This window comes from Lissotriton vulgaris, chromosome 9 (genome assembly GCF_964263255.1).
Source record: "Lissotriton vulgaris chromosome 9, aLisVul1.2, whole genome shotgun sequence".
NCBI lineage: Eukaryota > Metazoa > Chordata > Amphibia > Caudata > Salamandridae > Lissotriton > Lissotriton vulgaris.
The window spans coordinates 417,740,868-417,885,046 of record NC_141697.1 but is presented as its reverse complement, the minus strand read 5'-3'; positions in this window follow the sequence as shown (position 1 = coordinate 417,885,046).

Here is a 144,179-nt window from a genome sequence, read left to right as displayed (position 1 = left end):
AAAACCTGGAACAAGCTCCCAGTCAAAATCAGATGCTCCCCCACTCTGCACACCTTCAGGAAGAGCCTCAAGACCTGGCTCTTCGGTTAATCAGGAGCTGCACCCTTCTCCCCCCAGCACCTTGAGACCCTCAAGCGTAAGTAGCACACTTTATAAACCCCTGATTAATTGATCCTTCAAAGACTTCTCCATTGATGCTTGAACTCCTCTCTCACCCTATCAACACCATTTCCGAACCCAACACCCTTCTAAACAGCTTCAACACTTTTTTGGTACACTATATGGACATCCATCTCCAGTTAAAACGTGCAAGTGCAAGCCGAAGCCTTCAGCACCCTGGTACTCTAAAGATCTTTCTGTCAATAAATGATCCATATGCAGACAGGATAGAAAATGGAAAAAGCAGAACTCCCATGACTTCATAATACTGAAGCCCTTCCAGAAATCACCCAGATAGCACATCACATCATCCAAAGCAAAGTACTATACCACCTCTATTAATGAAGCCACCAACTGAAGCAGAACACTTTTCAAGACAATCAAGCACTGCACCAACCACCTACCAGACCCACCTTTTCATCACACCACAGACGAGTGCAATGCCGTCAACCTCTTCTTCAGTGAAAAAATACAGAACATCAGACAGTTCATTGACAACACTGACCCAGTTTCATGGTCAGCCTTTAAAGTCTATCTTTTATAGATCTCACCAACATACTCAACTCGCTCAAATCTACTTCTTGTGAAGGTGATGTTCACCTTCACCCTTCCAAAAGGTCTCTCTTAGTATGCTTTTCCACCCCTACTCAATGTTTTCAATGCATCTCTCACTCAAATCATCTTACCTGAAGGTCTCAAGAAAGGCCAGATTCACTTACACTGGATCCCAACAAGCGTGCCTACTCCTATCCTTCTGAGCAGTAGGGGAGCATTGGCTTTGCAGAAGTCCAATATGACCAGAGTGTTCCGATTATCCAACTCAGTGATACACAAAGTAACTGGCACTTAACATAGACCCCTGCTCCTCAGAGGTCCCATGGTCATATATATCTCTAAGGGACTGAGCTTTAGCAAAATTTTAGGGTCCTCACCAAATTTAAAAAGGCAAACTCATCATTTTGCAACACAACATAGATGTCATAACTGCTCCATCCCTGATGCAGTCAGCAGCAGGGGCGGAGCTCTGCTCCAATAAAATCCTTATCCGATCTAGCTCTTGCAAGCGTGTCCTTCCTGTCCGGGTTCACACCTGCACTTTCCGGTCACAGCTGCAGCACATGCATCTCCGAAGAACAGCTCTTCACGTTGGGCACTCCTTATCGTCGCTCTCCACTGCTTCGATTCCCTCGGTGGGCCCTCTCCTGCAAAACAAACACAAGAACACAAAGAATCCTTACTAAGGCGGTAACTAACGCGCTTGCACTTATGTGCGTGACAGATGTCTGTGAATAATTAGCAAAGCATATACTTATCTGAAGGAATCTTGTGGCAAACATGGGCATCTACATTTCTTTGATGACATATTTCTTGATTGTATAAAATAATTGAAGTCAGTATTACGAACTCCTAAAATTAGGAGACACACTATACTTAGTCCTTCCTGGTTGTGAGAAATCAGTGGAGTCAGCAGTACGAACTACTGAAGTAAGGAGGCACATCATGCTCAGTCCTTCCTGGCTGCATACTCCCATATCAGCCAGCATCATGAACTCCTGAATATTAAGGAGAGGAGTTTGGTTTATCCTACACCTTTTTGCATATGTTGTTACCTTACCTTTGACTGATTCATTTGAGTCAGCCTTAATTATTTTTAGGGCTAAGAGCTATTTTTCTAGGTTACCTATACTGGTAAGCGCTAATTATATTACATCATTACACACAGTATCAATGTACCCTCACTGATTGCCTCTCTCTGTTCTTTTTATGCAGATTTGTTTGTTGATTACTGAATACACTTTTATTGGACACTAGTGGAATAGGGGAACACACCAGGTAGACATCCTTGATATATGCTTACTGGTTATCTATGGTTATGTTTGTGTTTCATTATACCTTGGAGTAAGTTATTGATGATTCTTTGTTTACAGTATCACCAAAGTCTCCAGTGATGTATCCTTGCTGCCCGGGTCGTGCGGAGGGACCCTCTTCAGCTTTCTCCTCCCCTTGCCTCCCCTCTACCTGCTTTGACTCTGTTGGGTGGATTAGTGGTAGTGGAAAGTTGGGACCTATTCTTCAGTCTCCTGTCTCTCGTTCCTGTGGAAACATCAGGTGAGCCATGATAATAGATCCTTGATCAGCAGTTAAAAACTGCTCCTTTCAAAAGCATCAGTTTAAAACAATTATGCCCCTTCTTACTGTAGTAATACATGGTGTCAAATGAAGGTAAAATTGCACTGATACCTTTACAAGGGTCTTCTATTCAGTGTTTTGCCTACGATATATGACCACTTGACAACTTAGAAAACACCTTCCCCATCATGACTACTGAGAAGTTTGTGGTGTATTATATGGTATGGTTGTTGAACCTTACCATGTAATACATTCACTGAACTGTCTTGGGTCCATTCATTCTTGCTTGTAAAACCTCGAGCTCAACCCTGGGTAACTGTGGCTTCGAGCAATAAGGCTTAAACAAAGGAACTAGTGTAAAGCATTTAGAAGCACCAAACAACGAAATAAGGAAATCACACAACACAAAAGAAATCCAACACCAATTTATAAAAATAGATTATATATTCATGAATGTTTAGACACACAGATGAGCAAAATCCTTCAGAGGGTTCCAGAGATATAGTTTTTTTTTTTCACAACCAATTTTATTGAGCAAGTGAGCAATAAAATTGTGGCACCCCACAGGCCGGAGATCACCACAACAATACAGGTACAGGAAATCGAATGAGTAGCAAATGTTCAAGCAGGCATCAAGAATAGGCTCAATATGAATAAAGCCCCAACCCACCCTACCCCCCGACCCCCGTCCCCCCAACTCCCAGAAACTCCCCCCCACCCTCCCCCCCCCCCGCACGTGTACAAATAGCAACAGTTAAAAGGGTGTAGGTGTAGTGCGACAGGAGTGTCGCAGATTCGGGCCAACCATGTCCGTACAATCAAATGTCCTCTTCTCGCTCCGCTGGGGGATCAAGTGACAGACTCCGGTAGTCGGCCCACCGCTTCCAAATTTTGTAGTGTTTGCGTGGGCAGCCCCTCGCCTCAAAGATCGGCCTTTCAAGGCCCATGAAGTAGTCCAGCCCAGCTTTCCACGCAGACAGGGGAGGGGCCCTCACAGCCTTCCACGCCCGGGCTAGGTCCCGTTTGGCAACAACAAGCCCCAAAAGCAGCAAATGACGCTTATAGATGTTTCCACCAAAGCCCTCCATAACGTGCAACAACCCTAGCCGATGGGTGCGGGGAAGGTCCCAGCCCAGGACCTCAGATAGACAATTCCATACACCTCTCCAAAAACCAGACAGCCGACCACACGACCACACAGTGTGTATCAGGGATCCAGGCACCGTCCCACAGCGCAGACATTCCGGGGATGCAATCAACCCAGCTCTCCACAATCGTTCACGGGTGTAGTAGGCCCGGTGCAGGTATTTAAATTGGATGAGTAGGAGCCGTACAGCAATGGCGGTTCCAAGAGATATAGTTTTTTAACCCCTTAAGTGCTGCTGACGGCCAATGGTCGTCAGCAGCGCTACCTCCCCAGTGCTGCGCACGACCATTGAACGTCCATTCAGCACTAGTTCTAATGGACAGCGCAGCACTGGGGAGGAATGTGTAATAGCAGCTAAGGTGTTAAAGAAAATATTATTCTCAGCTTTTTAGTCCAAAGCAAAAACAATGATTGATAATCGTAAAGTTTGCAAACTTTTGAAAAGTTTGAAAGAGTTGTGCTCAGCTACTTCTGTCTGGCCTGGGTAACCAATTCAAACAGGGAGACGGTTGAGGGGCCAATAATGAGTATTTGGACAGTTTCCTGGTCACCAAAGCAGTCTCAACCCCAGTTCCTCAGTTTACACAAAGACCTCCACAGGCTTCAATTTAGTGGTCCCGATGCTGGCTTTGCAGGATGCTGAGGATGCTATAAGATGCTCTGGGGGCTGTGTGGAAGATGGGGGCCTTCCTTTGGTTATTCCTTGGTCCACGTATAAGGTGGGGCAACTTTGGCCACAGGGTTTGGATTCCTTTGATGTTCTCTTTGAGCCAGTAGAAGTCCAGCTGCGGCTAGACTACTGATCTACAGACACAAAGTTTCCAGCTATATCCTTTGATGAAAGCTAGTGTCTATCTCTGATGACTCTCCTGAGTCCAGCAAACATGGGTGGAACTTTTGAGTCCGGGATGGAGGTCTTCTTGGCGGCACGTCGGCAGTCACTGGCAATTGCTTGTGAGTGGCTATTGACTGGCCAAGACAGGCAACATCAGCTTTTATGGTCCAGGTGCTGGAACAAGTTGTCAGTTGACTGACCCTTGGAGTCATGACTTCGATCTGGGGCTCAGGAGCAACTTTTCATTGAGCAAGATACCACAGGCACAGTCCTGACTTTGCTAGCCCAAGGATCAGCAGGCGCAGTCCAGCGGTTGGTGCAGCCTCTTCTGTCAGGTCCAGGGGTCAGCAGGGCAGTCTTTCTTTGTTCTTCTCTCCAGTCCAGATGTTTTTGGTGGTTTAGGTGTCACAGGGGTGCCATATTTATGCCCCGAAAGTGCCCTGGGTGAATAATGTGGTCACTAGCCAATAAGTTACCAGGATCCCTCCCACCCTACGACAACGCCTGGCTATGTGTGGCATCTAGCAATCCCAGAGTGTACTACTCTGCCCACTCTCAAGATGTCAGAACCCTTCCGTGGATGTTAGGAGCTTGGTATCCCACCTTAGAGGGGTGACTATCTGTGGACTTCACCCCCACATAAAAACAGTTTAGCAACTGGTTCTCCGCTCTGTTCCCACCACCAGCCCGTCTACCGAAACAAATGGCCAGCCCAACATGAATGTAATTGCCATTTGCCCACAAAAGGTGGTTTCCCCTTTGAAACTTGCCTTTTGGGACAACATCCTGTTTGGCTTCCTCCAGCAGGGAGGTAACACATCTCTCTGTGGCAGGCCTCTATTATTCCTGACCCTGGGAATCGTTCACAGTACTCTCCTGGAGGGCAAAAGTCTGTCTGGTGGCCAGCAACTGCGAAAGACCACCAGATAAACTGTGCAACAGAGAAGAAACTTCCTAAAAGTTGCCTTTTGTGAAGGGTGGGACTCGTGTCCGACAATACTGGAAAATGCAGTCCAGATGATTTTAAAGACTGGTGGTCAGCTGTTTCCCTTTCAGTTTCCGACAAGCAGCCGGACTCAGCCTGGTTGGACGAATGGACTCGCGCAGGCTCAGAAGCAACCTGGGGACACGAAGCTGGAAACGAATACGGCTCCTTTAACTCTGCCAACGAGGGAGACGAGGCTCCACCCACAGGCAACATCACACGCTCAAAAGAAGGCGGAATCGGGAAAGCGGCTGACAGCATTTCCCAAGGAGAAGACGGACGAGGCTGGAGATGAAGTACGGAACCGGAGCCCTGCGAAGAAGAAGCCCTGACGAGCCCAGCAGTGGACAACAAGCCAGGAGGCCAACGGTCATGCGAATCGCCCCGCCACACTCCCGCTGGAGGAGTGTGGCTTGCTAAGGTACGGGGCAAAGTGGCGGGCTGGGTGAATCGTAATAGTACAGTAAATGAGTGAAACTGCCAAAAGCATAGCCTCACTGTCCCTTTTCCTTCACGAGCACTAATAGGCACTAGAGCTTACGTTTCATTGCACTCCTCACTCGGTGTCCCTCACCCCCTGGTCCCCTATCAGCCTGCGAGGTCGTCAGCCTGACTCCTTGTTGTTTCTTTTTCTTCCCACGCACGATTGGAGTTAAGGACCTTGGCCCCCGACGACCACTGTTCACTTCCGGTCTGGAGAACTATCGGCACCTGCGTGGAAGAAACGTCCTGGAACTCTCATCGTTTCCCAAAGGAGTCAGGACGGAACCCGACGAGTTTGCTCGCATTAGACAAACTAGTAGACGGAGAAAAGCATACTTAAAAATAAAACCCTCTTTGAAAACTTTATTCAACGTGTCAGAGTCGCTCCCTCCCACCTCTCCTGGTCCTGATCCCGTACACCTTTCCTTAACAGAAACATTAAATTTGATTTGAACATCAAGTCGGATTTAATGCCATGATTAATTTGAGACCTTGAATTACCCATTACAGTAGTCCCATTCAGAAGTTAGCAGGAGAGAGATGTCAGCTTGTATCTCTGTATTAGCCAATGGGGCTACTAACATTTCCACAGCAAAAACGACAATTTGGAAGTTTTGCTGTTAGGACATATTTATGATATGCCTTCCTTATGGAATAAGTGCATATACTCAAAGGGAAGTGGGGGCTTTGCCATTAGTTTACATGGTAAAGTTGAACTAGCAGTTTTGAAACTGTCCTTCCAGCTGCAGTGAAGCCATTTGTACAATCAGTGCTGCAGCCATGGGTGGATACTCTAACTCACATGCCCTGGTACCCTTTGTACCTTATACTAGGGACTTATAATTAAGTCAGCATTTGCACATTGGCGGTAGTCAATTCAACATACATTTTGTGAGGGGCTAGAACACTGCCACTTAGGTCTTGTTGGGAGCCCTCAGTGCACTCTCAGAGTCGAAAAACCAGCTGCATCGGGCAAAAACGTTTGCGGTGATCATGCAAAAAGAGGCATTTTTTCACAACCACTATAGCCTCCCTCCTGCTACTTTGTGATGATAATGAATCATACTCTTGGGTGCTGACCGCTGCTCCCTGTTAGGTACCCACTATGTACATACCCACATTCCTACATGCATACATAAGCTAGTCTGTAGTCTAAACAAGAGGCTATGCTCCTGAACTAGGAGGTTCATCCACTGTCTGGCATTTATTACCAGCATAATGAGTCCCGAGATAGCTGTGTTCTATAAATATTGCCTTATGCACCTCAATATATACCATGTAGCTGTGATGTACGACTTTTCATTATTTCCAGCTCCGTTTCTAATTGAAGCGAGGACTATGTTTTTAGATCTAATCAGCTAAAACCTGATACTCTTCATAAACATCTGTACCACCTCAACAATTAGACATCAACTGGAAATAATAGAATTTGAAGTTAAGCACCGGGAAAATAATAGCACGGAAAGACCAGTCACAAGCTGTAATGACTTCTACCAGTGTCGTCAGTAACATGTTCATGAGGTGTGCACTGGGACTTACACGGTGCGACCCTAGCTAAAAACCAACAGAGCTGTGTAGCTAAAAGAGGGGCAGGAGTGATGCAGGATAGAGGTGGTTCCCGCCTAACTAGATTGTATAAAAACATTGGTTTTAATATATTCCATCTCTATGAGTCATCTATGCATTGTAGTTTTGATCTGTGATTTTAAAATAATTAAATCTATGTTTTTGACAATAATAAAAAGTAATGATAACGATTTCATATTTCGCTTGGCTCTATGTATACTATGTTAGGCTGCCTAAGGTCTTTTTGTACAATATAAATTATGGAGCAAGCCTGTTATGTGGTGAAATGTTGCATCATAGTACAGGTGAGTAATCTGAGATGATGGCACGTTTCATAGTTTTTTCTGTGTAGCATTTCTATTTTTCAGGTCTGTCAATGTTGTGGTTCTCTGTGTTGCAATTGAACCCTGAGATGTTGAACATGTTTGCCAGGTAAGGAAAGTGTTAGTTGTTACTGCTGTCTAGGTAATGGAACAGATTTTGAAATGATGCAGGCTTGAAATGGTAGACAGTAATTTTGGAGTCAAGATGATGTGCGTGATTTTATTTAGGTCTTTGAGGACTTTTGATGGCATGCAAGGCATTCTTCTTGGGCTCAAGTAGGTGTTGTGGACGCCAGCCAGTAGAGTGGCGCTGCTGTACATTTGTGACAGGACCTAGTCATGTGCTGTGGCTCTGAGCTTGATTTCGAGGTGATATGACTTGATTTCTTTGCAGGAGTGATACCAGATTTTTTGCATTGTCTTGGAGATATAGGTCTTAATGAAGAAGTAATTTTCCATGAACAAGCACAGGGATTTAGCATTAGAGCTGATGAGTTAATTCCTTTCTCTTCATCACAGGGAGCAGTTGTGGATCATGGTCTGCATTATTCTGATGCAGATTTTGTGAATTTGGTGTACGTGGGGTTTAATTTAAAGTAGACACTTGGGCCCAAGTTTACTAAGGATTTACATTGTCCTTGCTTCACGCAAGTCAACGAAAGGCAACGCAAGACCTTAAGTGTGACTTTGTAAAAAAATGCAACGTAACAGCTTCTGATGCGTTGCGTTACATTTCGTAGTCATTCCATGGGTTGAGCATAGGTGTTCCCATGCATCCACTTATGGAATTTGACGTATGCCTCCCAAAGATGGTGTAGCAAGGAAAAATATTTATATTTCTTATTGTTACTTCCTCTTTCTATGTGTGATGCATTCCACCCACCAGAAAGAGGTAATTGCCTCTTAGGTTTGCTTTTGTGCAGGAAGGTGTGACTAATATATATGACCACACCAAGGCACAAGTGTGTCTGCATTGGTGTTAGGCAGCATGTATTGCACCAGTGCAAGGAGGGAGCAGAAGTGCGCCATATCTTAGTATAAATTGTGCTTTTCGGCTCTATGCATCTCACACAATACAGCACAGTAAGTTCCCTTGTTGGACTACATTGGGGAAACTTGAGTAAATCTGCCCTGCAATGTTCAAGAATGTACAAGAATTAAGAAAGTTGTGAGTTGTGCATAAGAGAAGATTTTTAGGTAGAGTTGGCAGTCATTGATGTACTGATGGATTTTGACTCCAAAGGGTTCCATCTATTTCAGGTGTCTCTATCGGTCGATCCCGAGCTACCGGAAGGTCGTCAATAACATGTCAGTAGCTTGGGGCCTGATGCCAATTTTTGTCCCCTGTCAGTGTCATTATGTCTATTATTAGGCCTATGTGGCCTCTTATCCATTCTTATACACTCCATTCTTGCTTGCTGTCACATGAACCAACTGCACCCACCTGCTAGTAATCTCAGCTGAGATGGGGCAGGGCGAAGTGGGTTACGTCGACCCGGCATAAGCAGTGTAGACTGACCAAGGGGAACCGTGACATCTGCCTTCTGCTGCCTGGCACCATGTTTTAATCATGTGTGACTTCTGCGGCTAGCGTGGCAGCCGTGGAGGCCTGTTTCCTCTGCAAACTGCAGCACAGGAGGTGAAAAGCTAGGCACATAAGGCACAACCGGCCTGGCGGCATACGTTTGGTGGCAGAAACAAGTTAAAAAATGATGCCTGTGAAATGCTTTATTAGAGGCAACAAAAATGCGAGAGATGCCTTATTTATATTTTTTACACACATTAGAGGCATCAAAATGAGAGAGATGCCTTATTTATATTTTTACATACATTTGATGTGCTGTTTTAATTTAATTATTAAATTAAAGCAGTGTTTCACTAGGATTTTTTTTGTTTTGAGTAAATGAAGTAGTATACACTGCAAGTTGTCCCTGGTCACAAACTGGAGCCAGGAACATCATTTTAGATTTCATTTCTTTAAATATTTAGTACTCTGAACAAGTTATTTCACCCTCAAATGTCTGTTAAAAGAGTTGTCTGCTTTCCACACTTAGTGGAAGACACTGCGCTCTGCAATAAAATGGTTTACAAGAATGAAAATGTTTCAATTCAAGGGACCTATATCCACTTTTGTCCCAATAAACAGATAACAGTCCAACCAGATTATATCCTGGAGTTATCCAATGTACCAAGAAATTGCACTTCTTGAGCACCAGTCACTAAAATATTTCATAATAGTCTAACCCTTTGGGGGTCATCACTAACTAGGGGCAGATTTATCATTATTGCATGCAGCGCAGCATAGCACAACAGAGCACATCAAGCCACCTTGCTGTGCTGTGTGAAAGGGAAAGGGCAGGAATGCACAGTATTTAACACCATACGGCGCATTCCTGTCCACAGTGTGCTGCCAGGCGCCAATGCAGGCACCCTTGCACCATGGTGCAAGGGCACCTGCATTATAAAAGGATTGTTTTTGTGCAATAAGGGACACCTTCCTGCACAAAACCAATCATCTTGAGTAATTTTCCTCTTTCTAGTGTGCTTCAGAATGCAGCACACATAAAAAGAGGATGTAACAAAGTCTCCTCATTATGCCTGGGGTGGTGTGGTGAGCAGAAAAACAATGGATTTAGGCCCAGATCTCTGTACTGGGGTGAATGTATGACATTGTTCTGAATTCTGACCGCCAACTGTTGTTTTTGCATTTGTCACGCCGAGTGGGAAGGGTATGCTCAACCGTGAGTCCCATGCTCTCCACACCACTGGAGTCAAGCTATCCAGGCTGAAGACGGCTGGTAGCCAGACACCGGTCCTAGGATGCTTGATTCCGGTCCAGGGAAGACATGGCTTGGCAGTTCGGCTGGACTGTTCCCATGAGGCACAGGGTCAAGGCTGATTTGCATATGGTCATGTCTGAACTGGGGTGGTGTGGTGAGCAAAAAAACGATGGATTTAGGCCCAGATCTCTGTACTGGGGTGAATGTATGACATTGTTCTGCATTCTGACCGTCAACTGTTGTTTTTGCATTTTTCACTCCGAGTGGGACAGGTATGCTCAGACAGGAGTCCCGTGCTCTCCAACACCACAGGAGTCAAGCTATCCAGGCTGAAGACGGCTGATAGCCAGAAACCGGTCCTAGGATGCTTGATTCCGGTCCAGGGAAGACATGGCTTGGCAGTTCGGGCTGGACTGTTCCCATGAGGCACAGGGTCAAGGCTGATTTGCATATGGCCATGTCTGAACTGGGGTGGTGTGGTGAGCCAAAAAAACGATGGATTTAGGCCCAGATCTCTGTACTGGAGTGAATGTATGACATTGTTCTGCATTCTGTCCATCAACTGTTGTTTTTGCATTTGCCACCCCGGGTGAGAAGGGTATGCTCAGACGTGAGTCCCATGCTCTCCACGCCACTGGAGTCAAGCTATCCTGGCTGAAGACGGCTGATAGCCAGAAACCAGTCCTAGGATTCCTTATTCCGGTCCAGGGAAGACATGGCTTGGCAGTTCGGGCTGGACTGTTCCCATGAGGCACAGGGTCAAGGCTGATTTGCATATGGCCATGTCTGAACTGGGGTGGTGTGGAGTGCAAAAAAAGATGGATTTAGGCCCAGATCTCTACTTGGGTGAATGTATGACATTGTTCTGCATTCTGTCCATCAACTGTTGTTTTCACCTGGGGAGGTGCACCATTTGGAGGATGCCCCAAAATCCATGGGTGGATGAGAGGAAACATCCACGCTCCACCCATGGAACACCTCCCTGGGGCAGAGTAACGCAAAACAGTGATGTGCGATGCGCTGCGTAAATCTAGATTCATCAAGCCAAGCAAGGCAGCCTTGCATGGCTTACTAAATCTAAATTAGTACTTGTGTCACCCTTGCGCCCCCTGGTGTGGCACAAGGGAAACGCAACTTAATGTTAAAATACTTCTTAGATCGTTTGGCATTCTAAGTCAATGGCAGACTTCTGTGGTTGGCAGCCACATAGCATACATGATTCTAGAGGACTGATTTTAGCCAATGTACTCATTTATATATTACTTATTTCCAGGTTATAATCCCCAGGCTAGAACTGCAGATCAGGACAAATGTTCAGACCTGGTAGAGATGAACTATATCTGGCCAGGTCAGCATTAGTTCTTGACCCTCTAAGAGCTAGCGGTGAATCAACAGTATTCTGTCCATGTTATCATCTGGACTTGGAAGTCACCACTTCACATGTTAGGTCAGCTTCCCGGTTGCTTTTGGAGAATCCTGCGCATTGACAAGTCTTTCAAAGAGAATTGTATCTCCTTATTAAAAGCTGTTGGTGCCCAAGTACTTGGACAACTAGAAATTGACTTGGACAATGAAAAAAGAAAAAACAGATGGACCTGTTTTTGCAACCATTTTGTTTTAGCATTGTTTTTGGCATGGCCACACTTAGTCCTGTCAAATAAGTTGTTATTTGCTAAATTGGATATACTGTTTTTTTAAAATTCCTATAGCACTGTTTCAATGTTCATTCAGTAATATTTTTTAACATCAGGAAGTTCTTCTTGCTAATTAAAGGGAGAATGTAATCACTTGTACCTCTTTGTTTTTAGCAAGGATTTAGTTATTTCTACTAACTAATTCACTAAACTTAGCCGTGCCTACATTGTTATCCTTTTCTTTGTCTCAGTAGGTTAAATGTATACGTGATTTTTGTGTTAGACACTATTTTGGGCAATCCTGTTGGAGTTGCCATGGTTTCTAAGACGTTTGAGGATGGAAGCAGGGTGCATGATATTGTTTGCTGTTTAGTCTAAACAGTTTGTGTTTAAGATGTTTTATTACAGGTTGCTTAATATTCTGCTTCAGGCACCAAAAGTGCATGGTCTCACTTGCAAGCCTAAGTTCCTTGTTATGGGATATGAATCTTTCTAACTAATTTGTAGAAAAGGCTTACTTTTTATAACAGTTGCAAAAGCTATCAACACCATACTCTTCATGCTTCACTAATCTCAAGTTGTGTATTTTAGCTTTGAAACCTACCGCAGCTGTCTATACTGGACATCAAATGCAGATTAGAGCTTTCGACCATTTGAGGACAGAATGTTCTAATAAAAACATCCCTTCCCAGGAGCCTTATGGGCAGCCTCCAACCTTCCTGCAGCCAGTGTTTGTAACAGATACAGCAGGATTCACACAGGCTGGTGTGCAAGGCTTCGACCATACTGTGACTGTCACTCAGTTGCCTCAGTGTGGCAGGAAAGGCACTGCGTGACCCCCCCCAGTATGTGCAGCAGAGAAATATGGCCAAACGGGTGGGTAAACGACCCAAGCTCTTTTTAACTCCTGCGTGGCCCGAGAGAGATTATTTTCTGCAATTCCCTCTGGCTCATCACACATGCTTTCTGTCCACGTTGTGTGGTATTTTATATAGGTTTCCGTGTGGTTATTACAACCAGGCTTTTCTATACTTTTCCATACTTTAACTGAGAAAATATTTGTTGTTATCTCATGTAAATTGAGTTATATATTTCCTTAGAAAATACTAAAGCAGAAAAGGAGAAAAGGTTCTCATTGAGAGGAAGAAATGCATAGCAGGCCTTAATACCCAACAGCATGTAAGCAGTATATTTATCCTCATCCACTCCAAACTCCCCTTTCCATGCAGACACACAGGAAGCTGTTCCCCTCTTCTTTATGGTCCTCTTCCACTTACATACTCCACACAGAAAGACCTTGAATGAAGGCAAACCACAGTAGTCAGTGCCTGGTGTCTAAGCCTGATTGGCTGAGTCAAAATCACCATTCTGCAGAGGATGTTAATATCCATTAACGTGGAGGCTATACGCCTTGCATATTCTAATATGGACAGCTATACCATGGAGATAAGGCCCTATTCCAGGGCCTGTTTCTGAGAATGGGATGTGACTAGAATGCAAGTGAGTTGCTAAACGTTTCCTAGAAACACAACAGAAATACTGGAATGTGTGTTACTTAGAAGTAATTACTTCCTTTTAGTCTGCCGTATGCACCAAGTGGAGATTCTAAGAGAAGGGTTTCCATGGAAACTATTTTGCTGCATGTCTTGATTTAGTATGGTTTTAACGTAGTTCAGAGTTTCCCTGGGTTGTTCCTTGCTGTACGTAAAGTAAGATACAAGAGGACTTCAAGACCATGGAAAAGGTCTCTTGCCTGCTGCTTGCACTGACAACCCCCATGTTTCTATTTTTACTTGGTCTACTGCACTCTGATTACTCTGCTGGTCCTGTCTCTCATATTGCCACTGCATGGTGCCTTCTTTGCTATGGGGCAAGCAAAGCTCCTCATTCTGAGGTGCATTCGCCAAACCAGCTGGAGGGCAAACTGTTACCACATGTTTCAATTTAGCTAGCAGTTCCAAGTGCCACATGTCAGAATGGGGAATAACATGTAGCTTTGGACTTACCGACCAATAAAAATACATCTACTGCTCAGGGGCGTAGCTTGGCCAAAAAGACTAGGGGGGTGCGAGCTTCAGATTTTCCGACAATCAAGCTGGCATATCACGTGAAACAATATATGTGAAGCAGCGCATGAGGGGGGGATAAGGCCCAGTGGAAAGGGAAAGGAGTTTGGATTGTGAAGGGGTACTTAAAACACAGTATTTTGTAACCTTCAATACAGGGACGAGAGAGTGTGTGTGTGTGTTTGTGTGTGTTTTTGTCTTAGTGAGTATTTAAAAATTCTAGGTTAAATCTGACAGACAACTTACCATACCAAACTGAAATCTCCTGTATGTTATGTAATGTTGTAGAGTTTTGTTTAAAGCGTGTGCACTCGAAGATATCTTGGCACTGTGTTGAGTAAGGAAGATCAGAGAGGGGGATAGGTACAAAATAGCCTCCTTAAATTAGAAGAGCCACATTTTCAATGCTTTCCTGAAATTTGAAAGGTTCTGGGAATTTTTCAACTAAAAGGGAAGGGAATTCCACAGTTTAATGGTGCAGGTCACAAACATTTACCGCCAAACATGAAAAGTCTGAAATTGGGCACCTCGATATTTCTCATGCTCGAGGAGCTTAGGGGTCTAGGAAGTGTGCACCAGCGCAAGCGCCGACTACGGGCCAGCTGTCCGATATTATGAAGTGCCTTGAAGGCAGTGCACAAAGCCTTGAATTTTTTTCATAGGCACCTATGCCATGGATGCTGAGTGATATTTCAGGAGGCTGAAAATAAGACGAGCTGCAGCATTTTGTAAGGTTTGAAGTTTGGAAAGTATTTATTTTTTTGTAATCCGATATATAATCCATTGTAATTGTCTAGTTTGGACAAAATTAGTGCCAACATAATCTATTTTTGAAGATATGGGGAGATATAAGGTAGCATTTTTCTCAGGATCTTCAAGAGCAAGAAAACCGAGGAAGCTATTTGGTCATTCTGGCTCTCAAAGGAGAGTTTTTTGTCAAAAATGGCCCCCAGATATCTAAGCTTTTCCACAGGGGACAGCACCGGGCCCATATGGGGTGGTCACCAGTTTGGGGACCAAATGTTGGATTTGTTTCCGAAGAGTACGATTTTGGTCTTACCTTATTTTAATCTCAGGCAGTTTTTCACCATCCAGGTTCCAATATTTTCTATACAGAGGCGGAATTGGGAGGCTCTATGGATTGGGTTTCCTGTGACAGACATCACAATTTGTATAAGAGACAACTGAAAAGTCAAAGGTTCTCACAAGTTTAACCAAATGGCTGTTGTGTAAATTGAATAGGGTGGGGCTTAGTGAAGCCCCTTAAGGAACACCACAAGGAAGGTTCCACGTGACGGAACCAAATTCTTCTAAAGTGATGTATTGTTCTTTACCTGCCAGAAAGGACGTTAGTAAGGAAATGGCTTTGTATCTGATACCTAGCTTGTACAAGCGGTTAGTCAGAATGCAGTGACTGAGAGTATCGAATGTCCCTAAGAGATCTAAAAATATCAGGGTGGCGTTGACTCCTGTGTCAGAGCTCTAATGCTCTCTGCAGCTACAATGAGAGCCGATCTGTGCTGGCGCAGAAACCCAAGCTGTGAATCATTTAACATGCGTTTTTCTTTTATGAAAGGAGATAGTTGATATTGAGAGCTTGAGAGCTTTACCTAATATTTTGGCTGGCAGGTGAAGGTGTGATATAGGTCGATAGATCGCGGGATCAGATGCTAGGAGAGTATCCTTTTTTACAAGGGGGAGGATCGAAGCTTTCTTCCATGATTTAGTAAAAATGTATTTGTGAATAATTTCGTTAAAAACATGTGTAGGATGTGCAAAAATATTCTCAGTCGCAAGATGTAACACTTTGGGGGGGGGTTTGGATTAATTAGGGAGCCTGATTTAGTGCTAGATAGTAATCTCCTGACTTGCTCTTGGGATAAGGGGGTAGAGTTATCAAAGTAACATGGTTGTTAGACGGCCAACTATTTATGAAATTTTACATTTTTCAAGGAGGGGTGTAGCACTCCAAACACCCGCCTGCTCCCCTTTCCAGCTTAAATTCCTCTGGAGGATAACCAGAGAAAACAGAGCTGAAAAACTCATTCATGCTCAATGCGCGCTCAAGTAGAAACTGGAAAACACCTCTGTTGAATTTACCATAGCGCTCAAAATGAGGTTAAAAGTTCCTCTTTCCACTGCGCCAATGTGATATGATTCTATCTCTCTGCCTCTGGGAGTTGCTGGGCTGAGCCCAGCAGCAGTCTCAAAACCATCACTAGAACTCATCCGAAACACTTGATTGACTTCACCTCCTATGCCCTTTCTATCTTGGACATTTAACCTTCAGTTGTCTCTTTGTTCTATAGATACCAAAATCACTGGCACATATTCAAACAGCAGGCACTTTGCAACGTCTTCAGTAGTGATAGCTCTGATATTCCTCAGCACTGTATTCTCTCTTCCAAAACTAATGATAGAATAGAACTACAGACTCTCGTGACTAGCCTTGTGCAGCCTAGTAAATTGAGTATGTTTTGGGATTACTGCTATCAGGAAGTGCTTATAAAATGCTAGCCCATGAAGCTCTTCTTTCATGAATTGCTCAATTAACTTGTCTGTAGCTTACAAGTTCCTGCTTTGCTATTGCCTAAGACTGTATCCTGTTCTGCTGCAGCTTGCTGCAGATTTCTACCAGCACTAAATTACTTTTTTTCTTCTATTTTCTGTCTCTAATCTGGTAGCAAGTGCAGCTCTTGTGCTCCTTTCTCTATAATGTGTTCCTTCTGTTACTGCTACCATTTCCCCTTGCTTTCTGTCTTGTTTTCCTGTTTTTGATTCAACTACCCCTTAGCTTATTCATTGTTTTTCTGTCTTGTGTCCTGATTCCCAGTCTACTTGTTGTTTCTAGTTTTTTACGCCTATTACTCGTGTTTCTCTTGCATTCTCCAGTTTTCTCTCCAGTCTCTGAATCTTGCTTGTTACAATTTCTAGTCTCCTTGGGACCGATTCACAGAACTTATCTGAGATAAAATCCTAAACTTACTACTTTTGGTATTCACAGAAGGTATTTAGTAGTAGTAAAGTTAGGATTCCTAACTGTACTACTACTAAATGCCTTTTGTGAATACCGAAAGTAATAAAGTTAGAATTTTGTCTCAGTTTGTAGTAAAGTTAGGAGTCCTAACTTGACTACTACTAAATGTCTTCTGTGAATACCAAAAGTAGCAAGTTTAGGATTTTATCTCAGATTAGTTCTGTGAATCGGCCCCCTTGAGTTTTTCTTTACATGTTTAATCTCCAGCTTTGTTCTGTGTAGCGTGTTACAGTTTCTAGTATGCTTGTGCTTGCCGTGCCTTGACCGTTCTCCAGTTATACCTCAATTCGTTCCTCTTGCATGTCTGCTACAGTTCTTTGGTTCCATTAGCTTTTTCTATTCCACTCGGTCTCTTGTTATGCCTCTTTGCCTTACTTGTCTCATAATTGCCTCATAATTGCATTGCAGTTCTTGTTCCTGAAGTGCAGTTGTTTACTTAGAGCAGTTTTATGCGTGCTGCTGGGCTTTGTGCTCCCACCCTCTTGGTGTTTGATTAGTGTGATCATTAATCCTCAACTTTGTTTACGTGATTGACATTTTCATAGGGGTTGGCTCCTGGATTATGCAAAGCAACCCCTGCCCCATCCTTTACCTTGTGTTTTTCTTGCTTTACATGCAATAATACGTTCCTCAATAGACAGTGCAGTGTGCCGTTGCTTTTTTAAATTTTTTTTATCTTCACTGAATCTCCAGATTGTGGTACTGAAAATTCTGGACCCTGCTATTGTGTGGTACCGAAGCTCTACACTCGTGTCAAAAATACCATCGTATCATGACGATTTTGGTGTCGGCAGACCGGTAATAATTGGGATACTATACCTATGCATTTGCGTCATGATCGAGTGACGCAATCACCCTGAAATCATAGTTTCTGTCTCGAACCCTCGGGTTCCATTTTGTGAGCGGCATCCATCTTGTGATTGCCCTTACATAGTCAATTGACCAAGACCGAATTCAATCTGAAAGGACACGTACACCTTTGCTGACTCCTCTGTGACCTGGGCGAGCTGACTCCACTGCCTCAAGCCAAACCTGTTTGGGCAGTCCTCATCCCAATGGCCGAGCGAGATTAGCATCAAAGCACAACATGTCATAAACCGTTCATCGCATACAAGCTACGCTTAATCACACACACACCTGTCCCTGTTTCTTCGTTATGACTAGTTTTACAAGGAGGAGGTGCCCGATTTTATTGGGGGTTCATCGATATCTGATGAAAGTTCTGGGCCTTGCTGGGTAATCTATCACGAACTGGACAAACTAAAATATGGGCTTGCCATCATGACTATGCTTTTTCTTTGTAGTAGAAATATTTATATGACCAACTGTAAACCGAGGAATTTTTGCCCGAAGTGTATTATTTTGTATAAAAGGAAGAGGCTGGTTCTGTAAAAACGAGCAGTCTCCTGAGAAAATGCATGCGCTATATGCTGTTGTACTTCTAGGATACCTGTTACTGGTTGCAGCCAATAAACTCGATCCTTGACATCACCTAGAAGACTCTGTGTTTCTGTGGTCCGAAATAGGAAGGACTCAAAGAGGTCTCTGGGTGTTCCCCTGGCACCGCCGGGTTCATAAAAACCCGGTACCTCAGTTGGCACCCAACTCGGGGCGGTATCAAGCGGTATCGGTCCAAGCCAGATGTTCGTGAGGAGCTTTGTGTGAAAATTCCAGAGGACGGCCAGCCACTTCAGAGACCCCTGTATGTCGACCTGGTTCCGAAGGTCTTTGCTGCGAGGTTCCCCGCATCCCGACGGCTACGAAGGACTGCTGCCCTGACTATCGCCCTGTTTTGGACCCATTGATGCTTGGTAGAGCGAAACGATAGACGAGTCTTCTGGTGATGTCATCGATCATCGATACTTCAGTTAAGTATAAGTGGAGCGTCTCCCAGTCCTTAGTTTGGTTCTTAGTTTGGTATCCTTGGGATACGCTTTGATTTGGAACTTGCAAGCGCCAAAGCCGAGGGACTCGTGTATTCACGAGACTATCGTATTCGATAATCCTTTGAAGTTTGAAGCTAGACTAGAGAGCGAAGATGCCTGGTCTTAGCAGACTTGGAAATTTGTTTTGTCTTGGTTGTAATAGGGATTCCCGGTTGGAGGACTCGTGTCTGGTTCCTCCGATTTGAACTCCAACGTATGAGCTCTATGTGAAGCATGGCGTAGGCCCTATCACATATAATGAAGTGTGGATCCGATACACCAGAAACGATGGTGTTTTAAAATGGCCTCAATATTGTAGCTTTGACACAGAGATTTTAGATAATCTAGAGGTGAAACTTTTCAAGAAGAAAGCCCGGCCGACGATGTTTGACTCCTTTCGCCTATGGCGCAAAGAAGCCAAGCAGAAAGAAATGAAATTAGCAAAGAAAAATAAACGAGGTATGTCAATGGTACAAGCTGCCATTGCGTTCAGAGATAATGAGGAAGAGCAAGAGAATGAACAAACACTTAGAAGTAGGAAGCTAGCAGTAGAAAAATGCTACCCAGTTTTGCCAAGTAAAGGACGAGGATCAAAAGACGAACTTGATAAGCATCCTTTAATGTCTCATCTACTGAGCTCACCACCTCCATATGCGCAAAGTGCTACAGCACCACAACAACCTTTGGTTGTACAACCCCCTATTGTTGGACAACAAGTTCTAATACAATCACCAGCTCCTCTTCAGTTGGTTTCTACTCCTTCGGCGCAGCCCTCTCAAGGGCCGCCGCCTTTGCTACATACTTCATCTGCCTTTCCTACAACTTCCCCTACTGCTCCAACCGCTTATCCTAATACTACTTCTGCTACTGCCTCCATATCTGCTTTACATCAGCCTGTCTTTTCTGGCGCATCTGCCTTTCCGTCAGCTTCTCCCTCTGTTCGAGAGAGAGTGGCAAACACTGTCACTGGTCTTTTCTCACCTTTCTTTGGGTCGCCTAATACGACCCCTAACACAGAACGAAGACAGTTGCGGAGTCGACTGCCTGACTACCAAGAGAGAGAAGTACTGAATGAGTTAGCACATAAATCGGTTACCGATACTGTAAGATATGACGCTCAGTCCGTCATGGAAGTCTTCCGTCAGTGGGAAGCATCTACGCAGAGATATGTTTTTGAACAAATGTGTGTATATCTCCGTGAAGATTTGAGGGGAAAGGATCCAGAGCACGACATGCCTGAATTATTCCGTGTGCGGTTCAAGTTCGCAGAAGGCATGATTGTGGGTGCCGATGTTGAACAAGCGATTGAGACGTTGTTGTCTTACAGGAGTAAGGGAAGCAATTCTAGATCACTATCTGAGCATGACATGCCAGGTAGGAAAAAGGCGCGACAGTATCCCATGAGAGAGGTTCCCCCAGTTTGGAGGGAAGGTGATGCAAATGCTAATCCAGCCATTCCCCCACATTTTCAGCACGTGTGGGTACATGTCCCTTGGAAGAGATCTGAGGTTTTGGCTCTAAAACAGAAATTGCCTGATCCCCGTAAAAATCCTGCAGGGTATTATAAGGAGTTATCACAAACTGCCAGCTCTTGTATCATGAATCTAGCCGATATAGACATGTTATTTGGAAATGTTGTTCCACAGCCCTTATGGGGAAAGATTCGGCAAACAGATCATGACCAAGAGTTAGGCGATACATGGGTTAATATTGCTACTGCTGATGCTAGACAAGTTGGTGGCTCTAAGCCCGAGCCTTTAGTGGTAGGATCATTACGTATATAAAGACTTTAATGCCTGAATTGCGTGTGAATTGGGACAAGTTGTCTGCGTGCAAACAAAAGAAAGATGAGAATGTGTGACTTTTTCACGCGGTTTGAAGAGACTTTCGTCGATCATAGTGGTCAGGATATGGCTACTGAGGGTGGCCAAAGATTGTTTGTTGACAAATTTGTACATAATGTGCTTCCTGAACTGTGTAATAAGTTGAAGGATTCAGAGAGTGCATGGGCTGTTTCCACGTCAGCGCAGATTTTAGCTACGGCCCAGTACTACGAGAATAGACGCAAAGACGAGTTAGAGAAGGCTGACAAAAAGACTAAAGAATTGAAAACTAAAGTCCTTCTGCAGCAAGCTTATCCACCCCGTAATAATAGTCAGCGCGACTATGAGCAACCCCAGCAGTAATCGAGAAACTCACAAAGAAACGAGCATTCTCAACAGCGTTTACCATATGGTCCGAATCAGTGTGCGTATTGCAAGGAAGAGGGTCATTTCAAGAGTAGTTGTCCGGCTTTGTTACGGCGTATGAATGGTGTTCCTGGTGCAAGAGGGCGAGGTGTTCAACACGCCCCTAGAGGTAGGGGCCGTGGAAATTTCCCCCAGAATGCTCCTTCTTTTCCGCCTCAGAATTCTATGAATAGTTTTGACCAACAGAATAATGCGTTGTCCAGGACAGCTCAGTACTATGCTGATGACTGCTATGCAGAAAACGAGAATGAGGGTAATGATTGCTAGGACAGCCATGGACAAAGAGAGGGAGTTGTTCCAGTTCCAGTAGATCAGAATGGACCTTATGTCGAGGTAATTACATCAGGTGTGTCAGAGCCTTTTCTGTTGGATACTGGTGCTACAAAGAGTTCTATTATGCACTCAAAACTTCCTGGCGCACCTTTGTCTGGCGAAATGAATGTTTCAGTAGGTTTTTCTGGCGCCCCGGTTAGGAACCCGATCTCTAGTTCTATGTCCCTTTCTGTTGGGCCATGTGAATTAGAAGCACCCCTCATTCTTACAACAAGTTGTGGTGAAAACCTGTTGGGACTGGATCTGTTAAAGAGACTGTTGGACTTGGCCCTTAAGGCAGGTTCACCCCTAATCTTTTTGCTTTTAATCTGTGATATGCGTGGATGATTTTCTGGTCTGTGCGCACTTTTTCTCTGTGTCCCAGAGTAAAGTGCGTGCATGTAGTTAGGCTGGCCTGCTCTCCCATAGGGATGCATGGGGAATGTCTGTGTCCCTAGTAGTTCCTGATGCGTGGGGAGTGCATGCTCGAATTTGGTATGTGCGAGTTCGTGGGAATGAATGCTTCGTAATGGTGTATGTGGTATGTGTGTGTCATGAGTAGAAATGCCATTTCTAGGACTTGGCATATTACTGTAAAATATGCCTGCAGTGTGATTGGCTGGAGCTGGCTGGTGAGCCTGGCTCCAGGAAGGCTGGATGGGTCTGCCCGGTGGTGAGTGTGAGATTAGCATGTTGATGGCTTGGGAGGAGTGCACCTGGTCCCTGATGGGCCTGGACTTTCCCCACACAATGCTGGCTCCACCCCCTGTAGTGCGACTGATGGCCCTAGCCCTGCCAGTGAATAGAGAGGGTGGTTGAGGTAAACAGAGTACTTCAAAACCAGCTGCGACTGGTTTTCCCCCACCCTGCACCCTTGAGACAAAGGGTTTTTCTGTATAAGAAGGGGCTGTGTCCCCATACAATTTGTCCTGTCTTTGGTTTTCTTCCAGGATCTTGCCAGAGGGGGCTGCTGCTGCTGCCGGGGCCAAGAGGACCGCCACTTGGCTGTCTCCCTGCCTGGAGACCCAGTGTGCTGGTTATGGCCCTGCCTTGCCCCTCTGCCTGCCTCCAGACCCTGCTGGAGCTTTCCTGTGCCTGGAGGCGCCCTGACCTTGATTTATAGCGCTAGGCGCGCTTTCCTTGTGCCCCAGCGCTCAATAGCGCTTTGCTTATCTTTCTAGCGCTGGGAGCGCTTTCTTCAGCCCCTAAGCGCTTGGGAGCGCTTTATTTGCATTTCCGGTGCCCACCCGGCATTGGAGCTGAATTTCCGATTTTCGAAGTAGCGAGTGCCACCTCGCTTTATCTTTTTAATTGAAGGCCGGTGCCACCCGGCGTTGCCCCGTGGTATTTTATTCATTTTCGAGCCGGTGCCCACCCGGCATTGCCAAGAAATCACCGCCGCAGCCGAGGGGGAGTGAAAGCTGTTGCCGGGCCGCTGCCTAGAGCGACCCGGAAGTCCCGCCTCCTGACCCCCAGGGCCGCGCTGCCATTGGCGGCCCCGGCGGAAGTCAGGCGGAGGGGAGAGCGAGACAAGGCCAGGCGGGAGGCGAGAGGAGCAGCCGGCTCCGTCCTCGAGGCTCCCCGAGTGAAGGAGAGCCCCGCGCCGGCCGCCGAGGAGACGCCTCCAGCCAGCGAGAGAGCCGGTGAGTGTACCAGAGAGGAGGGGAGGGGCGCGGGACACATTGTCGGTGTCCGCCCCCCCTCCAGAAGCGCGATCTTGAGCGCGGTGCGAGTGTGAAGCCCGAGGGCTTCAGGGGGCATTATCTATCTTCGAGTCCCCCGTGAGGGACTCCAACGAGGCCTACAGTTTATCTTGAGAGCCACGAGGCTCTGAGGGGCCATTCTGTTCTTTGAGCCTGAGAGAGGCTCCACCTGCCCGCATTGGTCCTTTTCGAGCCCCGAGAGGCTCCAGAGGCCACAGTTGTTGCCGAGCCCAGCGAGGCTCATTGCCCACATCATTTAGAGCCCTGAGAGAGGCTCTGGGGGCATATTATCCTGAGAGCGCTGAAGCTCTATTTGCGCATTTGTTCAACGAGCCCTGAGAGGCTCTAGGGGGACACAGGCAGCTAGTTGGTTGTAGCCCCGAGGCTCCCACGCTGTGCGCACTTTTTCTCTGTGTCCCAGAGTAAAGTGCGTGCATGTAGTTAGGCTGTCCTGCTCTCCCATAGGGATGCATGGGGAATGTCTGTGTCCCTAGTAGTTCCTGATGCGTGGGGAGTGCATGCTCGAATTTGGTATGTGCGAGTTCGTGGGAATGAATGCTTCGTAATGGTGTATGTGGTATGTGTGTGTCATGAGTAGAAATGCCATTTCTAGGACTTGGCATATTACTGTAAAATATGCCTGCAGTGTGATTGGCTGGAGCTGGCTGGTGAGCCTGGCTCCAGGAAGGCTGGATGGGTCTGCCCGATGGTGAGTGTGAGATTAGCATGTTGATGGCTTGGGAGGAGTGCACCTGGTCCCTGATGGGCCTGGACTTTCCCCACACAATGCTGGCTCCACCCCCTGTAGTGCGACTGATGGCCCTAGCCCTGCCAGTGAATAGAGAGGGTGGTTGAGGTAAACAGAGTACTTCAAAACCAGCTGCGACTGGTTTTCCCCCACCCTGCACCCTTGAGACAAAGGGTTTTTCTGTATAAGAAGAGGCTGTGTCCCCATACAATTTGTCCTGTCTTTGGTTTTCTTCCAGGATCTTGCCAGAGGGGGCTGCTGCTGCTGCCGGGGCCAAGAGGACCGCCACTTGGCTGTCTCCCTGCCTGGAGACCCAGTGTGCTGGCTCTGGCCCTGCCTTGCCCCTCTGCCTGCCTCCAGACCCTGCTGGAGCTTTCCTGTGCCTGGAGTCGCCCTGACCTTGATTTATAGCGCTAGGCGCGCTTTCCTTGTGCCCCAGCGCTCAATAGCGCTTTGCTTATCTTTCTAGTGCTGGGAGCGCTTTCTTCAGCTCCTAAGCGCTTGGGAGCGCTTTATTTGCATTGCCGGTGCCCACCCGGCATTGGAGCTGAATTGCCGATTTTCGAAGTAGCGAGTGCCACCTCGCTTTATCTTTTAAATTGAAGGCCGGTGCCACCCGGCGTTGCCCCGTGGTATTTTATTCATTTTCGAGCCGGTGCCCACCCGGCATTGCCAAGAAATCACCGCCGCAGTCGAGGGGGAGTGAAAGCTGTTGCCGGGCCGCTGCCTAGAGCGACCCGGAAGTCCCGCCTCCTGCCATTGGCGGCCCCGGCGGAAGTCAGGCGGAGGGGAGAGCGAGACAAGGCCAGGCGGGAGGCGAGAGGAGCAGCCGGCTCCGTCCTCGAGGCTCCCCGAGTGAAGGAGAGCCCCGCGCCGGCCGCCGAGGAGACGCCTCCAGCCAGCGAGAGAGCCGGTGAGTGTACCAGAGAGGAGGGGAGGGGCGCGGGACACATTGTCGGTGTCCGCCCCCGCTCCAGAAGCGCGATCTTGAGCGTGGTGCGAGTGTGAAGCCCGAGGGCTTCAGGGGGCATTATCTATCTTCGAGTCCCCCGTGAGGGACTCCAACGAGGCCTACAGTTTATCTTGAGAGCCACGAGGCTCTGAGGGGCCATTCTGTTCTTTAAGCCTGAGAGAGGCTCCACCTGCCCGCATTGGTCCTTTTCGAGCCCCGAGAGGCTCCAGAGGCCACCGTTGTTGTCGAGCCCAGCGAGGCTCATTGCCCACATCATTTAGAGCCCTGAGAGAGGCTCTGGGGGCATATTATCCTGAGAGCGCTGAAGCTCTATTTGCGCATTTGTTCAACGAGCCCTGAGAGGCTCTAGGGGGACACAGGCAGCTAGTTGGTTGTAGCCCCGAGGCTCCCACGCTGTTTCTCCCCACCTTGTTCTTGAGCCCCCATGGCACCAACGTTGCCCAGTCCTGTTTAACAACTGTCCAGCACTTAGTGGACAGTTGCCACGTTTAGGCTTTGTGTTCTGTGCTGCCTGCGCAGACCTCCCTGACACTGAGACTCAGGGCATTCCGCCCCTTTCGAGGCCAGTTGGCCTGAGGGACATTGTGAGTGTTGTGCTATGTGCACCCCGCGCATTGTAATTTCTTGCTATGTAATTCTTGCGCATGTGTTCTAATCTGCACCTCTGTGTTTAATACCTCATGTGCAATTGTTGACATCCCACTTTAGGTTTATCCACTCTGCTAAATGTGACCTGCATAGAGGATTGGTGATGTCCCATGTTTGGGTTATCCACTTTGCTAAATGTGACCTGCATAGGGGATTGTTGATGTTTATCCACTTTGCTAAATGTGACCTGCATAGTAGATTGTTGATGTCCCATTTTATGTTTAGGTTTCCTTCCCTTTGCTAAGAGTGAATTGCTTAGGTGTTGGTATTCCTTCCTTAGGTCCTGCTGATAAGGTCCTAGTTACCTGCGTGATTACCTACAGTGTATTTGGGTTGCGTAGGAGGTCTTGACTCTGTTCCAGTGATTACTGGATGTGTGTTGCATTTATAATTTTGGTGCTACTCATTCTATGTTTACGACATGTGTATACCTACCAGTATTATTTTCTAACAAGTGCCTACCCCTGACAGTGGTCCATGTGGCCCTGTCCTGTACATAATTCCCCTTGTAAATTCTGCCCGTGCCCCTGGCACATTGTACAGTTTGTGTGTTATCTAATGTGTTTTGTTTATTATAATACAAAGGCTATTTTTTATATATCCTTGTGTGGAGTCTTTCTTTGTGGTGGGCCTTGGGTGTTGTTGCTGGGGTGCGTGCGCAAATACTTAACTCATACCGCCTCCAAGTTTAGCCTAGACTGCTCGCGCCACGTTACCTAGAGGGTGAGCGGGGGTTACCTTGGTGTGTGACTCCCTTGCCCTGACTTTAGAAATGGCGATCCCTGACTGACCTCGACGCGAGTCTTGGCCAGCCAGGGTCCCGTTTCTAACAGAGACTATATGCGACTTTGTACTGTTCTCCTTCGGGAGTACAACTTACACTGGGTAAGAAAGTAGTTTCTCAAATGTATTTGTCAAGGGAAAAACTTCCAACAGAATTGTCTTCTCTTCCAGGTATGCTTTGGGCTACTGGCTCTAATGATGTGGGTCTTTTGGAAATAGCGTCATATGTTATAACATTGAAAGCCAATGTTAGAATGCCACGTATTCTCCAATACAAGATCTCAAGCGAAGGTGAAAAGGCGTTGTTAGCAATCATTTACGATCTGATTGAGAAAGATGTCATTGAAGAGACAACAGGCAACATTTGTAACAGTCCTGTTCTGCCGGTTTTAAAGCGTACTGATCCTTCAGCCACCTGTCTATAGGTTTGTGATTGATCTTAGAGAGGTGAATAAAATTGTTGTGCCACAGTTTCCAGTTGTTCCCGATATCACTGCCTTATTGACTATGATTCCAGCTTCAGCGACTTGGTTCTCGGTGATTGACTTGAAGAATGCTTTCTTCAGCATCCCGATTGCCGAGCAGAGCAGGGATATTTTTGGCTTCAATTTAGGAGGCCGAAGTTTCCGCTTCAAACGCGCTCCTCAGGGCTACTGTGAAAGTCCATCAATATTCAGTCAGGCTCTGAAATCACAGCTTGACACGATTGTCCTACATGACGGCGCGACCCTTATTCAGTACGTAGATGACTTGCTGGTCGCTGCAGATACTGAGGAGATTTGCAAACAAGGCACTTTGTCATTGTTGCGTCATTTATGTGATCTGCGCCACAAAGTCTCTCTTTCAAAGTTGCAATATTGTCCACAAGAAGTAACCTACTTAGGTCACATCTTATCAAAGGAGGGAAGGAAACTGACCCCAGAAAGAATTCAGGCAATTGCAAAATTGAGTGTCCCAAGGACACAGAAAGAAGTGTGTGCTTTCTTGGGCATTACATCATATTGCAGACAATGGATACCGAATTTCTCCTTGTTGGCCAAACCTTTGGTGGCATTAACTCGTAAGGATACACCGAAATCCATTCTGTGGTCTGAAGAGTGTCAGAAAAGCTTTCACGAATTACGTGATGCATTGTGTTCGGCTCCTGTGTTGGGTACCCCCGACTACAGTAAACCTTTTACACTGTATGTCCATGAGAAAGAAGGTTGTGCATTATCAGTCCTGACACAATCTTTTGGGGGCAAACAGCGTCCATGCGCGTACTTTTCAGCGACTCTAGATCCGGTAGCTAAGGCATTGCCAAGTTGCTTGAGAGCCACTGCGGCAGCAGCTGTCTGTATTCGACAGTCTGCTGGGATAGTAATGAATAATATGCTGATTGTCATGGTCCCACATGCAGTAGACATTTTGCTAAACAGAACAAGGACACAGCACTTAACTAGTGCTCGATTGTCAAGTTATGAGCTGACTCTGTTAGCGAGTCATGTACACATAAAGAGGTGTGATACACTAAACCCAGCCACGTTATTGCCCACTCCAGTAGGGACAGATGAGGTCGAACAACACGACTGCTGTTTTAGGACAGAAGAAGAGGCAAAAGGGAGAGTAGATTTACAGGACACTCCTCTTCCTGAATGTGATGATGCTTTATGGGTTGATGGTTCATGTTTCAAGTTGCCGAATGGTGACACAACTGCAGCATATGCTGTGACAACGTTACATACGATTGTTGAAGCTGCACGTATCCCACACATTTCTGCGCAAGCAGCAGAGTTGATTGCACTTACAAGAGCATGTGTGTTGGCAAAAGGAAAGCGAGTGAATGTGTACACGGACAGCCAATACGCCTTTGGCGTGGCTCACAGATTTGGACGATTGTGGAGTGAACGTGGGTTCCTGACATCGCATGGTACCAAGATCCAACATGGTCAGTTGGTAAATGAGCTTCTCGAGTCACTGACCTTGCCACTACAAGTCGCGATTGTGAAATGCAGTGCACACAAAAAGGTGACGGATGATGTTGGTCGTGGGAATGCGTTTGCGGATGAAGTCGCAAAAGAAACTGCAAGGAATGTAATGAGTTGAATGTATGTTGCAGGCCCTGCGAGATGGATTGGTGATGTTGGTATGTGTGAAGACACGATCGAGAGTGTGAAGTCCATCCAAGCTGAAGCCACAGAGAAAGAGGTGAATGAATGGAGAGAAAGTAAGGGTAGATTGGATGCGAATGGTTGTTGGGTCGAATTGTCAGAGCATCAGAGATGGTTGTTACCCGATGCGTATGTGCTTGCAGTGGTGACAATGCCTCATGGGATGGCTCACATCAGTGTGAAAGGGATCTGTAAGTTGTTGGCTCCAGTATGGCAGAATAGTGGGATCCCTAAGTGTGCAGAGAATGTGGTCAAGAACTGTATGGTGTGTCTGAAGTACAATCCTGGTAGGGGAACCCCAACTCCAGCTGGTCATTTTGCGCCTCCAACGTATCCGTTCGAGGTTTTGCAGCTAGATTTCATCCACATGGAAAGGTGCAACAATCTGAAATACGTACTCGTTGTTGTTTGTGCCTTTTCCAGGTGGGTGGAGGCGTATCCCCTTAAGGATAATACTGCCTTATCCACAGCCAAAGCCCTTGTCAAAGAGTTCTTCCCTAGGTTTGGAATGCCTAGAATGGTCTGGAGTGATAATGGGAGTGAATTCGTGGGACGAGTTATGAAGAGAGTGTGTGAGGGGCTAGGCATACAACAGAAGTTCCACCCTGCAAATCACCCCCAATCAGCTGGAGTAGTAGAGTGATATAATGGCACGCTAAAATTGAAGCTAGCCAAGATACAAGCAAGCACAGGTCTTAAATGGCCTGACGCCCTGCCTTTGGCACTCCTATCAACAAGAATGACTGTTCACTCTAGAATGGGACTTAGTCCACATGAAATTGTGTTCGGCTGCCCAGCCAACATATGGGGAGTGCCAAGGCCCACTAGGGTAAGTGAAATAGAGCATCCTGTACTGCTTGACTATCTGTATGAATTGACGGCTAAATTGCGTGTTTTACACCAACAGGTCCACGACAGTCTACCTCAGGCCTCTGAAGCTCCAGGACACCCTATCGATCCTGGAACCTATGTCCTCGTGAAAAACTTCCAGCGGACAAAGAATGATGAGCCCCGCTGGACCGGTCCTCACCTAGTTCTCCTATCCACGAGATCGTCAGTTCGAGTGGAAGGAAAGAAAAACTGGATCCACGGGACCCATTGCAAGAGGGTCCCATTACCTCTGCCTTATGACCGGTGGGTCCAGGAGGGAATTGCTGACTCTGAGGTCGAGACTGTGCCTCGCTTCCTACCCTTTAGTGATGCACGTTTGAAAGGAACTACTTCTGAAAAGGAAAGCGATAACATTTTACAAGAAGCTGTGCCTCCGTCAATGCGATTGAACACTGCTGAGCCTGAACTCTTGTTTCTAGACCACACAGCACCTGGTCGAAATCGCTACAATCTGAGGCCAAGACCTATGACTATGGACAAATAAAAGTTTTTCTTTTTGATTGTGCAGCTCTCTCATCCAAGAAACTTGCTCATTTTTGATTTTCGAACCGCCATCCGGTTCTGCTGCTAGGGTCGCAGTTGCCACAGTCTTTGGAGTGCAGCTGGAGAAGATTAGGTCGACAGTTCTGTTTGGTTCAAGGGAGTTACCCTGGATTGACAGAAGCACTCCTTAGCAGAAACAATCTCCCACTGCGGGCAGCAACTTAGAGGATGGAGTTTCCCAAGATAGAGAGACCTGCCAGATCAACGAATTTTGAAACGAGAATATGCACTGTGATGGCAAAAACACGATTTTTAATAATATGCATTTTCATGTTGTGTAGTATAATGATGTTTTTAATTGGCTATGCTCTATTCACTTTTCGAGTTTCATTTGCACCCACTACACAACCCATACCTCCTCCTACTGCTTCCTCGCACTCTTTTCACCCTCTACCTGAACACGAATCTGCCAGAAGATTAGAATTTACGAATAACTCATTCGTTCAGCTCCTACACCAGCACCAGTTTGTAATGAACACGACGAATGGTTGGGTATGTGGACTTATGCCACACACGACAGATAAGGGTATCCCATATTTTGTCCTGCCATTTAGCTACTATGGTTCTCTGTGGGCATTTCAAACAATGTTCCTATTCGCCATCGAACCATATCCCCCACGTCCCACAGGAAGCAACTCGAGCAACAAGGCACTAGTGGCGGGAATCAGAAATATGAGTAGAGATATTGACACATATAGGACAATTCCCAGAGATGAATTGAAGGCTTACAGCAGATGGAATATAACTAAATATGGAATTTCCTTGAGTAAGAGCCAGCAAGCGAAGAAGTCCTCCCCAATTTGGATAGTACCCCATCAAGGTCACCTATGTCTGCTGGGAAATGGCAAAAACCCCAGAGCTCAGTTAGGGAAGAGTGTCTGTACTGAAACTTACGTTTTCCCGTCTCAGACCTCCCCCTCGTTCTTAGCTGCTAAGGGTACCTACTTCGTCTGCCACGATAGAGCATATACATGGCTGCCACATGACTTTTCGGGCACATGTTTTATCTCGTTCCTGTTGCCACCCACCTACACGGCCGAGGCAGATTACCATAGGACAAGGACAGTTAGGGGTGTTGTGAGTAAAGACGACACTGCGGAACAGGAGTTTGGGGATTTCGCAAAACGTTTTCTGCCGTTTTGGGGGCCTATGGTGAACAGCAGGAACATTCTCCAATTGACGAGGGTAGTTGAATCCACCGTGATTGAAACGGCTGGTGCCCTTAGTAACTTAACTGCAGAGCTCCAGTCGGACCGCCTTATGACTCTTCAGAACAGGGTTGCTCTAGATGTCATACTTGCAGACCGTGGTGGGGTATGTAAAGTGATCCAATCCAGTTGCTGCATTTTCATCCCCGATAACGCTTCAACAGTATACCAGGCCATCTCCAAACTGCATAAGATCTCTGAATACATTCACGTGGATAAAGGGGACTGGTCCTTACTGGGGTGGTTCTGGGAACTGATATCTGCCTGGGGATGGAAGATTCTGATCGTCATTGGAATGGTCTTAGCCATTCTGTTCATGTTCTACTTCTGTGTACAGTGCGCTCCTGCAATATGTGGCCTCTGTGCTACATCAAGTGTAATGAAGCCTGTGTCAAGAGATGAACTAAGTAACAGGATGATGCTACAGCAGCATCTCAATAACTTTATGTATACAGACCTGGACTCAGATTAGCATGAGTATAGGTTATTGCCTATATAAGGGCAAAAGGAGGGGCTGTGGTACTGAAAATTCTGGACCCTGCTATTGTGTGCTACCGAAGCTCTACACTCGTGTCAAAAATACCATCGTATCATGACGATTTTGGTATCGGCAGACCGGTAATAATTGGGATACTATACCTATGCATTTGCGTCATGATCGAGTGACGCAATCACCCTGAAATCATAGTTTCTGTCTCGAACCCTCAGGTTCCATTTTGTGAGCGGCATCCATCTTGTGATTGCCCTTACATAGTCAATTGACCAAGGCCGAATTCAATCTGAAAGGACACGTACACCTTTGCTGACTCCTCTGTGACCTGGGCGAGCTGACTCCACTGCCTCAAGCCAAACCTGTTTGGGCAGTCCTCATCCCAATGGCCGAGCGAGATTAGCATCAAAGCACAACATGTCATAAACCGTTCATCGCATACAAGCTACGCTTAATCACACACACACCTGTCCCTGTTTCTTCTTTATGACTAGTTTTACAAGGAGGAGGTGCCCGATTTTATTGGGGGTTCATCGACATCTGATGAAAGTTCCGGGCCTTGCTGGGTAATCTATCACGAACTGGACAAACTGAAATATGGGCTTGCCATCATGACTTTGCTTTTTCTTTGTAGTAGAAATATTCATATGACCAACTGTAAACCGAGGAATTCTTGCCCGAAGTGTATTATTTTGTATAAAAGGAAGAGGCTGGTTCTGTAAAAACGAGCAGTCTCCTGAGAACATACATGCGCTATATGCTGTTGTACTTCTAGGATACCTGTTACTGGTTGCAGCCAATAAACTCGATCCTTGACATCACCTAGAAGACTCTGTGTTTCTGTGGTCCGAAACAGGAAGGACTCAAAGAGGTCTCTGGGTGTTCCCCTGGCACCGCCGGGTTCATAAAAACCTGGTACCTCAAGATGGACCCATAATATTATATTTTGTTTATGTAGGTACAATCCTGGTATGTGTAAATATAAAGGATCACTTCTACCCTCCTCACAGTCAATGGTGTCTGCAGAGTGGCTAACTGTAAGAATGGTCTGCATGAAGATGATGATGATGAACACGAAGATAAAGCCAGAGTGTTGACACAGATGTAAAGTGGATATTAATTGAAGGCCCACTGAGGGACCTGCCCTTTATAAATGCACAACTGTAGATCAGCAGCTAAACACCAACTCTAAATTGATTGCAGAAATGATCCACTCTTATAAACAAGTCCTTCCATTCCTGACTTAAACTCTGGCTCTTTGACTCCTCGAAGCCAGTACTTGATCAACTAATACTTCAGGGATATGCGATCATTCACCTTAACCGAGAAGGAAGGCAGGCGGAGGGGTGGCTGCTCTCCACAATCCTTCTAAAAGATGCGAAAGCCTAAAAGACAGCTCAGCTTTCCACTTTTAAATGTCTTTCTGTGGAAATCAATACTTCGGATTCGCAATTTTGCACATCATATACCACCCACCTGGAAAAAATCTTCTCTCCATCAAACAGTTCATGAAACTAATAGAAGGATTAATTTCCAACTCAAATACCACCTTCCTGGGGGACTTCAGTCTTAACAGGAACACAGGATCGATCCATTTGTGACACGGCTGTCCCTTTTTAATTTATTAATGACCTCCAGCTATTTTGCTCTTCTGCTACACATGTGAAGAGCTCTATCCGCGGGTCCATTTCCAGATAAGACCCCATCAAGAGTGAAGGTACTATACCTATGGATTGACCTGACCATGTCCTTGTACCTTTTTCTCTGTTAACCTCCATATAGGGCCAAGCAAATCTGGCGTTTCAATCAGGCGTTTGTTATGCGTGACTACTCACCCGTAGGGTCTCAAGGCGCTGGGGGGGGGGCGGATTAGCAAAGAAACTGAAGATTTGGATCAGGGATTTCAAGCACGCTCACCAGTCTCTATTGGAAACCAAGATTGCTGCAAAACTAATGGACTCGTTAGTTGAACCTGATGCAAACTTGAGAGCTGAAAAATACAGCTTAGTCATGGCTGAGGCTGCAAACGAACTTGCCACGCTAAAACTAAAACAGTACAATAACAGGACAACACACTAGTATTCATAACGACTTCTAGACAAACGGAAAACCCTTAGAATTAGATTAATTCTCGACTCCTCCCTCTCCATGTCCAAACAGGTCAACGCCGTCTCCTCCTCCTGCTACAACACCCTCTGCATGCTCCGCAGGATCTACAAGTGGATCCCGACCGAAACAAGAAGAACGGTGACATAGGCCCTCGTCAGCAGCAGGCTGGACTATGGCAACACACTCTATGCCGGAATCCCAGCCAAACACCTACGACGACTACAGCGCATCCAAAATGCCTCCGTCCGACTGACCATCAACGTCCCCCGCCGCAGCCACATCACCCCCCACCTGAGAAACCTACACTGGCTCCCCGTTGACAAGAGGATCACCTTCAAACTCCTCACCCACGCACACAAAGCACTCTAAAACGCCGGACCAGCCTACCTGAACAGCAGACTCAGCTTCTACACCCCTCACCGCCAGCTCCGCTCTGACAGTCTCGCCCTCGCCGCCGTCCCCCACATCCATCGAACAACCTCAGGCGGCAGATCCTTCTCCTACCTCGCTGCCAAGGCCTGGAACACTCTTCCCTCCCATCTACGGCAGACCGAAGACCTACTCGCCTTCAGAAGACTCCTCAAGACCTGGCTCTTCGAACAGTAGCGAAGCTTCCACCCCCCACCCCCCAGCGCCTTGAGACCCTCACGGGTAAATAACGCGCTCTACAAATAGATTGATTGATTGATTGATTGGAATGGTAGAAAGCACGTTGCACCAAAAGAGCTGTCTTGCAATGCTACAAACCAAATGCAAAAAATACATTATTGAGGCCAAAGCTACTATTTTGAGAACATGAATCAACAAGCCAAAAACCAAGTCAGAAATCCTTTTGCTTTGAAGAAAGGTCCACCAATGCCCTAACCCTTCTTGACATCCCACATAATATTGTGACACATTCACCAACATTACTGTGGAGGAAAAAATACATGAGATTGAGCACTACCTCTCAACAATAGCAACTATCGTACCTCAAATCCATGGGTTACTGGACCTTGTTTGAAGGTCTAACTAAAACTGATATGGAAAACACTCTTTCCACTATGCGGTGATGTGCTTACTTTGATGGGCCATTTTCATGCTTCAACTACATATATCTTCATCCCTGATGCACTGCATGACTCATATGATCAGCTCCTCTTTAAGTTAAGGTGCAGTTAAAGCATGCCTCAAAATCAGACAGTCACCCTCTTTATAAAAAACAGGTGCCGACCCCAATGACCGTAACAATTTCCACTCAAGATCCAAACTTGCATCCTTGCAAAGCATCTAAATACAAAGAAAACATAAAAACAAAGAAAACATAAAACAACCTAATTGATTACCTTCAATTGGACTGGTTGTAGCACCAAGACAACAATGTTATAAAATAGTGGATGATGCTCACGGTATTGATCAATGACAATATTTATGCTAACAATATTGATTTACAAAAATATTGGAAAATAAATATTGATATAAAAATATTACCTTTCAATACTTAACTAATGAAAGCACAAATATCTATAACTAAAATATCACTGTTAGAAATATCTATTGTCACCTATATTGGTAACAAAAATATCAGAAACAAAAATATTGTGATATTTACATAAACATATAAATAGTCAAAAATATTACAACACAAAGTAACAACTACATTAATATCACTAAAAAATAAATAAATGAATATTCACAGCATTTGATACAGTATCACCCCTGCAATTGGTTCAACGATTACAGCAAGCTGGTGTCAGTGGGATTTCCCTTAATCTTCTCCACTCTTTTCTGACGAATCAGCTGCAAATTGCCAGCGGTGGAGGTTTCAAGGTTAAGGTGCTAACTCCGAGTTTGGCAGTCCAATAGACTGCCAAAGCCGCGATGGGCGGTGCGCCTACAGCCACATCGGCGGTCCAACCATCGTGTTACGATTTTTGCGGTCGGACCGCCATAAGACCGCTGGGAACCGTGATCCCTTGGCGGTCTTGCAGCGAGCGGTCTTCAATATGCTGGTGGTGCTGCTGCAACCCCGTCAAGCATATTATGAGTTTCCTCACCACCACAGTTTTCATGGCAGTGAGCCCACCACGAAAAGTGTGGTGTTGTGGAAGCTAAGGGGGCCCTACAGGGCCTGGGGAGAATGTAATGGGCACATGGTGTGCCCCCCTGTCTGTATGCACCCTCTGTTCCTGCATGGAACAAAATGCACAACATTGTGAATTCCAATCCGTGCAGTAATGGTCTGCGGCGCTCCCCCGGTGGTGCCTTTCTAAGGCTCCCTTATGAGTCTTAGAAAGGCATTGCCGTGGGACCACCACCACAGGACCGCCCGACCTGTAGTCCAGTCGGAATGCAGCGGGCGGGCTGACTACGTGTTTGGCGGTCTTGGGGCGAGGCGCTGGTCTGATGGCCTGCACCAAGACCACCAAACTCGTAATCAGGCCCTGACACTTTCAGCCTCCTATGTGGGGTGCCCCAGGGCTCACCCCTGAGCCAATCTCTTTTTAATCTGTATGCTGCCCCTCTTGCTGAACTAGTGCAATCCTTCAGTTTTTAAGTTTTATTTCAAGCAGATCATTGAGTTTATCTCCGACAACCTAGCCCCCATGGTAGAGAAATTTAATCAGTGCATGTCCAGCATTAGTATCTGGATGAGAGACAACTTTTAAAAACGAAATACAGACAAAACCAAGTTGTTGTTGTTCGGAACCCAGGATTCCATCTGGTCCGATATCTGGTGGCTGGAGGCCTGTGGCCCGCTACCCACTTCTGTGAAGTCAGCAAACAATCTCAGTGTTATTTTCGATAAAGCTCTTAGCTTTGACGTACAGGTCAGTCGTACTACTAGCACCTGCTTCTTTATCATTAGGACTCTGAGAAAGTTATCATCTCTCTCGTCACCTCGTGTTGGGATTATTATAACACATTACACCTCAACATTATCAGCTCTTCCTTGAATACACTTTAGGTGGTTAAGTGTTAGATATGTTCACAGCCTAATAACCACTACTGCTACCTCCCAGAAGGAAGAGACCTGGGTATAAGGGGAAGAGTCCCATAAAAAATGCACACAACGATACTTCTATTGCCATTATACCTAAATATTAGACGAAGATAGTCACTGGAAGATCTTACTGCATGAATGCCCCTGCATAATGCGCCAACATAGTTAACCATACACACTACATGACATTTATAATTTGTGTTGCTCAAGCAGGCCATCTTTCCACTCAACAATTGATAGACACACCTGTCTGTTGCTATGTAGACACAGCTATCAATGTATGGACATGTTATATTGAAGATCTTATTTCTACAGCACACAATACTGTATTGTATTTGGTCACCATAATGTATGTAAATCCACTGTATGGTACAATATACTACCAAGTAACATAAGCTTTGTGTACTAAGGGCCAGATGTACAACCATTTGCGACTCGCAAATTGAGAAAAATTGCAAAAGCCAATCTACAACAGTGTCAGAGACACTGTTAGCGATTCCCAATGGGGGCGCAAAATGCTAGGCTCATGGATATTAATAAGCCACTCGCAATTTGCAACCCCATTGGGAATGGCTGGCATTCCCAGGGATGGTGGCCTGCTGGGCTCAGCAGACCTCCATGTCTGGGACTGCTTTTCAATGAAACAGTTTTTTTTTTAATGCAGCCCGTTTTCCTGAAAGGAAAACGAGATGCATAAAAAAATGTAACATTTTTATTTCATTTTTGAAGGGCAGGTAGTGGTCCCTGGGACCACTGCTTGCCCATAAAAAAAACAATTCCCCAGCATTCGCAAAGTGGGACCCCTTCCCATTTGCGACTGCATTACCACCCTCTTGAACAGGGGGGTAAATTGCGAGTGTTTTGCGACTGCAATTGCAGTAAAAAAACATTCATACATGGCATGTGAGTCGCTATTAGAAAGGGAACACCCGTTCCTAATAGCGAGTTGCAAGACAATATTTTGCAAGTCGCAATTTTTTCCGACTTGCAAATTGGTGTTAATACATGGATGGCCAAGTAGGTTTTTGCATGCGCGAATGGGTCACAAACCCTTTTGCGAATGCAAAAACTTGTTGTACATCTGGCCCTCAATGTATTCACTTCTCCGCTCTTACTTTTTCTGTAAAAGCCAATAAAATGTGTTGAAAAAAAAATACTTCAAGTGGCTCAGAATGCGGCTGCCCGTCACATTCTCAACATTCCTAAACATCTCTCTGTCACAGATGGGATTCGCTCCCTTCACTGGCTCACAGTTGTTAATTGGATCACCTTGGTCTTTCTAGCATTGTACCATAAAGGACTCAGGCATTTGCATTCCCTTTTTCATTGCTACACCCATGCAGACCTCTTATATCCTTCCTCTGTAGGAAGGTGATGACTTCCAGGTATCAGAAAGCCTGATGGGGGTTCAATCTCAATTGCTGCTTCTAAACTCTAAAATACTCTGCCCGCTCACATCTCGGAAGTAAATTCCTTCACTGCATTTAAAAAACATCTCAAAACACTGCTCTTTTCCTTATAGGTTCTGTCATCTGTTGCTGCTCAGTTTCAGGTAGGAAGGCTATCTTTGGCTCAGTGCTTTAACACCTTCGGGTTTAGTGCTCTCTACAAATTTTTGTTTCTTTTATTTTCAATTTTAATCACAAAACATAAACATAACAACATTTTATGTTAAACAAAAAGAAAAAACAAACATTAAAAAATATCTAAATAACAACATAGTAACAATTTTAAATTACTAAAATAAATAAAAATTCCCCCCCCCAAAAAAATATACACCTCAATACATCCCAATATTATTAAAAGAATATTTACAACAAGTACTAACATTTAAGCATTAAACAAAAATAATTATAAATATATACATAAATAATACAACCAAATTAAAGTAAAAATATCGAAATATAAATTCAACCTAAAAGTAACACTAACCAATTAAAAACAAATAAACCAAAATACCAATAAAATTATACAAATAATTAAACTAACAATATAAAAGGCACACAAAATGTAACTTCTTTCTACTCCAAAAACTGCAAAACCGATACTCTGCTGTGTTTTTCAAACATGACCTAAAAAGAGAAGTGGGAAATATACACAACTACTTTCTACAGCAAGTGAAAGAGATCTGTATAATAACTTATCAATTAATTACATTTAAAAAAAGTAACATAACAAATAACTAACAAAACACTCTACTTCTTTTATGTCTTTAACTGTAGTTACTAAAAAGAAATTACAACAATTTTGAGAAACAACTAATCTATCAAAAAATGGCAGCAATCACATTCGAGGAAAAAGGCATGCAAACACCAAGTAAGTAAAGAAATGACTAAATACCAACTCATGCTAAAAATATATATCAAATCCTTCAGCCCCTTCTAACTACAAACAAACAAAGCTAAGGCAATTTTTTTCAACCAACATAAAAGCAGCCCCCTTACCCACATTACAACACCCCCAAAGGCAAACCTGAAGATAAAGACTGAAATTACCAGCAAGAACACATATGTTAGCATGAAATAGGAAACGTGTACCATAAATGTGTATGTCAATAAAAAATGGATTGTAATTTTTTGAATATTTAGTGACTGATTATGATGGCGGTGGAACGGCTTCTGTCAGGCGGGCGGTGAAATCGCTGCCATCAGGCGGTCTGTGGGGGTACCACCGGCATCCAGCTCATTGGATCTAACCGCTGTATTAGGATACAGGCGGTCGGAGCTCAGCTGTCGGGGGGACAGACCACTGCGTCCGTCAGGATCAAGGATCCCATTATGGTGGAAGTTGGACTCCTATTCCCTGCAACGACAGCGGTGCCTGCTCAGGCACCGCCGTAGGGATTAGGATGTCCCTTTCAGCCCTGGCAGGAGGAAAGTGATTTTGGGGTCCCCTGGCAGAGCTCTCTTTCCCCCAGGCCCTCCGCTTTGGGGTCTGGGGGGCACCAACATCCCTGCACCATGTGGCAGGCATCCCCTGGTGTCTGTCACATAGTTCAGGGATGTTTCAAATGTGTATAATTTGTATTGCGGCATGTGCTGCAGCCAGACTTCTAGTTGGGCGGTCCTGCTTCCACCACAGTACCGGCCGGACGAGAGTCCGACCAGCATTGAAAAAAGGCCCTTGGCGCCTGATTACGACTTTGGTGGGGTTTGCAGCAGGCCTCTAAAGCCGTCCGCCAACCACCCGACAGATTAGGAGTTTTCTCCTGCTCTGGCAGGCGGTGCTTTGGTGGTCCAGAATGGTGAGCCTTAGAAAGCCACCACGATGGGAATACCAAAGTACGTAAAAGCACGCCATTGACTGTGCAGTCCATGCAATGCAGGAACAGGGGTTGCATAGAGACAGGGTAGCACACCATGTGCTCCCTGCATGCACCCCAGGTCCTGAGGCAAGAGGAGGCCCTGTAGGGCCCACTTAGTTTCCTCACTGCAACCCTTTTCATGGCGGGCTCACAGCCATCAAAACTGTTGCAGTGAGGAAACTCATAATATGCTTGGTGGTGCAGAAGCAGCACTGCCAGCATATTGCGGCCTAGGACCGCCTGCCACTGCCAAGGGATCACTGATCCCTGGCTGTTGTGGCAGTCCAATGGTGATCTGACCACAAGAGTCATAATAAGGCGGTCGGACCACCGGTGTAGCAGTAGCCGCATTGCCACCAATGCGCCATTCCGGGTTTGACAGTCCACAGATCTCCAAACTCAGAATTAGGTCCTTCATTCTTTCTAGTTTTACACTATTTTTCGACATAATGATAGAAAGAGCAAGATACACCACAGAAAGGGAAACAACTAATCTCTCACATGGGCGACACTTATAGACAAGAAAGTATAAGCACGGAAACTATCTATTAGAAATGTATTAAATATTACTGTAATGGAGGGAGGAGCTTCGCGCGCATCCAAGTTGGCCGCATGAGCTAAGGGCTCCCGAGACACCCGGTACCCTCCCGCATATATCCTGTCACTGATCCTGTTTGCGGCTGAGTGTCCGAGTAGATGAACCATGGGAGAAGTGAAAGCTGAAAACTGCGTCCCGATCGGACCCTGGGGGCCGGAGTTGTGTTTTGGAGAAGACTGTGGCCTACGCCTCCTGGATGCCCGGCGCTTGAGTTGACATGGTACCCGAGGAGTAATTGAACAACATCGGCACAGGTTCGCGGGGGCAACCAGTCCGGTCCCACGTTCACTTTCGGTTTTGGCACTTGGACTGGTTTTGAGTCGGGAGACGCCACACTGCGGCAGCTCGTATTCCTGTTGGTGCCTGAGCGTTTCAGACAATATATGATGTGTCGGACTTTAGCCTGGGAATATGCGTCCTTTGTTTGGGCTAATTCAAGTGCGTGGGGCCGTTTTGTGCTTGCGCCTTTCTACTTCGGAGCGGAAAAGAGACACTGGGCGAATATCCTGGAAGATAGATACTATCTATGGCTTGCTAGACCAGAGACTTGTTCCCTCTTCTCCTGAGCTGGGCATCGACTTGAGATTGTCCTGAAATGGTGAGCAAATCGAAAGGGGACAAGCAGAAGTTGAAAACCACCAGAAGGGGTGGATATACCCAATCCAATGTCATGGATCGATATGCCCAAGTTAAAGGGTCGCCCAGTGGACCGGGTAGATCGCTAGAAGAGGCAAAGGATTCCTCGGCCCCGGCACCCGAACTGACATTGCAGTACGTTATGACCGCCATTGACGGCATTAGGTCATCCCTCGGGGACCAAATGGAGACCTTGGCACACAAGTTAGACACCGTGGCCATTGATGTTAATCTGATTCGCACAGACCTTACAAAGACAAATGGGAAGGTCAAATCGTTGGACATAAAGACATCGAGTTTAACGGATGAAGTCGTCGAGCTGCAGACCGGGGTCCGAAACCTGAGGGCCTCGAATAATATTGTGGCCCGTCGCCTTGAGGATTTTGAAGGGAGGACCCGAAGGAATAATGTCCGTATAATTGGAGTTCCGGAAAAGGCAGAGGATCAAGCGGCCGACCTTTTCATGGAAGACCTTATCATCAACCAGCTAAAGCCCAAGGGACTGAGCAAGTTCTTTACTGTGGAGCGCACCCACAGGATCCCTGGTGGAAGACCGAAAGTGGGCGCCCCGCCGAGGCATCTTATAGCGCGGATCTTTAACTTTCGAGACAGAGACTCTATCCTCCAGGCCTCTCAAGCAGGTGGGCCCTTGAAGTTCGAGAACTCAACTATCAGCTTTTATCCGGACTTCACTCAAGCGGTCCAAAAACAAAGACTCAGTTTTCTGGGGGTGAAGAGGAGACTTCGTGACCTGGGTCTCAAATATGCCATGCATTTCCCGGCAAAGTTGAGGATCGAACATGATGAGCGGACCTATTTCTTTGATAAGCCCGAAGTGGTTGCCGATTGATTGGATACTTTGCTGGCCCAGCAAGGTCCAAAGAGACATTCTGATGAGACTGAGGGAGGACCTGTGGAGCAGGAATGATCATAATTTGTCTGGTTCCTGGGGTCGCTAGGGTATTTCATATTGTGGTGGTTCTAGTCTATATGTGCATTTTCACGCAGAAGGTATGGGGGGGTTACTGGGCCATCAAGGGGTCTCTCTCCTCCTCAGCCTAACTTTTTGTAGTTTAGTTTAGATGTGGGGGCGACAGGCACACTGCGAGTTGGGGTGCCCTATAGTCGGAAGCAGGGGTGTAGGGCGGGGGGTGTTGTAACGGGCTGTTTGGGTGGGGGGGTGTTGGTTTTCAGTTTCGTTTTTCAGCAAGGCCTTATATTGCAAGACAGTTGTATTGTTGTGCTGGACTCGGATGGAGGGTGGGTTTGCTTTCTGTTTTATGATGGGGGATAGGGGGTTGAGGTTGATGAGCTGGAATGTTAATGGGTTGGGGGATAAGAATAAACGTGGGATGGTGTTGCAACTCCTGAAACGGCACTCTCCGGATATGGTTTTACTTCAAGAAACCCACTTAGTTGGTAATACATGCCATGCCATGAATAGAAAGGGATATCGTTTGGTGGCTCATGCTGGGTTCTCATCTGGGTCCCGGGGGGTTGGAATCCTCATTAAGAATTCTCTTCCGTTCAAGGTGGAGTCAACGATCCTCGATGAGAGAGGGCGCTATGTGGCTGTATCGGGACGGTGGGAGGGTCACACGCTTTCCCTGGTGTCTGTTTATGTTCCTCCTGGCCTGCAGTCTACTACCTTTGCTGACCTGGGACGGGTTTTACTCGATCTCCCTGGGGGGTTTCTGATACTGGGTGGCGATTTTAATGCAGTGGTGTCTGGTGTGTTGGATAGGCATCCACCTAAAGATCTCGGGAGGGCTCATGGCTGGCTGCCTGACTTCATTGACACAATGGGAATGGTGGACTGCTGGAGGTTGCTCCACACTACTCAGCAACAGTATACCTTTCTTTCTGGCGCCCACAGTAGTCTCTCCAGGATAGATTATGTTTTAGTGCCGGCTGCACAGGCGTCCTATGTTGCGGAGGTCAGACATATGGCTCTGGGTATTTCCGATCACTCTCCGCTTTGGTTTCGGTTTGAACTGGCGCCAGGCTCTGAGGGAAGGATAGCTCCTATTAACCCTTGGTACCTTCGTAATCCCAAGACTCGCAGTGCACTTGTAAAGGCTTTGGAACATTATTTCCGGGAAAATTAGGGTTCTGTTTCTTCCTTGATATCGCTATGGGAGGCTTTCAAGACAGTACTTAAGGGTCAAGCTCTCTCTTTAATTGCTGGTGTTAAAAAACAAAAGGAAGAGGACGTAGTGAGGATAGAGACGGAGATAGCTGATTTTGAATTGGAACTGGAGCAAGAGATTACCCGCTCTAGATTGTATGTCCTGCAATTGAAGCAGCTGGAATATAGAACGTTGGTAACGGATGGTGCGAAGGCCCTTAGTCGGGAACAACAGGGGCGTCTATATGACGTTGGGGACAAAGCCGGCAAATTAATAGCATGGTTGGACAGGAAAGATAGAGCTGGTCGTGTTGTACCAGAAATTGAGACAGAGAGTGGGGTCCTGGTCACCGACCCGCAGAAGATAGTGGCATGCTTCGCTGATCACTTTCGCTCTGTGTACTCTTCCGTGTCGGATAGACCGGAGAAGGACTCATGCTTGTTGTTGCGAGATATTGCGCTCCCCTGCCTGTCTGAGGCTGACCGAGACCTTATGGACGGTAAGATCACTACAGATGAGGTAGCGTTAGCAATGCGCTCCCTGAACTCTGGTAAGGCGATGGGTCCCAACGGTCTCCCGATCGAGCTTTACAAGCTTCGCCCTGATAGGATTGCTCTGTATTTGAGAGACATGTTCCTGGAATCCCCTGATCGTAGTCTCCTCCCCCGTGATCAGAGATTGGCATGAGTGTGGTAATTCATAAGGAGGGGAACCTAGGAATAGGTGTGCTTCGTATCGGCCGATATCATTATTAAATTCTGAACCTAAGATTCTTGCTAAGTTGTTGGCTAATAGATTAATCAAGGTGATTAGTGATTTGGTTCACCCGGATCAATCTGGCTTTATCCCGCACAGTAATACGGCGTTGAACCTTAGACGCCTGCACGGGGCTCTTGCGAGGGCCTCGATGCTGCGTGAATCGGCCATTTTGGCGTCATTAGATGCCACAATGGCATTTGATACTATTGAATGGCCGTATCTGTGGGCGGTGCTGGCTAAATTTGGTTTCAGTTTGGATTTCATCAGTTGGATGCGTCTTCTCTATACAGACCCGCTTGCCCAGATAGTGGTTAATGGTCGCGTCTCTGAGCCATTTTGTCTTGGGCGGGGTACTCGACAGGGTTGCCCGCTGTCTCCTCTTTTATTCACGTTGGCCCTCGAGCCTCTCGCGGCTTGGATCCGTTGGGAGCCCTCGATGAAGGGTATTAAATGGCCTCCACAGTTTGAAGATCGTATTTCCTTATATGCGGATGACATCTTGCTGTATTTGACCTCCCCCAGAAATCTTTGGTAGTGCTTTGCGATATTCTGACCTCCTTCTGTAGAAACTCTGGCTTGGTCATTAACTGGGCGAAGTCCTATCTGTATGTTCTTAGTGGCGAGATACCGATCCTACCGCCTAACTGTCCAATTCAAATAGCACAGGAGGGGTTTAAATATCTCGGAATTTATGTTTCGATGACCCCATGGTTCCATACGAAAGGAATCTTTTTCCTCCTTTGACTCGTCTGAAGCGAGATGTTGCGAGCTGGCGGAAACTCCCGCTGTCTATGCTTGGGCCCTTTTTAAAATGATGTCGCTCCCTAGTTTTTTGTATGCCCTTCAGAACACGCTTGATATCGTCCCAGCTAGTTATTTTCGAGTGGTGGAGGGTCTACAAAGGAAACTCTTGTGGGACGGAAGACCCCGGATTGCGCTCGCTAAATTAATGCTCCCTTGGTATGATGGGGGCATTGCTCTCCCTGATATTAAGAGATATTTTTGGTCTTCACAGTTGGGAGCCATCAATCACGATATGTATGGCCCTGAGTTAACCCCTGGTTTCACCATGGATAGGTGGCTACTTCCTGGGGGCAATTATTATAGAGCGTTGTACACTAAATCTGTGGAGAGGACTTTGATGGGGCCGACCAAGACGGCTGTGCAGGTCTGGCGTGATGCTACCATTTCGTTAGGGTGGAAGGACCGTCTGACTTTGGCTACTCCGCTTTTCGGCTCTGACAAGTTTGGTAAACTGTGGAACACTAAAGGGTTCGACAAGTGGGATCTCATTGGCATCTCCAAGGTGGGAGACCTATGGGTGAAGGGACAGGTGAAATCTTCGCTACCTTGCAGACCGAGTTTGAAATGGGAGGGACGGAATACTTCCGTTATGCTCAGGTCCGGCATGCGCTAATGTCTGTTTTCTCAGAAGGGGAGGTGATACCGGAGTCTACCCCGTTAGAGGATCGTATCTTGGATGGCCATATGCCTGATAGTACCATTTCCTTGGTGTACAAGAAACTGATCAATCACAGGGCGGACCTTCTATCGCGACTGCGTGACCAGTGGACCCATGACGGCCTTGAGCTTGACGATGAAGACTGGCAGTCCGCGATCTCCTCACCAAAGGAGGTCGCGATTCCAGCACGACTGAGGCTAGTTCAGCTCAAAATACTACATAGGGTCTATTTCACCGGTCCCCGTCTGGTAAGGATGGGTTTTTCTGAGGAGGGTCTGTGTCAGCGGGGTTGCGGTCAGTTGGGGACGTTCCTCCATATTATTTGGGAATGTCGGGAAGTGTTTGACTATTGGAGTAGGGTCCATGAGGTGATGCAGGAGGTTACGGGTGTGGCTCTCTTACCGGAGGCCAGACGCTGTTTGTTGAATGTTTGGGAGCCCACTGATCATAATGTGGCACAGACTCAATGGGTGACTCTAGGGGCCATGATTGCCAAACGGAACATCCCACAGTTGTGGGGGTCCCAGAGGCCTCCCACTCTTGAGCTGTGGGTAGAAGGCATGGATTGGTGCATGTTCCGGGAGAAAACGGTGTACTTGGCTCAAGGTCGCCCCCGGAAATGGCATAAAGTGTGGGGTCCTTGGAATCGATATAGAGGGGACATATGCGTACCACCTGTGGCCGCGGTTCTTGATGTCCCGCTTTCCCCCTGACCCCTTATTGTTGCTGATAATTTTCGTAGGATCTCTTTGTTCTCTTCTCTTCTCCCCCTTCCCTCGTCAATACATTGTTTATTGTAATGTTTGATGATATGATACTCAACCCTCGTAGAGTCCTCACATTGCCCCAGTATTGGAACTTTCATAGATTCCCATGCTTTTGTATCATTCCCCGTCGTCGGAATGGGAGTCTCGGTAATAAAAAATACCATAGTAGTAGGTGCAAAAGAAAAAGGAAAGGCCTAGGCCTCATTCCCTTTTGTAGCATATCAGCCTCTTTTTGTAAAAGAGACCAAATTTTAGGCATCAGCCAATCAGAAGAGCCTCACCCCTGGAACCTTCCTGAAGGAACCTCAGGGCCTCAGATTTTCTACTGCACGTTGTGTTAGGGAGTCTCCAATGAGCTCTGCTCTATTTTCAACTCTTTCAAGTAGATTTCTACAGTTTTTTCTTCAGGATTTCTTCAGTTTACTTCAGAAATCTCTCCTTTTCATCAGGATGTCTGAAGTTGAGAAAAAGAAAGCCCTTTTCAAGCCCTGTTCCACCTGTGGAAAGAAAAGGCTGTTTGTGGAGGACAAACACAAAGATTGCATTTACTGCCTTTATCCGGATCACAAGGCAGAGGACAGCAAAATTTGCTGCACTCTCTCCACCAAGACCTTGAGAGATCATGCTGGAAGACTGCTTACATGGCTACAGAGGCAGAAGGAGAGGAAACATGGAGTTTCAAGTGATGAGGAGGAATCGTCTTCATTTGCTTCCTCAAAAAGGTCAGTGAAAAGGTGGTGTCGTCGACGAGTGCATCGACGACGACGACAATATCTACAACGTCGGCGGGCTTGTCGACGGTGGTGTCGACGACGACATCTGTAATTCCAATATCGTCGACGAGGATATCTCCGGCGTCGACGGAACCATCGACGATAGTGGCTACGGAGAGACGAGTGACGGTTTCTTTAACGAGAATCACTCCTGAGATGACATCCCCGAGAAGGGTGACCTCTTTACCGCCAACTTTGTTGTTGGACCAGAGAGAATCTGAGGAAGACGGACAGGATGCTTATGACTATGCCAATAGCCCGTCTCAGTTACTAATCAAGAGTCAAGAGACAGATTCAGAAGGGGCATATGACCAAGGGGAAGGAGAATATCATCAAATGGCCCACTCTAAGGGCTATGAGCGACAAGACATGATTTCGGTCCCTACAACATTCCTGCATGACCTCCACAAGATGCTGCAGGACTATAAGTCAAAAGCAGAAAGACCAACACCACGTAGGTCTGCTCCTTCGACACCAGTGATGAACCCCTCATCTGTAGTCCCTCCGGTACTTCCAATACAGACGCCACCTCAAACTCAGCGGCCGGTGCCTCAGGCTCCGTCAGAGCCAGCCGATGACCCGGATGGGGATGATGATGATGAATTATCCAATGGTAACCAAGAGTCGGATCATGATGGGGTTGAATATGATGACTACATCATCCCAGACCAAGCTTCGCCTCATCAAGACTTGGTAGATTCACCTCCTGCTGACATCGGCAGTTTTCACCAGCTGATGGAACGTGCAGCTGGGAGATTTAAACTGGTAATGCCCGCTCAAACCACGGACTGTTTCTTATATGATTTCAAAGAAACACACCGCAAGACAACAAGGTCGATTTCAATTGTGGATCATTTGTGGGAGGAAGGTTTGAAAGCTATGAAAAACCCAGCGACGGTGGTCCCTGTGCTACCACGTCTGGATAAAAAGTATAAAGCACCAGATGATGGACCTGCAGCGCTAACGGGCCATGCAAAACCTGACTCTGTCATCTCACAGGCAGCCAATTATGGTGTGATATAGCTCCATATCTGGAACAGCTTCCACCGGAGTCAGTGGCGGAAGCAAAGAAGACTTTACAAGAGGGTGAGGCGGTCTCTATGGAAATTATAGACTGTGCCACGGACATTGCCACAATGTCCTTTCGGGCGTTGGCAGGAGCGGCAGTGTTAAGACGCCAAGGGTGTCTGAAGGCAACTTGATTTAGACCGGAAATTCAGAACAAGGTCCTTGATCTGCCCTTGGATGGCGAGGCCCTATTCGGGAAATTAATAGATGATACTATTAAAGAGATCAAAAAGGACACAGAAACAGCCAGGTCGCTAGGAACCCTCCAGTATCGCAAATCTCCCTTCAGAGGTTCGAGAGGCAGAGGAGGTGGTTATAGAGGTTCATACCAACAACAGCAGCAACGCTATTCTTCAAACAGCTCAGGATACCACCAAAACCGCCAGTCATACCAGCAAAGACAGGGCCAATCTTCGGGTTACTCGAGGCCTTACAACAAGGGCAAGCAGGCTGCCCGTGGACGGGACACGTCCAAGCGCCAATAGCGGTCTCCTGGCTCTGCCTACTGTTCCCTCCTCCAAGAAATCATCAGTTGGAGGCAGGGTGTCAAAGTTCCTTCAAAATTGGTCAAAAATAACATCGGACCGTTGGGTGATCAACATCATAAAGCGAGGACATACTTTGGAATTTATGGAAGTCTCTCCACCCAGGCAGCCATTCCATCGAAACATCTGCGTCTCTTAAGGCTCGAGGTACAACAAATGCTCCGCAAAGGGGCGATAGAGCCGGTCCCCTCCAAACAACAGGGCCAAGGTTTCTATTCCAGGTTCTTCCTGGTGAGAAAGACGCTGGAAAAATGGCGCCCCATCTTGGACCTCAGGGAGCTAAATACTTATCTCGTCTCCCTATCCTTCCGGATGGTATCCCTACAGGACATATTGAAGATGATCAGCCCGGGGGATTTCATGGCCACGCTCAATCTGGAGGACGCGTACTTCCATGTCCCGATTCACCCAGCACACAGAAGGTTCCTACGCTTCACAGTAGCCAAGAGCCATTTTCAGTTCAGAGTTCTGCCGTTCGGTCTTCGGTCTGCCCCAAGGATTTTCACGAAGGTGCTGGCACTGGTGGCAGCATTTCTGCGAAAGAACCACTTCCAGGTCTTCCCTTATCTGGACGATTGGTTACTGAAGGCCCCGTCCAGAAGGTTAGCGCAGGACGCTGTGCAGGCTTGCACCAATCTGTTCCAGAATCTGGGGCTCACTTTGAACAGAGAAAAATCCACGCTGATGCCCTCAAGAAGAGCACGGTTCCTAGGAGCAGTGTTAGATTCAAGGCTCTCGAGGGCGTTTCTTACTCAAGAGAGGATAGAGAAACTACAACGGTTGGCACGAAACCTTCGGGGAAAAAGGTGTCTTTCTGTACGCAGCTACAAGTCGCTGCTAGGGGTGATGTCATCATGTATTCCCTTAATTCCACACTGCAGACTGCGGATGCGTCCCCTGCAGGAACAACTGGACCTCCAATAGAAACAAGTGCACGGATCGTTCGAGGACAAGGTGGTTGTCACTCGGGAGATGAAAGAGGCAGTGATTTGGTGGTCACATCAAGACAATTTGTGCCAAGGTCTATCCTTCGCAAGCGTACCATCACCTCAAATACTAACGACAGCTGCGTCATTGGAGGGATGGGGAGCAGTGATGCAGGATCTGCAGATCAGCGGCCATTGGTCTCCTCGTGAGCAAAAACTGCATATCAATCTGTTGGAGCTGAGAGCGATCAGGCTAGCTCTTCAAGCCTTTCTTCCGCGACTCCAGGGTTCACAAGTGCTCATCAGGACGGACAACACCACAGCTATGCATTATGTGAACAAAGAAGGAGGAACGAGATCACTCCTCTTGTCGCGAGAAGCTCAACAGATATGGGAATGGTCAATTCTTCAGAGAATTTCACTAAAGGCGGAGCATTTACCAGGAGTGCTGAACGAAGGCGCCGACAGACTGAGCAGGTTATCCTCAGTCAGTCACGAGTGGGAACTAAAACAGCAGGTTCTGGATCTACTATTTCAGACATGGGGCACACCGGAGGTGGACCTATTTGCAACGCCAACCGACAAGAAATGCTGGTCATACGCCAGCAGGTTCCACCATCCAGGCTCATTGGGCAATGCCCTGTCGATAGCCTGGATGGGGAGGTTTCTTTATGCGTTTCCACCAATTCCCCTGATGCCACGCCTTATCAGGAAGATGAAGACGGAACCATGCAAAATAATACTAATAGCCCCAGCATGGCCGAGACAATTTTGGTACACAGAACTACATCTGCTGTCGCTAGTTCCTCCATTGCTGCTGGAGGAGGTTCCGGATCTTCTGACAATGTCCGGAGGACAGGTTTGGCATCCAGACCCAAAATCATTACACCTGACTGCATGGCTCCTGACCAGCGAGAATTCATGAATGTCCCTCTTTCCAAGGAGATCAAGGACATCCTTTCCCAGGCAAGAGCACCTTCAACAAACAAGACATGCAGATTAAAATGGAAAAGGTTTTGTATTTGGTGTAAAAAGGAAAAGGTTGATCCTTTTACTTCGAAACCTCATCATCTCCTGCCTTATCTACTCTCGCTAGCAAAGTCTAATCTGACCCATTCTACGATCAAGGTCCATTTGGCGGCAATTTCAAGATTCAGGAGATCTGACTCTGGTCCTTCATTATGGTCTTCAAGAATTGTAAGAAATTCCTCAAAGGCCTGCTCAGGGTCTATCCACCAGTGAGACCTCCTCCTCCAACTTGGCATTTAAACTTGGTCCTGGCTCAACTGATGAAGGAACCATTTGAGCCGATTCACCGCTCAGACTTGAAATACTTGTCATGGAAATTGGCTCTACTCTTAGCCCTGACCTCGGCTAGGCGAGTGGGGGAGTTGCAGGCTCTTACTATCCAAGAGCCGTTTTTACAGTTCAAAAGGAACACGGTCATCTTGCGGACGAACCCAAGATTCATTCCTAAAGTTCCTACAGACTTTCACTTAAATGAACCAGTAATTCTAAAGACATTTTTTCCAAACCCAGTCACTCCAGCGGAGAAGACATTGCACACTCTGGATTTACAACGATGTCTAAAATTCTACTTAGACCGTACCAAGGAATTTAGAAAGACTTCGCAATTGTTCATTGCCTTTGGTGGTCCAAGCAAAGGTCTCCCTCTGTCCAAACAGGGGATCTCAAGATGGATTTCGAGTGCTATTCTGCATTGCCACAACATAGCAGGAAAACCTCTGGTGGGCAGGATCCGTGCTCACTCAACGAGATCAGTGGCATCCTCAACAGCCCTCTTTGCGGGGGTACATATAAAGGACATTTGCAGGGCTGCTACCTGGGGCATTGTGCACACTTTCACTAAGCCTTACTGCTTAGAGTCATTGCAGCAGGATGAGGCGGCGGTGGGCCAGGCTGTCTTGAGGAACCTCTTCAAGTGATTGTGAGCTTTCCTTTCTATCCCACCTTCCATTGGTAACACATTTTGTGATTTCATTTTTAATGTTATAAGGTACTTATTTACAAAATGTGTTTATGATGGTTTACTGCTTGCTATTCTGGTACAAAAACATGGGAATCTATGAAAGTTCCAATACTGGGACAAGAAAACAAGTTACTTACCTGTAACTTTGGTTCCCCAGTATTGGTAACTTTCATAGATTCCCATGCGCCCACCCACCTCCCCGGGGAAAGCTCAGCCTTCAGCAAGTATGGTGTCTAGCACACAATGGCTACGAAAATCTGAGGCTCTGAGGTTCCTTCAGGAAGGTTCCAGGGGTGAGGCTCTTCTGATTGGCTGATGCCTAAAATGTGGTCTCTTTTACAAAAAGAGGCTGATATGCTACAAAAGGGAATGAGGCCTAGGCCTTTCCTTTCTCTTTTGTACCTACTACTATGGTATTTTTTATTACCGAGACTCCCATTCCGACGACGGGGAATGATACAAAAGCATGGGAATCTATGAAAGTTACCAATACTGGGGAACCAAAGTTACAGGTAAGTAACTTGTTTTCTTCCTATGTTTTGTACATGCCTTGCTTGTTTTTTTCAAAATAAAGAAATATAAAAAAAAAAGATCACTCTAATGCTTGCTGTTGGTGGACAACAAAAAATTATGACTTTGGTATCAATGTGAGGGAACACAACCACCCCCTAAATGTAACAGAATTCGAAGTTAGGCATGTACTATAAAATTTAAGAGAGGCGAGTACTAATTCCTAAGAGCCCATAACTAAAATACTGAAAGATATTCTCCGTAAACTTCCCGAACAAATCACAATCCAGGTACCAGCTATACCTACCTTAACACCTTGCCTGCGGGGCTAATTTCCCCGCTGTGCCAGGGGGAGGGGGAGCGCGCAGCGCTCCGGAGCTCATGACGAGCTCAGCTTGTCATGAGCCAAGGTGGCAGTGTGCTCATGACGAGCTCAGCTCGTCACGACCAAGCCCGTTCCAATGGAACACCCAGCACAGCAGGGGAATTATCCCCCCGTGGGCGCGGCGCAACGGTCATGACGAGCTCAGCTCGTCATGAGCACACGGCTACCATGGCTCATGATGAGCTGAGCTCATCATGAGCAGGGGAGGGGTTAAAATGCTTACCAGCATAAACGAACAAGGCCACCAGTGATACCCTTCTTGCCCCTAGAAGATACCAAGATATCCAAATTCCTGACCACTTAACCACCACACATATTGAGGAATGTAATACTCATACATGATAACCTTAACAATGATAAACGTATCAAAATGTTTCTACTGCAGATAACTTATTAAACTATGCCATTGTCAAACATGGATGATGGATGGTACATTCAAAATGAGCACCAAACCATTCATTCAGATATACCCCATCCTTCGTGAATATCAAAACACTAATATACCATTCATATATGCCCTACTACCAAATAAACAAAGTATAATTTACAATCACCTACTAAACCACATTAAAATGAGAACTATTCCCCACATCAAATAATAAAAGATTTTGAACAAACCGTGATTCAAAACTATCCTTAAACTTCTCTCACACACAGCCATATAAGGCTGTTACTACCATTTTAACCAAAACCCTTTGGAGACACCTCCAACAATCTGCAGTAAATGTAGAATATGCAGGGAGCGTGACTACGAGCGTCAAGATGGCGGTCGCACTCTGAGAGTGCTCCGGACCCTTCCGCCATCCGCTCGAATCCCCGCTAATCTTGAGACACCTACCCAACTTCTCTGGCTGTTGCATCTAGTGGCAGTCAACTAGCAGTGATCCGGGCAATCAGCGACAGAGGGGCTGCCACCAATTGAACCAAAGAGGCACTCTCATGCAATATACAAAATGGCAGAGTCCCCCAGAGGGACAGGGAGTAGGGCCTGTTACGCGAATCTCCCCGGTGGGCAGCAGCCCACTGAATTTGGTGCCGGCCGAGAGAATGGGAGCAAACTCATGAGAGAACTGTGCAAAAGACTTAGGCCTGACATTGGCTCCGGGGGTGAGACTTCCATAAACCCGTAGGATTGCCAACGACACCCAAGCCTAGATCCCAGGGGCCAGTGATGTGCGCTCTCTGCCGGTGGGGCTCCCCTGCCTGCCCTGACCTCCCTTGACCACAGTGAGACTGGTGACATGAGCCACAACTTACCCCTCCCCCGGTGGTGGGATTCCCCAGGGCTGCTGGGGCCTCCATTGAGTTGCAGCGATGAACGCAGAAGAGATTATTGAATAAACGTGCAGAAGGCAGCTGGCAGGAGGAGCCCGGATCTTAAATAGGCTCTCTCACCGGAGCAGGATGCGGTGCACGACCAGGGCTGCGGGGAGAGGAGTTGCACTCCTTCCCTTTCTCTTTCATGCTTCCGGGAGCCGCACTGTGTATTGGCGGCCCGCCAAGAGACTTGTAGAGGTACCAGCCCCGAGGTACAGCCCAAAGGGATACTGCACTCACGTAAGTCCCCCCTGACCTTGTGCTGGGCTGGCCAAGGGGAACCCTGAGGTGCAGCTGAACCCCCGCCACCTGCACGAAGGAAGAAGTGGCACAAGAGGCTGAGTGGTGACATTGACATGGTCGTGGTGCGAGAACGTCCCCGGTGGCCTCCCAGGCCTAAAACCTGCATGACTGCAGCCTATATTCCGGCCTGGACCTATGGGGCCCGCGCATAATGCACAACCTACCAGAGAGGGCTGTTGGGCTGTGCTGATTTCCCTCGAAAACAACAACTCTGCAGGACAGGATCAATGGCCTGCCTAGTCCCAGGAAGGGGAGCACTCGGGTCTCCGAGGCCTCCGCAAGTGCTGCAGACACGGCCCTGACCACCTCTTCAAGGAATGCCACAGTGAGCACATGAGCATGGATTAGGTCACCCTGCCTAGATGAGTAAAGGAGTTCCCCCGGAGAGAGATAATTGTGGAGACGGTGCTGACCTCCATCTCTCCTCCCCTTCTTCTGGGAGTCCAGTTGAGCAGTGGGCCCTGGGGCCCTGCAGGAGTGGCAGTGACACTAGTCTGAGAGGTGGAGACCCACCGTGGAGTGACAGACACACAGGCCATTCCAATCTCGCACCGGACTGGCAGGTGGAGGCCATGAAGAACGGGTGATTACAGACCGCCCGCCCAGGTGAGGAGATGATTGGAGAGGAAGGGTACCGGTGCGAGAATCTGGGGGTGCGGGGTGAGCCCCCAAAGGTATCTATTGAACTGCTCCGAGAACCACCTGCCAAGCAATCGAGGAAGGGAACACCAGCAGCGGACCTCTGGCGGGGTACACCCAGCCTTCGCACCTGCCACTTGGGGTCCGAAGTCTGGTCATGCCCCCAAGGACTCTGAGAAGAGAGGCAACCCTTTGCCCGATGACCACTCCAACACTGTGTAATCATTGTCCACTTGCTCCATATGACACTCTGAGAGAAGGGCCCTGCTGATGAACGGGTTCCCCAGGTCGCAGGAGGTAGAGCCAACCTGATATACTGACACCCTGTGGACGCACTAGCAAATCTGACACCCTAAAGGAATAAGGTCTGAATCTAATCCTGAAGGGCCCTCAGCCTGTGGCGAGAGACAAGCCAGACGAGACACGAGAAAAACAGACGAAAATCCGGCCACTCTATCAGCTGGTATGTGGCTGAACCTAGAGAGATTGCTTCCCCCCCTCCCTCCTGTAACTGAAGACAGGTCGGAAGCCTGAATACGTGACCATGGGTAAAGACAAAGAGATGAAGCCACCTCCCTCTCAAACTCACATGGAACATTACACCACTGGTAACCCCGGCATCAGCAACTCTGCCCCAGCCGCAACGCCGCTGCCAAAAGGGTATCAGGCCACCATCCTACAAGCCATATGCACCTCCCAAGACTCAGTGGAAAACAAAATTGGGGAGGTGCGTGTAGACGTAGCACTCATTAAGCAAGACCTCTGCAATGCAACAGCCAGGATCACTGAGGTTGAGTCCCGACTCTCCACAGTTGAAGATGATATGACAACGATGAAGACTCAAGTGTTACATCTACTGGCCCATACGGCTGAGCTCCACAGAAGGGCAAAAGATGCTGAAAATCGTTCCCGTAGGAATAATCTCTGCTTTGTGGGCATCCCGGAATGGGCGGAACCCACTCAAGTCGCCCCCATTATTGAGAACTGGTTTAAGACATGGATGCCACCAGAGAACCTGTCCACATGGTTTGTGGTGGAACAGCCCCCTGTGCCCTGGCACCCAAACACCACCTTGGGCTGCGTTCAGTCCGATAATAGCGCACCTCATCAATTTTAAGGACAGAGATGCCGTTCTGCAGGAGGTGCACTCTTAACCCCACCTTTCCTTTTTTTTGTTTGATCGGTTTATTAAATATTTTTCAGTTTGTATACAAAGCTATACATGAATACAAAGCAGTGTAACAACATAGATAGCACCGTACCGAGTCAGTAGGTAGTCATAGAATCCAAACAAGAAATCAACAAAATAGTGGTATGATTACATTAATAGGCATAGACAACATCAAATACAGCTTTCAGCATATATCGTCAGCCATAGTGTCTACTCCCTCCATCAGAAAAGCTGTACAAGCACTTTTTGGTGCATCATAACTACAGCTATACACCATGCAACAGATTACATAATCACATTTTGTATGGCTTCACTCTGCCATATCTTATGAATATGAGTGTAAAGTCAAACATTTTTATGAAAACACCACACACATTGTAAAATCTATATGGGAAGGGAAGCAGGAGCCTCAGCAAGGGAATGAGGGAAACTAAAGATCCCGGCTTCAGAAAAACAAAGTCCTATTGACTACCATATGGGGTCACCGTCAAGCTGCTGAGAGAAAAGATCATCCAGCGGAGGGGACAGGGGTCCTAGTCCGCATATCCATACACCGTTCAGGACAGGGGCCAGCTCAGGTCAGCCTCTCCAATCTCCAGGAAGAGAAACATCAGATCTCAACCCCACCTCTCTTGTCAAAGGAACAAGGTGATGATCTTCTCAGACTATACAAAAGAAGTGCAGGTGCAAAGGAGATCTTTTACTGTGGTCAAACAAAAACTGAAGGTGCTTATTCATTCCTAAAGACTCCTGTTCCCTGCCTGCCTCATAGTAATCCTGAACAATAAGAGTCACTTTTTCGATACCCCTGCAGTGGCCTGGACATGGGCCACAGAAGAACGATATATGACCTTACAAAACACAACCACTGCATCCCAGACAAGAGGCAACACTGACAGCAAGCAGAATGAAATATCAGGGTCACAGAGTTGATGCGCCCGGTCTCGAAGGGGCTGCAACACCTAACGGCAGCCGTCAGTGTCACATGGACGATTGGGAAGAAGTATGTCCACATCCCCTGTTGAAAGTAGACAACACGGAAGGACGCAAGGACTTGAACCGGAGGGGAAAGCGTCACAGAGAGGATCTCCGATCCGACCCCTCAGTGAATCCGGAGTCACAGACCTCCTCTGCAGCCCAGCGATATAAGGCAAAACCGCAGAGACAGCGGGGTCCCATGACAGCCTCGAGGAACATTACTACTTTAAGCTTCTGAGACTCTTTAAATCCTGCAGCATGGAGAGGTCCACCACTTCATCCTCCAACCACAATGGTTATACTTGTTCGAACTGTTAATGGTAGGGTGACAGATGCTTCAGGAAAAGATGTATGGGAAGGGGGATGGTTGGAGGGATTGTTCAGGGGATTTTTCTCAAGTTTCTATACAATGTTCAGTTTATTACTAGACCAGACACATACGGCCGGTATTCCTCACTCAATGACCAGAGAAAAATTATGAATCCATGCTCTCTACTTGCAGCCCTAGTGTACGCAGACCTACAAGCCTCCAGGCCAATGTCCTCACAGTAATACCATTGATGACACTATCCTGTATTGATATGGAGTCCTTGCACGTCCTTTCCTAGAACGTCAACGGGACTCCTCGACAAAGTACAGTGTGCTGCGGTCCTGAGGTTTGCACAACGCTCAGCCCCGGGGTCCTCATGCTGCAGAAAACCCATCTGTTGGGAACTCAGTGCTCGTTTTTAGCCCGGCAGGGATATGATAAAGTCTATAATGTCGGGTTCACCCGAGGATCTAGGGGTGTAGCTACTCTCCTTCACCGCTCTCTTCCAATCACAGTTGCCCAAGACACCCTAGATTCCCAGGGATGCTTCTTAGCCAGCACGGGGAGGATGGGAAGACACACCCTCAACCTGAACATGGTCTATATGTCCCCAGCGCTCCTAGAGACTTACCTTGCAACCTTGCTGACATCTCTTACCTAGGGACTGACAATGAATGGAGGGGATTTCAACATAGCCATGGATCCTTCCAAAGATACTACTGGAGTACCTTCTCATGGTCGGCACTCAGGTGCCGACGACTCTCAGATTGGGCCTCCCAACTTGGAATCCCTGACTCCACCAGTATACCCACACTTCTGCTGCCCATCACGCTCACTCCCGCATTGACATGGTGTTTATGCCCACCCCAGATAGCCCCCTGGTGACAAGCATCCAAACACTTGTCCAGGGGATCTCAGACCACTCACTTCTACTCCTCTCCATAAGGGAACCACTGTTGCCCTCCACCCTATGTGGCGGCTCAACGCCTGGTTTCTCCAGAACAAAGATTGCAAAAAGACCCTTGGTGAAGAACTGAAGCAACACTTCCAACGTAATGAAGGGGCAGTGAGATCACCGGGTACACTGTGGGCGGCAGATAAAGTCATCATCAGAGGCATTACCAAGGGATGCGTAAAAGTGATATACCGGTCCCATGAGGACCATCTCATTCGCTTGGAAGCCTACGCACTCCGTCTAGCATCCACCATGGGTGCCACACACGGAGACGGGGAGTCTTGCCAGCTCAAACTCATATGTGAGGAAATTTGTCATGTCTCCTTAGAATCTGACCAGCAAATGTGGAGTTCTTCCATGGCCCGGGTCTATGGATGGGGAAACAAAAATAGTAAGCTCTTATATTGGTTGGCGTCCCGCCCTTTAGCTAATCGGATAATTCCCAAAATTGTCGATGCTAACCAATGTGCCCAATAGAAACCTGAGACAATGGCTCAAACTTTCGCGGCACACTACAAGCACCTCTTCTCCAAAATTCAGGCCCCAGAGACAGGAGACATCACTGCCTTTTTACAAGACATCCCGCACCCGCGTTTATCAGAGGTTGACGCCCAAGTCGTAGATCAGCCTATCACAAGGGAAGAAGTAGACCAAGCTATACTAGCAATAGCTCCAGGTAAAATGCTGGGACCAGAAGGTTACCCGCCAGAATACTACTCGATATTTTGAGAGACCTTGGTGCCACACCTACAGACCCTGTACGAGGAGGCAATAGAACTAGAAGGTTTCCCGCAAGACACTGATGTGGCTACCATGGTGGTCATACCCAAAGGGAGCCCATTGTCTACTTCCTGTTTGGATTACAGACTGTTCTCCCTCATTAACACAGACCTTAAAATCTACGCCTTGATTTTTGCTGCCCACCTAAAACAAGTACTCACTACCTTAATACAACCTGACCAGTATGGATTCATGCCCCGGCGTAGCACAAGGCATTGTGTCAGGCGCCTGCATGTTGCCCTAGCCCACCAACACCTCCGGCCACTGTACATGGCAGATAGACTTGAAGAAGGCCTTTGATATGGTGGATTGGCACTACTTGGAAGAAATGCTGGTTCAAGCAGGCTTCGGCTCTAGGGTGCTGGTACGGGTGCTATACTCTAATCCATCAGCCCGGATATTAATCAATGGGATCCTGTTGGATGACTTGCCGATTCAACAGGGGATGAGACAGGGATGTCCCTTGTAGCCCCTGCTTTTCGCTTTGGTGATTGAACCTCTAGCCCGCATCATCCAGTGTGATGCGCCCAGATCCAGGGCTGGCGCTGGAGTGCCTCTCATGATGAGCGTATTGCACTGTACACGGATGACGTCCTCCTGTTTATGACGGATCCGGCCCATACCGGCTCCCATGTATCAACCTCCTAGAACTGTTTGGGGAGGCGTCTGGCTTGAGGCTTAATCCCGCTTCACAATTCAAGGGAATGTATTGACTGACAATCAAACATCCCCATTAGATGCCTAAGCTTCCTTTATCTGGGAATCTTGGTAGCACTCCACTCAGAATTGACATGGTCCCTCAACCTGACCACCCCGCCCAGCAAAAAAGGCCAAAGATGACACATGTCAGTGGCAGACTCTCCTGCTAAAACTGATGGGGAAAATGGCCCTGTATAACATGATGATACTCTCATGCTTCCTGTATATCCTGCAGAACCTCCTGCTTCATCTCCCACGCTGGTGGTTTCATTCCATTGATAAACTAATTACATCCTTCCTGTGGGGATGTTCTAGGCAGCGGGTGGCACTGACCCACTATCAGATTGCTCCATATGACAGTGGGATAGGAACAACGAACCTCTTTCTTTACTATGTTGCAACTTGGCTCCTGATTATCAATTAGTGGTTCACAGGGGGTGGTCGGACCCGGCTTACCAACTGGAATTAGTAGAACTAGGGTTTTCACTGATTCAAGCGATGCTCTATGAGTCGCCAATCCCCCATACAATCCATCTGTAACGAGAATGGTCCTTCTGGCTTGGCGGTAAGCACTGAAGTAGACTCGATAGGCCACCAAACTTACACTCATGTCACCATTATGGCAGGGCACATGGATTGGGAAAGTGGCTGCCTCAGAGGAGTTTCCAAAATGGGACCTTATTGGCATCTCCCATCTTGGAGATGTGTGGACTGGGAGGCATATCCGCTCCTTTCAGGACCCACAGGATTTATACTTCCTTGACACTACACAATTCTATAAATATCTGCAGCTGCTGACACACCAATATCCTTAAATCCAACTCCTTAGAGGCCAAGCTTCTTATAGGAATTGGGGAAAGGGGGAGTCTTAAAAATGTATAGATCCCTAGTTAATAACTCACATTGGGCCAAATGCGATACTGGTGGGAGGGATGGCTGGGTCCCTTGGAGAACGAGGATTGGCGAGACGCCCTTATGTCCCCCAGAATAATTACCTTCCCAGTGAATCTACAACTGATCCAGTTCTATTACTTTTTAACTGTGCGTATCTCACTCCTAGTAGGCTTTACCGGGCATGATACCTACAGGACCCCAGCTGTTTGTGCTGCACAGGCACGCCTGCAGACTTCTATCACATGACATGGTCCTGCAGAGTCATAGCGAAATACTGGAAGCGGGTGGTTGAAGAGCTGACCGAGGAACTGAGCTGGGATGTTACCCTTGCACCCCGAACCTTACTCCTTAGGGGGATGGAGAGCAAGGGAGGCATGAGAGTGAGAGGACCTTCTTGGGCATGGCCACTATGGTGGCTAAAAGAGACATTGTAGCTAAGGGCCTGATTACGATCTCAATAGGAAAGCCCTCCATACGACTCAGATCCGGAGGGCTTTCGCGCTGTGTGTGGCCGGTGGAACGAGTACGATGCAGGTGTACACAGGATCCCATAGCAAAAAAAGGGTGGGTGGGAAAAAAGTACACCCTGTGGCAGGCACCCCACGTTGCCCGCCACACTGTGCATGCTTGGATCAGGGGGACCCATGCACACCCACTCGTGCCCGATTCGGATGGCTCTGGGTGTAGGGGGGCCTGATACAGCCCCCCGAAGTGCGAAGTGGCACAGCAGTCGGGATTACAATGTCCCTTTCTGACAGCCTTTTCATTGCAGTCCAGCAGCCATGAAAAGGCTGTTGGAAAGGGACTTTGGGGGGCCCCAAACACGGCTCCCATCCCTCATGGGCCATTGTGAAGTGGGCCCTGTGGGCACAAGTAGTGCCCCCACGCACATCTATGAACTGTGTATCATGCACCACATGGTGCATGGCACACGGTGCACGGATATCCACAAAGTGCTCTTTACACTGCAGCTTGTACTGTGGTCCTTTTCCTGGGCCGCAGCACAAGCTCCCATATTAACGAGCACTTTCCAACCACCAGCACGGTGGTCCTATCGTAATTGAGTTGGTCAGACAGCCCTGTGCTTGTCAGGCGGTCTTGTGAACACCGTGCCCATCATACTAACGCCCTTAATTCTATGCATTATTTTTAAATGTTATTAAAGCATACTATTTTTGTTTTCTTTATGGACAAGTTACTGTTTCCTTTCAACTTCAGAAAACAAAATTTAAATTAATTTGTGTGACATAATTAAAGAATTAATTAAAAATAAACGTAAAGGGGAGGAGCTTCGCGGGCGACCAAGATGGCCGCGTAAGCTCGGAGCTCCGCGGACCCTCCGACCCTCCGCAAATATCCTGCTGACAATCCTGATCCACGTTAGTGGATTCTGCTTGGTGAATGGTCGCAGACGCTGGAGCTGCTTTCCAAATCGGTGGTTCCTAGGCGAAGTTACGTCGAGCTGAACTTTGTGCCAGGGATGCGCCATTGTCTCATGGGTGGCTGCTGCTTGTACCGACGCTCCGCATGATTGGAATGCGAAGCGCATATTTGTGATCCCTGCTGGCGAAGTGCTTGTGGCTGCGGAGTTGCCTACTACCGGCCTGCTGTGTTTACTGACTTTGCCTTTGTTCTATACATCTGCTTCCTTGTTCGGGCGGTGTAGCCCTTTGTTCTCCTTGGATCCATCATGGCCGGCAGAGGGGACCCCGACAGGACGTCGAACAGAGGTGTTCGTAAGATGACTCAGCCGCAGCTGAACAAAATTGATCGATACGCTCAGCAGCAGACATCACCCACGGTGGTGGCCTCATCTAAAGACCTTCAACGTGCGGGCTCGCCTGAAGGCTCTGAGCCTACTCTGAGTGATGTTATGGGGGCCATCGCGGGCATTCGGTCAGAAATGCAGAAACAACACGAGGTCCTGACTCATAAGGTGGACACTCTGGCCGTGGATCTCAATCTGATCAGGGCTGACTTGGGAAAGACTAATGATCGGGTGAAATCTCTTGATCTCAAGACCTCCAGCCTCACTACCGACGTTTCGGACCTGCAGACGGAGGTCCGGACCCTAAGATTGGTCAACGACCAATTTTCTAGATGGCTGGAGGACTTTGAAGGAAGTGCCAGGCGGCAGAATGTCCGTATTATTGGTGTTCCGGAGGGAGCGGAGGAGGCGGCTGTGGACCTTTTTGTGGAGGACTTGGTGCAGACGCATCTCGCACCTTCTGGCCTGAGCAATTTCTTTTCTGTGGAGCGTGCCCATCGGATATCGCGCGGCCCGCCGAAGTCGGGTGTTGCGCCTAGACCCATCATTGCCCGGCTCTTCAACTTTAGAGACCGGAATGTGATCCTTCAAGCGTCCAGGAGACATGGGCCGCTCAAATTTCAGAACTCTGGGGCCGTTCAGAGGCAACGTAAAGTTTCGCAGGGGTGAAACAACGCCTGAGAGACATGGGCTTTAAATACTCGATGCTGTTCCCTGCTAAACTTCGGATTGAACACGAGGGCCCTGCCCTGTTTTTCGATGTGCCGGAAAATGCGAGCGACTGGATGGACACTTTGCCACAACGCCGGGAAGAACACAATGAACATTCCGGAGGCGCAACTGGTGGTTCTGATCTCTAGGACTGGTTTCTGCTGTGCTGATTGTGGCGGTTGGTGACCCTGCTGTCTGTGACTGCTAATACCAATGCTATTCCGACTTTGCTAGTTTTCCTGTCTCTTACATGGAGGGTGGCGGGAAAGGTTTGTGGAGATTCCTTACTCCTCTAGGGACTTTTTGTAGGCTAGTTTATGGGGCGACAGGCACACTGCTGGTTGGGGGGCTTTTTAGTCTGCTGCAGGGGTGCAGGGTGGGGGGTGGTGGTGGGAAAGTTTGTTTGTTTGTTCATTTTTCTCTCTTTCTATCTCTTAGGCAATGGGTTGTATACACTGTTCAATTTCATTTGTGGTTGAGGCTTGTTGGGGTTGGGTGGGGCCGGGGACACGATGATGGGGGGTAGGAAACTACGAGTCCTCAGTTGGAATGTTAACGGGTTGGGTGACCGTATCAAGAGAGGAGTAGTGATTCAACTGATTAAACGCCATATGCCTGATGTCGTTCTCCTTCAGGAGACGCATCTGGTTGGAAACACATGCAAAGCGCTTAATCGTAAAGGGTACAAGATGGTGGCCCACTCGGGGTTCTCCTCGGGATCTCGGGGGCGGGAATTCTTGTTCGTACGTCCCTTCCGTTCGAGGTCGACGTCACTGTGATCGATGAGAGAGGGAGGTACGCCGCAGTGGCGGGACGATGGGAAGGGCGTGCCCTGACATTACTTTCAGTTTACGTTCCCCCGGCTTGCAATCTAGCACCTTCCAGGACCTTGGTGGCGCCATTTTAAATTTGCCCGCTGGTTTGCTGATAGTGGGGGGGGATTTCAATTCGGTCTGCTCCGGCTCCTTGGACCGCCATCTGCCTAGAGACCTCCGAGGCTCCCAATTGTGGTTGCCATCTTTCCTCGAGACTATGGGTCTAGTAGATAGCTGGCGGCTCTTGCATCCCACGCTCGGTCATTTTTCCTTCCATTCCGGCGCCCATGGTAGTCTTTCTAGGATAGACTATGTTCTTACATTGGCTGCACACGCGCCTGCCGCTTCTGAGGCCAGTTTTCTAGCACGGGGTATCTCTGACCATTCCCCGCTGTGGGTCTCTTTTGACTTTGACGTTGTCATGTCGGATCGGTCGGCGGTTGTTAACCCGTGGTATTTCCGCAATCCCAAGACTCGCAATCTCCTAGCCAAGGCCATCGACCTCTATTTTACTGAAAACGAGGGATCGGTTGCGTCGGCCGCGACTCTATGGGAGGCGTTTAAGACAGTCTTGAGGAGTGAGGCTTTCGCACTCATAGCGGAGGCCCGTAGAGTCAGAGATGCTGATTTGGTGCGCATCAATGAGGACATCATGGAGCTTGACTCCCAGTTGGAGACAGAACCCGATCCCGCTCTCCTGCACGACCTCTCCCTCAAACAGTCGGAATACCGCGACCTTGCTACAAACGCTGCCCTTGTTTTAGCTAAAGAACAGCAGGGTCGGATATACGATGTTGGCGATAAGGCTGGGAAGTTGCTGGCCTGGTTGGACAGGAAAGAGATGGCTAGCCGTGTTGTACCCGAGATAATGGGGGAAGACGGAGTTGTCGTCTCTGATCCAAGTGCCATTGCCGAGTCCTTCGCTGATTATTTCCGAGGCGTCTACACCTCTGTTTCGGACCGGTATGAGACCGATTCGACAGTGCTTCTTTCGACTGTCGATCTCCCCTGTCTTTCGGACGAGGAGCGCGACGACCTGGACAGGGACGTCTCTGTTGATGAGATCGCCCTTGCGATCCGCTCACTGCGATCGGGCAAGGCACCCGGTCCCAATGGTATCCCGGTTGAGCTATATAAGATTAGGCCGGATGTGGTTTCCCCACACCTGCGTAACATGTTTCTGGAAGCGCGGGACGCCGGCCTACTTCCCCTGGACCAGAGTTTGGCCACCATTGTGGTCATCCATAAGGAAGGGAAGCCGAGAGACTTGTGTCAGTCTTATCGTCCCATTTCTCTCCTTAATGCTGAGCCTAAGATTCTCGCCAAGCTACTCGCTAATCGACTGATTGGAGTCATCGGCGACTTAGTGCACCCGGACCAGTCGGGCTTTATTCCTCACCGCAACACTGCCCTTAACTTGCGTAGACTCCACGGCGCCCTGGCCAGGGCCCACACCCTGGAAGAGCCGGCAGTCCTTGCTTCCTTGGACGCCACGATGGCTTTTGATTCTCTCGAGTGGAGTTACCTCTGGGCGGTGTTGGCGAAGCTCGGTTTTGGCCCAGTGTTTGTGGGATGGGTGAAGCTCTTATATGCCGACCCACTGGCTAACGTTGCCGTCAATGGCCGCATCTCGGCGTCTTTTGCCCTTCATAGAGGCACCAGACAGGGCTGCCCCTTGTCGCCCCTTTTGTTTGCGCTTGCTCTTGAGCCGCTTGCGGCCCTGTTGCGCACACACCCGGATCTACACGGCATAAGCTGGGCCCCTGGTTTCGAGGACAGAATCTCTCTCTATGCCGATGATATTCTGCTCTACCTCACCTCCCCCTGTAAGTCACTTATTGTGGCGTGCGATGTACTTAGGCTTTTTGGACGGTACTCTGGCCTTGTTATTAACTGGGCCAAATCCTCCCTATACGTACTGAAAGGGGACACACCGCGCCTCCCTAGAGGCTGTAACATCCAGGTGGCCAGCCAGGGCTTTAAATACTTGGGGATTTATATCTCTGGTAATGCGAAGGCGAGATACGACCACAACTTGCTTCCCCCTCTTCTGCGCCTCCGACGTGACGTGGAGGGCTGGCGCAAGCTTCCACTTTCTTTACTCGGGCACGCGGCATTATTTAAGATGATGTCTTTGCCCAGGTTCCTGTACGCCCTACAGAACACCCAAGATCCGGTCCCCGCCCGCTACTTCAGAGAGATTGAGGGCCTTCAACGTGCCTTACTCTGGGACGGCTGTCCCCGCGTCGCTATCACGAAGCTCACGCTTCCGTGGTACGACGGGGGTATAGCACTACCAGATGTGCGCAGATATTACTGGGCCTCCCAATTGGCGGCTATTAATCATGGTTTCTATGGTCCGGAAAATAACCCTGGCTATGCAATGGATAAGTGGCTCTTGGGTGGCGGCAATTACTACAGGGCGCTGTACTCAAGGTCTCTGGACAGGGGGATGTCGGGTCCAACGAAAACTGCGGCCCATATTTGGCGGACAATTACCAAGGCGCAGGGCTGGCAAGGCAGGCTGACTAGGTTCACCCCATTGTATGACTCAGATATTTTGGGCAAGTTATGGCACACCAAGGGATTTGATAAATGGGACCTCATAGGTATTTCCAGGGTGGACGATATGATCTCGAAAGGTGAGATCAAGACCTTCTCCGAGCTGCGGTCTGAGTACCAGCTGGGCAACTCGGAGTCCTTCCGGTATGCCCAGTTGCGACACGCACTGCTCTCTGCCAAGCCGGCTGAGGGGGCAATTCCAGAAAGCTCCCCGTTGGAGGACAGGGTATTGGATAGCCATATGCCTGACAGTGCCATCTCACTGTCGTATAAGAAACTCATTAATGTTCGAACTGACCTCCTCCTGGGTGTGCGGGAACAGTGGGTGCGTGATGGACTGGAGATCGACAATGAGGATTGGCAGAGTGCAGTTTCTTCCCCTAAGGAAGTCGCCATTTCCTCTCGTCTCCGACTGGTGCAGCTCAAAATCCTGCACAGGGTGTACGTGACTGGCCCCCGGCTTGTGCATATGGGCCACTCGACCGATGGGCTTTGTCGCCGCGGCTGCGGCGCTTCTGCTACTTTTATGCACATTCTTTGGGAATGCCCCGCCATAGCCTCCTACTGGAGACGTGTGCACCGAATTATGGACGAGGTGACTAGGGTGGTGGCGACTGCGGAAGCTAGGAGATGTCTCCTCAACATTTGGGAGCCGTCCGATCACAATGTGGCTCAGACGCAGTGGGTGACCCTTGGCAACATGGTGGCCAAACGCGATATCGCGCAGAAGTGGGGGGCTTCGACGGCTCCCCTGGTGGTGCAATGGAAAGCCAACATGGATTGGTGTATGTTTAGGGAAAAGACGGTCTATGTTGCCAGGGGTAAGCCCAAAAAGTGGTTGAAAGTGTGGGGGGCCTGGAATGCTTACAGGGGAGATATTTGTTTGCCCCCGGAACCTGTCTCTTTGGAGGAACATCTGTCACCATAACCTGTGACACCAACTGCGACACGCTGTAATGCTGAATCCTGTTTCCTTTTCTTTCCCCCCTTCTATCCTGATCCATTCTCCTGAATCCTGTGTTTGTGTACCCGCTGCTCCCCCAACCCCACCGCCAACACCTCGATGGGCTCTTCTACTCCATTGCCACTCTCTATGCGCCTTCTGGCGTTCTCTTCTTTTTCTTGTTCTATGTTCCTTCTATGACAAAAATAATAAAATCAACCTTCATTGTACTGTGACAATCATTCTTGCACTATTGCTCTCCTGATTCACTGTGCTGCCTTGCCTCCGGGATGTTAGGCTGAATAGCTGTGTGCACTTTTCTAAATAAAGGTTTTAAAAAAAATTTTACAAAATAAAAATAAATAAACGTAAAAGTCCTGTAGCATTTTTTAATTTGGCTCTACATTTAAAATTCTCTGTGAGCAAGGCTCTGCGAGGCCAAAACACGTAGGTGAGACAGACTAGCTCTGCTGGAATAAAATACTCAAGGAAGGATTCCTGAGTGCAGCATACTTTTGTGCTTAATATATATATATATATATATATATATATATATATATATATATATATATATACCCAAAACCAACTTCCAAAAGAAGAATTGTCGCACTCACGGCAGTAAAAAAATTTTACAAAATAAAAATAAATAAACGTAAAAGTCCTGTAGCATTTTTTAATTTGGCTCTACATTTAAAATTCTCTGTGAGCAAGGCTCTGCGAGGCCAAAACACGTAGGTGAGACAGACTAGCTCTGCTGGAATAAAATACTCAAGGAAGGATTCCTGAGTGCAGCATACTTTTGTGCTTAATATATATATATATATATATATATATATATATATATATATATATATATATATATATATATATATGTATATACCCAAAACCAACTTCCAAAAGAAGAATTGTCGCACTCACGGCAGGTTAAGATATCCTTTACTTCCAGCAGTAAGAATTCATACAGGCCAAATACAACAACCCAACGCGTTTCGGTCTCGCAGAGACCTTGTTCATGGATAACAAAGGACGATGCGTTTTGACCAATTAAATACATCGTTGTTCATTACAAACTTTGCCATAGGATAGCAACCGCCCCATTAGGTTATTTTTATCAACCGAAAATGACATACATGATGATAGACCTATACCAATAACAGCTGAGAGACCAAGGTTAGATCATTGTTATCTATTAATTTTCACTGCCTATCAACCTTAGATGGTTTAGAAAGACTCGTTGACCACCTCTCCATGGGTAACACAAAGTGAACAGCAAAATGTCATTCCATTTTTTTCATGGAAGTATGGACTTTCTGGTTATCTTTGCGGGTTTCCTCTCTGTGAGCGATGATCTCCTGGTGTATTGTCTCTAAAAGTGTCATCTGGGCGGACTCCAGGCCAGGGCTATCCTGCATGGGCTTATCCGTGAGGTGATCCCAGCGTAACTCATGTTGGGCAGTAGAGGTTGCCCCTTTACTTGTAGCCCCTGAAACCTTTAGGGCCGTGGCAGGTTGATCTGGTTCAAGGTCGCTCTCAGAGTCTAAATCAGAGGAGCCTACTTCTTCATCCTCAGACCATTCCTGGCCATCTGAAGTAGAAAAGAAAGCCTCACTTCGGACACTCTCCTTTCCATCACCGATCATGACTCCACCACTGTCAAAGGTCTGTGCCACCACCGGTGATAGAGTGGCAAACTTAGAGGATAGGATTGTCTCGACAGAAACTGAAGTGGCTGAAGCAGTCTCTAAAGTTAGCGCATATTGTACTCAAATGACCGACGTTCACTGGAAGCTCGAGGAAATGGAAAACAGGCTACGCAGGAACAATTTGCGAGTGCTGGGAATTCCAGAGGAAACCGAAGGGTCTGACATTAGGGCATATATAATTAAGTTATTTAGTCAGGCTTTCCCCAAGCTAAATGGATGGGACTGGTCCACCGAGGTCCAAAGAGTTCACCGCACCCCTTTCAAGATGAGAAGGAATACTAAGGAGGGGGATTATCCAAGGGCGGTTTTGATATTCTTTGGGAACTTCATTTTGCGGCAAGCTATTTCAGATCTGGCAAGGCCAAATGCGAAACAGAGCGCTGAAGGGATTTCAGTCTTCGTAAGGCCGGATTTCTGCCACTCCACGATAGAGAGGCGCTGGCGGCTGAGAGGAATGATCAAGCCCTGTCAGGACAAGAACTTGCAGGCTTTCCTGGTAAACCCGGCACAGCTAAAGATTATTAATAATGGAAAGACTCTATTTTTCTCTTCTGAGATCAAGGTGAAAGAATACCTTGACTCTCTATGTTTGTAGGAGGTCGCTGCTTAAGCCATGTGGTAGGGTTCAGTTGAATCAAGCGGCAGGGGTATGGGCCCGGGCAATGTATGATTTTCTCTATTTTCACGTATCGGTAATTGTTTTTGGGTTCTTTGTTGTTTTAAGGTTACTTTGGTGGTGGGCTCCATAATGTTAGTAGATAACTGTATTAGCTTATATTCGTCCTCACTGCTTTCACTGCACTCCATCACCTGCACAGACTAGGTCTGGGCGCCTCACTGAGAGGGGAGAGTAGGGGGGTCGGAGGGGTGGGGTGGCGGTAGAAGGGGGTAGAATGGGAGGGGGGTGGGGTAAGGGTGGGGTTTGGGGGGTGGCTGGGTGGAAAAAGGGCGAAAAAGGGAAGTAGTACAGTCTAGGGCAAAGTTATGAACGGATGGATAATAACATGTGGAAGGATTTGATTGCTGAGTTTAAAACACAATGTAATGGCAAACATTAGAATATGCACTATAAATGCGGGAGGCCTGAACGACTGGAAGAAGAGACAGAGGTTGGCCTACCTGGTAAAGCACAAAAGAATAGATATTCTTTGCATACAGGAGACCCATCTCCCATGGGCCAAACACAGGCAACTGTGTTTGAGTGGCTTTGAAATTGCTGTATGTTCGACTCAGACATCTACAATCCAGCGTGTTGCTATTTTAATTTGAGAGTCCTTGGGTAAAGTAAAGAAAGTAAAAGCAGATAGTAACGGGAGATGGGCAATAGCCGAATTAGAACTGGGCTTTACGTTATGTGTAAACTATGGCTCAAACTTGGATGAGCCCGAAATGTTTGACTTTCTCAAAGTTGAATTAGTTGGGTGGTATACCCCTCTGATAATAACAGGGGATTTTAATATCTCGGCTGACTGGGCCGGCTCTACACCATATGCTGGTCGTAAGCCTAAGGTTTTTCAATCTGTACAGTCCCTTCTGGGCTCTCATGGGTTGCAGGATGTCTGGGGGGCTAAATTTCCTTTGGACTATGGGTTTACTTATTTTTCTAACCCAGCTCAGAGGTATACATAGTTGGATTATTTTCTGATCTCCTCGTCAGAATTACCCAAAGTTGATATTAGCAAACTCTCCAGATTGGTTTCAGACCACAACCCCTTAATTTTATCATATGATTTAGGTCATATGGAAAGGAAAAGAAACTCCTGGACCTTCGAGAAAAAACTACTTGCTGATGTTAGATTCACAGATCATTTGAAAAAATGGGTAACACAGTTTTTTGCGGCAAACAGATACAGCACTTCTAGAATTATGGTCTGCGAAACTTTCAAGGCGGCTTTGAGGGGCGAGACTATCAGCTGCTCTGCCAGGTTGAGAAGGGAAGACAGGGGAAAGGTTGAGGTTTTAATGACGGAATTAGTGAAAGCTGAAGAACAACATGTAAAGGATATAGCTTCCGGGGTGAAAGGCTTTGAAAGTCAGAATGTGCTTTTAGCAGTAAAAGCTGCACTCTAAAAAGAGGTAACCGTGAAGGCTATAGGGGAGTATCAGACCAATCGGGTCAAAAGATACGAGACCGGGGAGCAAGCAGGGAGAGTGCTTGCCCTCCGGTTAAGGCAGGAAAAGGCTAGGAACACTATTGTTCGTATCGAAGAGGATTGGGTAGAATATACGGAAGTCAAGGATATCCTCAGGGTATTTGAGAATTTCTATCAGCGGCTCTATGAGTATGAAGCACCTAGTAAAAAACCTGGTGAGGGACTTCGAGATTCTGGCCTGCAACTGGATGAATTAATCAGAAAGGAACTTGATGAGGATATCACATTAGTTAAGATCACAACAGCACTGCGGGAATTAGCTTCTGGGAAGGCCTCAGGTCCCGATGGGATTCCCCTCGAAGTATATAAAGTTATCGAAGCAGAAATTGCCCCACTCTTATTAGATCTCTTTAATGGAGTTATGTATTCTGGTTCGATACCTGATTCTTGGAAAGAGACAAATATTGTAATTTTTCACAAAAAGGGGAAACCGGTGGAAATGGCAGGATCATATCGCCCCGTATCATTGATTAATTCTGACACCAAAGTTTATTAAAAAATTCTGGCAAAAAGGTTGAGCAGGGTCATTGGCAGTCTCGTATCCCCGTGGCAGCATGGGTTTGTCCCCGGTCGGGGCACAACTGATCACACATTTAGGGCAATAACATTATTCAACGCCCTGGCTGCCACGGGGGGAGAGATGGCCATGATCCTGCTCGATGCAGAGAAAGCGGTCGATCGCGTTGATTGGAGCTTTTTTGGGGGTGTTTTGGTGGCGAGAGGAGTTGGCCCTAACATTATTGGAGCCCTTAAGGCAATGTACGTAGAGCCTGTAGCTAGGGTGACGGCCATGGGTGAGAAATCTGGGGTGATTAACATCAAGAGGGGGACTCATCAGGGGTGCCCCTGTTCTCCCATTCTCTTTGCCTAGTACATTGACCCTCTCATCCAGGGCATTCTAGCCTGTCCCCGAATAACTCCAGTGATTTGTAATGGCTACCCAAATAAAATCTTGGCGTATGCCGATGACCTAGCTGTGTTAACAACTAATCCACAACAGTCTCTCCCTATTTTGGGGGAAATGGCTAAAGTGTTTGGTAGTGAGTCTGGGTACTTATTAAATGAAACGAAAACTCAGGTTATATGTTCCAAGAATATTATTAAAACTGATCACAGATTTGTCGATTCTGCAAAATATTTAGGGGTTAAAATCAATGCCACTGTGGAAAAAATGGTCGCTGAGAACTACCTGCCGCTTATTAAAAACATTGAAACTGAATTAAAGAGAATAGACGTGCTTCATCTTTCTCTGGTAGGAAGGGTGAACGCTTTGAAGATGTCTATGTTTCCTAGAGTGCTGTACCTGTTTCGTGCTATCCCATTGCTAATAGAGGATAAAATTATGAAACATCTGGAAGCCATTTTTATTAGATTTGTATGGCAATATGGAAGGGTAAGGCGCTCTACTAATTTAATGTCGTTACCTAGAGAAAGGGGTGGGATGGCTCTCCCGAATTTAAGATTATACCATTGGGCCTGCCTCTTGATCCAAATGGCTACCTAAGTTCAGGCCGAATCTGCAATTGTCACAGGGCCCGAGATTGTAGATGGACGGGAGCCTCCCCAGATTTTTAGGATGCTTTTGGGTGGCAAGGCATCAGGGTTGCTGCACTGTGAGTTAGAACGATGCTTTTTTTAAAAAAACACGACTGAAGACACTCTATGGGGCATGGCAGGCGTGGAAAGCAATCATGAAATTCTTTAATGTCCCAAAAGTTAATCCCTACGTACAATTGTGTAACTCGTCCATCTTGCCCCAATTGAAAACCGATAGAAATTTGCAGGTGTGGAAGAGAATGGGGATTATGTCTCTGGGAGACATATTGGAAGAAGATAAGATTTTGGGATTTGAGATATTGCAGGAAAGATTTGGTATTCCAGGTAGCCACTGGCTGTTGTATGGTCAAGTTGCTTGTATGATTGGGGCTGTTAGGCCTAGGGTCTCATCGATAGTTGACTTTCCGGTGATCGAGGTATTACGTAGCGGCTGCAAGAAGATCAAGACTATTTATGATTGCTTAGTAGAACAAATTCAGGATGATATAGAGAAGGTGGAGTCTAATTGGGCTTTAAAACTGGGGGATCCAGATGTGGATGTGGATCTTTCCCTCTCACTGAACAAAAAGATATTTCGGGCTTCTAACCTTCGAGCACAACATTATAAGACTATTTTTAATCTGTATCACACACCTGCTAAACTATACGTCTGGGGTATAAGGGAAAATGACAGTTGCCCCAGATGTAATGAAAGTCATGCTGATATAACACACATGTTCTTTTTCTGCAATCTGTTGGATTCTGTTAAAAGTGAGATAATAAAACTTTGGCTGGGGCTGCTAGGTCATGTCATTGACCTATCCCCTACACTAATGCTGCTTGGTAATGACTCTAAGCTGGGCCTGGGAGATGAGGAAAGGGCCTTAGTGTTTCTATCTGTCGCAGTACTCCGAATTTTAATTTCTGCAGCTTGGAAGGATGCGACTTGCCCGTCCTTCCAGATGTGGCTATCCAGATTGTTGGGAATTCATAATATCGAGTTAAGCCTGTACAAATTTAAAGGTAATAGAAAGCGTGACAAGGGGGAGCGTCTTTGGGCCCCCGTAACAAATTGGAGGGCTGCCAGAGTATGATGCATTTTTAAAGTAATTGCTGCTTTAGGGTTTGATAGGTCTTTTAATGAAATGTCTTTTACTATTAATCTATTATTCCTCCTGTTAAGGTTTTATCGCAGAATTTGTGTAAATATATCAATTGCTGTTTTGTGCTTTGACAATATATATAATATATGATGAATTATGTCCTTCCTTGTACCACATTCCCAATTAAAGTATATTTAAAAAAAAAAAAGCAAAATGTCATTCCATGGATAAGGCTACTGTGGGCAAACCCTATAATCTGGCAAGCACGGAAGTTGGAACATCCATAGAAGGTATGACAGATGCACATAGCAGTATAAAATATAGAGAGGATAGGTGTGAACTTTTAGGATTCCTAAATTGGAATGTGGCGGGCCTGAAGAGGGATAGATTTAACTCAGAATGGATAGAGTATGTGACAGCTCACCAAATCATTACCTTGCATGAGATGTGGCTCACTGAGCCTCTCCACATTAACGTCCTGAGGACGTATTTTACCTCGAACATTCACTCAACCCAAGGGCGGGCAAAGGAGGGACTGTGTACCTTTGTGTCAAATAGTGTTCAATTTGCTAGCATAAAAATGGTGACCCAAAATCCATTCTATCAATTACTGTTGTGTGAGTCACAAAGGGCAACATGATTGGCTATAATCAACTTTTAGAACAATGCCACAACAGGGGAAGCTATAGATACCCTGAACAGTTTGAGTAGGGAAAAGGAATATGTCATATCAGGCAGTAACACTCAAATTATTTCTTATTGGGGGGGGGACGGGGACTTTAATATGCAACAATGTTATGTTCAGACAGGTAAAATCTGTGGTCTGGTAGACCAAGAGGGTGATGATCAGTTTGTCATGGGTGCTATGGGGACAACTTACCGAAACAATGTTTAAACTTGACTTGATTTTTGCAAACGAAATTGCCTCCCCGTTTGTGGCTCGTAAAACATCTTTCCAGGGTAGGACCAGCCAGAGTATTATTGATCACATCTTGATCTCCTACAGGTGTTCAGGCTACCTTTTAAACTTTACTACGCACTCAATGTCACTTAGTGACCATTTCCCATTGAGTATACACATCAATATGACACTATTTTTTAAGCAAGGACGTAGTAGGATGTACAAACAGATAAGTGAGATTGAGCTTGCAAGGACCAATGGTTATTCCTTGTGCTGGGTCCAGATTAACCAAGACAGCCTTCTCTCCACAGTGGTAAATAATAAAAGGAGAGACCTTCAGTGCTGCCTAGATAAGTAAAACTCAAATAACTAAATAATACGGCTTATCTATCGATAACAGAAGGCATTTAAAAAGGCCTATTTGCTGCAGGTGAAAAGGCTAAACCTAAGAAACATGGATGGTTTCTCTAAAAGAGAAACTACATAAAAAACCAAGAAACTCTATAGAAGTACGTAAACATAGATTTGAATATAAGCAGGCAGTAAAATCATGGAAATTAAGTCTAAGAGAGAAGGCATGGGAAAATCTGCAGGAACTTTAACACCAGCATTGATACAAGAGCCTTCTGGAGGGTTATTAATTCCACTCCTATTGCAAACCCTGAAGCTCCAAGGATGGAGTTTGCAATATTGGAGGGACAATGTATCAGAGAGTAATAGTTGCAAGGCCCCAGGACCGGATGCAATACCGGTCTACATGTGTAAGGGAAACATAGATTTATGGGGGCCTATGTTAACCCTAGTATTGAGGGCTTGCTGTTCAGAAGGAAAGTTGCCTATATGAGGAGAATCTATCATCATTCCGATATATAAAAAAGAAGACCCAGCCTGTTATAGACCTATTTCACTCCTTGACTCTCTTGATAAGATAGCAGGGTGAGTAATCTTAAAAAGGATGCAGCATTGGGCAGAATCAAATAACATACTGTCAGATCTACAATATGGCTTTTGCCCACGGATAGGCAGGATTGAGCAGAGCCTTAATTTAAACATATTAATCAGAAAATACATCCAGGTTAAGAAAGGCAATTTATATCTAGCCTTTGTCGATTTAACATGACTGTGTCATCCATTCAAAGTTGTGGCAAAAACTAATGGATCTGGGAGTGAAGGCACCAATCATTATTTTACTGAGGGACCTTTACCTGGACTGCAGGGCCAGGGTTAGAGACGGTAATGGGGGAAAATTCACTAAAGAAGCTTTCAGCGTTAACAGAGAGTGAGGCAGGGATGCGTCCAAGCCCCCTCCCTTTTTTCATTATATATTAATAGTGATGGGGAGGTATTTGCAATGTCAACTAAAGACTTACCACAAATAGGAACGCGCCCAGTCCCGGCTCTCTTATACGCTGACGACGCCGTCCTTATGGCTCGCACCCCCTTAGGTCTACAGCCCTTGTTGCCTAATTTTGCACATTATATGAAAGATCTTCCTCTCATAATTAATATAGGGAAAACATACATTATGAAATGTGGGAGGGCAGCTAAAAAGTGTAGAGAGATTAAAATTGAGGATACTACAATTAGCTTTACAAGGAAGTTCTTCTACCAGGGAGTCTTATTCGACCAAGCTTGCCTATGGAATAAAGCTATTTCCAATAGAAAGTTACTCTTTAGTAAAGCCTGTATGGTACTCAGATGCTTTGCAAAACGTTTGGGCACTAACCCACCAGAGGTAATGATGAAAATATACAAAGCTAAGTGCCTGAGTCAAGCAACATAAGGGGCAAGCTTGTGGGGGTACAAAAATTGTAATAAATTACAAAAGTCAGAAAACAAATTTTTTAGAGATCTGCTCGTCGTTCCTAAAAGCACTTCTGCCTATGTCATGCAAGTGGAATTGGGGGCACAATATGTTACATACGTGATAAAATTGCATCCAATACACCTTTGGCACAAAATCAGGACTTTGGAGTACACAGTACTGATTCATGCAATTCTTAGGTACTGCCTGAAATTGAGTCAGCATAAAGAAATCTTATGGTTAACCAATCAATCAATCATAACATTTGTATAGCGCACTACTCACCCGGAAGGGTCTCATGGCGCTTGGGGGAAGGGGTCTGCTATTGCTCGAACAGCCAGGTCTTGAGTTGTCACCTGAAGGCGAGATGGTCCTTGGTCAGCCGAAGGTGGGTGGGGAGGGAGTTCCATGTCTTGGCCGCCAGGTAGGAGAAGGATCTTCCTCCGGCGGTGGCTCTTCGGATGCGTGGTACGGCGGCGCGGGTGAGGCTTGTGGAGCGTAGCTGGCGGGTGGGTGTGTAGAAGGTCAGGCGGTTGTTGAGGTGCTTGGGGTCCAGGTCGTGGAGAGACTTGTGTGCGTGGGTGAGGAGCCTGAACATGATCCACTTGCTTACGGGGAGCCAGTGCAGGTCTCTCAGGTGGCCGGAGACGTGGCTGCAACAGGGGATGTCCAGGATGAGTCGGGCAGAGGCGTTCTGGATGCGTTGGAGTCTTTTCTGTAGCTCGGCTGTGGTTCCGGCGTAGAGGGTGTTTCCGTATGTACAACGCATGTTTAATGAAATGGGATGTAGGGAATACTATGAGAGACCTGAAACACTACACACCATCAGCAAAAAAAGCCTAAGGAGAAAGGCCAGAGGCATTTAGAGACCCTAAGATGGACACTCAAAGTCACAAAACCTAGTCTGCTAAGGAAGCAATTAATTATAACTATGTTTAAAATGCATTCCGATACGCTGAGTGGTTCTCAGAAGGTGTGGGAAAGGCTCCGCTGACGACTGTTGCGATGGTCTGGATGTGTGCCCAGAGTGAGTTATGTGCTACGGCCCAGTCCCTCCCGCACTGGGTTAGGCGATTCAAGGCCCAGTACCCGAACGAGTTAGCTGGGTTCAACACTGCCCACAGGATGGCTAGATATCCACTAACCTGTACCCCACCTGTTGGGATCCTAATTGCAGAGGAAGTCCGGAACAGAATAGTAGATGCACACACAATAGAAACCACAAATGACTATGGCTGACGTACACTTGGGACAAGCGATGGGGGACACTGAGTCCTTCAAGGCAATGACATGGAATGTGAGGGGTCTCAATGACTACCGAAAGCTCCGTAAAGTTCTACATTACTTACAGAGGCACCAAGTAGATCTCGCACTACTACAGGAAACACACCTCCCCTCTAACAGCAAGATGCTTTCCTACAGGGGGCTCCAAGGGAACATCACACATGCGGGCTTTACGACACATGCGAGGGGGGTCATCACCTGGGCGAACCCGAAGTCCAAACTGCGCCTCTCACTGCTGAGTGCCGACCCAGAGGGGAGATTCGTGCTGTCTCGGTGTGTGGGTAAGGGCCATGACCTAGTGGTGATGAACGTATATGGCCCCAACTTTGACTCCCCTGACTTTTTTGCTGCGGCGGCTAGGCACTGCACGGGGGTTGTTCCCTCTAGAATGCTGTGGGGAGGGGATTTCAATTTGATATTTAACACTGAGCTTGACAGGTCTTCGGGGCCCCCTAGACACCCGGCGGCGGCAGCTATACAACTGCAGGTTGAAATGGTGCAGCTGGAATTGGTAGATGTCTGGAGGGAGAGACACCAGGACAGGGGGGGCTTCACACACTATTCTGCCTACCACAACATACACACCAGGATAGATTACTGGCTGGCCACGCGCTCACTACTGGAGAGGGTGCGAACATGCAAGATTCTGCTGCGCACGCTGTCAGACCACTCCCCACTACTACTGATACTTGACACCCCTAAACGTAGGATCCCCCACTTCACATGGCGCTTCCCCCCGTACTCACTGCTGGACGAGGCGTTCAGGGGCGAGCTGAGTGACGAGATAGAGTCCTTCTTTGCAACTAATGTAGGTTCAGTAGACAGCTTCCGGACAGTGTGGGAAACATTCAAAGTCTATATCAGGGGAGTAGCTATGGCTTAACACTCTAGTGTGTTGAAAGATATTAGACAGAGACTGGCACACCTCGAAAGACAGATAGCAGACCTCGAGAGGCGGCATATAGCGGGCATAGTAGAGGCTGAGTCGGGGGAACTGCAGACACTACTCACTGAATTCAATGATGAGGCAGATAGGGAAGTCCGGCACCTGGGCAAATACGCGACGGCGTGGGTTTACAGAGAGGGGGAGCGCCCAGGCTCTCTACTGGCCAAACTTATGAAGGGTAATAGGAGGAGACAGGTGGTTACGGAACTGGATACGGGGGCAGGGGTGCTGCTCACTGAAGAGGGAGACATCCTGAACGAGTTCAGAAGCTACTATGCAGAACTATATACCACTAGGCTCTCTGGGGTGGAAGAACAGATCGACAACTACCTCAGTTACATTAAGATGCCGTTCCTAGAGAACTGGCAAAGAGAATTCCTGATGTCACCAATCCTACAGGACGAGATCTCTGAAGCGCTGGATAGCATGAGGCCTGACAGTGCGCCTGGCGTGGACGGGCTGACGGTAGGTTTCTACAAGACGTTTAAAGACAGGCTCCTCCCACATCTCTCCATGCTATTCGACGATATCTGCGAAGAGGGTACCATGCCGCCCTCAATGAGAGAGGCAATGCTCGATACAGTTCTCAAACCGGGTAAGCCCTCAGCCCTAACAAACTCGTATCGGCCGCTGTCCCTGCTGAACGTAGATGCCAAAATCTACGTGAAAGTTCTCGCAGCACGTCTGGCACTGGTGGCCCCAGACCTGGTGGCCCCAGAACAGGCGGGGTTCATCCCTTCACGCAACCTCACCTATAACATACGCACGGTGATGGGGACAATCCAGCACACGCGACAGGACACCAAGGCAATAGCGGTGTTCCTGGACATGGAAAAGGCGTTCGATTCAGTGGAATGGCCGTTCCTGAACAGGGTCCTCAAGAAAATGGGGCTGGGCGAGCCTTTTCTCCAAATGCTGGGTGCCCTCTACCATGGGCCCACGGCCCGTGTCCGGCTGGGCGACAGGGTCTCCGAGCCATTTGAAATAAGCAGGGGCACCAGGCAAGGATGCCCGCTCTCGCCACTACTATACGCTTTGGTGGCGGAGCCATTGGCCTGTGCGATTAGGGAATACCATTCATATGAAGCCATCAACTACCCGACGTACAAGATCGGGATATCTACATACGCTGACGATACCCTGCTCTATGTGAGGCACCCAGCTAGTAATCTATCATTTGTGCTGAGAGAGGTGGTACACTTCGGTGCACTCTCCGGACTCCGGGTCAACTGGGCTAAGTCGGTTGCCTTCCCTCTCACTCCCGTCACCGAGCCCTTTGACATGGACTACCCGCTACAGTGGACTACTGAGATGATCCGATACCTGGGTATTAAGTTGCACACTGACCCGGAGGTCATGACCAGAGAAAACTATGGTGTGGCCTGTAGTAAGCTAGAAGACGATGTGGAGATATGGACTAAACTGCCCTTGTCCCTACTGGGGCGAATAGCAATAATGAAAATGGTGGTACTCCCGAGGTTTCTATTCCTCTTTAACAACATCCCGATAGTTCTGTCACAGGCGTTCTTTGCCAACCTGTCGAAAATTCTCATCCGTTTGGCCTGGGGCGGCAAGCAACCCAGAGTGAAATGGGAAGTGCTGAAACTACCGTATGAGCAGGGGGGCCTAGGCGCTCCAGATATGGAACCGTATTACAGGGTTGCACAGGCCGCCCATCTCCACATGTGGATCCACGGGGGTCCGAACATCCCACATGTCATAATGGAGAAACTGTTCGCGGACCCGGTCCCCCTCCCGGCAACGATCTGCGGCCGGTCAGACCGCAGAGTGGGGACGTTGGACTCTATCATGACCACCAATCAAGCTTGGCACTCCCTGCTACGTAAACAGAACAAGGAGTTGCTGTACTCGCCGCATATGCCTACGGTGGTGAGTGGGCATCCGCACTCACCACCATAATCACAGCCAAGCCTTCCAAAGGTACATTGTAAATCCGCAAATGATCTCGAACCGCATTGCGACTATGCTGCGGAATGTCAACGGCATTGGCCATGACAGCACAGGAATGTAGAAAAACAAAGGAAACTTTGTTGCACAACTGGGTAGTAATTCAAAGAAACCATTTTAGTAAGATTCAAGCTTGAAAAGACCTATTTCAAAAATAGGTAGGTTTGTTCCGACACCACTGTTTCCCGGAAACGACGGTGAAGGGGTTAAGGATTGAATGATATACTACTCGAGTGTCATGATATAAGGCCAACAACGTATGGGCGCCATGTAGCGGGAATTCCGTTCTCCTACAGAACTGTGCATAGAGATTCGGAACCTCAGTGAATTAGGATGGCCCAAAACTCACCTCAGTACCCAAAATCCCCTTACCGAGCTAGCTACAGTGTCGCATTGGTCATAACAAACTCCCAATGTTTAGACAAACCAGAACATGAACTTAGATTACCTCAGGTATCGTGGAACACTTGAACACTCTTTCGTTATATAATCATTTCAATCCAGAACGTGGAGTAAATGAGGACACGTGCATATTTGAAATATTTATTTACTAATGTAGGGTTCTCAAACGCAGTATCTTATATAATACAAGCAAACATATTATAAGAAACAAAGTCATCAGCATAGTTAGTAGTCCATAAAAATGCGAACGGTGACAGCATACTAAAATGCTGAAATGAATAGGAATTAACAACACCTATTTCTCACCCTCCCTATTTAGCATAGTGTAATATATCTATGAAGGTCTCTTTTGGGTTTTAGCAGGGCGGGCCCATACCTCAAAATCTCAGTGGGAGAGGATCACATCATCTTCCACCAGCTCTCTGCATGCGAAGCACCATCAAGTGTCCTACGTGTGTTTTCAGCAAAGCAATATAAAACCCACTTAGAGCCAGATTTTGGCAGCAGCATGTGTGTTATGTCTAGGAAGGTGCGAAGATCAGACCTCACAACAACACTGTGTTGAGTTATCCTTGGAGACTTCAGCACTCACTGTGCAGACAGTGTACCAAGCAAAGCTGATATCAGAGCAATAACATATTATTTCTCAAGTAAATCACGACGCTCTTCTGGGTTGAAAGCTAAAATAACAAGTATGTGTTGTGTGCAAAATGAAGCAAAAGGAAAAATGGCGTTCAAACATTTAATAAGCTCATGCTAACTTAACACAGTATATAGAAACAAAGTAGCTATATGACATTCGTGATGAATGGCTGGAGGGGAGAGAGGAGACGTTGCTTCGAGAGGTGAGACTTCCACCAGTCGGTCGTAAACATGTTAACAGATCCAGAAAAAACACGGCGGCTTGGCTTGCGATTCTGTAACAGAGTCTAGGCCAGACTTCGGTAGCTGCAGGGCTCATGTCCCCGCCGTGTGTACTGGGACACAAGCGATCGGCACTGCTGCACCACTAAAGGGTAGAAGGCATTCCCAACAACCCGCCAGTATCTCAAAGCACAGTCCAGCTTTTGGGCAGGGGGACGGAGTCCACCCGGCAAAAACCCGCGTGGTACCCTGGCTCGAGTCCTGCGCACTGAGCTGTCTCCAAAACCAGCTGCGTTGCCGGGTTGGAGCCAGCAAAGCACAGGCTCCCAGTCTCCCTGGGAGTGCAAATTGAGGGCGCTCAGGTCAATCCTGATGCTGCTCTCATGCGATGCAGTGGGCAGCAGAGCAGGTAAGTTCTGTTTTTTGTATTGTCATCGTCTGTCTCCCTATCACCACTCGGCCCTTATACTGGCCGCTACTAGGTGAGAGACGCTGGTGTATTGCTTTCCTTTTAGGTTCACAGTCCAAAAAATGTACAGTGAGTTTGGGGAAGAGTCAGTCAAATTGAAGGGAAGCTTGGCACGTGCCCACAGCCAGCAGGGCTCCCCTCTAACAGTTAAGATTTTGAATCCTGCAAGGTAGGCTTAGGCTTCCATCCTTCCGAGGTCGGTAAATAGAGCACCATAAACTGGGTAATAATAACATTTGTTATTTACAGTGTTTAGAAACAACAGAAACGGGCAGTGTAGCATTAGAAAAAAATAATTAACAACGTTATCATTACCATTTCATTGCTCAACTCCTCTGTTAGGAACTGGCCTTGCATGTGGCTGAGTTTGTCCTATTATTACTGGCCTGTCAGAAAATGAATAGAGGGTAGGTCTTCTAAGTAGATTGGCTAATTCGTGTATGTTCACAATTGAACAGTAAAATATAGGTATTCATGTTTTTATCTATTTCACTGATCCCATGGGAAGTCACTTTTTGAAAAGTCACTTTAATTTTACAAAGTGGATGTAAGGTCAAGTGATGTCACTTCCTGTGGTGTCATTTTGATAACACTTCCTGTGAAGCCAGGTCATATGCATATTAGAGGAGCCCTGTACTCACCCCATTAGCGAGAGCCCGAAAAATTCAAGGTGTAACCCTGCTCTAATGAGGTTGTTACCCATGTTAATAATGCTACCAAAGAGCGTGAACATTTCTAAACAATATAAAACAGATGTTACCATTATGTGGTTCGCTAAAAAGAAATCACTGTACGCATGAACGGAGGTCAGTCATGCAATACAATCAAAGCAGAAATGTCGACCCAAATGAGAATTTGTAGACAATTAAAGTGTAAGCAAAAATGTGCGCCCAGCTTTGTGTTTCTGGTCATTGGAGCGTGTTGCCTTGACAGTAAATTAGCCTTCTGAATTTCCAACAGTCAAATAGCATTTGCCTGACTCATGCAGTGGGCCAGTAGAAACAAACTATAAATATAAGCAAACACTGGCTAAGTTAATGTACTAACAAAAGATATTAGATAGGCCGTTGGCACATCTATTAATCGATTTTCAGTACGTTAAACAGTTTTATCACTGAAGTTTTAAACCTTCTATGGCGTGCTGCTCAGTGACAGAGCTCTGCCTGTCCCTAAGTGTAAGATAATTATCAAAGAGAAATGGTGCGTGATAAAGGTATCACAACCCTACTGGGCGCACAGCATGCTATTAAATTATTTCCACCTATTCAAATACTTTCAAAAGCTTTCTCATTACACATTTAAGGCTATTTTTTCTTAGTTTTCACATTTATTTGCAATCATTTTTTTTGTTACTTATGGAGTATAAGTGATTATGTTCTGCAGGTGTAAACAATACATTATTATTTTACAATAAATCCAAAGAAATACATATGCTGTATTGACAATCATACAACCCATTATTCAAATTTCGACGATCGTTGAAAGTGTCGGCCCGATGCATTTCGGGACCTCGTCCCTTCCTCAGGGGCCTCTGTAAAAGATCAAAAGCAAAAAATCAATTTTAACTTAACTTGTACTTTCTATTTAAGTTGTTCATATATGCCACTGCTCAGTTTTGAGTCCACCGCCCTTCTTTTCTCTACAACCATTCAATTAAGCTATACATTTTAAGTACCTAAATGCATACTTTGAATACTTTGATTCATGCTGTATATTCAGAGCACAAAGTATAATATCAATTGTTGTTGCGTCATTATAAAAACCTCAATACCTACATGGTAGTACATGGACCTGGTCGCTAGAATGCTGTGTTGCATCATGTTACACTGTGACAACATTATAGGAATTTTCCTTGTCTCATACAAGACTGTTTACCTTCAGTTGCTTCAAAAACAATGTGGACGGTGCATCACCACGTGCTCAGTTGTAGCTATACACTGCTTAAAAAACATTGTAGCGTAACATCCAACAAATAAATGATTGTCAATACAGCATATGTATTTCTTTGGATTTATTGTAAAATAATAATGTATTGTTTACACCTGCAGAACATAATCACTTATACTCCATGAGTAACAAAAAAAATTGATTGCAAATAAATGTGAAAACTAAGACAAAATAGCCTTAAATGTGTAATGAGAAAGTTTTTGAAAGTATTTGAATAGGTGGAAATAATTTAATAGCATGCTGTGCGCCCAGTAGGGTCGTGATTCCTTTATCACGCACCATTTCTCTTTGAAAGTTAATGTACCTGCCTCAAGCATGTTAACACATACAAACTGCATGTGAGCATGCCTGTGCTTCACATTGAAGTCAGACCACCCATGCGGGTGACACGGCCCCCCAAAGTAACTAAAACTAGTGCTCTGAATAGAGAATAAAAACAAACAAACTTTCTTTTGGGACCCAATCAGCGGCGGTCCCTCCATTAGGGCAGAGGAGCGTCACCCCAGCTGCCAGCGCCACAAAGGTGAAAAATATAATGGTAATAGTTGAATTTACTACCATTAAATTTTTCCCTTTCCCCAGCCCGAGATGTGTTTGGGGGCGGGGCCACTGCTGTGGACTGGCAGCAGGGTAGAGGTGCACAGTCCCCAGCTTAGAGTGAGCATGTCAGGCTGGCCGGCGGTATTATGTTGGTTAGCCTGACATACACACTTTAAACCATTCCTCCCAATTGTCTTAGACAGCTAGGTGGAGAGCAGGCACAGGCTCCCGGTGCCTGGGGGAGCATCGATGCAGCCTGCTCCAGCCAATCCTGGCACTGTTCTCATGCTGCTTAACATTATCAACAGCATGAGACAGCGTCTGGATTGGTGTGGATTATTCAATTAAAGCAGACCATCGCCGATGGATTGAAGCAAAGGCCTGGAGGAGGCGTGCCAGAAGATGGGGTAAGTACATTTTAATTTTTGTTATTATTTCCCACTGACAAGCACTATAACTGACTCGCACTGCCTTCACCCTCAGCCCCAGAGCTGTCAGTCGTGGTTAGTTATAAACACTGTTTAAGATGAGCCATGACTGACAGTCTTGGTGTTCACCTTAAAGGCATGCTGGTCAGTGGTTGGTTGCTCCACCAAATATTTAGGGTACCAGGCACCAGTGGCCCCCATGCTGCAGCATTGTGTTCCACATGGCTCAATGTGTGACGAGTGGCGCCATCTTCAAGAAGTATACTAGCTTAGGAAAGTAAGGGGCCCCTGCCTAATCGAATGAACCCTGGCAAGGAAACAGCATAAGGGGGTAAAGTTAGAACAAAAGTGCACCGGGTTATGTGCCTGGTAGAAAAAGGGGAGGAAAACTAAATAACTAATGACTGAAGACACTCTAGTGTTGATTTATTATGATATTTTATTTTTGTAACATCTTTTTTTCTTAGCAATTGTTTTTCTTAATTCATTGTACGTGCAAATTGTTATAGGTAAAAAAGACAAAACATGTGCAAATGGTGTAAGACTGGACAACTTGATTGATTATTAAAAAATACAGAAGTGCATTCCTTTTCAACGCGTTTCGGCGTGAGCCTTCTTCAGGAAGTCTGTATTTATGCACCAATATCTTAAAAAAAAATAAAGATTACATGTCATTAGTCTGATATATCGTTTTCATACCTCACATGATTTATAAATGCATTTCAGTCTATGATTTTTTCACTTTGAAAGGATCTCTCCGGTAACACCCTTTGGTGACGGCTATACTAAACCTAGAATTCCCTGAGTCTACACACATTAAAAAATAGGGATGAATATATACATTACGTCAAAACTTATCGAAAAAATTACATCCTTAAAAACTCTAAGTGCTTCGTGCATTATATACATGCTGTTATCGTTTAATTTATAGACATTGTGGACTCTATATACACTTATATACATATTATTAGTACATTTTGCTGACTCATAATATCGAAACATGGAACTGATGTTTTGAGTTCTTTGATGATTACATCCTCTAATGCATATTGGACTAATTTATGCAGGCTGGCTGCATGATTATGTATGGAAGGGAAAGGAAGGGGAGCAGGTGGGCCCTGAAGGAAAGGACTATGGATGAAAATTATAGCAAAATGGGTAACCTAACTGGTCGGCAATACTAACAGTGGGAATGAATAACAAGAAATGGTCAGAGATATTTCACGTACTTAAATTAAGACACTTCTGATGATCGCACATAAAAAAGCTGCCTTTTATATAGGTCCTGCATTCAAAAACAAGAGAAAAAGGCACTAATGTATATACCTGCTGGCGAATAAAGCACAAGCGGATGTAAGTGTACTGTCGATTGATAAAAGAAACAGTCCACCTGCTGGTATGTAGTTGTCTTGAAAGTATTCTATCTGATAGAAACAATACATCAAATGTAGAAGTTAATTTAGGTAGTGGAGCACTCATTGAGGCTGAATGTAATGATATTAAAATTGTGTACCTGACGGTGGTCTATGGATGCGTGAACGAACGGAGCTTCTATGTTCACTGATTTTATCGGTCGATTTGCTTGGTGTTTGCTCCAATATGTTAACTATAAAGCCAGGAAACAACACAAAACTAATGAACAGTGTACCAACTATTTGAAATGGATAATTTAGACATAGCATATGCAAGCCAAGTGTCTTACCTATATGAAGGTATATGGTACCATTGATCAGAAGACCCTAGTTTAATGCAGGTAACGTGTGCACCCTCATGGATCCAGGGAGGACTCCATCTGTAAATGATTATAGTATATAAGCTGTTATGATTATGCTGACTGATAAAGGATGTTGCGCTGACTTAACCATTAATATGCAGTGAGTCAAAGCTGTGGTCTGGGTATACTTCTCAGTATCAATGGCGCTGCATACTATTCTGTATAAACCCTTATGTAAAATAAATACTAATGTTTAACTATCATTCTGGTAATTACCTTAGAAAACAGGAATCAAAAGTTCCTGCGTGTGTGGGAAGATAATTGATGCCTATGGCTGCGAGTATGGTTATCTGTGTACCAAGGGCGCTAATTGTATTAATACTGCTACGAGCAGGAGCCAGAGACCGCAGCTACTAATCAGGGTGCTTACACGGAGGGAAGCGCTTACTTCTAATATAAAGATAAATGCTAACTGAGTCTGAGGGTATAAGTGTCTCTGTGCCAAGAGCGCTAAATGTGTTAAAAAAGGCTACGGGCAGAAAGCTGGAGAGCGCGGCTGCAAGTCCGAGTGCTTGCACAAGGGGGCGTGCTTACCTCAAATTATAAGGGTCCGTCCGTATCCCGATCGTCCGTCAGCCAGGTCCGCCTGTTAAAGTGGTTACTCGGTACTGCTTTTAAAGTATAGCGGTATTGTCAATAATGACAACACTCGCGAGAGGACGGGCAGGCCGGGAGTTGGGGCCTGTAGAAACTGTTTTTTCAATCCAAGACGGAGTAGTGTTTTTTCACATCAACTATTCCCCAATTAAAGATGGCGGCCAGCACAGCTAAGGTGTCATACACATACATATATACCAGACCGTTTAAGCCATGGGCATACTTGTATCCATTAGCACACTTCATCGCTTATAATTATGCAGGCATTACGGTGTGTTTGGTAGGTCTAAAACATAGAATATGCTTTCTGCATATTATTAATATAAATCAGCATGTTGTCATTTTTTGTCCAATCCCCATACAAGTCTACATAAACACCATCAGTTTCACGTTATTATCGAATATACGTAGAAATTGAAAATCCCTTGGTTTCCCGTGCGCAATCAGCCAAGACCAGTCATTAAAAACAGCACAGCCACCTAGCTAAGATGGCGCTCCAATTAGTTCCCTTCGCTAAAGCGTTTCTACAGGCCCCAACTCCCGGCCTGCCCGTCCTCTCGCGAGTGTTGTCATTATTGACAATACCGCTATACTTTAAAAGCAGTACCGAGTAACCACTTTAACAGGCGGACCTGGCTGACGGACGATCGGGATACGGACGGACCCTTATAATTTGAGGTAAGCACGCCCCCTTGTGCAAGCACTCGGACTTGCAGCCGCGCTCTCCAGCTTTCTGCCCGTAGCCTTTTTTAACACATTTAGCGCTCTTGGCACAGAGACACTTATACCCTCAGACTCAGTTAGCATTTATCTTTATATTAGAAGTAAGCGCTTCCCTCCGTGTAAGCACCCTGATTAGTAGCTGCGGTCTCTGGCTCCTGCTCGTAGCAGTATTAATACAATTAGCGCCCTTGGTACACAGATAACCATACTCGCAGCCATAGGCATCAATTATCTTCCCACACACGCAGGAACTTTTGATTCCTGTTTTCTAAGGTAATTACCAGAATGATAGTTAAACATTAGTATTTATTTTACATAAGGGTTTATACAGAATAGTATGCAGCGCCATTGATACTGAGAAGTATACCCAGACCACAGCTTTGACTCACTGCATATTAATGGTTAAGTCAGCGCAACATCCTTTATCAGTCAGCATAATCATAACAGCTTATATACTATAATCATTTACAGATGGAGTCCTCCCTGGATCCATGAGGGTGCACACGTTACCTGCATTAAACTAGGGTCTTCTGATCAATGGTACCATATACCTTCATATAGGTAAGACACTTGGCTTGCATATGCTATGTCTAAATTATCCATTTCAAATAGTTGGTACACTGTTCATTAGTTTTGTGTTGTTTCCTGGCTTTATAGTTAACATATTGGAGCAAACACCAAGCAAATCGACCGATAAAATCAGTGAACATAGAAGCTCCGTTCGTTCACGCATCCATAGACCACCGTCAGGTACACAATTTTAATATCATTACATTCAGCCTCAATGAGTGCTCCACTACCTAAATTAACTTCTACATTTGATGTATTGTTTCTATCAGATAGAATACTTTCAAGACAACTACATACCAGCAGGTGGACTGTTTCTTTTATCAATCGACAGTACACTTACATCCGCTTGTGCTTTATTCGCCAGCAGGTATATACATTAGTGCCTTTTTCTCTTGTTTTTGAATGCAGGACCTATATAAAAGGCAGCTTTTTTATGTGCGATCATCAGAAGTGTCTTAATTTAAGTACGTGAAATATCTCTGACCATTTCTTGTTATTCATTCCCACTGTTAGTATTGCCGACCAGTTAGGTTACCCATTTTGCTATAATTTTCATCCATAGTCCTTTCCTTCAGGGCCCACCTGCTCCCCTTCCTTTCCCTTCCATACATAATCATGCAGCCAGCCTGCATAAATTAGTCCAATATGCATTAGAGGATGTAATCATCAAAGAACTCAAAACATCAGTTCCATGTTTCGATATTATGAGTCAGCAAAATGTACTAATAATATGTATATAAGTGTATATAGAGTCCACAATGTCTATAAATTAAACGATAACAGCATGTATATAATGCACGAAGCACTTAGAGTTTTTAAGGATGTAATTTTTTCGATAAGTTTTGACGTAATGTATATATTCATCCCTATTTTTTAATGTGTGTAGACTCAGGGAATTCTAGGTTTAGTATAGCCGTCACCAAAGGGTGTTACCGGAGAGATCCTTTCAAAGTGAAAAAATCATAGACTGAAATGCATTTATAAATCATGTGAGGTATGAAAACGATATATCAGACTAATGACATGTAATCTTTATTTTTTTTAAGATATTGGTGCATAAATACAGACTTCCTGAAGAAGGCTCACGCCGAAACGCGTTGAAAAGGAATGCACTTCTGTATTTTTTAATAATCAATCAAGTTGTCCAGTCTTACACCATTTGCACATGTTTTGTCTTTTTTACCTATAACAATTTGCACGTACAATGAATTAAGAAAAACAATTGCTAAGAAAAAAAGATGTTACAAAAATAAAATATCATAATAAATCAACACTAGAGTGTCTTCAGTCATTAGTTATTTAGTTTTCCCCCCCTTTTTCTACCAGGCACATAACCCGGTGCACTTTTGTTCTAACTTTACCCCCTTATGCCATCTTCAAGAAGACCATTGTAGCAAGATGCACAAAGCTGTAAGGGGCCTTCCCAGCCAATGCATTTTTTCAAGTACTGCAATTCATTTTATGATCAAGGCTACAGGCCTCACCGTTCTTGGTTGAAATTTAAACACAGCAGAGAAACAATCGCTAGGGCGTTGTTTCTTATGAGGGTTCAATCCCTACATCCAAAGTAGTGCCTTCATCATCACATGAATGTGGCAGCCATATTACATGAGACTGATTTCTCTCACAGTAATCCGCACTCTATTTTGCCTGTCCTGGCTGTAATCATCACCAGAATGTGGCGGCCATGGGGGATTTCCCTCACAGAAATACTCACTCTATTTTGCCTGTCCTGGCTGTGATCATCACGTGAATGTGGCTGCCATATTACACGAGGAGATTTCCCTCACAGCAGTCTGCACTCTATTTTGGCTGTCCTGGCTGTGAGCATGCAGCAGAGTAGCAGGCTCTAATATTAGTAGTGGTGAATTCAGAACTCGCTCCTCTCCATTGTAGTGTCCTGAGAGACACGTTCTATTGTCCCCCAGGAAGTTGTCATCCCAGCCACTCCCTCGAGGGCTGGACACACTGCACCCCCACACCCATCCATCATGGGTGCCACGAGTGACGTGGCCCCGTCAATAAAAGGGCCCGGGTGTACATGCTCGTGGCCAGTTTACAGCACCACTACACCTAGTGTCAATGTCCGTTATTGCTGCCATGTGGGCCTGAGGCCCAACACCACGTTGGCGACGAGGCAGGCAGCTAACCCCGCACACCTGCCGCTCAATGCTCCATCGTTCCTCGTGAGGAGGAAATGAGCCGCCACCCCTGACTGATGTGCAGGTCGGGCTCCACATCGCAACACGGCCCTCTGCCTGAGAAGAAGGAGGCACAGAGACTGGCTGTCACCTACCCACATCAATTCCAGCAAATGAGGGAGTGGAGGAGCTCCCCCGCAGCAGCGCTGTAACGCCAAGGAAAGCGTGACTCTCCCCACCATACTTGCGGTAGAGCCGCGGTCACACTCAGGCAATCGCCGCCGCAATAGCAGGGCTCTGCAATCCTCACTGTGCAGTGCCCAAGAGCATACCAGCCACCCCTGAGCAAAGCACTGCTCGTCAACTGCACTCCCTGCATCTGCAGCACCAAAGGGAGGCGCTGGGCCAACACCAACCCTGCATGCCGCGCTGCACCCTGCACCGCCCGTCATTGTCCGGAACTGCGGGGACTAACCAGAACGAAAGACACCACTCCCATTGGTACTGCTGGAGGGACAGGGAGAATGTTCCGCGCCTGAAAGAAGCGAAAGCTCGCAGCTTAGCCACATCCCGCTGACCGCAACACCGCCTGCCACAACCCCCGCCTGCCCGCAGAGGAGAGGGGAAGAATGTCAGCGAGGCGATGCTGACCGCACCACGACGGCAAGCAAAACCACCAACGGAGCAGCCACCTGTCTCGGAAGAGTGAAGCACAGGCCGGCCCTGCTCCCTGCATCAAGAGGCAGACGCAGTGATCTCATGGACAGCGAGGTGGAACAAAAGTAACCCCGGCTGTCTCGTGAAGCCGCTCCACAGTATTCGTGAGCAGTAGTCATGCCCCCTGCAGCCTGTCTACAATGCCAGCCCAGTCGGTGGGCGGCCCGCTATAATGGCAAGACAGGCTGTGCACAAATCCAAGAAATAAAAGCAGGGGCCATTCCGTCAGACCGCCCGGACTGGGGTTGGGAGGACCGGCCGTATAGCACTGCATGCCCCTGCCTGCATCGACAGCTTGAATTGAACGCGATTCCAGTGAAGAGAGCCCTGGCCTGTGAGGTACCTGCAGCGCCACCTGGCTGACTCAAACGGCGCCGCATCTGCCAAGTGAAGCGGTAGCAATTACAGGAATGACTGTCCCTGCGCGAGCCTCCCCGCAGCCCAGCCACAGACGGAAAGGTGCCACGGCCAAGAAAGTGGCGGCAGCACAACCTGGTGGTCAAGGTGTCACATGACATTAGCTGCATACAGGCACCACGCAAGCCAGCAAAGCACTGAATGCACCCTGTGCACGGCAGCCAGAAGAGAGCACTGAATGACCCCAGAAGAGGACTCTGCCTCTAACCACAGCCCAACCTACTAGCGGGGTAAATAAACCGCAGACCAGCACGGTATGACACAAGCCCTATGCATCTGGCAAGTAGGCCACACCCTGCAAAGACGCAGCCCTCAACAAGTAAGGAACCATTCCCTGAACCCGACAGGAAGCCCAATGGTGCCAGAGCGTTCCTAAGGCAGGAGCATAAAGGCTGATATGGAGCACGCCCTGAACCACCTAACGGCCACTAGCTGACACTGCAGCACCCAATAAGCGGTAGAGTACCCAGCAGAAGCCACCACATCTTCAGAGGCCCTCGGCACCAGGAAAGCTACCGTGGCCTCCCAGAAACCACCCATAACACCACACAAGATAGCCGCAGTGCTGAAACCTGGGTGGAAACTGCTGAGAACATAGAGGGCCTCCACAGTCCTCACACAGAGCCACCAGAGGGTGGGCCACCCACTGGCAGAAACAAAGTAAACCACGCTTCCCATTACTGACCGAGCACCCCGCTGCGGCTCTGATTCTATGTCAGTGCAGGGACTGCGAAAGGGGGGGTACAGCCAGAAGGCGCAAGAGACACTGCACCGATGCCTCGAACGCCGCTGCATCGGTGGGCCTGCCCTTGGCATGCTAGATGCAACAGCGGCAGCTCTACCTAGTGACTGGTAATCTGCGCCAACAGGAAAAAGGAACTCTCAGGCACGTTCCCATAGCGCCACGGCAAATGTCTACATGCCCAAACAGCCACGCATGGTATGCGGGACCAACCCAGAAACTCAGAGCTAAATACAGGCAGCAGCGCCAAAGACAGTCACCACCAGTAAAGGTGGGATACCAGCCAGACAGCAATGTCTTAAAGCAGCAGTCCCTGCCGAAAGCAAAAGAAAGACAAGCGTAGCGCTCACACCGCCCGTGGCTGCCCAAAGCCACCACCAGTAAAGAAGTCGCAACACCCGCCCCTACTGGTGAATAGGCACAACCGCAAGCCACACCACAGGCACCCCAAGTGCCAGTAGAGAGCGTCCAGGAAGAAGAAAGAGCACGCAAAGTCAGAGGTGCGCAGAAGACAGAGCCGGTGAACCTGACTGCACAGACAGGACCCAGGAGACATCTCCACAAAGAAGCACTGTTGAATGCAGGTAGGAGAGCACCCACATCTCCACCGCCACAGCAAAGCCCCACAGTGGGCCGAAGACCACGCACAATGTCCTCCCTCACACTGCCTCAAGACAGAGCCGGCCGCGACCCAAGATTGGTAAGAGAGGAGTCACACACCACACGTGGCAGACCGCCACAGCTACATGCGCTCCAACAACCAGTGACACGCGACCGGACCTCACGTCGCCCAACAACCAAGGAGTGCGCCGGATCGAAGGCAGAAGCCGGCGCCATGACAGCGCCGCCTCGAGGTCCAAACACAACGCCCTCGAAGAAAGAAGAGAGTGACAGCCCTATCACTCCGAAAATCGGAGGAACACAGGTGGGATGAATAGACCAACAAAGGGAGAAGACCGAAGACCCCCAGCAAGCTAAGAGCACACCCTAACACGCCAGACAGCCACCAAGGCGGACCGACGTCCCAGGATACAGCCTCACGGGTTAACCGAACATAAGCCGCAGCAAGCGCAGACCGCAGCTCATCCCAACGCTTCCCCAGGCGACCGTCCATCCCCGAGCGTCGGCAGTCTGAGTCAATCGGCATCCCTACTCCTGTCCGCAGATGCCAAGGGTGAAGATCAGCACTAAGTGATGGTGATGGATTAAACCCAGATCTTTTGACTGGGTGTGAGTGTTTGATTGATTCAAATGCTCCGTCCATCACCACCCCCTTTTGTACCGCTTTTGGCCACCATAAGTGTGGCAGGGTATGCTCAGACGCGAGTCCCTTGCTCACTTTGCCACTGGATTCAAGCAAGCCGGGCTGAAGACGGCTGGAATGCCAGAAACCGGTCCTCGGAAGCTTGTTTCCGGTCTAGGGAAGACATGGCTTGGCAGTTCGGGCTGGACTGTTCCCATGAGGCACAGGGTCAGACTAATTTGCATATAGCCATGTCTGAACTGGGGTGGCAGAGTGGGCTAAAGAACGGTGATGGATTAAACCCAGATCTTTTGACTGGGTGTGAGTGTTTGATTGATTCAGATGCTCCGTCCATCACCACCCCCTTTTGTACAGCACTAAGTGCCCACCCTCACATCGCCTCAAGATGGAGTCGGCAGTGGCCCCAAAATAGGCAAGAGAGGATCCGTACACTCTATGTGTCAAGCCGCCACCGAAGATCAACCTCAACAAATAGGAGACACCTGACTGCTAAGTCCCTCCTGCCATCCGAACTCTCCCAGCAAGTCACCACCACCTGTCATTCCGACTCGCCAATTGGCTGGCAACCGCCATCATGCCAGCCATCAGCACATGCGTCAAACACCAGTACCAGAGCCCATGTGGACTGGAGCCCTACACCGTTGCCACACCAGCCGACCAAAACAAATCAGAAGCCACCTGGGAACCTGGCCTACACTGGAACCATGGCAGTGAGTGCATGTCTTGGCCATGAGTCATCCACCCGTGAGTGTTGTGTGTGCGACTAAGTAATGACACACAAGCGGCCCCCAGCGCAGCCCTCCTACCGTCCCGCAGCAACCCCGACAACAGGCCTCCCCAGGCGGGAGAGCGAGAAGAGACATTGCCCCACCGACAGGTTACCGTCACAGCCAAAGCAGTTCAACAGGGACAGTCGGCCCAGCAACACCTCTGTGAATTCTCACTTGGGACTCCATCTGTGTTCACAACGCAACCCACTAAAAGCACCGGTTTAGAATTCACCACAGGTCATCACCGACGTCAGCAAATTGGAAGCCATGCAAGACAGCAAGACATGTCATCATCAGCGAACCAACGGTATGCAGCGGACGTCTCCGAGCCAGTGATCGTGTCCTGAGCCCCTCAGGTTAAACTACGGGTACCCGCCGAGAAGGTTCTGCTGCAAGCAAAGACACCAGCCCATGTCTGATGTCGTCCTGCCACCTGACTCGAGAGACTGATGGACCCTGTGGTATTTAGGTAACTGTTTGTTTATCCCCACAGGTTGGACTAACACTTTGTTCCTCAATGAAGTTGGGGAGGAATGTAGTGTCCTGCGAGACACGTTCTAGTGTCCCCCAGGAAGTTGTCATCCCAGCCACTCCCTCGAGGGCTGGACACAGTGCACCCCCACACCCATCCATCACGGGTGTCGCGAGTGACGTGGCCCCGTCAATAAAAGGGCCCGGGTGCACGTGCTCGTGGCCAGTTTAATGCACCACTTCACCTAGTGTCAGTGTCCGTTATTGCTGCCATGTGGGCCTGAGGCCCAACACCACATTCATGTACTCCAGAAGCAGCTCAACAGCTCTATGCCAGACACCCAGACTAAACTTCTTTTCAAATCACAGTAGCTAAATGCAGAACTGTTCAATAGTCCAGATGGGTGATCCAAAGTTTAAAACACTGTAATTAAATTAAGCAATATCTGAATGGACCCTAACCAAAGTGACCAATCCCTGAAAGGTACTGGCTGTTGATGTTCATGACATGATCTCTGGTAGACAGCTAATGCTGTCTGTAGCTGGACCCAATAAGAGATAACAAGGACACCAACATTTCCAGCTATAAAATGGCAATACATTTTGCACTCTCTCTATGCGCAGTATTTTCGAGATCTTATAACTCCCACGTCTTCTTCTAGCTGGTCATATCAGGCTGCAAGTTGGCCTGACTTCTTTGCCTGCCCCTTGCTCCCAAATAGGTGGTATTACCTTCATCTAGAACCGCATCCCTCATATGGCTGAAATTAGCAATAGGTCGGCAAAGGTTAAAAAACTGTGTTAAAACAGTCACTATGTTGTTACCCCTTTGATTTTGTAGCATATGACTACTCCGCAGTGACTTTTAACAATCATAATCAAGAAATGCCTCTTAAACAAATGAGGGGAAAAAAATAAATAAAAGTAAGTCTACAATAACTCTGAAGGAACTATAATAAAATTAATTGTCACTTTACTGAGAAGGGCAAATACATAAATACTTCCTCACATGACACAGTTTGAACTCCACAGTGAAAATAAATTTGCTATAATAAAGTTTACATTTCCACGTAAACAAAATGCCTTATCTGCAGACAGTTTGCAATCTCTTTTTCACTCTCATAAAACCTGAAAGTAACTCAATTAAAAAGCACTGTGTGGCTGTCAATGCAACAAGACACCTACTTTACATTGATCATGCTGTTCTAATGACCCTTCTTACACGTGCTCATTTTAACTGCATGCTGCATGGCTGAACACTATTCCCACTTAATGAGTGTTCTTATATAGTGCCCACTACAATATGAATCACGTCTAAGCACTTTGAATACAATAGGGGAACTAATGGACAGGGAGATACATTGATTTGGCATGGGTCATTCAGTATGGTCAAGTGGCTAAGTCAGGACTTGATGCTGATGCCGGCAAAATAGGCGCTAGACAGCAGCTTGTCCCACATTCCCAGTTCCAGGGAAGTCAAGGAAATACGCAAAGTGTCCATTTCATGTTTGGTTGAGAAGAAGTGGCTAGCACGGTGAACATTATTATCTGTACAGTACACTCAGTGGCACTTCCTTTAATACTATTTTTCTGTATTTTCTGTGAAAATAATATTTAAATATTTATTTTGCTCACATCCTGTGATTTGGTTACATAAATCTCACTCTTCAACGGATACGCGTCCTCATTGGTGCACAGCGATCACGATTCTGAGGTCATTTTACACAAATACTGAGATATTGAATGGATGTCCTGAGCTCACCATTTAGTACTTTGTGAAACCTATCTTTTGATTCACCAATATACTTGCCAACTGTGCTTTGAAATGCACCGTGTGACTCTAAAGTGTGATAAAGAAAAAGATAAATTAAAGTTGAGCTCAAGGTTTATTGACCAGAGGAAACACAACCCACAGGCATTCCAGGTAGAGATGCTCTAAATGTCATAGAAGAACGTTGATGAGGAAAGCCACAACATTCTAAAGAGAGGGAGCTAGAAGGAAGCCACCAAAGAAAGAAGAAAAGGAGGAGGAATGCCAATATTAAGCAAATACATGCTGAAGAGGTAAATAGTACAACAAAAAGATTCAAGGAGGAGGAAGGTGAGAGGGTGCAAACAGCTGAATAGGGAGCTCATTGAGTCACACAGACATTGAGGGCACCCCTATTGCTTAATGCAATACCTAAGGGCTATGCGACTTTATCATAAGGAGGTCTCCTTACACCCTGAAACGTAAACAATTGCAATTTTCAAGAACAAACACTCATATCAACACAAATATTTGTAAGCATTGCAGACCTAAATATAAATATAATTCTAGTTTGTTACCAAATACTGCCATTATGACTCTTCCTGAGTTATTGTAACTTCCTTAGTACTCTAGGGACACTTCATCTACTAAACTGAAACAGTAGACAGAAGGAGGAGCCATACACATTTTACAAAGATTGCTTCATTTCAATTAAGATCTTGTCCACATCAATTCCCATATCACTTCCATCAATATTCCTCTAGTCGATTGGTACAAATTCACAACATCTACCACCATGTTGGGAAAAACCATAATATATCAAACGGTTCACCAAATATTTAGCAGGAAGTTTGATCTGCTGTAATAACCTTTTCCGATGAAGACTTCATACCAACCCAGATAAACAGTAGCCACCAATGTATTTGAATACATTATTCTAAATCAATGCAACAACTTCTCCGCTTCCTCTTCCTCTCACGAACTAGATAGCAGACTTGGAACCCTAATCATTACCTAGAGAAGCATTTGTTATACAGATTCACTAGAAAGTAGAAACACTGGACCACTACTTCAAACTTATTGCTTTCATCCCCAAACACCTACCAGATATTTAATGCATTAAACCCCCCAAAATCTGAAAAAGGCATCTAATAAGGTTAATTTACAATGTGCTACATGACTGCACTTTCACAACCCTCAACCCCTTTAACAGCAACATCAATATCGCGGTAAAGAGTTACAACAAATCCATCCTCAAAGTTATCGTTGTCCATTTTACTAAATTAACTATTTTCCAACAAAATACGTCCTTGGTTAGCAGGAGTTTACATAGTACTATAAGGTGATGTGATGATCCATGTGAGATGTCTAAAACTTATAGGGCCTGTTTATTTCATGTACATACTTTAGATAGGCGGTGCTTTGTTTACTTCATGCACACATCCTTGTCCTGCTGTGTGTTCCTCTTTATCAATTAATAATATCAACAACGCTTGCCTCTGTCTCAGGAATTATGGAGATGGTTTGTGGGGAAGAATGTTGGACTTTTTTCATTACTGCTGTTCTCTTTGAGTTGAAATAAAAATACAATGATAGATAAACTTTAAAGAAAAGATACTCTTGGTTCACAGGCGCCCTAGGGTAAAAAAAAGAAACATTAGGAAATTCGAAAAAATGAGAAACACAACATTCCTAACAGCTGAGACTTGCTAGATTAATAACCATTAGAAATACACTCCAGACCAAATTTAAGGCCTGGATTATGAGTTAGGCGTAGTGGAAATTTCTGCATGCCATGGTAAATAGTGCATGAGTTTATCAACTCATCCGATCACAAGTTTTAAAAAACGTATGTGGTATTTATCAGGTGCTAAATAACGCATGTCTGTGGGCCACTTGTGTTAATTGCCACATGTGCTATTTAACAAATTTGACATTTACTAACTACAAAAAAGGAAAAATAACCCCAATTAGGAGTTTGACAGGTAATTGAAAACCAGTCGAAAACACCATTTTAACATAACCTCAATCAAAAGCAGCTAGAAAAGATTCCAGAAAGTTTAGGCAATTAAGGAAAAGCTGTAAAACTGTATAAAAACTAAGACCAACACAATAATGCAAAAAAAGTACATCCACTTTTTGAAATAAAAATCATAAAATCGCATGATTTCCCCTGCATGTAGAGCTAGATCTACCGAAATAGCCATGGTCAGTTGAAGCTCTAACGGGTTAATTGCTGCAGCTCACACTTCCATTGATAGTACACCACCCTGTATTCAGGACTGCTAGACTACTGTATCATACTGTGCCAGATCCTAATTCCACTACAACAAACCATTATGCATGAGGATGGAAAATTGTGCGACAATGCTAGAGAGCCAGGAAGGACATAGTAAAGCTGAAATACCATACACATAAGTAATCTTGCGATCTAGAGGGTATACACGCTCCATAAAGGCACCATAAAAACATGTTTTCATAATTATGGATACCCTAGAGCCAAATATAGAGATCCACTGCCATCACCTGTCCAGAAAATGCTAGCAGTACTAGGATTCTTTCAAAAGGCACCACACAGTGGACAGTAGTATTGGTGCATGGCATCTCTCAGTCAACCTTCACCAAAATACTCTGCTAAGTGGTGGATGCTTTGCAAAGCATGAGTGGGCAGCATATAGAGTTCCCTTGGACACCCACACACATATCAAAGCCAGGAAAGCAAACATCTACGCTACAGGAGAATTTCCAGACCTCCTATGGTCAATTTACTGCACTCACGTACATCTGGTTGACTCGCCTAGACAGAGACAAGTATGCTGAAACTTTAAAATGAAGCACACTATAAGGTGCAAATGCAGTGTGAGGTGGATCTGTGTATAGTGACCCTGTGCTAGGTGCCCTGGATCAAACCACAATACCTTGATCTTGCTAAGAAGCAATAGCAGTCATACTGTGGTTACACTTCAAATTTCAATTTAATGAGCGGACAAATAAACTCTTCATCATCAGGATTACAATGTATTATGAATATTGTAGTCCAACAATCTCAATACATGTCAACAATACCATTAGAGAGTTGTTAGCTCCTGTGACAGCACATACATGGATCAATGTGAATATGTGTAACAAATTACATTGGTAACTCTTCACAATGATGATGATTCTCAGCCATGTCAACTTTTTAACAAGAACATGTACTTGTATTACAACTCTTATGTCTCTTACCTACGATTCCTCTGACCTCGAGACCTACTTTCATGTCTTCCATTTCAGATATGTTGAAGATAGGCATATTTTTTCTTCCCATACTTTAGATAGAGCTGAAGTGGAGCTCAAGTTCCATAAGCATGATCTTTCTTTTTCTGCTGGGGTCCATGATGGAAGAGTATGGCATGTTTCTGCTGGTGAAGGCTGAGTGAATTAGAAGGATGGCAATGGATTTTGTTTGTTTTGTTTATAAGTGCTTTGTCCACACAAAATGAATGCTTCCACACTCCCACACAGGAGGGCCCAAGCCCTATATCTTAAGGACACTCACACTCCACGCCTGACAGCAGACCGAGCTGCCTACCTGGACCACCTGATCCTGATAGAGGAGGTGATTTCTGCTATTGCTAAGCAAAACCTCCTTAAGTCACCGGGCCCGGATGGCTTTCCAGCCCTGTTTAATCAAACCTTTTGTATGAAATTGGTCCCGATTTTGACTTAGCTCTTCAGTGCGATAAATGGCCTCAGTACAGTCCCGTCCTCCATGATGGAAGCATCTATTGTCATCATCCCCAAACCTGGGAAGGAGCACAAACAGTGCAGCCCCTATCGCCCAATATCCCTCCCTAATGTGGATATAAATGTATTCGCCTGTATCTTGGCAATGCGCCTCAAACCACTTATGCCGGGGCTCATTGATCCCAATCAGATGCTATTTGTCCCACATAGACAATGTAATGGTAATACCAAGAGGATTATGAATCTGGTGGATAAAGTCAAAGGTTACAAATGAAAAATCATGCTTTTGGCTACAGGCGCTGAGAAGGCGTTTGACTGGGTGCACTGTCCATACCTAGCGGCGACACTTGGCCATTTTGGTTTGGGTCTTGGTTCCGTACCTAGATTCTCAGCAATTATGGTCAACCACGGGCAATGGTACGGGTGAATGGTCAGAATTCTGCCCCATTTCCTCTCCGTAGAGAGACAAGGCAAGAGTGCCCGTTTTAATCCCTGCACTTTGCCTTTTACATGGAGTTCTTTGCCCAAAGGGTCCGTGACAACCCGTGCATTTGGGGAGTCACCTTTGGGGGGCAGGAACATACAATTAGGCTCTACGCCGACTATGTCATTGTTGCACTAGACAACCCCAGTAAGGCTCTCCCAGCTTTAGTTGCAGTGACCAAAGTCATTGGAGGAGTGACAGGATTTCGGCTAAATATCCAAAAGTCACAAACCCTCAACCTCTCGGTCCCCCTGGAGACAGAAGTTCTACTAGCCCGCCTATATCTGATTAAATGGCAACCCACTTCTGTCCCATACTTGGGAATCCAATTGGCCTCAACTATTGCAGAAACTGTGACCCTCAACTACCAAACGCTCCTACAGTAAACTAAAAGTTATCTGGCACAATGGAAACTATACAGTCCCTTGTGGCTTGTCCGGATTGCAGCATTGACGATGACTACTCTCCTGCGGATTCTCTTCCTCTTCCAGGCGCTTCTGGTTGAGTTTTTCGCGGGCATGATCCAGTCCCTACAGGGGGAGATGCACCACTTTATGTGGGCGGAGGGGCAACCTCACATGAGTCGAGATCAGAGCTACCGATCTCCTATAGAAGGAGGGCAGGAAATTCCTAACCTCAAGCAATATTACCAGGCAGCGCAGCTCTGCTATATGGTGGAATGGTCCAGGGAGGAATCTGAGAAACATTAGCTATTCATGGATCAAGCGGTCACCAGGACCCCTCTGTGGAAAGTCCCATTCTTGCCATATCCACAAAGAACCCAGTCACTAAAACCATCTTGAACGTGTGGGACCGCTTGCTGGCTGCAGGGGCCTGTTGTCATTCCCTTTCCCGTTGACACCGATTGTGGGCAATACTGATTTCAAGCCTGGCCTTGATCAGGTGGTGTTCCAATGCTGGCAGAGCGCTGGATGTCGTTCTGTTGGCCACTTATTTGATGAGGAAGGAACCCTCCCCTTTGATTAGTTTCAATCTGACTACGAGCTCCCGGAGTCAGAGAGGATGCGGTATTTGAAAGTCCGGCACTGGGCCATGCACCCCATGGTACACCCTGGAGTGCAGAGGCCCCTTACAGTGTTTAAGAAATGTTTGATCACCAAAACTACGGACAAACGCCTTACACCCAAACTATATAGTATACTGCAGCACGTTTCTCAAGTACCGTGGACCCGAGGTCAGAAACTATGGGAACATGTATTAGTGAGACCACTGATGACAAAGGAGTGGGAGGAAGTATACTATAAACCGCAACACACTGCAAACAACACTGCTAGCACCGAGACGGCCACAAAAAGTGTTATGTACTGGTATCACAAATCGGTGTGACTGCACAGGGGCAATCCTACAATAATGCTGATTGCTGGAGACATAGTGGGTCCCCTGGGGCACTCGTCCATTTACTATGGGACTGTCCTAAACTCACCCACTAATGGGACAGAATTGTGAATTATATTGACATTCATCTTGATACTCAATTACCTCAATTCCCAGCATACAATGTCTTAGGCCTCCTCAATGTGCTTACCTTCCCACTTAAATTACGTAAGGGTTGATGCATAGGCCTATAGCTAGGAGCGGCCCGACAGAACATCCTTACAAACTGGGGAACTGACCAGCTTCCGACAAACAGCTTCATCGCTGATGGCATGGGTTGGGAATGTAGAAACTTACCCAAGTTCAAATGGCCCAGGGAGACTCCTACAGGGAACTGTGATGCCTCTTCAGAGCTCTCTTTTCTGTGGAATTCCGGGAACTGACCTGTCCCAAATACCTATGCTTGATAAAATTGACAGATGTTGCTGAACCTTCATTGATGTGAGAGGTATCCAGAGTGAACTATTGGATACCAGTTAGTGCTTTACTCAACAGAATCCATTGCTGTGAGTGATTCTGGGGTAGGGGGAGATGGGGGGTCGTTGCTTTTAGTTGTACATGTTCGCTTGGTTCTTTGTGGAGCGCTGCAACGCTCAATTGTGGCCTTTCTTTTTTCTGTGATCTCATGCAGTAATACTAATAAAATATTTGCATCATAAAGCTGCAATAGTAGCAGTGTTGTACGAGAACTTCTGGAAAGCTTTTGTGAATTCCTATTTCCATTCATTAAGAAACTTTTCCATTGTGTAAGTGTACGTATTCTGATGTGTGTGTGTGTGTGTGTGTATGTGTGTATACAAACCTTCCAGGGCATCAATCAATCGTTTTGTAGAGCACCACTAGTCACCCGTAAGGTTCTCAAGGTGCTGGAGGGGGGACTGCTGATCCGTCAACGGCACTGTGGTTCTGTCGAAGAGCTGGGTCTTGAGGTCCTTCCTGAATTGAGGTAGTGACAGTGATTGCCGGAGGTGGAGAGGCAGGGTGTTCCAGGTTTTCACTGCGAGGTAGGAGAAGGATCTTCCTCTGGCCGTGGTCTTACTGATACGTGGGAAGTTGGCCAGGGCCAGTTGGGCAGAGCAGAGGTCTCTGGTGGGTGTGTGGAATAGCAGGAGGTGGTTAAGGTACGCAGGTCTTGTATCGTGTAGGGCTTTGTAGGTGTGTGTGAGGAATTTGAAGATGATCTTTTGTTGATTGGGAGCCAGTGGAAGTCTCTCAGATGGCCGGTGATGTGGCTGCATCAGGGGATGTTGAGGATGAGTCTAGCGGAGATGTTCTAGATGTTCTGCAGTTTCTTGAGGAGTTTCTGGGTGGTGCCGGCGTAGAGTCCGTTGCAGTAGTTGAGCCTGCTGCTGATGCGTGTGTGGGTGACTGTCTTTCTGGACACAGCGGGGATACACTCGACGATCTTTCAGAGCAGGCGTAGCGTGTGGAAACAGGATGATGAGATGACGTTGATCTAACGGTTCTTGGTGAGCAAAGAGTTCAGGATGATGCTGAGGTTTCGTCCATGGTCTTCAGGTATGGGGGTTCCAAGTGTTGCAGGCCACCGGCGTTGTCCCAGGCAGAGGCGGTGAAGCCCAGGAGAGGTCTTTTCTGAGTTGAGCTTGAGGCAGCTGTTCTTCATCCAGGTGGCAACAGCCTTCATTCCTTCACGGAAGTTGTTCTTGACAACTGTGTGTTCATTTGGTGAGGGAGAGAATCAGCTTGGTGTCGTCGGCATAGGAGACGATGCGGAGTCTGTTCCTGATGATGGCTGCAAGCGGGCAATATAGATGGTGGTAGTCTGACTCTGTGTTCAACTGGTGAGGAAGGAGTGTATCCATTCCAGGGTTTTTTCGCAGATGCCAGCATCGTCGAGGCTTGTGCATAGGATGCAGTGGGAGACTGAATCGAAGGCGGCCGAGAGGTCCAGGAGGATGAGGGCTGCAGTTTCATGTCGGTCGAGGAGGGTGCAGACATCATCTGTGGCAGCGAGGAGGGTGGTCTCTTTGCTGTGGTTGCTTCTGCAGCCCAATTGGGGGAGGTCCAGAATGAACTTGGAAAGTTGGGCATTGATGGCCTTCTCGATGACCATGGCTGGGAAGGGGAGCAGAGAGAGGGTTCTGAGGTTCCTGAGGTCCGTCAGGTTGGCAGAGGGTTTCTTCAGCAAGGGGTTGATCTCTGAGGGTTTCCAGTCTTCCGGAAAGGTGGCGGAGTTGATGGAGCAGGATGGTGCAGCAGAGTTTGGAAGCGATGGAGGTGCCGGCTCTGTTGAAGATGTGGTGCGGGCAGGGGTCCGATGGCTCTCCGGAGTGGATGCTTTTCATGATCTTGAGGGTGTCATCAGCGATGAGAGGAGTCAAGCTGAGCAAGTTCTGCTGGGGTCCGGTGTCATTGGATGTGGTGGTTGTGGGTGGGGTGAGAGGGGCTTGAGATTCGAGACTGTCGAAGCGGTCATATATCTCCTTAATCTCGCGATGGAAGAAGGTGCCAAGGTTGTTGCAGAGGTCTTGGGAGGGGGGGGATGTCTGCTGACTGTGTGCTGGGTTTGGCAAATTCTTTGACCACTGCTGTTAGACCTGGCATCATTGGCGTGGGTCTCCCTTGCATTTTTTGCCCTTACCTCCTGTGTTTCTGATATGTGTCGGACTGCGTTTTGCTGGTCTAGATACTTTGGGGACTTTGCCACTGCTGTTCAGTGCCAAAGTGCAAGTGCTCTCTTTGTAAATTACTGTTATCGATTGGTGATTCCATGGTTGGCTTTTTGATTTAATAGTCAGTCCCTAGTACAGTGCACTGTGTGTGCCTGGGGCCTATAAATCAACTGCTGCTGGTGGGCTTGCAGCACTGATTGTGCAACCCACAGTAGCCGCCTGTAAAGGTAACTCTGGCCTGCCATTGCAGAGATTGTGTGCAGTCTGGTACTGACATGTCGACTTGGCAAGTGCACCCACTTGCCAGGCCCTAACCTTCCCTTATCTTACATGTCAGACATCCCTAAGGTAGGCCCTAGGTACGCCTGTAGTCAGGGTGCAGTGTATGTGAAAGGTAGGACATGCCCTGATGTGTGTGGCATGTCCTGATAGTGAATTACTGTCAATTTCGTTTTTCACTATTGCAAGGCTATCTGTTCCTATAGGTCAGAATGGGGAGTTTGTTTATAACATCTTATAAACATAATTGGTCCTGGGAAAAAGGTGGGAAAATAAAGTTTAGTAAGCCTGAACTCGGAATGTCAAAGTGCATCTTTTAGTGAGGTTGATATTTACATTCTGTGTTTGAAAATACCACGTTTAGAAAGTAGATATTTTCTTGCCTAATCACCCAGTGTGCATCTGATAGGTTTGTGTATTGCATGACTGGCTTTGGAGTTTCGGGGGCAGGGCAGGCGCAGTGGCTCCAGAGAGCCTGATGAGTCAGGGCTGGGCTGAATAGGCCTGGTCTACATTTGTAGTGGTGGGAGGAGTATCATCTGCACCTGAATAAGGCTGTGCCTGCCTTCCACAATGATGGCTCCATCCCCATGTGGTGTGTCTGGAGCCAGGGCTCAAACTGACAATGGAGGTTGTTGTGCACTTGCAAAGTGCCCCACAGAACTGGTTTTGGCTGGGTACAGACAATCTCTGCCTTCAGAGAACAAAGGATTTTTGGGTATAAAGAGAGGGGCCAAGACCCTAGACTTTTAGATCGCTTCTGGGAAGTCAAGAGGAACCTTTGCCAAGGAGAAGAGCCGATGAAGCTGAGGATAAATACTGCCCCTGTGCTGTTTGCTGTCTGGGGTTGGCCTGCAGTGGCTACTTGCTGCCAAGGAAAGGAAGAAAGGACTTTGCTGTTTTCTGTATCCCCTGCTTGAGGAAGATTTCCAAGGGCTTGAAACAGAGCTTGCCTCCTGTTCTGAAGTCTCAGGGACACAAAGACTTCACCACCAGCTCCCCTGAACTTCCTTGCACGGAGTTCTGACCTGCAAAGAGGTACCTGCTGTTGTTTTGGACCTCTAGAGACTGTTTTCCGCTGGGGGCTGGAAGAATCCACACATCGCCCTGATCGTTGCACCGCAGCGGCAAGTTTGTCGCATCGTTGGGGGACGCTGTAAGAAACCGAAGGATCACCTCCCCACGCAATAAGAAACCGACACATCACTTCCTCTCCGGTAAGGAACCGACGCATCACCTCCCCTGCACAGCAGTAAGGAACCAACATGCCACCTCCCCCGGAGAGAGGAACCAACGCATCACCTTCCCTGATGTAAGGAACCAACATATCACCTTCCCTGCGGCCAGTTTTGTTTTGTTGCGTGACGCATCCCAGCTACTTTGTGTAAAGGTGTTGCATCTGCAATTTGCTTTCAACTGAATTATTTCTACCATCGGAAAGTCATATTTGTATTACTGTATTGTGGATTTTTGTCGTTTGGTCTTGTCTTGGTTTAGATAAAGATTACTTATTTTTCTAAATGGGTGTGGTGTACATTTGTAGTGTTTTCACTGTATTACTGTATGTATTCACAAATGCTTTACACACTGCCTCTGAGATAAGCCTGGCTGCTCGTGCCAAGCCTCCAAGGGGGTGAGCAGGGGTTATTTTAGAAGTGTATGCCCCTTACCCTGACTAGAAGCAAGGGTCCCCATTTGGACAAAGGTACCTACCTCTGCCAACTAGAGATCCCCATTTCTAATATTGGCGGTCAGGGGTGAGGATCTGGGCTTGCATTTGTGTCTTACATACAGTGATTGGTGTACACTACTGGTATAGTGCAGACCATTACATAACCACATACATTTGGTGGAACGTTTTCTTTGGGACTATTTTTTCTTGCAAGTGAGAACTGCCAAGATTCATCATGTCAAAACCAGCACCACTTGCATCTGTTGATATTGAATTTGAAGAGGAGAGGGTTGATACCTACACTGTGCCACAACTTAAAGCTGTCTGCAAAAAGTTCAAAATCTCTGTAAGAGGCCTCACTAGAAAGGCGGAATACTAAAAGGCGCTGAGGACCTGGTTGGAGTCCAGGAATGCCAGAGAACATACCAAGGAGCCTATGGCGGAAGGATAGGATTTGGAGGAGCAGCAGAATGGGCTATTGGGTCTGCCTGGTAAGAGGGTACCTTCCCGGGGGGCCAGCAGTGGCTCTTCAAAGGGGCTGTCTCCAGCAGAAGAGCTGGAGGACAGGGAGAAAAAGAGGAGGCATGTGTTGGAGCTCAGAGGGAGAAATTAGCCCTGGAGGGGAAAAAGATGCTTTTAGAGCATGAAAAAGGGTTGAGGAAATTGGATCTAAAAGCAAAAGGTTTAGAGGTCAATCCCTCTGGTGGCAGAGCACCATCAGTGCCTAGAGAAGAAAAGGTATACATTCCCAAAGACGTTATTAAGGATTTCATGAAGCATGTGGACATTGCTCAGTGGTTCAAGGCCTATGAAGTGGCAATGAGATCCCAGAGAGTCCCTGAGAGGGATTGGGGAACGGGATTGTGGGCCGCTTTATCAGTGAAGAAAGTGAAACATTGCTAGCTTTGCCCACTGAGGATTAGCTGTCCTATGCCCCAATGAAGGAAGCCTTGGTAGTAAGGTATGGGTTGACCCCACAGCTGTGTAGGCATAAAATTAGAAACTGCAAGAAGCTGGAGTCAAGTACTTGGGTGGAGTATGTGTCCTACTTTTGCAGAGCATTGGATGGTTGGGTGATGGGTAGCAAGGTGAATGATTTGCAGGGGCTCTATGATTTGGTTACATGGGAGCACTTCTCAGATAATTGTTTTCCAGAGCTATGCCAGCACTTTATTGACAGTAAGCTGACTGACCCTAGGATGTTTGCTGTGGAGGCGGACTGCTGGATTAGTACCTGGGTCCAAAAAGGTTGTGTGGGAGACTCCGCCAAAGGTGGGCAGGGTCCCCAGAAGAAGAGTGGGGGGACAATGGTAAACAGGAGATCCAAAAAGGGCCCCAAAGTAATCCCCAAGGGAACCAAGGTAAGGGTTCCCAGCCTCCCACTGAAAAGAAGCCATGGGTCCCGACAGGTAAGCCTGTTCATAGGGGTTCCAAGGCATGTTTTAGTTGTGGTCAGGTGGGCCACTACCAAGGAGATCCTAGGTGTCCCAAGAAGGTTACCATTGCACCCACTGATGCACTGCCCTGGGAAATGGCTAGTGTAGCCTCAGGGGAGGAGTCAGGTGCCCAAGAGGGGTGGGGTCCCTCAAAGATGTCCCTGGTCTCTTTAGGAAACAGTGAGATGGTCCCAAGAGCTCATCTGCCTGATAACACTAAGAAGTACAGGCAGTGGGTGACCATCAATGGATGGCCATAGTGCAAAGGCTCTGAGAGACACCAGAGCCACTGTGACAGCTGTCAGTTGTCGGCTGGTCAAACAAAGAACAAAGAGCGTACCCCGCCAGTTGATAACGTGGTCCCAAATCTGGGATCCCAATATATGTGGGGTGATAAACCTAGAAGTTGGCACTGCACATTACAAGATTTAACATGATCCAAACATTTGCACGACAAAGTTTCTTAGCAAAATATAACAATTTTTATTTTAGTGTAGAAAACATTTATGTACACCTATAACACATAATTATTTTATAAATATTGCACAAAACACATGATCTATTTGAAAAAAGATAAAAATGACAAAATTGCATTCTTCTTTGACCTACCCAGTAACATTTCATGCTTCAATCATACTATCATTCTTTCAGTTTTTCACGGCCTAATCTTACCTAAAGTTCAGACATTCCACTCTCATACCTCAATTCATACAGATTGTTCTGTTGTATGCCACATAAAGATGGTAAATATGTGGCATAGAGCAGAATAACGTTCCAGACAATTAATCTTATTCCGGCACCTAATTGGTACTACATAGTGTGCCGTATTCCTGGAGCCACGAGCCGACGCGCGTTTCGGTGAATGGCCAAATGGGCCACACCTTCGTCAGGGCTGGGAGATGTTGACTGGGAGGAAGCGGGATAATAAATCTGGTGTAGTTCGTTTGGGGTTTTTTTTCTTTTTTTAGAACAAAGTATGGTCACAAGAGATTTTCGGCAAGGCAGGAAGCTGAATACTGGTTTTTGTTTGCCAGAAGAAGAATTCCACTGGGTTGCAATTTATAGGTAAACAAGATGCTGGAGATGGTTGCCCTTAAGAGTATTTTCAGTGGTGTCAAGCAGGCGTCCCACGAGTATTGGATCCGAGGCGGCTAGTTTGAAAGCTCTATATCCCCCAACGAGGCCGGCAAATATCTGCTTGACTAGAGGAGCACAGTCCGTAGCTAGAATTCCGTCGACCCTTCCCCACAGGGGACAAAGTTCCATAGGGCGCTTTTGCTCAGAAGGACCTTACACGAGGCTGCTGGGCGTTTCTACCGCGGCGTCCATAAATCAAGTTCTATTACAGGCGCATTCGTTTGCAGGTCATTAAGCGGAGCTGCTTGGTGTTCTTCAGTTGTCGGCTGGTGTCTGAGGAGCAGGTGATCCCCAACGCATTCTACCCAGTAGGTGCCGCTGACAATTCAGAGTGCCTCTACAAATTGGCACAGATTCCCTTTGAGTGGGAGTGGGTCTGAGGTTCCTTGAAAGTAGCTGTGAGGCCAGCTATGCCTGTTGACTGTCTACTAGGCAATGATTTGGAAAGCTCCCGTTCGGCAAAGGTGGAGCGGAGGTCTCATTTAGAGATGTTGGGTCTACCTGAGTAGGCGTGGATGACCACTCGGTCAATGGCAGCCGGTAATGGTTTCAAGAGGACCTGAAGCCTGAAAGAGTGGCCCAGGTGCCTGCCAGAAAGAGAAGAGGCAGGGAGTGCAGGAAACCGGTCCCCGATTTCCCACGGTCCAGGAGGAGACAGACCCTGAGGGGGATACCCTGAAGCCAACAGGGGAACAAGTGGCTGAACTGGGGGACCTGCCTGAGCGGACCAATTGGCAGCAGGAAGGAGACCCCTCCAAGGAGGAATTCTGCCAGGAGCAACAGAAATGCCCTTCTCTTGTTGGTTTGCGGCAACAGGCTGAAAACCAGGCAGTAGGTGATCAGTCTGGATCACATTGGATTTACTGGGAAAATATTCTCCTGTATAGCGATTCTAAGGTTGCTGAGCCTGGGTCAGCCCATGTGCTATTGGTACCCCTGCGCTTCAGAGCCTTTCTACTGGGTCTGGCTCTTGATGTGCCTTCGGCAGGACATTTGGGGCAAGACAAGACCTTTGAAAGGCTTGTCACCCACATTTACTGGCCCCAAATGCGTAAGAGTTCTGATACTCATTGTAGGTCTTGCCAGACTCGTCAGGCAAGTGGTAAGAGTGGGAGGAAGTGTAAGGCTGCTTTACAACCTTTCCCTTTGGTCGGCACACCCTTTGAGAAGGTGGGTATTGACATTGTGGGGCCTCTGGATCCCAAGACCCCAATGGGTAACAGGTTTATCATGATCTTGGTGGACCATGCCCCCGCTACCTGGAAGCCATCTCTCCCCTGACTGTGACAGCCCCCCTGGTGGGTCGTGCATTGCTGGGGATTTTCTCCTGTGTGGGGTTCCCCAGAGTGGTGGTGTCCGACCGGGATACCAACTTCATATTTAATTATATGAAGTCCCTGTGGCAGGAGAATGGCGTTACCTACAGGTTCACCACTCCTTACCACCCCCAAGGTAATGGGCAACTGGTTGAGATATTAAACCGGACCCTGAAGGGCATGATTATGTGTCTTGGTGAACCCATGAGGTGTAAGTGGGACGTCCTCTTACCATGCCTTTTGTTTGATCACAGAGAGGTGCCCCAGAAGTCCTTAGGGTTCAGTCCCTTTGAGCTGCTGTACGGCCATCCTGTAAGAGGACCTCTGAGTCTGGATGAAAAAAGGCTGGGAGAAAGCTCCCAGTAAACCTCCCCAGGATGTATATAGCTACATGCAGGCCTTCAGAAACCAGACTAAGCGCTTCAGACAACTTGCTCAGGCGAATCTGGAAGCCAGCCAGGAGGAGATGAAATGGCAGTATGAGCAGAATGCCACTCTGATTGAGTTTCAGCCAGGACAAAAAGTATGGGCCATGGCCCTAGTGGAGTCTTGTGCACTCCAGGATAAGTGGACCGGACTATTTGAGGTGGTGGACTGCAACAGTTGGCGACAGTCCCTCGGCTGTTCAGGAGTCAGGGCGGGGGAGAGGGATACACCGCCCACTGCCCCATCGTGTTCTTTTGCAGACAGGAGGTCAGGAAGAGGCTCAGCCTCCTCTTCCATTCCAGCATCTATTTCTAGGAGCATGCCCACTTCGGACCTCTCCAAGTGGGGCTTCAGGCGGTTCACATGCAGGACCCGCAAAGGGTTCATAGGACACTACAAGTCCACCAAGTAGGTGACTAGAAGTACACAAAGTTGATTTCCCAGAAGTGATCTAAACGTCTGGGGTCTGGGCCCATCTTTTTATACTCACAAATTCTTAGTTCTCTGAAGGCAGAGAGTGTCTGTACCCAGCCAAAACCAGTTCTGTGGTATAAAATATAATATAACATTTTATGTTTGAATCTTTTTGTTTTGGGACAGAGGCATTTCTCATCAGATGTTCAAAAATAAGGCTGAACTTCTCGTAAAAAAAGGCTTGTGAAAGGATGCATTAGAAAAAGTTGATAATGAGGTAAGTAGGAAGGTTGGTGATGGGGAACCCAGATAGATATGTATGTATACAACATGTAGTGCAACAATTTAGTGAAGTTTCGGTTACAGATGATTCGTTTACTTACAGCGGAAGGGAGTTGGAAGTGTCTGGAATCCGGCCATTGTCCATAGAGTGTGGCTTACAATAGAAACGATTAAATGTTCTTATCGTTTGTGAGGAACTGTAAAATGAAAGACATGAATTAAAACCTGCTGTCAATCTTTATAACATGTTTATTGATGGCGACTAGAATGCAAACTTGGCTGTGAGGGTCATGACCATTAATAGATTCAAGGTGAAGATAGCAATAATTGTATTGCTGAAAGGCTGAACTGATGTAAAATTAAGAGGAAGCTTAGGGGCTGAGTACGATGGTGGTGAACCCGCCACCAACAGGCTGTCGGTGGCAAGTTCACCGCCATCATGAGGCCATTTCCCGCCCGCCATATTATAAAGGCGGGCGGGTCCGTGGTGATCGGAAACTCCGACTGCCAAGCATCCGGCTGGCTCCTTTACCCTACCGGTGCTGGGGAGGCCTCCCAATCCCTGAAATTAGGAATTGCGATGGTCCATCCCAGCCAGCCTTTCCATGGTGCTTTGCCCGCCATGGAAAGGCTAGCGGAAATGGGCATTGTTGGCCAGTGGCGTGCTCCCCTTCACCCCGGGCCCTTTTGCTTGGTGGGGGCGCCTATGATGCCCCCCATCATTTCTCTGCACCATGTGGCAGGCACCGCATGGTGCCTGCCACGTAGTGTAGGGAAATGCGAAATGTGAAGTTTTTACTTTGCAGCGGGTGCTGCAGCCAGCAGCACCAGCCACAATATAAAATATAGGAAGTGTGACTGAGTGGTAGCGGTCGCATTGTAATCAGCCCTGTGGGACTACCGCCTCCTAGGCGGGCAGTCCCACTCCCCAATGCGATGGCGGGCGAACTGAAGTCCGTCCTGCCATCGTAATCAGCCCCTATATTCTATATCTGTTCAGTGAATGTATACACCCGTTTCAATGGCGGAGGTATACCAACCCAAACAATGCTTCTAATATGCTTCAATCCATTTAATGGTTCTGTTCACAATAGATTTATTTGCAAGAAGCATACTGGGGATGTTCATTGTAAATGATTTTGATGTGCCCTGTGGTATTGCCATGCCTGCGAAGTATCACGCATCGAATGTGACACTTACACATTTCAGTGTGGCGTTCCACATCACCGCACTGAAATGAATTGTCACACATTTTTAATCATGCCAGTCTGAAACTAGCTTCGCGCGCCGCCGGCGCCTGTAGCATATTCTGTGCCCCGGCTCTGCTACTTCCCACAGACGTGCGTTGCCAGCAGTGCTCTGGCTCAGTAAGTTAATAGTTGGAGATCTGACTTTTCAGCTCTGGAGTCAGTGCTACAATGTTGCAATTTGCCTCACCTGCTGCCTGGCTGCATTTTATTTCCTGCCGCGGCGTGGCTTTCAGATGCCACTGACTCATACTCTCATCAGTCCCGGGGGCAGCCGGGGCCTTCCCTCAGCTACTGGCAGCTGTGTGGCACCGTGGGGGGCCCCGAGATTGGGACCTTATCCCTCGTCACATCCTGGAGGAGCCAAGAGGAAGTGAGGTAAAGTGGTTGGCAGGTCAGAGAAACGGCGGGGGATTCAAGAGTTGACGAGGCTTGGTAGTGGTTCACTGCTGTCTGCTGAATAAAACCCGCGTTGGACCGGCAGGAGGCTGCCAGCATTGAGTGACTTGAGCAGTCACTCACTTGACTTGAGCCTTTCAGGGCCGCCAGCTGGTTGACTACATGCTTACTATAATGATTGAGCTTGGAATGCAGCAGTTTAAACTTGATCAATTGCCGAGTAGGGGCGGCACTGTAAGAGTGACCGTTCGCCCTCTGCCTCCAGAATGCAGCAGTAGGGGGTACAAGAAGGTCTGCATTGAGCAGGGGTTGCTGAAGTCTGACAGCAGCAGAGAAGGTATTGAATATACCGATGATCGGATGAACAGAATGTACACTTCCTGAAGTTCAGTGAATGGTGGAATTTTTGGAATGGAGATTTGTTTATGTTTGAACCATGTAATCTGTTTTAAAGGGACTAAGCACAGGTGTAAATAAAACCCAAACATAACTGATGTGGGAGGGTGCAGCACTGATAAATGGTTCGTACATGCCCTTCATGAAGACAAAGGAGAACCAGACGGTTGGAGAGGATATATATATCTCATTATACTTCTGAAAACAAATGTGTGTAGGGGCCTCACTGTTCATCTGGGCAGCTTGAGGACTCTGTATTCACATCATGTTATGCTAGAATTGCAAGTTATCTCATAACGTGTTGCAGAGGCGTCATAGGGACTCGTTGAGCAGTTCGTTTTCATGGAGTGCAATTTGTAGCTTTGGGCCAAATTTAACTGCGCGTCTTTATTTTTCTTGTTTTTGTTCCTGTGCGCAGGCCTGCTTGCCAATACCCCTGATAGTTAATTTTTTTTCTTGTGCCACAGCCATGATTTTCTTCTGAGCTGCTACCTGTCTGCCCTGTTACAGCTGAGAACTGACTGTACATCACATAGCAGTCTGTCTTCTCGCTGACTGTAAACTGTGTTAGTAGTCGCTCGCACCAGGGTCAGGTGATTATGAGAGCCACTGGTGCTTGCCAAGGTAACTTCTCAGTGCGCCAAGCATCACTGAGTCAGCAGAGCCTGTAGTGTAGCTCTGTGTGACAAACTGCGAGTGGGGTGATGGTGCCACCAGCAGGGTTTGGCAGGTAGTGGCCAGCATGCAGGACCAGGGCGCACTGCTCAGTAATACAGTTTGTGTGTATTATGATGTGACTCGTTTTAGAGTTCCTTGTTGCTCAAATGGGTGTAATTTCAGAAATGTATATATTTCACTTGTCTTCATTGCTAGATTTGGCTCGTGAGACATTGTTACTCATAGTCGTTGAAATGTCACTCATAATTACACTGAAATTAAGAAAATGTCACACATAGCAATCTGAAACATTGGCTGCTATGTAAAGCTCGAATTAAAAAGATCATAACCCAGGGAGGGAGATAAAGCCGCTGTATACTGAATAAATGAGCCTAACCGTCCTAACCCTTTCTCCAACAATGCCCCAGTTCAGTTGAAATCATTGTCTCGAACGAGTACTTTTCAACCCGGAGAAGAACAATGTTTTTTCACATTTTCATTTGCGTTTTGGAAAAGGGCTGCAGCGAAGTATTTGACCACAAGAGGGAGCGCCATGCCTTCTTTACACTAGTTTAGTCACGTATTACATGTTGGTGTGTTACGCGAGATCCTGCAATCCCATTCCTTATTTCCTTATTACAGGCAACTTGTGGGACACCTGGGCCACAGTAATAAAGAAATGACGTAGACGCACAACCGTAATAACTTATTACAGTTGTGTTCTGTCATCACAGTGCCTTCTTCGAAACCCATCAGCTTGGGGAAAGTCAGATCACAGAGCATAATTAAAGCTGCAAAAAAAAAACAATTCGAAAACAAAACCTGTATTTTTCTTCTTCTGTGATAAACAGAAATGAGATACTTATTGGAAACATATTTCTTTTTGTACACTACAAGAAATTAAAGAAAATATATAATCTCTCTGCTTTTATCTACATTTTCGGAGCAACAGCCTTTTTAAAATCGGACTTTTTTTAAACGGATTCTCTTAACTTTTTTCTAGCAATATCTAACTGCTTTTTGGTGTGTTTAATGTTGCCCTTTAGATTTTACCGCAAATGATTTATGTTTACAAATATCCTATCTCTTCACATGAACAAGCAACACAAAAGGAATTAAGCGGTTAGTGGGACGCATGATAGTGTAACCAGGTATTATAAGGAAAAAAGTGCCCCCTGGTATACATTTAAGACCATTACAAGTCACCTCAAAGTTCCATGATCTTGAAAAGGACCTCAGACTTTAACCTTGTTCCTCTGTGTTATGGTCATGGAACTCCTCAGTGACTTGCAGTATCCTCATAATGGTCCTCAAGGGGTACTTTTTCCCAAATATAATCATGTAACTAAACGATTTGCTTTAAAGTGCACGTCTAAGCCTATAAAATGACAGATAGTCAAAATCAGAAATCGGCATTAGTAAACGGAATAATATGTGCTAGATGTCCCAGTTTAAGAAGGCCTGTGATAAAAGCGATTACTTTTATCCAACTAAAGTTATTTTACAGAGCAAGGCTTTAATTAACAGAATATTAAGTGGTAAGTGTCCCCAAGACCTGCGTATTTAGTGAGTCAGTCGGAGCACAGATTTAACGCCTCCTTGGTGGAAATATCAATTGGAATTGGTGTCCACAGGATCTTTTTTCCTACATGAGTTTTTGGTAGTGGACTAAATATGTGAACATAAACAGTAAAGATTGGCTGTTGGGTATGGACTGCGCGGAGTCGTGAAAATTCATGCACCAAAAAGATATTTCCTCAATGAGAGTGCTCTAAGGATATTGGGCAACGACAACCCAGCGTTGCAATTATGTAGACCACTATCTACACATATGAAATTCAATATCCTGAGCATCAATCAAACAGAAATATATATATGAGTCCACACAGAGTTCTTGTCGTGTTCTTCTTTGCTTTATTCCATATTTTGTATGGTGATCAATACTTCCATCTTCATCAATATAACTTGAGCCACAGATTAAGCCAACACGTGTTTCGTCTCTGTGGAAATATCCACTGACTTCATCTGGGCTGAAACAAACCAGTAAACAAATGATGACTTATGTAACCTTACCATACTTTAACATACAATTTACCCCATTGTTAACACAAGCAGGGTTAAACACCATCAGTAACCGGTGTAATGTCCATATGTACCCATATGGGACACAAAAGTATTGGAACATGTCCCTGGTAGGAAGGGCAAGAAAAAGTACACCAAATGAGATGCCCCAGGACATCTCGTAATAAAGAGACCGACACTCCATGTGTAGTAAGCAAGTAGAAAGAGTGCTCCATTGACAGTCCCAGAGCACCGCATACAAAATCAGTGTGAATTACGCGAAAAACAAACTCACCAACTGCAACAATTGGTATGGCAAACACTAGTACAGATATGTCTCTTACTGTCCACAAATCAGCTAATGCTATGGTAAACCTAAAGGACGGACCAGCTATCATAACTGGACTCATATATACATTACTGTTTGATTGATGCTCAGGATATTGATTTTCTTCTTGTATATATGTGAATATGTCTTTCAAAAAAGAAATACATTCTAATACTGAAATAAAATAACAAGTGAAATTACTAGGAGAACCTTAGACATCAACAACCATGTTATGATATATCTGATATCAAAACGAACATCTCCCATAGCAGATCAGTAGATGTCAACACCACACATGCTATTAACTGGTAATCTGGAGTTTTTGGTTTATTGGCAATCTTTTACTTCCAAAACATAATCCAACTATCCATGATGGTACTAAACAAAGTGAATTATTAGTCCGTGATGTGCGGTGTCCAGAGGTCGAAATCAGTAGAAACTAACAGGAACAGGGTCCAATTAATTTTAGTTCTGCTATTTTTTTATTTTTTTTATTTTTTGAAAACCTTTATTGGTCAAAATGCAGACAGATACGGGCCAACAACCTTCTGGCCGGCCTCGAAAGCATCATATACGCATTTGCAGATTGACGGACCCCAGCAGCATCACAGTACAAATTCGCATACAATTAAAGTTACACTGAAACATGAGAGAACTGCCGGGATACAGGAGATGTGAAGGTTAATTTTAAAGTTTTATAAGATAGTGATACGAATAGAGACTCAAGAGGATCAGGGACCAAACAGTCATAGAAAATTGGAACGGGCAGCTACGATCAGCAAGCATTAATCAAGCAAAAACGTGGGCAGTATACCGACACTGTGTGCTACAGAAAAACAAATTACCACTCACCACAACCCCTACCATCGTCGCCCCCCCCACCACCTAACCATCCCACCGATCCAGAAAAAAGGGGAAAGAAAAAGCAAGCTCAGAAGAGAAGAAAAGAAAGGCCCATAGAACCGAAGACAAACAAAAAATCCCCCCCACCCTACACGCATGCAGAGGCTACGGCCTACCCCCCCCCCTTGCAGTGTGTCTGTCGTCCAAAAAAGAAACCCGAAATGCAGCAAAAAGAAAAGAAAGAAAGGAAAAAGGATTCACGGAAGAACCATGGGGAGGGCCAACTTAATATAATCTCGGTCACCCCAGCCCCGTACACACACTTCACCCCACATATAGATACCAAAAATAGCAAGCAATTACGAGTCCAAGTGGGGAGAGTCATCACTTATCGTGCGTCTGAATCAGTCACAGAACAGTCTAATCCCAGTCTCCGTCTGCCAGTGAGTCATAACTGCAAGGATAGGCACCTAGCCCTGGCCCGATTTGGGATGGCCCCCAAAACGTAACATCCGAGGAAAGCCGACCCCCACTAAAACGATGAAACAAAATGGCCACGAATAGGAGAAGGAGGGCTCGTGAGCACAAAATGGACGTCTCCAGTCCTCACGAAATCCATCATCCCCAATGAGGAGTGACTCCAGGATAGTCCGATGGCGTACTTTGCACAATCTAGAGAACGGAGGCCTCCGAGAAGCGTTAGACATGAGGGATGGAGGCCACACAGATGGCACCCAAATACGATGCAATGGTAAACGAAACAAAGTTGCAGTCCTTGGAGGAAGGGGAAACAGAGTAACAGGAGTGGTGCCGGCGGATGGCAGACTGCGTGGAAACAGAGTAACAGGAGTGGTGCCGGCGGATGGCAGACTGCGTGCGCCAGTACTGTCAGTAGCTGCCCCCTCATCGTTAGAAACATGTGCAGACATTGTAGCCCCATCAACCGGCAGAAAAGGCAAGTCCATGTGTTGCCGAAAACCGACCATCCGTTCCCGCCCCAGTTCAAGTAAAATGTCGTCGAGTTTCTCACCCAGTGTGCGGGAGCCAAGTTCCAGCGCAGATCGCAGGTCCCAAAGGGCAGCGAGGACGGTTCCGTAGGTAGGAGTGAAATGTGGAACCTCCGTCTCAGAATCGTGAGAGGGTTCCCGGAATCCGTGCCCCAACTCATTCCGATTTCGGCGTTCGCGGGACGAGGGTAGACGATCTTCCCCACATTGGGAGTCGCGGAGCACCTCCATCTTGTTAGCAAGCCAACGATGAGGCTGGGGCGGGTGCGGCAGTGAGAAGCTGCAGTCCGAGCCACTGATCTTGCAAAGCGAGCTGCAGTCGGCCGTCTTTTGCTGGAAGCATACGTGGCTCAGCTATGAGGTCGGGGCACAACAGGATCTGCTCGCCGGTGACGGGCAAAGACGGCAATGGAGGCTAGGCAGCACGCCTCCAGCACTCCACAAAGAAGCCAAACACACCGCACATCCCTTCCTCGCGGTCGTGCAGCAGGCACAATGTTCGAAAAACCACAGCAGGGCGATGTAGTCCAGTCCGTATCTAGGCAGGAGACGGCGCTTCCCAGCCGCCGGCACCAACCACTCAGGACGGCCGCCCTTCGTCCCTCCCGGTCCGGCGGTGCACAGCGGCTCAAGCTGGGAGCAGAGCCGCGGGACGACCTCGCAGGTAACTCCGGTCACCGGGCAGGTAGAGATCCCGGGAAAACGCGGGCAGAATCAGCGCAACCTCCAAAACACGCCACCGCCAAAATGCGCCAGGATAATAGACAGGATATCGATGCGGGGCTCAAGGGCTGGCGGAGCCGAGGGCTTACACGTCTGCCCCGATCGCCATCTTGGCTCCTCCCCCAGTTCTGCTATTTTTTATGATCCTTTTCATGGCTTCAGTATGTTGGGTTATCAATACAAGCATCTTTCTTTCTTGTTTTAGTTCTACTTGATGTTCTATTTGCTAGCTGCTTGTATCGTTTCACTTATAAAACAGGGGAGGATACTAAACTGTAATAAGTTGTGTTCAACCGTGCTCTGCCTCCTAGAATCTTCCCTGCCACACCCCAAACCAGCCAGTCAAATTTCCACTACTTCTTTGTTATACTTCAACCTTTTATTCATGCATATATGCCAGACTTGATTTTCCTTTATTTTGGTTTCATATGTGGTGCCCTCTCGCCAGAATCTCAAGGCTTCGCCTCTTGTTGGCTGAATCATTCGGTACAACCAGAAGGAAAACAAAAAAATACAACACGTTATGGAGAACATATCGTAAGCAGGCATGTTTTCAATGGGATCGTCTGTTTCATTTCCTGTAGAAATAACCCTAGGTGTTCCATCGCCTTTATTCTACACTACAAAGGCAAGACCTGTGCTTGTGTTAAAATGGGGAGTCACAGCTTCTCTGCATCTTTTAACCATTGTGTAATGTATCGCCCAGATGCCAACACAACTTTCAACACAGCCTTAAGGGACAAGGTCATTCCAAGGCTACCCGCAGGCTCTTCTCTTTAGTGGTGTTTGGGGTATCCTGCCCCAATATATTCAACTCTGTATTGCTTTGGGTGAGTTTGAAACATGTATATTAAGAGCCCAGTGTCAAGTAAAGCAATGTATTAACATTAATATAATAAAATATTTGGGAGGATAGCTAAGTGAGCTGAACGCTTGTGGTTGACACAATGGGATGTTCTGGACAGCATGAGTTTGTATTGTGATAAGGCAGACTCAGCTTCTCATTCTTCAGTGGTGGATAAATGAGTACCAGAATTTAAGTAATAACAGTAACATTTGCTATTTACAGTGCTTAGTAAGGGCAGAAACGTGGTATTTACTGTGTTATAAAAGGGTTACTGTAAGAAAAAAACATGTGGTTCCAGAAGGTGCCCCAGTGCCGGTCTGGTAGTTTAGGTCCCTGCTCTCAACCCCTTTTTGTGGTGTTCGTCGCAACCTCAAGAGGGTACGATAGCTCAGAGAAGTAACCATCCACTGCTGAGTTCTGGGTAACTGATGAAGAACGGAGGCGGAAGGTCAGCAGGATTGATATAACCTTTCATTGGTCCATGGAGGCTCCAAACAGCTATTTTGATTGGAGATTAATAACTGCACTTGAAGTTCTGTATAAAGTGCAATGGACATAAGTGAAAATTAAAAACAAAATCCTCTCGGCCAAGAATCAACATCAGTATTCTAATGCTAGATGTGCCCTTTTTAAAGTCTAGCATTTCCTTTATTTATTTTTTAATTGTATTTTTTATTGCAACTCAGGAAATAAATATACAAAAGACCAGACAGTACATGAAGATAACACAGCAAAGACAAAATGAGCACAGCATCAATGACAAAATGACAAAATCAGAATAATTCAGTTCGGAATACAAAATAAGTATACATGACATTTCAGGAAAAAAACAAGAAAGATAAGAACATATTTTAGCATATGAGTTCGAAGTTTAACTACAAAATGAATTTTGAGTGACAGATATCCTTCACATACTGAGTGACCCCCAAATCTTATCAAACCTAACTAGAGATTGGGTGCCCCTACGGCTAGCTAACGCAGATTCTATACAGAAAATTTCATTAAACAAGGACCACCACTCCATAATGAGCGGGGGGCTAGGAGAGATCCAAGCACGTGCGATTGTTAGTTTAGCGCAAGAAAGCATAGTAGTAATTATAACCTTTTCGGAGGTATTAATGGTGTTAATATCAAGTAAAACTGTGGAAGCTGTTAGCGGGAAAGTACAAGTTAGTTTTTGTTTCATTATCTTGTCCATGGCGAAAGTCAAGCATTTCCATGCACCATTCTTTGTGTTCAAACAGTGTGAAAAGTACTCAAAAATGTGCCCCTCATGCACTACTTTTGTGTGTGCCTGGATACTGCAAATGGAGCACTGTGCAGAAACATAGTTTCCCTTCCTACAGTACCTCATAGAAATACCTAACTGCTTTTTGCCTCAGACAGTTGAGAGCGGTGTAAATGCCAGCTGGTATTTTAAATTTTCAGTTCACGATCAAAACCTCTCATGAAACAGGGACAGCCAAGAAGGATAACAAAAATGGAGAGAATGATAAGGAAAGGGAGGGCGGTCAAGCAACATGATGGAGACGAAGCAGGAGTGGTGAACTGGTGACCAGAAGCTGCACTGAGGCAAGACAAGCAAAACAGGGTGTTAAATGAGGAGTTCTTAATAGGATGTAATCAAAGATAAAAAGGAAGGCTGGAATTAGAGAATGAGAAAGAGAGCGCGAGGAACAAAGAAGAGATGAGAAAAGTGAAGATAGAGAGAAGCTTGACAAGGTCATCGCTCAGCTGACAGGGCATGCTTACTTGTGATGTGATATAGGCCCCACAGATACAAGTCTTTTATCAGCATTTTGCCCAGGAAGGCTTGGTCAACCAATTCAATCCTGCGAGGAATAGGAAAAGGTGGATGACTGCTGGCGAATGATGGCTGCCCTTATGCAGGGATTCTGCCTGCGACGCCCAGGTAGAGACGTCGGCAGCGTCACTGGCATACGCTGGATATCAGCAAACAATCCCATGGCAATGAAGAGCTTTAGAGTGGTAAGCCCTGTGCTGTGTGTTAAATGAGCAGCAAGCTAATTTCCTGCTTCCGAATCCTTCGTCGGGGCAAGGGTCAAGCAGCCCAGACAGAGATATCTTTGAGTTAATTGCAGTATTTAATATTTTTGGAGACATGAGGATGTAAATTCAGTGAGGTGAAGCCCCTGAGCCCTATTGTACAAGCCACCACTGCTGCCACCATGTTTGGAGATGTTGGCCCTGTCAAAGACAGCTGAATCATGGCGGTCTCTCGTTGAAGACTACACATAGTGACTGTAGCATACCAGTAAAAATAAATACTCCGGGATGATAGGAGACCTGGAATTTGTTCGCATATATGTGATTTCTATAGAGCACTTAGTGAGAAACCGCTGCACTCCAGGGTGAAAGATGATACTTAAACTGAGTAAGAACAGCTTGCGAATTCCATTGAAATCAACTTTGTGTAAAAACAATCCCCGATTCACAGAGAAATGGTACGGGATACTCAATAAGTGCTCCCTAGATCTAATATTGCTCATAGTTGAAGAACTATCTAAATTACTAGAAGAGCTTGATAACGAAGTCAAACAGCTAAAACACGACCTAAGCACAAAACTCACCTCAGAGGAACTGGCTTCAACATTGGAAGACATTAATAGCCAACTAGACAAATACGTGAAAGAAATAAATGAGAGGAAAATACGAAAATTTAAACGAGACACAGTTGACTATAAATTGGGAGAAGTTTATAATTGGGCTGAAATCTACGCGGCCAGGCGACAAAGCCGCGCACAAACTAACAGATCAACTGACGGAGACACCTCATCATCTGAGGACACTTCAAGAACAGGACCGACCAGAGGCCAACCAAGACCAAGGACCGGTGCATCTGACCGCACAAGACCAGACCAGCCGTCAACCTCTAGCTCACTAAGTGACCCAAGAAACCGTACAGACACAACACCCTCTTCTTTTTTAGAAGTGGGCCAAGCATCAATCACAGACCCAGGAGGTCCCGCAGGACCCACCGACTTACCACCGGCGAAATCCACCAGGAGTCACAGAATTTAGTTATAAATATTTCACAAATTTCATTAACTAACATGCAACAACAAGTACTCCAGAAAGGCATGAATTTCGTACCAACGTATCACACCAATGAACTTGACACTACTATCTCTTTTTATAAGTTCATGAGAACCTTGCGTTTAAGACACTTTTTCACCAATGTATGTCCGCCACAAACTACTCAAGATCAAAGTACCCTAATGGGATTAAGACCAAAGAGTTCCTTTATCCCACCTACAAGTCATAAAGTGTTGGATACATTTGAAATAGCTGTACAACAAGATATTCACACTATCTTCAAAACGTCTCCCAAACACCGTTCCAATTTATCAACTAACGAATTTCAAGCATTAAGACAACTTTCTTCTAATAGCAACATAAAAATTTGCAAGGCAGACAAAGGAGGAGCACTAGTAGCCTTAGACACCTGCTACTACAATCTTCATTTAGACAAACACTTGAACAACCCTGATCTATATCTACTCTTGAATACTGATCCTACCTACGAGTACAAGCAGGTTCTGATTACCATTGTTACCAAAGCTGTCTCATCTGGAACCATCACCGAAAAAGATAAAAGATTTCTAGTTAAGGATCACCCCCAGATACCATACATTTATCTTGTACCCAAAATTCATAAGCACGCCACCAAGCCACCTTTCAGACCGATAGTGAGCACATGTGATTCCATCCATGAACCAACCGGCAAGTACATTGATAAACATTTGCAAAAATCTGTGACAAACATGTCCACTTACATACAGGATACCACAGATTTTCTAATCAAGCTCCAAAACATTAACATACCACCCAATCAACCTGTGATCTTATGTACTATCGATGTCAACTCTCTATATACGTCGATACCTCATGATTTGGGATTGGAAGCACTAGAAACTGCCTTGGTACACAGTGAAAAACCCATGGATTTACAAGTTTTCATCATGGAACTCATGCAATATATTTTACATCACAGCTACTTCAAAGCATCGACTGGCAAATTCTACCAACAGTTATCAGGAGTCGCCATGGGCAACTGTGCGGCTCCTGCATATGCGAACCTGTTCATGTACTCATTCGAGACTAAACATGTATTGAATCACCAATTATGGCAACCACACATACATGCCTATTACCGATACATTGATGACATTTTCCTAGTGTGGACAGGCAATGAGATTCAACTCCATCAAGCCATCAATTATCTCAACCATGTAGATGACCGCATTCAATTCACTTACAGTTTTGATTCCAAATCCATATCTTTTCTGGATGTACAAATCACATTAACCAACAACCAATTTGTTACTTCAATCTACACAAAAGCCACCGACCGGAATAACTACTTGCACTATAAGAGTTTTCACCAACCTAGTTTGAAACGACACCTGCCATACTCGCAACTCTTGCGGGCCAAAAGAATTGCATCTACTCCTGAAAATTTTGACTATAACAGTTCTACCATCATCACTAAATTCAGACAACGGGGCTACCCAGAGGAAATCACAGAAACAGCCAAAATCAGAGTCTTGAACAAATCCAGACAGGACCTATTAAAACCCAGAGAACAGCCTACAGAATCAGACACCCGTGTTGTATTTGTCTCAAAATATTCGACACAATCCTCAAAAATCAAACAATCTATTCGCAGGCACTGGCAAATGCTACAACTTGAAACGGACTTCAACAAGATATTTGACCATCCGCCAATCTTTGCGCACCAACGCTCTAAAAATATTGCGTCCATGCTGAAGCAATCTTCAACTCAAAAACAAATTACCTACAAAGGCACTATACCATGCCACAATTGTGGCCATTGCAGCAGTATCATTTCAGGAAATTGTCTATCACACCCTACCCAAGGGACGCCCATCCATCTCAAAGTCAATGCCACCTGCGACTCAACTAACGTCATATATATGCTGAAATGCCCGTGTGGCCTACCTTATGTAGGTAAAACTGAAAGGAAAATCAAAATAAGATTGACGGAGCACCGTAGCAACATACGCACTAAAAACCTCAAATCTTGTGTAGCAGCTCACTTTGTGCAACACGGACACAATCCCAGCCAAATTCGCTTCCTTGTTTTGGAAGTAGTGGATAAACATCCTCACATAGACAATAATAAAAACTTGCTACGCCGTGAATTATATTGGATACACCGTCTTCTAGCGATGCACCCAAAAGGACTCAATGACAGACTAGAATACAGTTGTTACCTTTAAATATACTGTTCCGGTATTTTATCGATTCCATCTGTGAAATGATATGCTAATTTGATTGATACCCTTTATGTATATTTGCCCTTTGTGTATATTCATCTTGCATCTATTAGGTTGCTTTACTCCCATCTGTGTACCTTTCCTCTGTTCTTTGCATCATGCCATCCTTTAGTCGCTTACATTATGTTCATCCGTGTTTTGTCTTTCAAACATGTCACTTTTTTACCTACACTGTTTTCTGTATCTTTATTATTTCCCTTCTTCTGTACATGTCTCTCCTTTGTGTTTTACGTTGTTTGTTAACTTATTGATGTATATATTTTCATAATTTTTTGTCTATATTCACCCTTCATTCTTATATTTATTTGTGACCATTTAATTGTACACTTTCTTTTCACTTGCGTACTTCACCATTTCCCTAAACCGAGTCTGTTTTCACTTTTCCGACCCCATGCGCTCTTAACTCCATCCAACGCGCATGCGTGGCGTCTTCCGGGTTCTCGAATCTGAGCTCGGAGCTCACTCGGATTACTTTGCGGAATGGGTCTAACCTTTTGCATACTTGGTAAGAGCCTTGCCTTTTCTTTCACGTTCTCAGGTCGGTTTAAGCAGTCACCCATATCTAACGCACCGCCGCTTTCACAATCTCACATGTTTATATTTCGGGTGTATTCTTTGGGATACTTCAATTTCTCACAGTGTTCTTTTACGTTTCTACTGATCACTATGGATATTTTTATTTTCGATCACCGTTGTTTTTTCTCCTCGACTTTTCAACGTTCAACTTGTATATTATCTTTTCACATAATATGTTGGCACGCTATCTTTACGTTTGAACCGTCCTTTATTCACGTTCCTTTCCACTAACCAAAGATGAACCCACACTGGTCTTTCATCCTCTCGCCTAGTTAATCCCTGGTATCGTTTTTCATCCACCATTGTTTTGTTTAGTTATACACTCTGTGTATCTGGGACTCCTGTATCAGCGCCCTACATATGGTTTCCCTTTACCTTTCAGATTCCCCCTGAAGAAGTGCATCTCAGCACGAAATGCATCGGGGACTGCTTTGAATGTATAACCTCACAAGAAATGTAAAAAAATTTTCATTGGATCATATGACTATAATATGATGATGAAATATTGAATTGTGATCATCTGAATACTATTATGAACAAGGATTGTTGAAATAAATCAAACACAAATCACGCTCAACTTTGAATTCAAAACTTTATTGAACATTTACGCACTAAGGTGCCTATCAGAGTGCCTAGGATTCGTCCTTACCTCCTGTAAGGCTCATTCTGTTTTCATTTCTATAGAGCAAACATAGCTGCAAGACAATGGGGGGCTTTGCAAAATGCAAACATTGAGTCAGAAGGGGGCAAGCCAGGCCCTGGGAGTGGGAGAGTGGCAGAGATAGTACTCATGGCACAGGGAGTGAGAGTCATGGGCCTGCAGGAGAGTGCTGTGCCTCAGATAGTGCTGCATTGGTAGATTGCCAACACTATAATCACACTGTAGAAGTACATTAACAGGGGCCACAGAGCAAAGTGGAGTTTCTGACGTGTTTCTGCTCTCAAGTGACTCCGTTCATTGGTGGAGACCGTCTCTTTGGGGGAAATATCACTGACGGTGTGGTGGAATTCTTTATATAAGGAGACTTTTCCTCTGTCATTGTGGTGGAGGTGGTATGTATACCACACTGGCAGTTGATGAATCTGCAATGAGCCTAAACCAGGCATGTTAACCGCCATGTTTATCCATCTATGTATGGTCAAAAGTGATTCAAACATGTTACGACTGTGATAGCCCACCAACGCTAGGTATCATCAACAGTAGCGAAGGCAAAAGAGTAGATTTGCAGGTAGGATGCAGATATAAATAGCATACAGTACACACTGCACCATTAGGATGCAGGGTAAAGAAAGACTTTGTAATTGTGATTCTCCCAAATGTCCATTTTGTATATATAATGCTTAAAACTGCACATCGGCCTCTCTGTTACTGCTCTCACACTTGACAAAGTGTTATAAAAACATGTTGTAAGTTAAAGTGATTTACCCAGAATTACACATCTATTCAAACATAGAAGCACACTTTTAAATGTATTAGTTAGACCCCCTTCAGAACAGGTACTTTGTCTGTATATAGCTCTGTTTAAGTTTATATATTTATATAGGGCAGCTTATCATCCGTGAGGGTATCCAAGCACAGTCCATGGGCATGAGAATATTAAGCAATTTGCCCAGAATCACAGGTTGTTGCGCCAATGCTGAGACTCGTACCCGGATCCCCAGGCCCAGAGTCAGCAGCTGTGGCCGCTGTGCCACATGCACCCATAGTACCCCATCTGGCAATCCCAACAGGATATTACAAAAATCCTAAGAGTGAAACCAATGTACACGAGGGCCCAGATTTACTTTGATTTTGCATTAGGTTGCATCACTTTTGTGTGGTGCAGGCCAAACGCAAAATTCTTTTTGGTGCTTACTAAGTCACACAAAGCCATGCAAATTAAAGCAAGGCAGCACTAAGCTCTGTCTTGCATTACTATGCATTGGGTGGCATTATATGACTGCAGCATAGGTTTTTCCATGCATCCACCCATGTGTTTTGGCACAAACCCAAATTTAAAAAGACAATATAAACCTGGGTTTGCGCCAAAATGGTGAGCCTACCCAACAGAGGTGTAACGAGGACAAATATCTTTATTTCTCCTCCTTACTGCCTCTTTCCATGTATGCCGCACTCTGCACAACCCATGGAAAGAAGTATATGCATCTAAGGACTGTTTTGTGATGGAAGGTATCCCTTCCTGCATAAAAACAATCCTTCCCATAATGCAGGCACCCTTGCACAGTGGTGCAAGGGTGCCCGCATGGCACCGGGTAGCACATAATGGGCCAGCACAAGAAGAGAGCAGAAATTCTCCATGTCCACGTAAATATAGAGCATTTCTGCTCTCTCCCTTTCATACAGTGCAGTGCAGCAAGTTATCTTGCTGTGCTGTGTTGTGTGAAATAACAGTAAATGTGCCTCTTGGTTATTATAGATCATCAAAATCAACTGACCAGTGTTTTATCAATGCTTTTTCATGGTTTCAAATAAATTCGTGGTGAAGATGACAAGTAATGTATGACTGTAAATTCATGGAAGAATAAAGAAGGTGAAATAACATATGGCTGCACTTCAACCCCAGTGGAAGATATCTTAAAGCATGCTTGAAGCAAGCATTTGCAATGCAATAGGTCTCGCATTAGGAAAGTTTGAGCTATTGGTCTTGTAAATGACAAATTTTTTATTTATGTGTTGGTTTTGAAAATAGCAAAATTAATAGCTTTGTGATTTACAATGCCAATACTTTAACTTTTGTAAATGTGACACCTATAGCATTTGTAATGCAACATGTTTTGTATTTACGTGATTTAGATGTATTGTATTACAAATAGCAATGGATTTTAATTGTTTTAAATAATTAATACTTAAATAAAAGTTATTGTAATTTATAATGGCAATAGCTTAAACTTTTGTAAATACATTTTGAGAAGATTATGTTCAGTGTATTATATTGTGACGAAAATCCAAGAACAGAAGTGAAATATGAACATCTTTTTGTGACATTTGTAATAAAGCTTGAAACATTGAAAGAACATATTTGAAGCAGTTGTTGAATGGTTGCACACATTGATGATGTGGTGGCGCTGAGTGATGTTGTGGTGGCGACGAGTGATGCTGTGGCCTTCAGTGATGCTGTGGTAGCGCATAGTGATGTTGTGGTGACCCTGAGTGATGCTGTGGTGGTGTGATAGATTTATAGAGTGAGGACGATAGATAAGAGTGAGGGAGATAGATAGATAGATAGATAGATAGAGTGAGGGCCATAGATAGATAGATAGATAGAGTGAGGGCCATAGATAGATAGAGTGAGGGCCATAGATAGATAGAGTGAGGGCCATAGATAGATAGAGTGAGGGCCATAGATAGATAGAGTGAGGGCCATAGATAGATAGAGTGAGGGCCATAGATAGATAGAGTGAGATAGATAGATAGATAGATAGATAGATAGATAGATAGATAGATAGATAGATAGATAGATAGATAGATAGATAGATAGATAGATTGAGGGCGATAGATAGATAGAGTGAGGGCGATAGATAGAGTGAGGGCGATAGATAGAGTGAGGCCGATAGATAGAGTGAGGGCGATAGATAGAGTGAGGGCGATAGATAGAATGAGGCCGATAGATAGATAGAGTGAGGCCGATAGATAGATAGAGTGAGGGCGATAGATAGATAGATAGATAGATAGATAGATAGATAGATAGATAGATAGATAGATAGATAGATAGATAGATAGATAGATAGATAGATAGATAGATAGATAGATAGATAGATAGATAGACAGATAAAGTGAGGGCGATAGATAGATAGAGTGAGGGCGATAGATAGAGTGAGGGCGATAGATAGATAGAGTGAGAGCGATAGATAGATAGAGTGAGGGCGATAGATAGATAGATTGAGGGCGATAGATAGATAGAGTGAGGGCGATAGATAGAGTGAGGGCGATAGATAGAGTGATGCCGATAAATGGATAGAGTGAGGGCGATAGATAGAGTGAGGGCGATAGATAGAGTGAGGGCAATAGGTAGATAGATAGATAGATAGATAGATAGATAGATAGATAGATAGATAGATAGATAGATAGATAGATAGATAGATAGATAGATAGAGTGAGGGCGATAGATAGAGTGAGGGCGATAAATAGATAGAGTGAGGGCGATAAATAGATAGAGTGAGGGCGATAAATAGATAGAGTGAGGGCGATAGATGGATAGAGTGAGGGCGATAGATGGATAGAGGGAGGGCGATAGATGGGTAGAGTGAGGGGGGGCGTGGTTTGGATGCCGATCGGGGTGGCGGCGTGAGCCTGCAGCTCCGTGCCTGATCCCGCATTAATCCTGGTATGTAAAACAAGAAGTTTTTCCCTATGGGAGATATTATTTCCTGCTCCTAAATCAGGACTCAAACTAACAAACACAATCCACAACATTCATTTTATCTTGCATCCTGTTGAATGGGAGAACACTTACCAGAAAGGAACACAAACAATCTATTAAAAAAGTATACAATTTATTATAAATAAAAATACATAGGTATCAATGAGTGGTCAATTAAAAAACATGGAATACGCAAATAAAAATACACAAATAAAACCACCTAATGTGGGTGTGGAGAAAATTATCGAAAGAGACACTAGTATCTGTCTTTTTTTTTGTCATTTCGGGCCCTTGTTTGGCAACAATGGGGGAATAATATTCCTTTAGACCAAATTGTTTGTTGGCAACGCCGAATATGACTTGGCAAAATTGCGTCGACGCGTTTCGGAAGCTTAAATTGATAATGGCTTCCTTCCTCAGGACAGTCACTATAGGTTTTCTCCACATACCTAATGCACAAATAAAATACAACTATTAGATCTTGACTTTACGATGACTAATTACACATGTTGTCTAACTCTAAACAAGACTAAATCCACTTCCATTTCTGAATTTGTTCCCAAATCTTGGACATGATTATAAAAACAAGTAAAGGGGCCTATCTGTAATCCCAGAGAGTCTATGTGTAATGGACAATCCTTTATATAGTTATACATTTCACCACAATGTCCCGGTTTTGATCCTAAAGAGTTGTAAAGAGTTGGCATAAGACAATTATGAAGCTTTCACGTCTTACTGAATATGCACTTTTTTAATGCCTTACATTTCTGAAACCACCTACATATCAAAAGTTATTCAACATAAATCACTAAAATTACTAAAACAATCATATATTCTCAATTAGATAACCATCTATGTATATCAATGGTGTTCCCACTGTCCTAAAGACATTGTGCAGAAATTCTGAACCTTCCGGTTAGTGTTATCCACATTCTCCCGGCACACATACAAGGCACTCATACACCCATCATACAATATATTATTGTTGTTACTAACCATTGTGGTTATTTTTCCAGAAGAAATCTACAGGATGTGTAGTATTTCAGTGGTGATCGCCTCTAATGGTCACAGGCTCCCACAGTCCTATACGTAATTAGGAAAGATACAACATTGAGTGTTGGCTATTGGCGTACCCTGACATTATAATTTGAAGGGCATTTGGTTTATTTACCTCAATATATAAGAGGGCGCTTTTTTTCCTCAACACAAATATATATAACAACTTGTTCAGTGGTGAACTTATCGTCACTTTCCTGCATAAATTACAGAATGCTGGTTAGTCATTGCCATAATGCATTTTAGTCATTGTGGACGCTAAATACATGAACCTATTATCAGGTTTTTATCACAAACAATTTACCTTGTGTGATTCACAAAAGGGCGTAATTATTTTGATGCCTCCAAGCGAATCTCAATGCTGTATTAACACTGCAATGAAATTTAAAAGGAGCATTTTACTCATTTTAGCGGGAGACATTAACTATCCTTTTTACCGAACTGCATTTGTTTTCAAGTTTATTCCTTACCAAGAGTTACGGGTCAGGTTAGAGGAAATTGGGGTCCTTTTGCGCAGCCGGGTAATATCGTGCTCGTGGCTGGGTAAAAAAATGAAAAAATGGTGTAACGATATCTGTGATTTTAATTACAGAATGTAACTAATAGTTAATAGTTACTCGCTAGTTACGGGGTCTTCGCTTAGTTAGATACTAACCCCAACCCTCTGCCTATGTCGGCGGGTTCCCCTTCGTTAATCCTACTGCTCCCCCCGCATGGTTAGTTATTGCTAGTAGGGGGTTCTTCTTACCTGTTGTGTGCACACGGCTGTCTTTCCCGGAGCTGCTAAACATGGCGTCTATGCGGTCACCGCTCGCGTAATGTTTTGTCGGCTCACCGAGCTCCAAGCGTCGCTTTTAAAGCCCGTCATGGGGTCACGTGGTTTTAAGTTCGGTCCCCGCGTCTTACCTAAACTGCTTATGTTTCCTATTTAACTTTTTTTTGGAAATGCAAAAAAACGTTATTGCTCACTTTTTGAATGGCATTCCTTATGTCACATATGTTCTGTTTACTATATTTCCTGTTAGGTTTATTTTAAATTCGGAGAGGCAAACAAAAACTTTATTGCTCACTTTCTGAGTGACATTCCCTGATTAAATCTAAGATGGTAACAGGAAGGTATTTTGTATATACATTATTTAAGTGGGACTATACTGAATGCAAGGGTGTAGTGAATAACAACAGCCTCAAACTGAAAATCGTTGATGGAGAGTGAAACAATCATAAAATTATAGACCTGAAAGTTGGTCGAGTCCCAAAAAAGATCGCATATTTATTTCCAATGTATTGGCATATTATGTCTAAAGTATCAGGGAGGTCTGGTATCCCAATGTTTGACCTTTACAGTACTTATAAGTCTATGTCACCTGTCACATATGTGACATACCAATTGTGAAAAAATAGTATGCTAAAGTAGTGTGTCTATTTCATCCTGTGGTCAGTTCTATGACACTATTCGCATCCAGTCCTCTTTCGTGTTCAAGCCTCGATTTACAGTATCCAATGTGGAAATATACCACTGTTCCCTGTTTTTCCGTTTTATGTCGAGATTGCCACCTCTTCTTGAGGCCGTGATTTTCTCTATCACAAACCATGAGAATTCTGTATGTTTGTGTTGTAATTTGTTAAAATGTTCAACCATGGGAGCATTCTCTTTGTTGGTTTTAAGTGCGGATCTGTGTTCCTGGAGACGCAGTCTTATTTCTCTGCCCGTCTCTCCTACATAGGCTAGTTGTCAGGGGCACAAGATTATATAGACAAGATTGCTGCTTCTGCAGTTGTTTAAGGTTTTTGAAGTCATGGTATAGTTGTTATAGGTCAAGGATTTACCAACAATGCAGTTCTCGCATATCGAGCAGTTACTGCACTTGTGGTTTCCCACTGCTTTACTACCATTAATTGTCAGCTGATTATTTTGGTTCTGCTCTCTGTATGTATGGACCAGATTCTGACGGATGTTTTCATTGCGTCTGAACGCAAAAATTGGTTTAGAAAGTTTGACCTCCTTACCATCGTTTAAAATATGCCAACTTGAATGAATTACATTCTTTAGCTTATTGCTAATATTTGAAAATTGGCTTACAAAGACTAATTTTGAATCAGTTACAGATTGCTTCTTTGAGACCGAGTCCGGGTGTATCATACTATCTCGGTTATAGAATCGCGCCCTTTTGCATGAATTCTTAATGAGTTTTTTGGGGTATCCCCTATCTTGTAATTTCTCGCTCAATATATTTGCATGTTTTGAATAGTCTTCCAAATTGGAACAATTCCTTCGAAGTCGAAGAAATTGTCCAAATGGGACATTATCTCTTTGGGAGCGGGGGTGGTAGCTGCTATAGTGCAGTAAGGTGTTTTTATCTGTAGGTTTGGAATATAATTCCACCTCCAACTTGTTCTCCATGTTTTTTATGGTAATATCTAGAAAATTTACTGATTCTCTGTCATATACTGCTGAGAATCGGAGGTTCTCATCTCCCAAATTTAACCACTCCAAGAATTCCTCCAGGGTTTCCATTTCTCCTTCCCAAATGAAGAAGATGTCGTCAATGAAGCGCCGCCATAATGAGATGTTCTCAAAAAATGGCGACGCCTCATTGAACACATGTTTCTCCTCGAACCTGGCAACGTATAAACATGCCAGGCTCGGCGCGCAGGTGGCCCCCATGCTGGTCCCCTTATGTTGGAGAAATAGCTCATCTCTGAATAAGAACATATTGTTTTTCAGAACTAGAGTTATGCATTGCATTATAAACTCCAGATTAGCGCCTCTAAGGTCTGCATTACCTAGTATCTCTTCCACCACATTGATCGTATCATTTTGCGGTATGTTGGTGTACAACGCCTCTATATCGAGGGTCACCATGATCTGATTTTTGGGGTTGTACACCAAACCTTCCACAATGGAGATCATATGTGCCGAATCTCGCACGTATGAATCTTGTTTTAGTACAAGGGGTTTTAGGAAGGTATCAGCGTATTGGCTCAGTGGTTCAAGGCGTGAGCCAATACAACTCACGATAGGTCTCATGGGGGGGTTTTCCACACGCTTATGAATTTTGGGGAGACCGTATATCGCTGGTGTCCTAGCGTCTTTACTGTATAGAAATTCAAATTCTGCTTTGCAAATCAGATCTTTATCGAAGGCATTTTTCACTATTTCCCAAACCTTTTTATTCAGAGTCTCCAATTTGGTGAAAGGATCTCTTTGATAGTGTTCTTTGACATCTAGAAGATCCAACATTTTCTTGTTGTAGTCTTCAGTATCAAAAACAACTACCCCACCACCTTTATCGGCGGGTTTAATGGTTAATTGCAGGTTGTTCTTTAGGTCTGTCATAGCTCTTCTATGTTCCTTAGACATATTATTCTTATCAGGGTATGTGTGTTCTAAGATCTTTTTTATCTTTGATTCTACAACTTTTTCAAACACTTCCACATTTTTACCCACCTGTGAAATGGCTGGGGTGAAAGTTGATTTTTGTTTAAGTCCCGAGATGTTATTGGGGGGGTTATAGTCTCTCTCTTCAAAGAATTCCTTTAGTCTAATTTTGCGGAAGAATGCTTTAAGGTCCTTCTCTAAGTTAAATTTATTGACATTGGCCGTAGGGGCAAATGTAAACCCTTTTTCCAGGACTTCTAGTTCAACTTTATTCAGGGGGTAGTGTGAGAGGTTAACAATGGGAAATTTGTTTGAGTCGTTGGGAACTATTGACGATACCGTTGACTCCTTGTATTGGGATATTCCTGAGGGGCCTGGTTGTGTTGGTAATTCGTCCTGTATCCACCCCTTGGGGCCTGATATTGTTTTCTCTGATACTGTCCCCTGTATTGGTATGGTTTCCCACCTCTCCTTTGGCGGTTCTCTAAAAAATGGTTACCTCCATTTTGTTCACTGTTATAACCACCATTCCCTGTAGTGGAACCCTCATCTCCACTGCTTGAGCCAGACGTTTCGGAAAATGTGACACTCTTCTTGGCTCCCCTATTGTATATTGGTCGATTTTCAACATTCCTCTCTTCTCTCGGTTGTTGGAAGTAGTAGACAGATACTAGTGTCTCTTTCGATAATTTTCTCCACACCCACATTAGGTGGTTTTATTTGTGTATTTTTATTTGTGTATTCCATGTTTTTTAATTGACCACTCATTGATACCTATGTATTTTTATTTATAATAAATTGTATACTTTTTTAATAGATTGTTTGTGTTCCTTTCTGGTAAGTGTTCTCCCATTCAACAGGATGCAAGATAAAATGAATGTTGTGGATTGTGTTTGTTAGTTTGAGTTCTGATTTAGGAGCAGGAAATAATATCTCCCATAGGGAAAAACTTCTTGTTTTACTTTTCAGTATATTGGTGCTCCATTTCCCTACGGGTTATTACGAGCCCCTCTCTTTCATTTATACTTAATCCTGGTATGCCTCGCTTCCGAGCTAGCTGAAAGCTCGGAAATCAAGCCTGAGACACCGGACGAGCAGCGGAACGCAACTGTGGGCCGACAGGCAGCCGAGAACAGAGCCGCGACCAGCTGTCGGAACTTTGCAGAGCTGCGCGTGAGAACACAAGATGGCGGCCACCCCGAGCTGCGGAGGTTGATCTGCGGGGTGTGGCGGATTGCGGCTGAGGTGCGGCGAAGGCTGATGCCCGAAGACCCTGGGGAGTGCAGCCCTTGCCGTGCGGAGATGGGAGACTGCGGGGGAGGTGCGGAGCGGCTGTCTGCCGTTCCAGAGATCTTGGTCGGGAGCCCCTCCCCCACCGCTGGATCCGACGGCCATTTCCAGGAGGTCCTGGCCCACAGTGACGCCTGGAGACCCCGCAGCGGCTGAGAGCCTGGCGGCACCGGAGCTCCAGCGAGAGGTGCGGGGCTGAACAGTGCAGCACAGGAGGGTGAGCGGCTCGGTGGGCCTGGCGCACGGACGGGGGACTATTTAGCGGCCGAAGTTGGAGTCCAGGGGGAGTCCCGGTCCGTGAGCGGTGAAGCGGAGGTCAAAGGGGGTATATACGAACTGGCCCTGTGAGCCCGACGAGATAAACGGAGAGTGGCGGTCAATGAAGACACGCTGCTGGTGTCGGGCCAACCAGAGGATCGGCGAGCGGGACCCAGGTATCGAGGGGGGTCGCTGCACTGGGCTTCTGGAGGGCTGCGCCCACGCCCGGATAGAGCGCCCGACTCTGGCTGATCCCGGTTTGCGTACCTGGGGGCGCACAATCGGCTCCCTCGAGCTTCCGCACTGGACACTTTCCTGCTCCTCTGCTTGCTGGGACCTGTCGCGTGGGCGCGGTGAGTCCGGAGGGGGATAGTGGCTGGCACTGTGCGACGGGACCCCTGACCCGCGTGGAGCCAGTTGGGGTGTTGCTGCATAGAGAGATCATTGGACGGCCATCTTGAGTGTGAGAGTGCGTCCTTGAGCGGTGAACGGCCTGTTTCCTGGAGGTGGTGGCCATAGCTAAGGTGGAAAACTGGGACCACTGAGTAAGAGGAAGGAACTAGGGGTAAGCCACCCGGCTGAGGGACATTTGAGCCGGTCCATCAACTGGAGGCAACCCTGCCACGACACACACGGTGACCCAGATGGCCGCCATTGGCAGTGACGTGAGCGTGAAACAGGGAAACGGCCAGCTGAGCATGCCGGACGCGGATGGCGGACTCCGCACGGCCCCGGATGCATCAGCGCAAGAACGAAGACTGAATGCACGGCTGGATGGCATACTGGACGCGATCACTGAGACCAAGGAATCCCTACACCAAGACATTACGCAGGTGGCCACGGGACTGGGTCTCTTAAGAGCGGATCATGCGAAACTTTCCGACAAAGTGAAGGACAACGAACAACTGCTCCAGGAACTAAAACCGGCGGTGGTCACCGCAGAACGCAAACTGTCTGATATCCTTGAACGGTTGGCAACGCTAGAGAAACACGCGGAGGATTCCGAAAGCCACAACCGGAGGAACAACGTAAGGGTGGTAGGCCTGCCGGAAAAAATTGAGGGAGACAATGCCGTGGACTACATGGAAAACTGGTTTAAAACGGTCGTGGCCCCGGAGGGCTTATCTCCATTCTTCTCCCTGGAGCGAGCGCATAGGGTCCCGGCCCGCCCGCCCATGCAGGGCCGCCCTCCTCGGCCAATGGTGGTCAGACTCTTGCACTTTAAGGACCGAGACTTCCTGATACAAAGGGCATGCTCGGTGGGCCCATTCCAAGTAGACAATAGCTCGGTCACGGTTTTCCCAGACTATACGCAGGAAGTCCAAAGGAACAGGGCATCATTTTTGGCCGTGAAAAAAGAGCTGAGAAGCGAAGGTATTCAATACTCCCTACTCTTCCCGGCCAAACTACGAGTGATCCTGGATGGAACGACCCAATCCTTCCAGACCCCTGATGAGGCGTGGTCATGGCTTGAGATGTACCGCGCTGGTACGGACCGTCAACATAAAGGTGAACAGGAGAGACAAAAGCCGGTCCAGATTCGAAAGTCACAACGCATCCGCAAGAGAAACAAACTTAAGAGCGCTGCGAACTGCTCAGATGGCGGAGGACAGAAAGGAGGCACTGGCAGCAACGGCGATCATCACAGGCTCACAACAGGAGAAGGTATTGAACGACTCAGACTCAGAAGAGGAGAGCAGAAAATCTGGGGAAGAACTGTCTGAGGCAGATAGCTTTGTGGGGCCGAAGGTCACCCCACAAACGGCGGATGGACTGTTCAACGAGTGACACTCGAAGTGAAGGTGAAGTATGCGGCTCCTGTTGGAGCGGACTACCTCGGGTGCTTGGCAGATTAGCAGGTACTCTGTTGTAAATATCATATGGGATCATGGGCTTGGAGAAAGGGCCTAGCTTGCCCCGGGTCGGCCCGGGCCTACCCCTCATTGCCCTTAAGGCCTTCTGTGGTGACGACCACAGAGTAGTGGACTGTGTGTGATGTTACAAGTTTGGATGGGGACTGATGCTGCGTTATTGGAATAATTTTAGGAAACAAGGGGGACCCAGAGGGTAGCTAAGAACCATGGGTATAACTACATTATGGAAACAAAGGTTCCTAGCTCATTCAGAATCATCACAATACAATATAGAACACAATGGGATACTATACGTTATAGTCTCCTTGCCCAGCCGGACAAGGAATTTATTTGCAAGACAATGTCAGATATACATTATATTACTACAAAGGTAGTGTGACACAAGCCTGTGCCGTACCAAAGGAGAAAGAAAAATAGAGCAGAGTGAAAGAGGTGTTTTCAGGCAAGAGAAAGGAGCAAAACAGGGCACTGTGAGCAAGTTAGAGAGTAGTGACAGTGTCGCCTGGAGTAGAACATACAGAATCTCATTTACAATATATTAAATGTATGTCCACTCATGGGTGTCGACGTTTCGATCCCTATTGCTCAATTAAATAACTGGGATCATCATCAGGACTTAGAATGAGATTTGCCTGAATGTAACAAAGCCTCTGTTTATGAGGTTAGGGTATGAAAGAAGTCTAAGGATAAGGCCTCCAGGTGGGAGGTTCATTGACCGTCTGAATTGCGCTGGTAGCGCTGGAGATATTCTCAAGAGTCTCGTTTGCAACTGGTGTCCACCCCCACCCACCTCGCCGGACACACACTCAACGCCGTCTTCTCATCCAGCACAGACATCGACTTCAGCCACGCCACAGAGCTTCAATGGACGGACCACAGCTGCGTCCACTTCACCTTCAAGAGAACGACGACCCACCATCACCAGCAACAGGCCGCCCGCAGAAGCTGGAACAAGATCACAGCAGACCAGCTCGCCACCTCCCTGAGCCAGCACCCTCCTGCCAGCTCAGCGAACCCCAGCCAGGCCGCCGACAACCTCACGAAGTGGATCTGCAACTGCGCGGACGAACTCGCCCCGCTGAGGACCCCGCCTAGCAGACCCGGCAGCAAGAAGGCCCCATGGTTCACCGACGAACTCAAGAGCTCCAAGAAGAATTGCCGAGCCCTCGAGAAAGTCTGGAAAAGGGAACCGACACCGGACAACAGGACCTCCTACAAACTTGCCACCCGGAAACACCACCAGCTGATCCGCGCCGCCAAGAAAACAGCATTCAAGGACCGGTTGGACAACAACGCACACAACTGCAAGGAACTCTTCAACATCGTGAAAGAGCTTTCCAACCCCAGCGCAGGAAACAACGACATCACCCCATCACAAGACCTCTGCAACTCCCTCGCCTCATACTTCCACAACAAGATCACGGACATACACAGCAGCTTCAACAACCAACCGACGCACACCATGACCGACCAACCACCCTCCCCCACCACCACCCTCCACGCCTGGACCCCGATCAGCACCGAAGACACCATCCGCACGATGAACTCCATCCACTCCGGATCACCGACCGACCCCTGCCCTCACCACGTTTTCAACAAGGCCGACGCTGTCATCGCACCCCACCTGCGAGACATCATCAACACATCCTTCGACACCACCATCTTCCCTGAGAGCTGGAAACACGCCGAACTCAGCGCTCTACTCAAGAAACCAACAGCGGACCCCACCGACCTCAAGAATTACCGCCCCATCTCGCTTCTCCCGTTTCCAGCCAAAGTCATCGAGAAGACCGTCAACAAGCAGATGGCCGCCTTCCTCGAGACGAACGGATCCCTCGACCCCTCACAGTCCGGCTTCCGAGCCAAACACAGCACCGAGACCGCCCTCATCGCCGCCACCGATGACATCCGAGCCCTGATGGACAATGGAGAAACAGCGGCCCTCATCCTCCTAGACCTCTCCGCGGCATTCGACACGGTCTGCCACCGCACCCTAGTACGGCGCCTCAGCAACATCGGAATCCAGGACAAGGCGCTGGAATGGATCATCTCCTTCCTCGACGGAAGAACACAGAGAGTCCGCCTACCACCGTACAAGTCAGAGGCCTCCGAAGTCATCTGCGGCGTCCCCCAAGGATCATCTCTGAGCCCCACCCTCTTCAACGTCTACATGAGCCCCCTCGCGGCCATCGTACGCAAACACAACCTCAGCATAATCTCCTACGCCGACGACACCCAGCTGATCCTCTCCCTGACCAACGACCCCGCCGCCGCCAGAGCCAACCTGCACGAAGGGATGAAAGAGGTAGCCGAGTGGATGACGACCAGCCGCCTGAAACTGAACTCGGACAAGACGGAGGTCCTCATCCTGGGCTCCACACCCTCCGCCTGGGACGACTCCTGGTGGCCTCCCGCCCTGGGCACCGCACCCAAACCGACAGACCATGCACGAAACCTGGGCTTCATCCTGGACTCCTCCCTCTCCATGACCAGGCAAGTCAACAACGTCTCCTCGGCGTGCTTCAACATCCTACGCATGCTACGGAAGATCTTCTGGTGGATCCCCACAGAGACCAGGAAGACCGTCACCCAGGCCCTCGTCACCAGCCGACTGGACTACGGCAACGCCCTCTACGCCGGCACCACCGCCAAGCTCCAGAAGAGACTCCAGCAGATCCAAAACGCCTCAGCCAGACTCATCCTCGACATCCCACGATCCAGCCACATCTCCGGACATCTGAGAGACCTTCACTGGCTCCCCGTCAACAAGAGAATCACATTCCGCCTCCTCACCCACGCACACAAAGCCCTACACGACCAAGGCCCGAGCTACCTCAACAGCCGAGTCAACTTCTACGCTCCCAAACGCCACCTCCGATCAGCCAACCACGCCCTCGCCGCCGTCCCCCGCATCCGAAGAGCGACTACAGGAGGAAGGTCCTTCTCCTACCTGGCCGCCAAGACCTGGAACTCCCTCCCTCCCGACCTGCGCCTGACCCAAGACCACCTCTCCTTCAGGAAGAAGCTGAAGACCTGGCTGTTCGAGCAGTAGCGGCACCCCCCCCCCCCCCCCCCAGCGCCTTGAGACCCTACGGGTATGTAGCGCGCTTTATAAGTGTCACTGATTGATTGATTTGCGGCGTATAGCCGAGCCGTGGGTAGCTACGCAATGCGATCCTTGCTAGAATCCACTGGGAGTAAGGAGATTTAAAACCCTGGTTTTTCCATTTTCGCCAGGTTTGGCGCGCTTGATTCTTGATTGAGCAAGCGGAACACAGAGTTGTTTGAGTGGGGCTCGTTGGCCGGCCACTCGTAACACAATCGATGTGGGGATGGGGCGCAAGTCGAGATAGGACTCGCGTGTGCACAGGATACTCGGTCTCAATGCGTTATTGGGTCCTGTTCTGGGGAGAGGGGTTGGGGAATTTTTTGGGGGAGTTTCATATTGGGGGGATTGCTGCCATGATGTGGGGGTCCAACTGATACGGCCGAAATGGAGGGGAAGTAGCAGCAATGGGAATGTTACCTGATTTAAAAAGCCTTACATGGAATGTCTGTGGACTTCGTACTATGACTCGGCGAAGCAAGGTGCACGCTTATTTGGTGAGGCGAGGCATCCAAATTGCACTATTGCAGGAAACCCATTTGACCAAACAGGAATGCACTGCATTGCAGAAGAGCTGGCATGGCCAGGTTTTTGGCACGACATATTCAGCGTTTGCCAGAGGGGTGTTGATATGGGTGAGAGCGGGGGTCCAGTTCCAGGCCACGAACCAGCTAGTGGACCCTGAAGGTCGGTTTGTGGTAGTGGAGGGAAGGCTGTATGGCCGGGAGGTGGTCCTGAGTAGCATATATGCCCCTAATGTAGACCAAGCCCGTTTTTCTGATAGCCTCTCCGGCTCACTGGCACACTTCCTGGCGGGCCCCATTATAATGGGGGGGGACTTCAATTCGATCATTGATGTGACACGAGACAGATCACACCCGCCGCTGGCCGACTCCCCGGTGCGTAGGCTGGCCACACACAGGAAAGACTGGCAAGAGAGGTGGGGCCTTGTAGATGTGTGGAGGGAGCAACATCCTGAACTTAGGGGCTATTCTTTCTTCTCGGCATTGCATGCATTACATGTTAGAATAGATTCCATACTGTGTAGTGGCCCCCTGGCTGCCATGATAACGCACACGGAGTACCTCGCCAGAACCATTTCGGACCACAATCCCTTACTGATGACGGTACAATGGCAGCGGGCGAGATCTGCGGTCCCGACATGGAGGCTGTGGCCTGACACATTAGACGATCTGGTGTTCAGCGACACGGTCCAACAAGGCATTGAGCAGTATTTTAGCGTAAACGAGGGCACAACCGCCACGAGATCGGTTGAATGGGATGCGATGAAGGTGGTGGTGAGAGGTGTGTGTATGGGCAGATTCTCGAATGCAAGAGCGACTGTGTTGGCTGATCTGGGGAAGGCGGAATGTGTGCTAAGGGATCTGGAGCAGCGCAGGCCTGAGCGACCAGACCTACAGGGCCGGTTATTAGAGGCGAAAGAAGTAGTGGCGACTGAAACGGAGAGGCTAAGGTGCTATGATTACAAGTTATACCTCACCAAGGTGCATGGGGAAAGAGATAAGGTGGGCACACTACTTGCTAAGCTCGCTAACCCGGAGCCTAGGGGTTGCCCGATCATGAGCATTAAAACAGGATCGGGGGAGGTGGTCTATTCACAGACTGCGGTTTTGACTCGCTTTCAGTCATACTATACGACTCTATATGAGAGTCAGTTGGAGGTGGACAACGCTGTGATAGGCGACTAC